The following is a 144,179-nucleotide window of genomic DNA, read 5'->3' as shown; positions in this document are numbered from 1 at the left end:
AGAGTTACTGCGACTCCTCAGGGCTTGCGGTCGTGTTGCACTAACGGTAAAGGTCGCTCCACCGGTTATAATTCTGACCCGGCGGGGCCAGTAGGAGCGAACTGAAACTTTACAAGAGCGCCTATGTACTCGTAGTCGCAGCCATAACGACCACTTTCAAATGGCCTCATATTTAACGGACTTCTAAGAGGACAAATACATTGTGCTACGACATTTTAGACTTGGAAGCTTACTTGATCTTCCCTCGACCACTGATGACAACTGGCCCCGCCGGGTCGGAATTATAACCGGTGGAGCGACCTTTACCGTTAGTGCGACACCTCCGCAAGCCCCAATTAGTAACTTGCTACCGTGCTCCTCGTGTTGTACCTCTCTGGCGAACATTTGTAATGTGGTCCTGTCTCCTATTGTTTAAAATTCTCACAGGCTTTGCTCACTGTGAATTTACTGTTGATATTTCTCCATGCTGCCATAACCTTTGGACTTCGATTGACTTTTTTATGACTGATATCAGTTCCACTCTGTGACTGACAGTGAACGTTACACAGTGTTTTTTTTTACACATCACACTGCTTTTAATCTTCCTCTTCTTCTCATAGTCGTTCTGCAGAACCAACAGCAATCCTGCGGAATACCGAGGAAAGATCTTCACCAAAGCGCAGGCTCACACTACATAAATGGGCTTGGCGGGCCCAGGGCACTCAAAAGTGAAGGAGGGTCGGATCCTGATGCTGGGGCTTGATGTGGTGGGAAAATCAACACTATTTTACAAATTGAAGTCTAATGAACCTTTCACAACAATTCCACAATAGGATTCAATGTTGAGATGATCCAAGCTGAGAAACACGTTGCATTGACTGTGTAGGATGTGGGAGGACAGCAGAATATGAGGAAGCTTTGATGCTTCTACTTTGAAGGCACTGATGGGCTGGTCTACGTCATCGACAGTGCCAACAAGTAACATTTGGAGGAACCAAAGAGAGAATTTTAACTGATCCTAAAAAATGAATTGGTCAAAAACACAGAACCTCCACTCTGATCCGGTTCTTCCACTCCACAATCGCATTTCTGCTGATTCTCTTCTTACGGGAGAAGCGGAGGCTCAGGGAAGCCATCTCGGACTGCAGCCTTTGTTTCTGCTGCTGGTGCACTGCCTCCAGGCTAGTGGAAGGGTGTGCTGAGCCCCGCAGCCCCTCACAGCACCGGTACTCGCCTCCCATGCCTCTGGTGCACGTGAAGTACCTCAGCAGTAAGAGGCAATGGCTAGCATGAGGCGGGTGGGGTGGTTCACTGCTGTTTTGATGGTGGGGAAGGGAGACGGCAGGGACAGCGGGGGTAGAGGGAGAAGGCATGGACATCGGGAGGGGGGAGGATGGAAATCACAGACAATTGGAGGGGGTTGGAACAAAGGGATCAGGGAAAACAAAACAGGAAACTAAAACCAGAGCAGCCCTTCACGCAGGCTTGACCCAAAAATAGTACACGTACCATGTAACAGCAAAAAAAAGGGGTCAGTAGCCATGGGAGGATACCAATGATGTCATGGCTCTACTAAGTAGCAAAACAGAACAAGCGGCTGGCCAGAATATTTCACTGAAAAATCGAGTAAACACAGCCAAAAAGTACTGTGTCACTAAAGCATATATTTAGCAAAGCATTTTATTTTTCATCCAAAATATTCTTTTTCTTTCATAAAATCATGACATCAAAAGGAAACCACTGTCAAAAATAGTCAAGTCAAAAGCAAAAACAGACGATAATGTGCAACATACATACAAAGTATACAGACATGTCCGAAGTCCGAAGGAAAACACAATTCCTTTGAAAGGAATTGTGTTTTCCTTCGGACGCGGCGTGGCTTGAATCCGTGCTGCTCATCGGCCCGATGCGGTTGATTCATTCCCGCTGACTCAGTTTCATTTCCGACACAGTTCCTACACAGCCGATGCCTCTGACAGACGGCGTGCAGCCCCAGAGAAGCACCTGCTTAACAGATTATCCTCACTACAGCAACCTGCTGTGCACGTGGTGCAGTTAAAGGTGTACCCAGTCCATGTCCTGAGGAGAACCTCTAATCAAGTTTGGTTCGAAACGCGTTGACCCCCAGCCCGCGGCAAGAAAGAAGGGTGCAGCTAGGGATTAATTCAGTCCACTTGTGTGGGCCCTGGCTTGCAACCGCAAAAAGCTACTCAGCCACGGGTCTTGTGAGACAGGCAGGCATTGGTTTACCATCCCTAATTCCGCCTGTCCACTGGTATTCCAGCTATAGGACTGGTTATATGTTTTTTATATTGTAAGATTTTTGATTTACAGATTTATTTGGATTGTACCTCTACGGATTCTAAGTTGTATTGTGGTGTCATATAATTGTTTGAATATTTGATATTCATGTCTGTAAAGTTTGTATACTTAGTATGTATGTTGCACATTATCGTCTGTTTTTGCTTTTGACTTGACTATTTTTGACAGTGGTTTCCTTTTGATGTCATGATTTTATGAAAGAAAAAGAATATTTTGGATGAAAAATAAAATGCTTTGCTAAATATATGCTTTAGTTACACAGTAATTTTTGGCTGTGTTTACTCGATTTTTCAGTGAAATATTCTGGCCAGCCGCTTGTTCTGTTTTGCTAATTGTTGAGGTTCAGGCTGGCCGGTTCATTGGACCCAAAACCTTTTTGGGCATACATGATGGCTGTACTAAGGCGGGACTAACAAGCCTATTATGGAATCACACGCAAGCATTTACGAAGGACAAAGACAGAAGCCAATGAAAAATATGGGCGGAGAGTGAGGGCAGCTTGTCTCCTCATCTACTGCGTGACTCATACAGCGAACAGCGCGTGCACTCTGCCGCTAAAGCTCGACCTAAAAATGAATGATCCCAACCTGTGGGTGCTTAGCAAGGTCATCTATAGAGAGCTAATGCCAAATTTAATGTATGGAGCGTTCACATTCAGAGAGGACGCCTGGAGTCATGGCTGGATCCAGCTAAAAATAAATGTTATCGCTCAGTAATCGCCCTTCCAAATGCCGCTCCAACAGCATGCTTGTAACTGGAATTTAATCTTCCCAGGCAAAACTTGATTCTAAAAGCATGTTTTTTGGCATACGGATTAAAAGAAAAAGAACACAAGTAACAGCTCCTTAAAACACACAATCTGCCAACTCCTTATTGATGAAAACCGAGGATGGCACACATATCCTCAATGAAATCGTTAAAGGCTGAAGATCTCTCCGAATCCCCCATTCCTCCTAAAGAATTAAGTAGATAATTTCTGAAGCAGGCGAAATTAATTTTAAGAGATCGTGACATTGAAGCTGTAAATAGTCTCGCCTTTATGAAACACGACTCCACTCCACAATGAAGGCTGACTTTCAAGTTTTCAGGACTATCCGCTAAACCGCCACAGTTAATTAGAACTACTACGGTTAAGGTGCGCTATAATGTGTCTTTAAGAGTACTGCTTTGGCCAGTTAACAGGATGATCTCAGCGAGTCTGTAGACTCTATTGCACTTAATTTTAATCTGTGACACATTATTGATGTAGAGACGCTTCTGGCTACATCCGGTCTTCTTGCAATTACAGATAAAATCGTGACAGGAAGCAATTTCTGCCTGAAATCACCGCAGCTGGAAGCGAAACTCGTTACATTTATGCTACATGCATTTAAGACACTGGAGTAAGTTTCAGATCAACATTTGACACATTTTGAGGCCTAGAGGTACAGCCTTGACCAACTTGATCACAATAATCAGATGGAAGTAAACCATCGACCACACCTGTTCATTTTGAAGGTCTTTTATTTCACCTATACCCTGGAACAAAGTCTAGTTGTATAGTGCATGCGTCTATTAGCCCTAACTAGGGACCCAGTCATCTCAGACATGACCAGATGTAGAGCTAAAGTGGGCAGCCCTCTAGATAATGTCTGCAACATCCTATCTGAAACTAAATATAATGACTGCTATTTTAATCCATAGTATCCAGCTTTTTGTAGAGCATGACATCTCGATGTAGATAGTTGAAACATGATGGGCCTCATTTATGAGAAATGACGTATCGCTGCATGAAAGCAGCGATGCGTCACTTCTCAGTGCGCCCTCCTTGCGACATACCTGATGCGTCATATTTACTGTATGACGCATCATGTCTCAAGGAGTTACAGATACGTCAGTATTTCTGACGTATCTGAATGGCACAAAAGTGACGCATTGCTGGAGTGTGTCACAAAAGTGATGCAACCCCAGCAATGTGTCCTTTCACATGGGGCAACGCCCATGTGAAAGGGCCTGCATCAGTCTTACACCTGCTGTGAGGCAGGCGTAAGATTTTGACGCATTGGAGTCCTAGAAGTGGCGCAGTGAAATCTGGTAGATTTCACTGCGTCACTTCTATCACCCTTTCTTGCGTGGGAACACCCCCCCTGCATACATTATACCTGGCGCAGGTATAATGTAGCGCAGGGGTTTACAAAGTGACGCATCTACCTAGATGCGTCACTTTATAAATGTGGCGCAACAAGGTGCATTTTTTACACTGCTGGTGGGTCCTAAAAAGTGACGCACCAGTGGTACAAAGGTGACGCAAGGGCTCATAAATGAGCCCCGATATGTTTATTGTGTAGCCCTGTGACGATTTATTATGCAGCTCTTTTTTGGATCAAATGAAGTAAGTTATTTCTTGGGATGTAATCCAGTTCTTTATACATTTCTTTTAGGCCAATGGGAAAATTGCAATTTTGTATATTGGAAGTTTTAATTAGCGTCTTCATTTTACTGATCAAATGGCTTCCAATTCCTTTTGTAATGGTTTTTAATAACTGTGTAATACATTTACTTATTAGCTACTTTATAAGGAATTCCCCTTTGCCACCATTAAAACTGAAGACACAAAGTAAATACACAGTGACTGGCAATGACTCCATCTCACTAGAACTACTCAGAGTTATAACAATGCCTTTGGGGTAAGGAAGCACATGCTCATATGGCGGCAATCTTTAAAGTAGTGCTACCATCTGTCCAACTGGTATGAGTGAACAAATTTGCACAACTGCAGAGATTAGCTTCTTACTTTTATATTTTAGACTGTTTTTGGAGGAAAAACATATCTATTCTTCCTGTCCATATTGACCCATGAAAGTGAACAGTGATGCGAACACACATTTCAGCAGAAATTGTAGTGAATCTTCAGTGATGTGCACACAGTCAAAACCACAGGGATATTGTACATTTTAAAAGCTGTGATGTGCACACATAAAGAGAGTTGACGGTGCAATGAAATCAGTATTGATAATACATGCTTAGCCTTCTGTGGTATATCCACAGGAAAACTAGAGAAAACAAAGACATTTCAAAGACTTCCAATTGGGCCATGCACACAAGCAAAAAACAGTATTGTGGTGCATGCCTTCCATTCTGTGATGTGCACATAGTGGAAAGCACAAGGTTAGTAACAAATCAGCATACTACAAGAATGTAAATTGATCCTGCACCAAACTTTCTACATAATAAAGGGGATCAACGCATTCTTCTCTCAGATCCAGGATCTTGTGGCTCCGAGTCTGGACGTACCCCTCCTCTGGTTTGGGGATTTCAATTGCATACTGCACCATGAGCTGGACCGTCATCCACCCAGATCGGGCACTAAGCCCCATATGACGGCGCGTTTACGGGAAGTGATGCACAATCTTGGGGCAATAGACGTGTGGCGTGCTTGCCACCCCGGCCAGAAGCTCTACACGTCTTACAATCCGACACACGGTACACATAGTAGACTAGACCGTGTTCTGGCGGCTAACCTCACCTCTTCTCTTACCTTGACAGTTACTCATCAGGCCCGATACCTGTCGGACCACGCCCCAGTGACATGCGTGGCGCAGTGGCCTGATCGCACTGCACGTCCACGCTCGTGGAGACTGCCTGCTGACCTGCTTCAGGATCAGGTGGGCAGAAAACATGTGGCGGCGTCACTGTCGAACTATTTGGAGCTCAACTGGGGGGTAGATGAGCTACCCTACTCCACTAAGTGAGAAGCATTAAAGGCAGTAGTGCGTGGCGTGTGTATGGGCCTCATGTACGGGGTCAGGAAACAATTGTTGTCTGAATTACAAGACGCGGAAGTTGCGCTTCAATGCGCCCAATCTCGATCAGATCCGGATGCATTACATCAACAGGCGGAGAAAGATGCCTTGGTGTCGATACATGACATACTCACCCGGCTTGACAAATTTATGCTGGGCCAGTACAGGCAACGTCTCCACCGTGAAGGGGATAAATCTGGCCGCTTATTGGCCTGGATACTTCATCGTGAGTTCGCACCTGAAAGGATAGTAGCCCTACGAAACTCCAATGGAATTATGGTCCACTCTGAGTTTGATGTCCTCGAGGTTCTTCGGAGCCATCTACAGTCTGTATATGAGGCTGACCCGTTGATCTCGGAGGATATCTATCATTCGTACCTTGAGGGCCTGCACCTCCAGACTCTGCCGGAGGCTGCGGTAAAGGAACTTGATACAAAGCTGACACTGGGTGAGATTAATGCGGCGATAGCCGCCCTCCCTCGTGCTAAGACCCCTGGTGGGGATGGATATCCGGCTGAGTTCTATCATTCCTTCGGGCATGTCCTGGCCCCCCTCCTCTTGCAAGTCTACAATGAGGCTTTGCACACTGGCACCCTTCCACCCACCATGAATCAGGGAGAGGTATGCATGATTTTGAAGCCAGGCGGTGACAGTACTGATCCCGCGGCATATCGTCCTATCACGTTGAATAATACGGATGCAAAAATCCATACTAAATTATTAGCCACTCGCCTTGCCCCACTCATGACTCAGATGGTCCACCCCGATCAGTGCGGGTTTATCCTGGGTCGTAACACGGCGATGAATTTGCGCCGCCTAAATCAAGTACTGCATGAGGTGCGGGACGGGAGGGTCCTCACGTGTTGGTCTCAGTTGATTTGGCTAAAGCCTTTGATACGGTACACTGGGGATATCTAATGCAGGTGCTTCAGAACAGCGAGTTGGAGGTGCGTGAAATATTTCGGAAAGTGGTGGATTAAGTCGTCTGAAGAACAGCTTTATGCAAAATTACGAGTTTGAAGGATCGCATTCGGACAGGAAGAGGCGAACGAGGTAATTGCAGCTGGCAATAACGAACTACCAGGAGGATTTCAGGCCCCAGAAGAAGAGCCACCTCAGGCTCGAAATGCATCGGGCATTCATGTGAAATGGATATAATGTTTCAATGTTTTGAATTCGTGTATTGTCAAAATTCAGCTTGCTGATTATCCACTGTTCATGATCAAAATGAAGATGTAAACAAATGTTTTTTTTGTGTATGTTTCTTCAAAAAACTGAACTAGGTATAGTGTTACCTAATGAATCTTTAATCAGAATACATTTTCAGTGTGTACAATTCAGTTATATAGTGTTTTTTAAATTATAATTGGAAAAGATTTTCCAGCAACAGTGCACAGAGGTCGAGTGTGTTCACATTCGAGGTAGGAAGGTAAAATTCTACCACACCATATTCCCCAGAAGTACTTCTAGACATTAATGAGTAAGACGAAGCATAAATGGCAATAGGAAAAATATTTTAGTCCAATACCAGCATTGCTTTTCTTAGATATCAATGTTATACTAGAGCTCAGAGAGAAGGGAAACATTTGATGTATTTTTGACCAATCTCGGGTCTTTATCCATGTCATGCAGTTTCAGCACAATGAGTGGGAACATGATCAGAGATATGATTATAGTAAATATCAGAAGTAGGAAAATTCATGAACAGTTACGGGTCTTAGTAAATTATTTCCTAGAAGAAGCTATTACCCCTGCTAAAGCTGTAGCGCAATGTGAACCCTGGAAGAGAATGGTTGATAAATAAAGGTGTGAAAAAAAGCTTGGAGATGTGTAGGGCCACTATTTCTAGCAACAGGGGAGGCAATAGACGAAAACAAAATTATGAATCAATGGTGTGCTGTAAGTGTGGCAGTAACAATTACTTGGCATCAATTAAAATGTGTCCTGTTGGTAGAAAAGATTGCAACGTTTATGGGAAAATAGAAACTTTGCTGGAGGTAGCAGGAAGATAAAAAGAGAGGCTAGAAATGTAACTATTGTTGATAGGAAGTGTTGAGCATCTCAGTTTGAAGAGAAATTAGTAGATAGATGCTACTAGAAACAGAGCATGATGTAGCTTTAGCAATGATTGATGTTAATGAACACATAAAGGTAGGAAAGAAGTGTCCTCCTAAGTATGCATGCTTTGATGTGATTTATGACCAATGGTTTGGGGCTCCATAGAACATTGCAGTGAAGAAAAGACGCCAGAAGAAGTTTGAGGATTTGGTCAGCCTTGAGAATTTGGAAAACAAAAACATTTAACCTGAAGCTTTTGAGGGACACATGTTGCTATCACTGGATTTTACAGAGTTACCTTACTATTCAAGGATGGGAATACTGATCTCAAACTATCTGTCACAGAAAGAGTGTGAATGTTTTACAACTGATGGGCCAATAGAAATTGTAGTTGATGTTGAATCCAATAGCTTAACAGTAAGTGCTAGCGATAAGAGTATCATGTTGCAATGGGTGAGTGGAGGAACAGTTTCCCAGAGTGTTCACCAGCAAGTCAGGGAAGCTGTGCAAATATTGACACCAGACTTAACTTAGGAAGGGTGGTGTGGATCCCAGGGCATTGGAAGGCAGCATAGTGATTGACTACCACACATTACCTAACATCAGTGAATCGTTCTCCACTCTGGAAGGGGAGATATATATTCTACAATAGAGCTTCCATCTACATACCACCACACAGTGCACTCCCATTGATCCATGTATCTAACTGCATTTATTACTCTATATTGTCTATTTGAATGCAAGAGGATAGCATTTGGGTTAGCATCAGCAACATTTGTTTTTCATAGAACCTTGTGACACATCTTTTAGGACCTACAACAATTCATATGGTGCTTTTAGGAAGATATTACCATTTTCTTAAAAGATGAAGATGATCTGAGTAAATACTTTGGGGAATTGTGATTGATATAACAGATTAGTGGGTTGACCTTAAAGAAGGAGAAGTGCACATTATTTTAGAAGTTAATTGACTGGTGGTGGCCAATTTGTTAACTAAGTGCTTACATCCAGAAGAGGTTCATAAGAATATTTTACAAAATTGCCCATGAAGGTCAGCAAAGTATGTACTCATTGAAGAAGATATTGATATTGTCTTTTTGATGGCTGGAAATAGATAGTGTGACAGGCCAGTGGGTAAACAAATGTTTGTATTGGTGTGATAGTGATAACGGATTGAATACTAATCCATCTTCTCTCACCCCAGTGGTTTGGCCTTAAAATCCTTGGCAGAAAATGATATTCAATACTCCTTGGCTATTTCACAATTTGCCAACAAAATCCAGATTTGCCTTGGTCATGGGGATAACCATTCCAAATGGCCAGAAATTGAATTCGTTAGTCAAGTCACCATTGATATCAGCAATGAGCTCTTTAAAATAATATGTGCTATTGAAGTATACCCTGATACAGTAGTTATGGACAATGGAGTCCAGTTGATTCATTTTATATGAAAGAGTTATTGAAATAAGATCGTATTACACACATTTCAATGGCATTACATGATCACTAGATCAAAAGGCAAATAAAAAGATTTAAAAGAGTTGTTAAGGGCAATTGTATTATGGTCATTACCAATGAGAGATATTGAAGAACAATTTTCATATGAATAACTGGTTTAGCCTTTTCACAACCCACGCATTATAGAAGAAAGCCTTTTCAGATTACTTAAGTGCAGGGACTCAAGGTGTATGGTGTATCCATGGTGGTTTTAGAGATAGGCTGGAAGGGAAACAGAAGAAGAGCTGCCAGTCAGACACAGGGTAGAAGACCGTGTGGAAGTGAAGCAGAAGGCACCTAATGCTGGATATGATCGAAATACGAAATTGAGTTTACTGGATTGTTTAGTATGTGAACGACAAATAATCTCTAACTTGTGCACACCAGTAAAAGGTGGTGTAAAGTCAGTAAACCGAAAAAGGTGGTATCAATTAATCCTCATAGATTGGTGACCCAAAATGGGAAAGTGTGGAATGTGAGATGAGTGGGGAAATGCCATCATTGTGTCAGAAGAAAACAAGCTTATGAGAATGAAGAATTGGTGAGAGACTCAAATTCAAAAACAAATACTTTTCCTAGAATCCAGTTAGTACACAAAAATGCTAAAGCAAGTAGAAACGTCCGTGTATAGTTACGAAGGTGAGTGTGTGCCGACCATAAGGAAGACACTGTTGTAGTTCAGGTCAAACTGTTAGCGAGGATAAGGACTCAATTTGTAAAAATGAAAGATTATACCTGTACCTGGTTCGGATACATAGAAATAGATCTTTTGATCCAGCAGAGGACATTTTTACCTCATATTATTATGTTTACCATGTTGTATTACCACCTTATATTACATTCTCGTTTATGTTCAATCATTGCCTTTTACGTAGCTTTTTGTTTTTCAGTCATTGCCTTCTGGATAGCTGTTTGTTTGTTTGTGTACATTTTGAAAGGGGTAGGGTGTGTTACATTCAGCAACCCTATTCTATACTTCGTTATGCACTGCACAAATGCATATTTCTCTTTTTTATAATTGAACCCTACTAACTAGTCACCTGCCTTAGTGCATGAGTTAAATTAGGATTCCACTCTGAAAGGGATGTAAGAATTCTGTTAAAACTGTTAAATGCCATTGCCCTGTGCCAGCTATAGGTAGTAATAAAATATTAGAAATCTCACCAGCTGAAGACATCTTAATACAATGCATTTGAACAGATGAATATAGACATTCATAAATTATATTTTAAGCCTCTTAGACGTTGGTGAAAAGGATTCTGGTGGCGCTTGCAACAGACACGAGATTTCTTTACAGGCCCTTTTCTTAGGTTCAGCAATTTTAGACTCATGCTTTGGGATTGCTGGTGCAATAGTCAGGTTTAGTTTATTATTTATTTATTATTTATTTATTTATAAGTTTTGTATAGCGCTAGCTGGACCCGAGGGTATCAGAGCACTTCACAGCAGGTACAATTATGCGCGTTACCGGGTAGGCAGAATCTACAGCTTGTAAACTTACAAGCATTGCATACAAAATTACCATACAGTTCTTGTGGTCAAACGGGAGGGTCGCGGCTGAGGGGTTTGAAACAGAGGAGTTTGTTTGCTGATAGCGAGAGGGGTGTCTATCAAGTAGGGAGAGGTGTGGATGAGGATCCCGGTGATTATAATTCTGAGACAACTGTTCTTTCTACCACAACAAGGTTGTGGTGTGTTGTCGAACTTTATCAGAGTGTCATGTATTCTTTCCGTTAAGTTCATGTGCGCTCTAGGAAGAGGTCTTTGAGTAGGGTCTTGAATTTCGGGAAATAGGTGGTCGTTCTAATGTGGGGGGGGGGTGGAGTTCCAGATTTGGGTGCATTTCCCGCAAAGGATTTACTTGTAGTTTTGCGTTTTCGAGATTTCAATGGAATGAGAAGCAGCGTGTTGGAGCTTCTGAGATTCCTGGACTGGCCGGCCCTTTTGAGTTTAGCGGCCAGGAATTCTGATTTGCCTGCGTGAAGGTCTTTGTGCGTAAGACATGCTGTTCGGAAGTTGGCTCGTTGTTTAATTGTGAGCCATTTCAGCTCCTTGGGTGCGGGAGAAATGTGATCGAATTTCTTGGTTCCTGTGACCATTCTAGCTGCAGCATTGAGGGTGGTTTTTAGGGGGCCTATGTGAGATTTGGCTGATCCGGTCAGGGCTGCGATTCCATAGTCAACTCTGGAGAGCACCAGTGCATGAGTGACCTATTGAAGGTCTTTCGGAGGAAAGAAGGGTTTTATTTTGTAAAGAAGTTTCAGATTGAGAAATGCGCTTTTGGTGGATATAGAGATGTGTTTTTTCATGTCTACTTTGGGATATAGGGTGATACCTAGGGACTTTACCGAGTCCGTTGGCGTGAGGGTGCCATTGAGGGCATCAACGACTTTAAGCCATTCTTTGATTTGGGGGTTTTCGTCTCTGTTGGAGATGAGTAGAACTTCAGTTTCCTCTTGATTAAGTTTAAGGTGGTTCAATGAGAGCCATTGTTGGACCTCTTTGAGCATGCCATTTAGTTTGCGCATGTCGTCCATGGAGGTGGTTTCCAGATAAAGCGGCGTGTCATCCGCGTAAAGGTGGAAGGGGATGTTGGATTTCCTGAGAAGTGTAGTGAGGGGTTCCATGTAGATCTTGAAGTATTGGGGAGAGAGTACTGACCCTTGTGGGACTCCTCTGACGACGGGTAGTGGGTCGGATTCAAAGTTTTTCATTTTTATTCTTTGCGAGCGGTTGTGTAGCAAGGAGGAGAACCAGGTTAAGACCGTCATTTCAATGCCTGCTCTTTCTTGAAGGACTTTGAGGAGCAGAGTATGATCAAGTGTATTGAACGCAGCCGATAAGTCTAGGAGAATGAGAAGGCAGCATTGGTCTGAGTCAAGTGATTTGTGTAGATCGTCTATGACGTTTAGGATTGCGGTTTCAGTGCTGCATCCCTTTCTGAATCCCGATTGGTGTAGGTCTAGGAGCTTGATGTTCTCCAAAAGTTGGGTTAACTGTGGCAGAACACATCTTTCCAGAATTTTGGATAGGAGAGGTAGGTTCGACACAGATCTAGAGTTGTTCATGTCCTCCGTGTCTAGTCCTGTTTTTTTTAGTAGCGGCGTGACTTGGCCGACCTTGAGGCAGTCAGGGATAGTTCCCGAGCTCAGCGAGCTGTTGATGATCTTGCACCAAATTGGGGCTAGGATGTGTTTCAGGTCTTTGGCCAGGTTTGTTGATAGCTGATCTAGGGAGTGGCATGACGGTTTGGCATTGGAGATCAGATTGACTATCTCTGCTTCCTGAATGGGAGTGAAGACGGACCAGTGAGTGGGTGGGTTCAATGGGGTGCTGACCATCATTGCTGGAGTCTTGGTCTCCCTATGGAAGGAGGGATTTGTGCTGAGATGGATCTTGGTGATTTTTTTGTTGAAAAAGCTGGCAAAGTTGTTGCATTGTCGCATTGTTCTTTGGATGTTTCGGTTTGGATGTTTGGCTTCTGATGATGTTAAAGAGTTCTTTGGGTCGGTTTTTTGCATTGTCTAGAGTGGAGCAGAAGAAAGATGTCTTTTTGTTCTTGATGTGCTTATTGTAGTTTCTGCGTGCTGCCTTGAGTTGATCGTGGTAGAGGGAGGAGGGATTGCTCCTCCAGATTCTTTCTAGGGATCTGAGATGTCTTCTTTCATCATTGATGTCAGAGGTGGACCAAGATAGCGAGGGGGTGTTTCTGTTTTTTTTTAGTTTCAAGGGCGCCAGGCAGTCTAAGGTGGACGTCATGTTGGAATGGTAGAGAGAGGTGAGATCTGTGGTTGAGAGGTGCTCCGTCGTGCTCGGGAGGAGTGTGCTTAGTTCTTCCTCAAGGTTGGTCCGTGGGATTTGAGCAGTGTTCCTGACCCATTTGGGAGGAGCTTGTTTTGTGGGTTGAGTCAGGGCTGGTTGGTTGATATGGAAAAGAATAATATGATGATCTGACCAGTCTACTGGAATGATGTAGTCAATAGTGATAGTGTTTCTGTCCACAATGATTGCGTCCAGTATCGCTCCTCTGTGGTGCGTTTCTTCTGAGCACTGTTGTATCAGATCGTTTTCTAGCAGAAGGCTATTGAGAGATTGGATGAGGGGGGTATTTGTTTCATTCCATCTTATGTTGAGATCGCCCAGGATTATGCTGTTGGCATTGTTGAGCGCGCAGTGGGTGATTAGGTAAGAGAGCTGCGCTCCGAGTTCCTTGGAATTGCCTGGAGGGTGGTACAAGAGATGGCAAAGTATCGACCTGTTCGCGCATGATTTGATGCTGATTGAGAGGCATTCGAAGGAGCTATACAGGCATGGTGAGCTTTCCGTGATAGAGAAGATACTTTTATGAATGATAGCTAAGCCTCCACCTCTCTGCTTATGTCGGTCTTTGTGGGTTATTGAAAATCCGGGCGGCACCAGCATGTACATGATGGGGTAAGACAAGGTGTTGAGCCAGGTTTATGTGATGAAAGCTACATCTAGGTCATGGGAGAGGATACCTTCTACTAATTCTGTTGCATGTTTGGAAGCAGATCTGCTGTTAATGAGCATGCATTTGATGAGGGGTTCTTCTTCGGACTTCGACTTGCTGGGTTGGGCTCTGGTTAGGGAGGTACAAAAGGGGGTGGTGATGGACGGAGCATCTGAATCAATCAAACACTCACACCCATTCAAAAGATCTGGGTTTAATCCATCACCATTCTTTAGCCCACTCTGCCACCCCAGTTCAGACATGGCGATATGCAAATCAGTCTGACGCTGTGCCTCATGGGAACAGTCCAGCCCGAACTTTCAATCCATGTCTTCCCTGGACCGGAAACAAGCTTCCAAGGGCCGGTTTCTGGCATTCGAGCCATCTTCAGCCCGGCTTGCTTGAATCCAGTGGCAAAGTGAGCAAGGGACTCACGTCTGAGCATACCCTGCCACACTTATGGCGGCCAAAAGCGGTACAAAAGGGGGTGGTGATGGACGGAGCATCTGAATCAATCAAACACTCACACCCAGTCAATAGATTTGGGTTTAATCCATCCCTGTTCTTTAGCCCACTCTGCCACCCCAGTTCAGACATGGCTATATGCAAATCAGTCTGACCCTGTGCCTCATGGGAACAGTCCAGCCCGAACTGCCAAGCCATGTCTTCCCTGGACTGGAAACAAGCTTCCGAGGACCGGTTTCTGGCATTCCAGCCGTCTTCAGCCCGGCTTGCTTGAATCCAGTGGCAAAGTGAGCAAGGGACTCACGTCTGAGCATACCCTGCCACACTTATGGTGGCCAAAAGCGGTACAAAAGGGGGTGGTGATGTACGGAGCATCTGAATCAATCAAACACTCACACCTAGTCAAAAGATCTGGGTTTAATCCATCACCGTTCTTTAGCCCACTCTGCCACCCCAGTTCAGACATGGCTATATGCAAATCAGTCTGACCCTGTGCCTCATGGGAACAGTCCAGCCCGAACTGCCAAGCCATGTCTTCCCTGGACTGGAAACAAGCTTCCGAGGACCGGTTTCTGGCATTCCAGCCGTCTTCAGCCCGGCTTGCTTGAATCCAGTGGCAAAGTGAGCAAGGGACTCACGTCTGAGCATACCCTGCCACACTTATGGTGGCCAAAAGCGGTACAAAAGGGGGTGGTGATGTACGGAGCATCTGAATCAATCAAACACTCACACCTAGTCAAAAGATCTGGGTTTAATCCATCACCGTTCTTTAGCCCACTCTGCCACCCCAGTTCAGACATGGCTATATGCAAATCAGTCTGACCCTGTGCCTCATGGGAACAGTCCAGCCCGAACTGCCAAGCCATGTCTTCCCTGGACCGGAAACAAGCTTCCGAGGATTGGGTTCTGGCATTCCAGCCGTCTTCAGCCCGGCTTGCTTTAATTATTATTATTATTATTTGAAACATCTGTATAGCGCAGCTGTCACCTTAAAGGCATCCTGGCGCTGAGATATCTCCAGGGGGAAGAAGCACGGGGGGAGAGCAGAGCAGTACGATGGCCAACAAGTTAACCCTTCGGAAACAGCCAAGTTTTGACACCTTTCCATAAAGGAAGAAGTTCTTTCGTTTGGCGGATATCTAGGGGCATACTGTTCCAGAGTTTAGCGGCCGCAACTCTGAAGGATCTGCCCCCGGCCCTAGCTTTTTAAAATCTCAACACTTTCACAAGACAGGCCGTTGCAGAACGAAGTGCTCTGGATGGTGTGTACCAGGCAAACATGGCTTGCAAAGAGCTGGGCCCAAGTCCGTGCAGGGCTTTGAAAACGAGACAGAGGGATTTAAAGGACACTCGCTGTTTTAACGGGAGCCAGTGGAGTTCAGCCATCGCCGCTGTGGCCGAGGCCCTCCTAGGCCAGCCAAGGGCCAGTTTAGCAGCAGCAGATTGTACTCTTTGAAGTCTGTCTAACAGCAGGCCTGGAGACTCGAGTAGCAGCGCGTTACAATAATCAAGGCGACTTAAAATAGTACACCTGACTAATAATGCCCGGGCCTGCAAGGGTAGCAGTGGCAAGATCTTACGTAGGGACGGAATGAGGGCAGAACAGGTGGACACTGTTTTCGCAACCTGGGCTTCCATGCTCAGTTTGTTGTCCATCATAACACCCAGATTGCGAACAGTGGCGACTGGCTGAGATTTTTCCGAGGATTCTGGAGGCTAAAAATCCGCCGGGAAGGGACGAGGGATCCAACTTCCAGCACAGAACAAAACCTCAGTTTTGGAGGCGTTAAACTGTAATGAGTTGTTATGTAGCCAGCCAGCCGTATCTCGCAGAAAATCATGAAAAGATTCCAGAGGAATCGATTCCTCACCCTCCCAAGAGAGGATAAGTTGAGTGTCGTCTGCATAATTGATGGCCTTTAGCCTGTGAGATTTTATCAACGTAATCAATGGTTTTAGATACACGTTAAATAAAATCGGGCTGATGGACGAGCCTTGAGGCGCCCCATGAGACATAGAACAACAGGGTGGAGAAGGGCCCAAGGGGAAAGAGAATATTTATAGACCTATGGGTATCTTGTCCCCCAACTATACAATTAAACACACGAAAGATACCACAGGTCTCTATATGATCCAATTACAATGCAGAGCCTAAACAGTGTTCTACACAGATGGCTGAAAAAATGAAAAGTCACTAAAGTTTAGGAGAGACACACAGGATAGTGAGTATTGAGATACAGTTCAGAGTAAGAACCCTTAAAAAGTACCCATCAGCCCACTCAATAGTGGAACTTCGTCATCTGGGATTTCATGTTTGAAGAGTGGTGTCCAAACAGCCCTTCCTCAAGGGGTACTTGAGGCTAGCTTAGGAACCACTGGTTGAACCCTCAATCAGATAAGATGACAGAGTTTGAGGCTGGTAGGGCTTAGTTGCAGTGCTAGAAAAAGTGTTAAAGAATGTATGAAACAGAAAGGAAAATGATCCAAGTGATTAAAAATACCTATCTTGATGTCAATAAGGAAACTTTATTAGGTCTCTCCTAAACTTTAGTGACTTTTCATTTTTTCAGCCATCTGTGTAGAACACTGTTTAGGCTCTGCATTGTAATTGGATCATATAGAGACCTGTGGTATCTTTCCTGTGTTTAATTGCACCCCATGAGACACCTGGGAGAAAGCAGATTGAAACGGGGGAAGGGACACAGCCTGCCTCCTATCCCGTAGGAAGGAAGGAAAGCAACGCAGGGCATTGCCACCTACCCCGGCCTCCCTCAGTCTCTCCAAGAGGATCGCATGATTTACCGTATCGAATGCGGCAGACAGGTCCAGCAGAATCAGAGCCACTGCCTGACCCCTGTCTGCACGCATTCGAAGGTCCTCCATAGCAGTAAGTAGGGCTGTTTCTGTACCTTGGGCTGGGCGGAAGCCGAATTGTATTTCGTCCAGAAATTGATGCTGCTCCAGATGTTTGGAGAGACTTGAGCTCACCCAACGCTCAGCAATTTTTGCAGGGAACGGTAGCAAGGAGATGGGTCTGTAGTTCTGTAGACACTCTGGATTTAAGGAGGGTTTTTTTAGCAGTGGAGAAACAAGAGCCTGTTTCCAAGAAGCAGGAACTGTGCCACTAAGCAGAGATTGATTACAGATCCTGCATAGAGTAGGAAAGAGTTCCTCTCCAAAAGCTTTCCAGATCTTATGGGGGATAGGGTCCAGAGGTGATCCAGATGAGATACCGCAAGCCAGTCTGTCGAGGTCCAACAGACAGTCCGCAGGCTGCCATCCTGGGTTCCCCGCTCCTATGTCTGTACTTCCTCCCCAAGAGCAAGGGGGAAAAAACAGGGTTGGGGTGGTACTCAAGTTGCGAATGATGGCTTCTATTTTATCGTTGAAAAACAGAGCCAAATTATCTAAAGGGCCTGTGTGGGAGGGGTCGATTTTTTGGAGCAATCAGGGTGAGTAAGACTGTTCAGAATCTGAAAAATGCTTTTAGAGCTATTTACAGCGGTACAAATTGTGGAGCAAAAATAATCAGATTTAAATTTCTGAATCAAGGCTTTATATTCTGAGAGTTTAGTTTTCCAGAGCAGTCCGCTGACATCGGTATATCCCTGCCTCCATTTCCTTTCCGCCTGTTTACAGGCAAGTTTAAGAGCCTTTAGAGAGTCATTAAACTACGGAGACGACACTCTGCCCTTCTGCTTGTGCGTTTTAAGCGGAGAAAGAGAGTCAACCCTCGTGGTTATCCTGAGACATAAAGCCTCGTAATTGTCATCGACTTGACGGTCTGAGGGGAAGCTGTCATCCACCTTGAACACAGCATCCGTAGTTCTCAGCCTCTCTAGAGCTCTCCAGTCTCTGTACGTAAATTCAGAGGTGGTGCCTTGTACCTGCGTTCTAACCCCCTTGCTGTTAACGTAGAATTTAAGAAGGGAATGATCAGTCCAGCCTATGGGCAAAATTTCATCCAGGTGTACTAGCTGTGGGACCGAGAAGATAAGGTCAAGTCGATGCCCTGCTCTATGAGTGGATTCAATAACTAATTGAAGGAGGCCCACACTTTCACAAGAGAGCAAGAGGTTTTGCAGCCCAGTATCTAAGGTGCCATTCGGCCATAGGTTAAAGTCGCCTAAAATAATCAGTTTATTGTGGGAGGTCGCCATGCTGGAAAAGGTATTAAGTAGCGATTGTTGTTGCTGGGTGCTGAAGGTCCCAGGTGGTCTATAACAAATGATCACCGTGAAAATAGCCTTTGTGTGACTGTTAATAGATCCAGTGGCAAAGTGAGCAAGGAACTCATGTCTGAGCATACCCTGCCACACTTATGCATCACCGTTCTTTAGCCCACTCTGCCACCCCAGTTCAGACATGGCTATATGCAAATCAGTCTGGTTAGGGAGGGTAGGTGTGCCGGGGGTCTAGGGATTCTAGGGGGGAGATGTTCCCGACCCACTCCTATAATTACTTGAATCGAGGACTTGGGTGAGGAGTTCAATGGGGGGTCCTGTGTTAAGGCAGGGGGAGTCCCTCTCTGTGAAGGCTGTACGGTGATGTGGTCGGGATTAGCGGGGGGTCATAAGATGCGGCGAATGTGATCGCTTCATGAAGGGAAATGGTGGGTTTCGGTCTTCTCGGTCTGTCCGCTCGCTTCTCTGTCTCTGGTTTAGTGATGGGTGGACGAGATCTGGGGGGAGCGGGGGTCAAGTTAGGGGGGCAATTTGTTTGTTCTGGGAAGGGCGGGGGTAGGGGGGGCAGCGGGCTGTTGGGTGGGAAACACATTTTAGCTAGGGAGGATCGGATTTCGTTCAGGCCTCGGACCAGGGTTTCGAGCTGAGCTTCCAGAAGGTTGAGGCAATGCACCAGGTTATTTGTGCGGGTGGGAGAGGGAAGGTGGGTGGTGCTCTGCATTGGGGATGAGTGTGCAGTCCTGTCTTGTTGGAAGATGGTGGGCAAGCAGCGTGTATCGTTATTTCTAGTAGGGTTCAGGGGAAGTGGGAGAGCTAACTCTAGCTGGGTGCTTGGCTGCGCTATGGATGGTTGTAGGGGTGGGCCGTGCAGCCGTTGTGAATGGGAATGGGGCTCCTCTCTGGTGTGTTGACTATGAATGGTGGTGGAGTAGGGTTGGGCGGTGGTTGGAACCTTCGATGCGGGTGACGGTTGGTGGTAGATGTCGTTGGGAGGCGGGGGAGGGGCTTGTGGAGAGGACTTGTGCGGGGTCCTATGTCTTGATGGGAGTTGGAGTTTACCCAGTTGGGAGGTCCACGAGTGTGGTGCGATACGGGATGTTGTCCTCTTCAGCGAGAGGAAAAGGGAGTCAAAGAACTCGAGGTTTTTGTTTTTTGCCTTTATCAGGATGGTGCCATTCTCAAAAATGGTTGTGGAGATGCAGCCGGTAAGGGTCTGGTGCTTCTGTAGGGAGTTAGTTAGTTTACAGCTGTAAGCTGTGATGGTGGTTTTGGAGACAAGGAGGTGTGAGTTAAGGATGTTGACCCAGTGGTCGGGTCTGTCGGTGTAAAAGATGAAGTCCATTTTCAGCTGCCCTCTAGATGAGCAGTGGTATGTATCAACAATTAGCGTTTCAGGGAATTGCCTGATAAACTGAGTTTAAAGAGTTTTTTTGCTTTAACAGAGAGTCTGGGGGGCAAGTTATAGCGAAAGCGTTCTGACCATGGGGAGTTAGGTAGTTAGGGGTAGGGCATGGGTAGTCGTCCGTTTGCATGGCCGGTGGCATCTTGGCTAGGCTGAAGGAGGAGGTGATCTTTTAGTTTGTAGGGGGTGAGAGCCGTGCCGAGGGGGGAGAACTGCTTGATGAGGTGCAAGGTGGTGTAGTTAAAGTGGAAGACTCTCTGGAGGATGTTATTCCTAGTGTGGTGTGCCCCCGGTCTCACCCCTTTTGGGTGCACCGCGTGATGAGGGTCCCACTAACCTGATGTTGCTGGGTCGAGGTGAACCTGCTCTCTGTGGGTATTCCCGGTCTTGGGCAGTGCTTCCAGACCAGGTGCTCATCTAGGCTGCTCCATCCTTGCGGCCCGCTCGGGGGGATTCATTCTAGAGTGAGGCCCGCTAGATAGGTCATACGGCGGTACAAACCTCCTACCAGGAGGATGTATTATCCTGAAGGAGAGAGGGGGCGGTAGGGCTATGTTCACCTCTGAGTGGCTAGGCTGCCTGGCACCAGCAAATCCATGTGCCTGGCACCAGCATATCTATGGAATCAATGTTTTCGTCATATGGGCGCCATTTTGGGGTCAGGCGGCCCCTGTGCACTAATGTTAGTTAGGGGCTCTACGTCCTCAGGGGTATTCATGTTTGGGACGCCCCTCCTTCCTTTTGGCCAGCTAGGGGGGTTTCCCTCTGGCGTAAGGCCTTGAGAATTGAGCAGCTAGAGGCACGTCTCTCCTGCCTGGGTGCTGAATTGCCTTGTTGGAGACTGCAGGCAGTGTGACTCTGATCATCTCCGGATGTGTGACAGATCTGGTGTGAGTGAGTCTTTTGTTTCTGAGACTGAGTCTGAATTGGTGGCTATTTTGGGGTCAGGCGGCCCCTTCTCAGTCGTGCGAGTTGGCTTACCCTCCGTTGAGGCTTTCCTGATACTGACGTCCCTTTAGCCCGCCGCGGGGTCAACTCCCTGTCAACAATGCTTTGGTGTTTTTTTTGCCGTCTCTGAACAGGGAGAGCACCGAGTTTGCTGGGACTATTGCAGGTGGGCGGCCATTTTGGGGACAGGCGTCTCCAGTGCGGTGGTGCGTGCCGGAGAACAGTCACTACCGTCTCCTCCTCTGCCGAATCTGTGTCGCCTTGCCGATTGTGTCTCCATCAGGGGTCGGACCCATCCCCGCGACGCTCTGACATTCCTCTGCCTGTCTCCAGATTTATTCATCAATCGATAAGTCAAATCAGGTTAGTGTTGATACTAAGCATAAATCAATAATGAGCACGTTCCTTAAAGGAAATAATTCCTATCCTAAGAATGAATTAAAAGAGTCAGCTAGAGCCCTTAAAGAACTCTGTATCAAGAGGGTGAGAGCAAGCTTAAAGCTTCAGCAAATTCAGTTCAAAGGAAAGAGCAAAACAGAACATACCATACAGAGAAGATCAATAAACTCAGTAGAGTCTCAATGCAATAAAGCACAGAGCCTGTGGCAATCGGAAATGGTCTCAATCAAAGCCAGCATGATTGTTTGGCTAGGGTGCTTAGGAGAAATGAGGCACTCTTGACTAATCTAGGATCACGTCACGTACTTATGTAAACAACACATTTTGTTAGTATCAGCAACTGTTGCATCTTCTGCTTTCTTACATCCAATCACAGTCCGAGGTTTTCCTGTGAACCATATTAGTGCACTCCATAGCTTCAAGAAACAATGAACTAACAATGTATTAACTACAGTTCAGTTGTTGTAACTAATATAAAACAAGTTTCAGCTCCGCGTTCAAGATTTTCTGCTGATTCTTCATATAAGATTTCCATTTTAAAACGATATTCTATTCAATTCTATCAATGAGCTTTTAACAAAACAGCAGTATTTCTACAAATATGTGAATCATGTTATGGAATGTTAATCTCTTAATGAAATGGCATCTTTTAGCGAAGGTCAAAAGTTCACATCTTTGTTATATCTTCATTGTGCATGAGCTCATTTTTCATAGAAGATTATTAGTTTCATTAACATTTCAAGTTGAACGACTTTTAACATTTCAATAAAACAGCTTGAGGCCTAGCATGGGTAAGTGAGACAGCTGCGTACATTTTCTTTTTAAGCATTTTCTTCTGTATATTCTCACGCTAATTTCTACAAAATTATTTCAATCTATATTATTGCATTTTATTCAAACACCCTATTAGTCCCCTGTGCCTGTAAGACCATTCTTTCATTTTCTGGTTATGGATTCTGTAAGACAGGACATGTATGGGTTCCAGTGATTAGATTTGCAGGAGCTGATGGAGAGTGCTTGTCATTGAACTGTCACCTCCTGCCAGTCTGCCTATTTATAACTGCTTCATCTGCTGACAATGAGGGCAGAGTATATTTCAGTGTGTTGGATGTGCAGACATGAGGCCGCTATGTTTCATCAAAGGAGGTTCTCTCATCTATGAGTTCTTTGGGTGCAACAAGAGAACAGTAACTAGAGAAACTGCCGCTTTTGTTTCAATAGTCTTGGTCTGTCTCTGTCTTGCCAACCGTTAATGCAGTAGACCTGTGTGCAGGTATAGACATCAGTTGATTCAGCATCTAGATTGAAAGTGTTGCTGCCTCCAGGTGAGATTCCATTGCACACTTTATTTATGCACTGTATTTCACTGTGTGTTCCTACCACGTGTTATAAGCCAGTTGTGTGCATCCACACTACCACACTTGGTGGAGTGAGAAAAGTGTCTGTGGCAATGTTGTAATGTGTGCACTAATCTGTCTCTTTTGTGCCTGGTTATGTCTAGAGACTGGCCTTCCCAACTGATCTGTAGATTGGTGTTCATACAGTGTTCATCTGCTGGCAACCTGGCCTGTTCTCCTAAGAGCAGGTGCTTGAATCTTCTACCCTTTGACAAGTACACCCACCATGCTGTAATGACTTGGACATAGGGGGCACTGGAAGGTGCTAATAATGGCAAGATTTAGAAGTCTTGGTGCTACAATGTTCATTCTGCAGTCTGCTGCAAGGAACTATTACTGTCAGATTTGATGGCCCTGTGGTGCTGACATGTTTCTACCTTTCATTGTGCATCTTGGTGGTTTTTACAACATACACTCCTGGCAATCATCGGTGTTTCAGTCAAGTGTTTTTACTGTGGTTTGTTCAGAGCAGTGTCTCGACGCCAATTGGGGAAAACCCACTAATATATTGTAAATCTCAAGTACAAGTATGATTTGTTTTGCCACTGTGTTACGTGTGTTGGGTAATATTTGTTATGTTGCCTTACAAAGGACCAACTATCATTATAAGCTACAGCGGCATCTGGCACCGATCGGGGGTAGAGGAGCAGGGGGGTTAAATTAAATAAAAACTTTAACTTACCTGCTTGCCGCATCCCTTTTGCCACTCCTCCTGGTTGTGTCTCTCCTTCTCCAGCCGGCAGGAACAGGAAGCAGCCTTGAAGCACCCAGGCTCTCCTGAGGCAATCACAGCGCTGCAATGCAGCATTGTGATTGGTCTGAGCGCTGTGGTTCGGTGCTCAGATGGGGCATGGGGGCCTGGGCATGTTCTCTACCCAGGCTGTAATGCAGCCTGGGTGGAAAAGAGGGAAAGTGCACATGACTGGTTTGGGCGGCCTGAGAGGGCCGGCCAAACATTCATTGCGCACTTGAGAGTGGGGGCAAACCACTCCTCAGCTCCTCTGGAAGCCCCGCCCACCTCACCTCGGAGCCATAAAGCTGCCTTGCAAAAAGCAAAAAAATAAAATGATAATAACTGAGTTATTATCATTTTTTTTCTTATATTGCTGGAAAAAAACAGTGGGGTGGTGCTCCCCGCCAAGCCGCCACTGATAACTATCATTTGGAAGTCTAATGCTTTGTATCGCTCCTACATTACTATTTTTACCTGAACCAGCGGATCCATCACAAAAATTTAAAAAGTGTCAGATAACTTTTAATACCAGCCAAGTTGCTATGGAGGGAATCTGGGCACCTACGAACGAGGAGAAAATCCTCTGTCATTGCACAGTTTTGGGGTACAAGGTAAAGAAGTAGTCAGCCATTTACAGATGTGTGCTGGAGGAGGTGGTGGTGCGTGACATGTGTACAAATTACTGAACTCGTCAAAATGTTGGGATATCATTTTGACACTCCCGTCTCATGGTTGTGGAAAGGAACACATTTCAAATCTCGCAATCTTTGCTCAAGAACAATCTCTGAGACATAAGTCATGACTTCGAGGCTTCGTGCTGTGACGTTAGACCTTGATGGGTCTACCAATACATTCATAGTTGATCAAATCGTGGTATACTCTTGCAATGCCGGTGAGCAGAAGAGGTGATTGGATTGTTCCACTGCTACTTTGGAACAAGGAACAGAGTGATCTGCATCAGTGAAGTACGGGACAATTATCAAAGGGCACAGGGTGGTGTTCACCAAGTGCACACTAATTATGCACCTCGTAGAAGCATCCAGTGATTCTGGGTGGTGCGCCTCATCAGAGGAATGGGTGCTACACCTAAGTGGAGCACGGGCTGATGTTCCTAACTGGAGCACCAGATCTCCTTGGGTGCTATGCAAGGGTAGCATTACTGGTTGTTGTGCATAAAGTGAGCACCGTGTGTTGTGTATCGCAGGAGCAGTGGTTGCTGTACATCTGATAGCACAGGGTTGTTTCCATTAGCAGAACACAGCTTGTTGTGTGTAGTATAAGGCGCAGGGAATGTACAATGAGAGCACACTGTTGTGCAAACTTGGGCTGGTTTGATAAGCAGCCGATCATGTGTCCTACTTTCAGCGAGTTATAGTTGTTACCAATATCATGATACATTCTGGGAATGTATGCCTATAACTATAATGTCAAAAGTAGAACGACAAGTAGCAGAATGCTAAGTTCTGTTGGCATACCTCTAGCATATTATAAGTTGAATGGCAGCTGCTCACAAAGATGAATGAAATATGAAATTGCATAATTCACGTCTTGCCTCTTCATGCTGTTTTTACAGTAATACATATTCGGAGAAAGTGGAACGAAATTAATGCATCTTTCATACGTTTATTTTGTTCTGCCTGATTTGTGGTTAGATATTCCCGCATCCAGTTTTAATGAGTATAGAAGAATCTAACCCTATTATTCCGGACAGAAAAATTGCGCAATACTTTGGCTGCAGGAGCACCCAAAGTCTCATCCTGCTTCTTTTTCGAACACAGGAATTCCCATTCCTTGGACTCAAACTCATAATTGGATGGTCCTGGAGTGAGTTTACTGCACAGTAGAGGTGATATATATATATACATATATATATATATATATATATATATATATATATATATATATATATATATATATATATATATATATATATATATATATATATATATATATATATATATATATATATATATATATATATATATATATATATATATATATATATATATATATATATATACACCAATCCAGCCCGTCCTGCACAGAAGGGCACGCAGACTACTCAATTAGCACTCCAAGGCGAAGTAAGTTATTCAACTGCTGGTATTTTATTTCACAACATGTGGGTAAAAAACTGCCATCATACGCGTTTCGGGCACGTCCGTGCCCTTGCTCACTGACGTATATATATATATATATATATATCACCAAGGTACATATGTGTGGAGTTAGGTATAAAAAAATATATACTTACCTTCGATATTTTGGATTCGATATTTTGTAATGGACATTTGAATGCCTTGATATTCTGGATTTGATATTCAGAGTGCACCCTGCTGTGTTTCTGGTAGGGTGCAGCATGCAGTCATTTCTCCCTGTTTCAGAGTCAGAGTAGGTAGGAGATACCAGGAGTGAGATTTTATGTGGTTAGACCACAATTTAATTTTTAAGAACAAAAATTGAACTTGTGACTCTATTTAACTCTATCTTGCCACAAGGACTCACGTGAGTGAGTCTGGGATCACAGAAAATGGCCCTGATTTCGAGTTTGACAGGACTGGTTAATTTTACTGCACAGTAAATATATTTTCAAGGTTTCAAGATGAAGAGTTTGGGCTAGTAAACCTATACTTCCCTATATGCACTTACCTTCTGATATTTTTCCTCTCGATATTCTGTCCGCAATATTCTTGTAAAACTCACATCAAGAGAGGGTCAACTTTGAGTCATCTAGGGTGGGCCCACTGAATATAGGGTAAAGACCTTTTTTCATAAAGCAACTCTCACTCACTGAATGTTATCCAGTGACAGGCTTCATCATCAAGTTCTTCCCAACCCTCAATGGGTCTGGGCATGCTGCGATCTCTTCCTTACAATGCGGTACCTTTTAAGGGAAAAGAGTACGGGATCTATATGATGTCATCTGTAAAATTGTCTAGACAGTGCCTAAATTAATCTTTATCCATTATTTTGCTGACTCATTGTTAACAAATCTCATTCGTTTTTATTTGCCAATTATATGCCAAAGGTTTTACTTAGCCAAACTCCCAAGATGTCATCTTCTCTATCAGAAAGTCCTGGTACTTTAGCTCTGTTAAGTGTAATGTTATGTTTTTGTGCATTTCTAACATCACAGTCAACAGTTGGCTTGGTGCGAAGAGCAGGCTGGGCATTGCTCAAAAGCTTGACTTTAAGTGCTCAAGAGCCACACCAAAGTTCCAGAACCCAAATCAGTTGACTGGGGGTGAGTGCTTGTATTGTCAACGCTACGTCCATCATTTCCTTTGGTTTTTCTTTGTTCGCCATAAGTTGGCAGGGTATGCTCAGACGTGAGTCCCTTGCTCACTTTGCCACTGGATTCAAGCAAGCCTTGCTAAAGACGGCTGAAATGCAAGAAACCGGTCCTCGGTAGCTTGTTTCCGGTCCAGGGAAGGCATGGCTTGGCAGTTCGGGCTGGACTGTTCCCATGAGGCACAGGGTCAGACTGATTTGCATATGGCCATGTCTGAATTGGGGTGGCAGAGTGGGCTAAAGAACGGTGATGGATGAAACCCAGATCAGTTGACTGGGGGTGAGTGCTTGTATTGTCAACGCTACGTCCATCATTACCTTTGGTTTTTGTTTGTTCGCCATAAGTTGGCAGGGTATTCTCAGACGTGAGTCCCTTGCTCACTTTGCCACTGGATTCAAGCAAGCCAGGCTGAAGACGGCTGAAATGCCATAAACCGGTCCTGGGTAGCTTGTTTCCGGTCCAGGGAAGCATGAATTGGCAGTTCGGGCTGGACTGTTCCCATGAGGCACAGGGTCAGACTGATTTGCATATGGCCATGTCTGAACTGGGGTGGCAGAGTGGGCTAAAGAACGGTGATGGATCAAATCCAGATCAGTTGACTGGGGGTGAGTGCTTGTATTGTCAACGCTACGTCCATCATTTCCTTTGGTTTTGCATTTTATTTACAGGCATTGGGCACATGTAGAACACATTACTAAAGACTTATATGTAAATTAAATATGCCAGTTGGGTATAGCCAACATTACCATGTTTTAAGCAGAGAGCGGAAGCACTTTAGCACTAGTTAGCAGTGATAAAATGTGCAGAATCCTAAGGCCAGCAAAAACGAAGTCAGCAAATCAGCAAAACCTGCAGGGCTGAAGACAAAAGTTAAGGGGAAACCTCGCCAAGGATGCCAGGTCTAACCCTAATCTTTTTAGGGAGCATTATAACACCATGGCTATTTGACTAAACGGGGTGCCGCTCGTTCAGAGGATTCCCTTGTGAGAACTTTGCCCGTTGCTACAGGAGTAGGTATTCTGTGTTCCTGCCATTCTTGACTCCGGCGTGAGGAGGTAACCACCAGCGAGGCCGCAGAGGAGGCGAGAGGCGCGGCCCCGGGACTGCGAGGACCAGCATTCAACACCATCAGCTGTGTCCTCTTCCCGCGTGAGCCGCGCCCCCTCCCAGTGCCACGCCCCCATCAAAGCGCTCTTCACCTCTCGCGGCCCCCGCTTCGCGGGAGCCGCTCGTTCAGAGGATTCCCTTGTGAGAACTTTGCCCGTTGCTACAGGAGTAGCTATTCTGTGTTCCTGCCATTCTTGACTCCGGCGTGAGGAGGTAACCACCAGCGAGGCCGCAGAGGAGGCGAGAGGTGCGGCCCCGGGACTGCGAGGACCAGCATTCAACACCATCAGCTGTGTCTTCTTCCCGCGTGAGCCGCGCCCCCTCCCAGTGCCACGCCCCCATCAAAGCGTTCTTCACCTCTCGCGGCCCCCGCTTCGCGGGTGCCGCTTGTTCAGAGGATTCCCTTGTGAGAACTTTGCCCGTTGCTACAGGAGTAGCCATTCTGTGTTCCTGCCATTCTTGACTCCGGCGTGAGGAGGTAACCACCAGCGAGGCCGCAGAGGAGGCGAGAGGCGCGGCCCCGGGACTGCGAGGACCAGTATTTAACACCGTCAGCTGTGTCCTCTTCCCGCGTGAGCCGCGCCCCCTCCCAGTGCCACGCCCCCATCAAAGCGCTCTTCACCACTCGCGGCCCCCGCTTCGTGGGTGCTGCTCGTTCAGTGGATTCCCTTGTGAGAACTTTGCCCGTTGCTACAGGAGTAGCCATTCTGTGTTCCTGCCATTCTTGACTCCGGCGTGAGGAGGTAACCACCAGCGAGGCCGCAGAGGAGGCGAGAGGCGCGGCCCCGGGACTGCAAAGACCAGCATTCAACACCATCAGCTGTGTCCTCTTCCCGCGTGAGCCGCGCCCCCTCCCAGTGCCACGCCCCCATCAAAGCATTCTTCACCTCTCGCGGCCCCCGCTTCGCGGGAGCCGCTCGTTCAGAGGATTCCCTTGTGAGAACTTTGCCCGTTGCTACAGGAGTAGCCATTCTGTGTTCCTGCCATTCTTGACTCCGGCGTGAGGAGGTAACCACCAGCGAGGCCGCAGAGGAGGCGAGAGGCGCGGCCCCGGGACTGCGAGGACCAGCATTCAACACCATCAGCTGTGTCCTCTTCCCGCGTGAGCCGCGCCCCCTCCCAGTGCCACGCCCCCTCTTACCCTACAGGAACTTAAGCAAGTCCACTAACGCGCATTGCGGGACGTGCGCGGGTCGCAGCCCGGGCAAAGGGCGGGCCCGTTTAAGCCCGTTCAAGCCTGTGCAAGACTGGTCTGGGCCTACCCTTTACATTTTGTTCTTTGATATCCCTTTCACACCCTGGTAGCTGTTCTTCTGTCAATCACTTCATCTCCGCCTGTTAACGTGCTACTATAGCGATATCATGTCCACAAGGGGTAGCAGGAGCAAGACGGCTCAGGGATTGGGCCAGGTCACCGGTCCTATTGACCAATTCATCACCAAAGCTAATGATGCAATCAATCAGGGGATTGTACTTCTAGAAAGACGCGTTTCGCAGGACCTTGCTGCGGCGCGAAGATCTTCAATGGGCCTTCTGGCTCTAGCTAAAACACCTATTCAGTCAGGTACAAATGCCCCATTATTATTGCATGAAGCTCGTGTAGATATATATACCATTCCTATGAGTGTTGACTTATCTGCCACATGTCTTTCTCTGGGCGAAGCCACCTTGGAAGACCTGGAGAAAACACCGATCATGGTGATAAGCCCCACTCAAATGGTCCCGCAAACCTTGGCAGATCCGCAAACCTTAGTAGATCCCCCGATTATAATAGATAAGGGGTCAAGGGAGGGAGCAATCCCTAAACAAAATGGCGCCAGGCCAACAGATAAAAATAAACAACACTGCCCTCCAATGCATAAAAGATCTAGAAAATCTCCCCGTACCTCTCCAAAAAATAATTCTACAAACTCCCTATCTGTAAATATGGACGAACTCTCTGCAGCAGCTGCATTTACGGACGCGGCCGAGAGGGGGTCCGCTGCTGGTTATAAAAACTACTTTGAACTAAACGCGCAAGTGTTAGCCACTATTAAGGATCTCATAAAGACCCAATTAATACCAATTGAACGATCCTTAATTAACATTGAGAAACAAATCGCTAGGCTTATTAACCTCTCAAGCCACCAAAAACCTATCGGCAGCACTTTAGCTCCTCCAGCCCCCACTAATGTAAACACCACCAAGGTAGCTATCGCACAGAAATCTGCACCTCCATCACTAATTTCTAAAAATCCCACGATCCCTACCAACTTGCAAGAGAATTCAAAAGAGACCAAGGGTACTACTCAGCAAGTACAGGGGAAGACGGGAATACCCGCCGACCTTCAAAAAACCAAATCTAAGCCTTTCCCCCCCAAAACCCTAGATCTCCAGCAGGGTGGAGATACTACCAAAAAACCAGCAAGACCAAAGAGGCCTATCCACCTCCCCCCAGAGGCAAGCCCCTATACTGTGATCCTCACGGGGGTCCCAGAATTAGAGGAAAACATGAGAGAATCTACCTGGTCTTTAACGAACAAAGTAATGCAATGGCTTAACATCAATAGACCCCTTCCTTCAAATTGTAACAGTATATTCTCCATGGTACGTAGGGTCCCTTGGATTAGGGGTACAAGAAAAAGAACACAGGGGGACTGCATTATCATTAACTTCGATGATCCAGATACAGTAAGATATATATGTTCCTGGACAACCTTGGAGAAAAAGGGAGGTATAGATGCTAATCGTTTGTCCTTTTTTTACCCTCCGAGGTTTCCCTATGAACAAGATCACCCTTTTAGTTGGAATCAATCCCCTGGGTGGAGCTGGTCCCAAGTAGATACACGCAGCAGAAGAAGGGAATGGGAACCTTACCCCTGGAATCCTAGAAGAGAGCAACCATATACAGAGGGGTGGAGAGGGGCACCGACTAGTAATCACTTTTCAGTTCTAGAAATGGTGGATTGACCATCACGTAACCAAACTTCTTCTAAGTACGAGACAAAAACTCCTCTCTGCCATCTGCAAGCCCAGGGTTATCTCTAAGTCAAGCCAGTGAACCTTCTGCGGAATTTTCCACTCTGGGCCTTCCTAACATGCTAATTTCTGGGTGCACGAATGTTCTATCTGATGGATCTCCAGCCCTCCCTCCGAACTCAGTCCCTGGTCAAACTCAGTCCAACTTTCCATCGAACAATCCTGATTCTAATCAAAACATGTCCCTTTTAACTTGGAACATCGCTGGTCTGTCAAAAAAAGCAAGCGACCCAATCTCCCTGAATTTTATAAATACCTTTGATATAATAGCGCTGCAGGAATGTTGGGATCTGACACCTACCAATCTAGATGGCTTTAGCACACACTTTACTCCAGCCATTCAGTCCAGTAAAGGCAGACCTTCGGGAGGACTTTGTCTATATGTCTCAAATAGGTTCAATGTCTCTCTAGAAAGTGTAGACCTCTCTTCATCTGATCCCAGCACCAACAAAATTGGTCTCTCCCTACAGGCTTTTCGACTGATTGGGAAAGAGGTTGTTAGTTCCCTCATTATCAATTTATATAACAATGTATCGAGGGATGATCAACTCCAATTTACAGAGCACTTGTTTAAACTTTTAAAGAAGGGAATGGGAGGGGCCGGATCGGATAGTCGTATAGTGATCCTAGGAGATTTTAACTGCCATCTATGCCCATACAGCGGTACAAGGGTCTGTGATTTAAGAGCCCCAAATGGTGATTATATCACCCAATTCGAGCACACAACTGTTGGGAATCAATTGAACAACCTACTACATGAGTGGGATCTGGGCTTCTTCAATGATCTAACTGTGCCCTCGACTGACTTTTTACCTACATTTCACGGAAGGGGGTCGTTCACAACAATAGACTTCATCCTGATGTCCAATAGTCATCATGGCGACGCCCTAGAAGCTAGGAGAGAAGACTTAGTTATGAGCAACCACTATCCGATTAGTGCCAAAATATATACTCCCTCCAGCGGGAATAAATCCGGGTGCATAACAGAAAACCTTTATTCACACTCCATATCCTTATCATCCAGAAACGGCTACACCATAAAATGGGCTAAAGTTGACACAATTAAGTTCCTGGAAAAACTGATAATGTCTGACCCTGATCTCTTTCAGACTTGTCTTGAACACCCTCCTAATCCACGAGAAATTATACTTGCCTTTGATCAAATAGCAATATAAATTAGGAAAAATCTAACCAGAAAACATAAAGAAAGTACTGTGACCAAGAGCCCAGGCTGGTTTGACCATGAATGTTCAAAACACATAACATCCTAAAGGTCATTCTTAAAAAATCTCCTAAAAACTTACTGGAAATAAGATCTGCACGTGCTGCTTAAAGACAGGCAATCAAAAACAGGAAAAGGGAACTGAAAGATGCCGCCTGGGAGGCATTGATAAAAGCAAGCACCCTAAGGGACAACACAGACTTTTGGAGGGAGGTCAACGCCCCCTTTTTTAAGGATAGGACGTCTGACCTCATAGAAATCGCCATCACTGAGGAAGCCTGGACAAACTATTTCACTGAACTGTATAAACTAGCTGAGCAGATTGAACCACCCAACCTTGAAATACTGTCAGTGGAGAGAAACGACTCGTACAGAAGTCAGACAGAGTCTTTTCCGCGTCTCACCCATTTTAACTATCCAGAGGTGGAATTGGCCATACTTGAAAGTTCCAATGCTAAAGCACCAGGTCCGGACGGAATTCCCATTGACTTATTCAAAGACAATATTCAACTCTGGGCACCAATTATCACAAACGTTCTTAATTTTTATGCTCTCGAAGGTTTCCCTGTAACATGGCAAGAAGCAATAATAATACCTATCTTTAAAAAAGGTGAAAGAACGGACCCAAAATGCTATAGACCGATTTCTTTACTGGACTCTATGATGAAGGTGGCTGGGAGAGTTTTGTTGAATCAACTACAAGCATGGGCCCAGGAAAATGACGTTTTGTCCAAATTTCAATACGGCTTTGTTTCTGGCCTTGGGACAGTGGAGCAATGCCTTAATTTAGCCCTGATTACTGACAAATATTTAATGGCGAAGAAGAGCAATATATATATGACCTTTGTAGACTTAAGCTCTGCTTTTGACTGTCTTAATCATAGCATACTTTGGTCTACCCTCACAGACCTGGGAGTCGATCCAAATATACTTGCCTTCATAATGGAACTGTATCGAGGAGCCGGGGCCAAGGTCCGCTATGGAAAGGATGGAACCTGCACACAAAAATTTCCCATCAGAAAGGGGGTCAGGCAGGGCTGCATCCTCGCCCCTTTTCTTTTTAATCTTTATATTAACAGTGTTGCTGATTGTCTGGCGAAATTGGACGTCGACTATCCTAAAATAAATGGCCATGCAGTCCCAATCCTTTTATACGCGGACGACGCTGTTATTATGTCCAGGACTCAACTAGGATTACAAAAAGCGTTGTCAGCCTTTTCCACATTCATGGGCTCGAGAGGCCTTAAGATCAACGTGAGCAAAACTTTCACTATGTGCTGCAGTAACAAAAAGAACATTTCCTGTAACTCCTTTATAAATGCAACAAAGATAAGCCTTACGAAAACTTTTAGCTATTTGGGTGTACATTTTAACAACAAAGGGACATGGAACGCAGCCATTCACACTCGCAATCTGGCTTTCATCAGACAAATTGGAGCCCTAAAGAAATTTGCAACAAAACTAGGTGGGAAACCGGTTGGGATTTTGCTGAACATTTATGCAGCCAAATGCGTTTCCACAGCAATATATGGTGCTGGAATCTGGGGCGTGGCGGACTGCCGAGAAATACAAACCAGCGAGAACGCATTCCTGAGATATCTGCTGGCTGTCCCTCGTTCCATCTCTACCACAGTCTGCCACAACGAGCTTGCCCGGACACACATTTCTGACATAATCAAGTCCACACCAATCCTGCTATGGCACAAAATATGGTCCTCGGAAAAGACAGTCCTCAATCGAGATGTGATCAAAGACTGTATGGCTTTAACAGACTCAAGGAAAATACCCTGGCTTGTCTATGTCAAGAAATTTTTAACTTCATTGGGTCTAGCTGATCTGTATGATAATCCCTCTTCGTGTCTAACAATCTCGAAAAAGGACCTCAAGGCCCGCTGTCTAGGCTTGCTCGAGGACAGGCGTTCCTACCTTGAAGGAAACAAATCAACGATTGTCCACCATAATCTTTTACTCCATGATGCAGGCATTCCCCTTTATCTCTCCCCGACTCTTTCGACCTACACGAGAATGCTGTTAACAAGGATGAGGACGGACTGCTTATACCGTTTGCTAACATTCCCCACCATAAACGATTGGTCTGCCGACTTGGTGGTTTGTCCCTGCGACAACGTTTCCAAGCAGTCCAACATACACGTTGTTTTGTTTTGCAAATTTTATGACTGGGGAAGAAAGAAACATCTACTCCCACTCCTGAAGTTATAGGGCTTAAGACAATGCAGGCCAGCCTTACTCAAACTATACATGCTTGAGGATGAACTCACGATTACTGCAGCTGCCAGTTTCTTGAAATTTGTAGTAAGGTGCAGAGCATCCATGAACTGATTTACTCCTGATAGTCATTCTCGATCAGTATAAACACTCTCGTAACTTATCCTTTTTATGTTTTATACCTGAGTTTTGAAGAAGGACGAGAGAACCGAGAGCGAGGGAGAGCCAGAGGCCAACGACCCTGTGCACCGCCGTGCCACACTCCCGAGGGAGGAGTGTGGCTTTCCCAGGTACGGAGACGTTTGGCCGCTTGGGTGGGGAAGAAGAACGCCCCTGTGTAAATGTGTAAATATCCTTGTACGTGCCTCTCCTGTGTGTGCCCCGATTCCCGTCTACCCTCCCTACCCGTTCGGTATCCTCACATCTTTACCCCTCCACTGTTCACGAGCCCAGATAGGTAGCGAGAGACACGGGTGTTCCTTCACTTCACTTGGGTCCCCTGAAGAGTACGAGATATCCTAAACTGTGAACTAACGGCTCCCTCTGTTGGTCTCCTTTTCCCTCGGTATATCGGCCACGGAGAACTGACGAAGAAGAAATGTACGCCTGTCAAGACAGCCCCGTCATTCAACCAGCCGAAGTCATCGCCACCACGAACAACCTGGAGTTCGCAAGGGAAAGACTGACATATAGGACAAAGCGTACCATAAAAATAAAACCAAGCTTGAAACGTTATTCCGGTGTGCAGCCTCTGCCTGAATCAGAACCCAGCACCCCACCCCCTCCCACGTCTACACCCTCCTAGTTTTTTCATCCCACTTAAAGCTCTGGAAACACCAGCATGTCACAGTCACCCGAGGTCAAGGCACTGTGCATCATGCATGACTCATGCCTTCCACTTTTTCAGATTGCCTATGTGCAGGGGCATAGTGAACCCTGCTTCGCCCCACCCCTTGCTTTAGGAACTACAGCGAGGGTGGAGTTCTTGATAGGTTTCATATTTAATGTGAAAAGGTGAGTGAGTAAGTAAGTGAAGGGATGGGTGGATGGATGGCTGGATAGATGAGTGAAATGATGGATGGATGGATGAGTGAAAGGGTAGATGACGGGCGAGTGACTAGGTGGATGTATGAGGGAAATGATTGATGGATTGATGAATTGATAAGTGAAAGGGTGGATTGATGAATTGATAGGAGAAAGGGTGAATGGATGGACGGATGAGTGAAAGGGTGGATGTAAGGCTGGATGAGTGAGTGAAAGGGTGGGTAGATGGACAAAAGGAGGGATGGATGAGTGAAGGAGTGAAAGGGTGGATGGATGAGTGAAAGGATGGATGAATGATAGGTTCAATGGATGGATTCATGAGTGGATGAGTAGATGGGTGGGTGGATGGAAGGATGGATGGCTAAGTGAAAGGGGAATTGAAAGAGGAAGGGGGATGGATAAATGGATGACTGAACGGGTGAATGGCTGGATGGATGATTTAATGGATGGATGGATGGAAGAGTGGATGGATGGGAAAGGGTGGATGGATGAATGAAGGGTGGAATGAGGGATAGATAAGTGAAATGATGGATGGAAGGAAACCTGATGGATATGTTTGTAAATGGATGAATATGGACATTGTTGGGCACACAGATGGAAGGACAGAATGAATGGTGAAAGACTGAATGATGGATGAAAGTATGATTACACATTGTAAGCCCCATTATCTTAAGCAAAAACAACAGTTGATGGACAGAATGCAGGACAATGCCATACATTCACCCCAGTACAGAGATCCGGGCCTAAATCCATCGTTTTTCTGCACTCCACACCACCCCAGTTCAGACATGGCCATATGCAAATCAGTCTTGACCCTGTGCCTCATGGGAACAGTCCAGCCCGAACTGCTAAGCCATGTCCTTCCTGGACCGGAATCAAGCATTCTGGCACCGGTTTCTGGCTATCAGCCGTCATCAGCCAGGATAGCTTGACTCCAGTGGTGTGGAGAGCGCAGGACTCACGTCTGAGCATGCCCGTCCCAATAGGGGTGACAAATGCAAAAACAACAGTTGATGGACAGAATGCAGAACAATGTCATACATTCACCCCAGTACAGAGATCTGGGCCTAAATCCATCGTTTTTTTGCACTCCACATCACCCCAGTTCAGACATGGCCATATGCAAATCAGTCTTGACCCTGTGCCTCATGGGAACAGTCCAGCCGGAACTGCTAAGCCATGTCTTTCCTGGACCGGAATCAAGCATCCTAGGACCGGTTTCTGGCTATCAGCCGTCATCAGCCAGGATAGCTTGACGCCGGTGGTGTGGAGAGCACCGGACTCACGTCTGAGCATACCCGTTTCACTCGGAGTGACAAATGCAAAAACAACAGTTGATGGACAGAATGCAGAAACAATGTCAGAAATTCACCCCAGTACAGAGATCTGGCCTAAATCCATCGTTTTTTTGCACTCCACACCATACCAATTCAGACATGGCCATATGCAAATCAGTCTTGACCCTGTGCCTCATGGGAACAGTCCAGCCGGAACTGCTAAGCCATGTCTTTCCTGGACCGGAATCAAGCATCCTAGGACCGGTTTCTGGCTATCAGCCGTCATCAGCCAGGATAGCTTGACGCCGGTGGTGTGGAGCGCACCGGACTCACGTCTGAGCATACCCGTTTCACTCGGAGTGACAAATGCAAAAACAACAGTTGATGGACAGAATGCAGAAACAATGTCAGAAATTCACCCCAGTACAGAGATCTGGCCTAAATCCATCGTTTTTTTGCACTCCACACCATACCAATTCAGACATGGCCATATGCAAATCAGTCTTGACCCTGTGCCTCATGGGAACAGTCCTTTAAGTAAACAAGGGGGACCCACTTAATGGCTTTGGACCATGGGTAATAGCTATTTACAAGAACAAAGGTCCTAAGCTCAAAACAATTTTTGGAAAAAAGAATAACCAATGGACCACAATCGGAAACCATGTATAGTTCATCTACTACCCAGCCGGGCATAGAATTTATTTTAGGAATATTTGACACAGGGTCAATTTGAATCTTTCAATCACATAACAAACATAATATTATTTGAAGTAAGGCACAAGCCTGTACCGAACTCATCAGAATATAGAGAAAGTTTGTGAAAAAGGGTGCAAAGAAAAGAGTTTTTTACATCAGGCAAAAGAAGAGTTGAGCAAAAGAGTGGTACTGCTTTAGAATTAAAATTGGCAGTATTCCCTGTAGTAGAACATACACTAATAATCCACAAAAAATAACAATGTATGTCTACATAGCAGTGTCGACGGCGTTTTTATCCTATGCTCTATAATAAAAGGATCATCATCAGGACTTAATATATGCCTGGAATTAAACAATCAAGCCTCGTTTGTTGTCGGTGCATCTGTTCCGCGCTGGCGTTGCAGCTTCCGTGGAACAGTCCAGCCCGAACTGCTAAGCCATGTCTTTCCTGGACCGGAATCAAGCATCCTAGGACCAGTTTCTGGCTATCAGATGCTTGTTTCCGGTCCAGGGAAGACATGGTTTTGGCAGTTCGGGCTGGACTGTTCCCAGGAGGCACAAGGTCAGACTGATTTGCATATGGCCATGTCTGAACTGGGGTGGCGGAGTGAGCTAAAGAATGGTGATGGATTAAACCCAGATCAGTTGACTGGGGGTGAGTGTTTGATTTGCTCAAACGCTCCGTCCATCATCCCCTTTTGTATCCCATTATCTTAAGCAACATTTCCTATACATTGACTTTCCCATTTATATGAGTGATTGTCTCTTTATAATATATGTGTGTTGTAACGCACTCCCAAACTCTGCCCCATATACTTGGGATGATTAGCACTATAGAAGAAATTAAATACACATGAGAGAGGGTCTATGTAAAGATGAGGGGCGCCATTGGAGGGTGATATCAAGGCCAGACTGGCCGGACTGGGCATCAGGTATTTTCTATGGGAGCTGGAAAGGTGGGGGCGGTTTTGTTACCACAAAAATACATTTGCTTAAAGCTGCACGTATACTGACAAACCATGAAGTGCACCATTGTCTCAACCTAATATAAAATTATTTTCACTTGTACTTTAGTGGTTGTCTATTTACTTATATACTTTTGTGCAACCTTCTCTGATGTGTCTGTAAACCTTACTTTTGTCCTGAATTTTGACCTGCTTCCCTGAATTTTTGTCCCGAATTTTGACCCTTTGGCCTGAATTTTTACACTCACTGTCCTGAATTTGCACCCATGCCAGTTGGTCACCCTGGACATCACGTCAACCCCTCCAGGTGCCGGAGGTTGGGGGGGGGGAGGAGGTGATCCTCGGCATTCAGATGGAAGCAGGGGGCTACCAATGACAGAGGCGACAAGTGCAGGCACCCTGCAACCCACTCATCACCACCACATGAAGGAAGAAAAGAACCTGATCAACTCGTCAACCTAACTTCCAGAAAAAAACTTTCAGACGCCATGGAAAGGCAGCAAAAAACCACAACCAGTTGCCAATGCTCCTGAAATTTCCTAAATTGAATTTACCCCGATGTAAGAACTAACCATCAATACATCTGTAAGCTCATTAGTTGCTTTTATTTTTTGAATTCTTCTTTCATTTTTTCATTTTTAAATCCATATGTACAAAAAATTTTAAATACCCCACAAATACTGTACAAAAAATTCACAAATTACACGACACAATCACATCAGACTCACCATTTCAAGCATACGACATTCATACTCATACACAAAAACGAAACATTAATTCATCACAAAAATATCCCTTTTCAATAAACCAAGTTAGGTACACTTTATACATTTAATGCACTCAATGATTCTGAAATTGGCTGAGCAGAGTAGTGACGTGGCTTAACCTGATTGGCTTGTTGGTGAGTTTCGCGCACGGATTGGCTGGTGTTGCGGAACAAAAAGAAAATATTTACGATCTTTTTGTAGTAAGTGGAATTGTTTAAAACATGGATTATTATTACATGAAAGAGGAAAAGAAGCCTTCATGGTTTCAGAAATTGAAAAATATTTTCAAAAGTGACAAGAAAATTGAAACGCGAGGTGGAAGATTACTTTATAAGTACAAAACACCTGCAGCCTATATGGAAGGTGAATATGGTTATCATACACGCCTTTGGATGGAGAATTGGATGGAATATATCGCAAATGATGGTGTACTGGCATGGCCGGAAGATGGGTCATTTAACATTAAGGTGTTGAAAAACTTGAGATAAAAAATGATGACTCTTGTACCAAAACCTAGACCTACACAATTTGAGGCTTTAGCTGAATGGTAGGATGAGATGTTTGAATTAGAACGTGAAAACAGAGGTGTAACAAGAGGCACTAGATTAGATATTAATAGAGAAACTCATGAAGATAGAATGCGTCGTTGGAGACGAGCAGAAATGTGCAATGGTTTGTACCCAGCAAGATTTAGTGAGGAAACAGCACTGAAAAGAAAAATAATTTTGGTGAAGATAGTGAATTAGAAGATTCAGTTTTAAAAGAAATGTATTTAACAAAACGGAAACCGCCACCTTATCAACCAGTCTGTTCATGGTCTACCCCGAGAATTCCTCCAGGAACTTCTCCAAGTGCTCCTCCTATGGAAAATGATGATGAGACTCCACTTAGATTAAATCAGAATAATGCAAAATTTCCTGAGAGAGTAGAAACTAATTCTATTACATCTGGAGAAAATAGAAATGATGCTGAAACTCCAGTTCAGAGAAATGAAATCCCAAGAAATGTAATGAGAACAGAAAGACCTGGGGACGTACCAGATGTTTCAGAATATTTAGGATCAAAAGAAGAATTAATACAGCAGTTAACTAAAGGCATCGAAGCAGTAACGGTACCAGTAACAATTGGACCTGTTCTTCCAGTTTTTGATCAAAAAGAGATTAGACATTTAGCTCTGACTGTCCCATTAAATGCAGAAATCCAGAAAGTAGCTGAAAATGTTTATTCAGATTTAACAGAGATTCACCGAGAGAAAAAGATGCCAGACTTAACTTTTAATCAAAGTTTTTCAAATGATCAAACTCCATCTGTTGCAGGATCTGATTCCGTAACTCCAGAAAAGAGCATAAATAAAATAGATTTAACACAGACTCCACAGCCCCCAGAATTTAAATTTCTTGATGTTGCAAAATTGAAAGCGGACTTAGAGGAATTAATTATTGGCACAATTGGACCTGACAGTTTAAAGCTATATCAGGATGATGAATTATTGTTCATTTGTAAAAGTATACAATGGAAAACGAAAACCAAATATGATCAGTTAGAAGAAATGGCTGCTGAATTAGAAATGGATTTGAGTAGACAGAAAAATTTGCAGAAACATTACAGGGTGGATTTCTCTGAAAAAGATATTGAAAACATGAACACTACAGGAAGGATAATTCACATAAAAGAATTAATAGTGTTTCTAAAAAGATTAGGTGAATTAAGAAAATGGAGAGTGAATGGACAAAGAAAAGAGAGGAAGACAAAAGAGAAAGAGGGGAAATAGCAACTGAGTTTCCTATGAGAGAAATAGCTGGCGGAGGGTATATTCATGCTCCATGGACAAGACAGGACATTTTGCTGTTTACAAATGATTTTCCCCGACTGAGAGAAAAGCCTGTGGAATGGTATCGACAGGTAGAGAGATTTGTTAAGGTTTCAAAAGTTCTGTGGATTGATCTTGATGGATTCTTTGACATTGTTGTTCCTTCAGATCTTTGGACAGAATGTAAAATTTCTATAGATTGGCCCAAAGAAGAACCAGCTCGAGATAAAGTAACAGGTGCACCTTCACCTGATGTTATAAATCTGTATGATAAAGTGATAGTGTGGTTGAAAAACAAGATTCCCCCAAAAGAAGTAGATTGGGTTAAAATTGACAGAACAAATCAGGAACCAAAAGAATCAGTACATTCATTCTATGAAAGACTACTGCTGGTATTTAAACAATACAGTGGTTACGAGAAATTGAGTGAGAAGGATATGAGCCATTTTATATACAGATTTGTTTATGGCTTGAGACCTGAAATTGGTGAGATGATCAGATCAGGGATAGTTGGTTGGCAATCACTCACAGTTGATGACATTTTGAGAAAAGCAAAATACTGCAGTGATGAGATAGATGTAAACAAAAGAAGCTGAAAGAAAAAGCAATGTGGGCACAGGTGAAAGTGGCTGAACAACAAATTGCAACTTTAGAAAACAAAAATGTTCTCCAGAATCAAAGGGAATTTAAGGGTAATTTTAATAAGCCAAAATTAATGGGTAATATTGAAGAATTAAAGCAGAAACTTCCATGTTTTAATTGCGGCGAAAATGGAAATTGGAATCGTGAATGTAAGAATCCCCCCAGAAATTTTAAAAATACATCATTAAATCCACAGATGCAGAATGAGATAAATCAGCAGGAACAGCTACAGCGACAGTTAAATTAAATAAATGAGCAGCAACAGCTACAGCGACAGGTAGTGAATCAGCAGAGTCAGATTCCACAACCGCCACTTCCAAATTGTGTTAATGTACAGAGATACAATACAGAAACAGGATTCTGCAGAGGTGAACAGGTAATCAGATCGCCAAGAGTGAATGTGTCAAATGTTCCTCAACAATATTGGTTGAAAGAAAATGATGGAAGCGAATCTGAGGATTACTTATGACGGTGCTTGAGAGAGGAGGAAGAGTGTGTGCTTGGAGCCACTCTTGAGGTAGATCAGTCTGGTCCATTTGTTAATGGTAAAGTGAATGATGTAGAAATCACTTTTCTAGTGGACACAGCTGCTACCCGTTCTACTGTTAGACCAGTGGAAATAGAAAACCTACATCTCTCTGGGGACACCATCCAAGTAGTTGGCGTAGCTAATCAACAGATTAAAACAGATTTGACAGAACCAGTTAAAGTTGAAATTGGTAAATTTAAAGACAAACATAGATTTGTAGTCTGTGATAGCAGTCCTGTAAACTTGTTAGGAAGGGACATCCTTTGTAAAATGAATTGCAAAATATATTGCTCACCTGATGGTATTGAGCTTCAAACTCCAGAAGAAGAGGATGGCCTTTATAAATTAACAATGTTAATGGTTGAAGCAGAAGAAAGTAAATTATTTCCTGCTTTTGACAAAAATGATTTACCTGAAGAATTAAAAGAGACAGTCAATACTAAAATTTGGGATTTATCTGGAGACGAAATGGGTTTGATGAAACATGTAGACCCAGTAAAAATAACAGTAAGACAAGGAGCACATTATCCAAACATTCCTCAGTATAAAATGAAAGCAGAAGTTATTGAAGGTGTCATACCTGTAATTGAAGAATTCATAAAACAAGGTGTTTTAAAAGAAATTGAGAGCAGTCCATGTAATTCACCGATTATGGGAATTAAAAAGCCAAACAGAACTTTCAGAATTGTTCAGGACCTCGGAAAGGTTAATCAAATAGTTGTCCCATGTTGCCCAGTCGTACCAAACCCAGCGGTACTTCTTTATCAGATTCCGCATGATGCAGAATGGTATACAGTTATAGACCTTTGCAATGCATTCTTTACTGTTCCATTGCATCCAGAAAGCCAACAAATTTTTGAGTTCAGATTCCAAGAGCGTATTCTAGCATGGTGTTTTATCCCTCAAGGGAATACAGAAAGTCCATCTATTTTTAACCAGTTGCTAAAGAAATCCTTGGAAAATTTAGATTTGCCTGGAAAATCAACCTTAGTGCAATACATTGATGATCTCCTTGTTGCTGCAAAAACACGAGACAACTGTGTGTCAGATACCATTACTCTTTTGAATCATTTGGCAGATGAGGGTCATAAAGTGTCTCCTGCAAAATTACAGTTTTGTAAACAGGAAGTAAAATATCTTGGTCACAGGATTGCAAAAGGAATTAGACAAGTGACAATTGAAAGAATAAAAATGATCCAAGCAATGCAACCTCCACAAACACGGAGACAGGTCAGAATGTTTCTAGGAATGGTAGGTTATTGTCGTCAATGGATTAGTGGATTTTCAGTAATTGCAAAGCCATTACAGAGACTGACAAAAGCAGACATAAAAGACCCGATTACCCTAACAGAAGCTGAGTTAGAGTCTTTTGAGCAGTTAGAAAGAGGTTTGTGTGAAGCTCCAGCATTGGGAATGCCGGACTACGAAAAGGAATTTGAGCTGCATTGCAGTGAAAGGGAAGGATGTGTATTATCAGTTATGGTTCAAAGACATGGAAAACTGAGAAAGCCAATTGCCTACTTCTCAGCTGTTCTTGATCCTGTTGCAAAAGCATTACCGGGTTGCTTAAAAGCAGTGGCTGCAACATGTGTGAGTCCGGAACAAAATGAAGGGATAATAATGGGGTTTCCTGTAAAAGTATATGTTCCCCATTCAGTTGAGATTCTCCTTAGCAGAAGCAAAACTCAACATTTGACGAGTAACAGATTGACAAAATATGAAAAAGTTATTCTGCGATCAGAAAACGTATCTATTGCAAGATGTGTGAATTTAAATCCTTCCACATTGTTGCCTGATGGTACTGTGACAGAAATCAGAAATGAAAATGACATTGATCATGAATGCCTGGATGTTTTAGAATATTGCACCAAACCTAGGCAGGACATTAAAGATGTTCCGCTGACTGAATCAGATTTTGTTTATTTTGTTGATGGGTCATGCTTGAGAACAGATGAAGGTATTCTGAGTGCAGCATACTCTGTCTGTACAGTTGCAGATGTGGTTGAAACTTCTTGTCTCAAAGGAATTCGTTCAGCTCAAATAGCAGAATTGATTGCTTTGATTCGTGCATGTGAAAGAGCAACTGGGTTAAAAATTACCATAGTGACTGATAGTCAGTATGGGTATGGTGTAGTCCATGACTATGGCCAGCTCTGGTCTCAAAGAGGTTATTTAACTTCTGCGGGAACTCCCATCAGAAATGCAAAATTGGTCAAAAAGTTTATCGATGGCATTCAGCTGACAGAGAAAATTGCTGTAGTAAAATGTACAGCACATAAGAAGGGGGATGACTATATGACAAAGGGAAATGCATATGCTGATGAAATCGCCAAATTTTGCGCGAAAAACAATATGTCCATTAATCGGGAAAAAGACAATGAACATGTTTTGAACTAACTTATGCTAACATCTGTTGTTGAGACATGGCAAGGAGTGAAAGATTTACAAGATGAGGCAGATGATGAGGAAAAAGACACATGGTTAAAAGCAGGTTGTAGACAACGAGAAGAAGATGAAATTTGGGTTTACAAAGATGACAGACCAGTAATGCCAAACTGCATGATTGCTGACATGGCCCGAATGTATCATTGTCCAGGACATTTAGGAAGAGATTCAATGATTAGGTTGTTTAGACAGACATGGTATAATCCAAAATTCAGGATAATTGCCAAAGATGCTTGATCTGCCAGCAGATCAATCCAAACAGAAAATCAGTTGTAAGCTTGGGAACCATAGGACGGGAGGGTGGTCCTTTTACCATGTTACAGATGGATTTCATTGATATGCCTCCACATAACAGATTAAGATATGTTTTAGTGATAATCTGTCTGTTTTCAAGATGGGTGGAAGCGTTCCCAACTCGCCATAATGATTCAGTTACTGTGGCAAAATTGCTTTTGAGAGAAATCATCCCTAGGTATGGATTTCCGGTGACGGTCGAAACTGATCGCAGCACGCATTTTGAAAACAGAATGTTACAGATGATTTGTGAAGCACTCGGTATAAAACAAAAGCTACACTGTGCTTACAGACCAGAGGCATCAGGTGTTGTTGAGCAAGTCAATGGTACAATCAAGAATAGGCTTGCAAAAATGTGCTTGGCTACAGGGATGAAGTGGACTGATGCATTTCCACTTGTCTTGATGTCTTTGAGAAGTACTCCAGATAGAAAAACAGGTCTAAGCCCACATGAGATACTCATGGGCAGAGTAATGAGACAAGCAGTTGTTCCAGTTGATAAAGTACTAAGTATAAATGATAGTGCAATTATGGACTACTGTAAGAACCTTTCCGACATGGTGACTTCTGTGTTCCATCAGGTAGGAACTGAAGTACTTACAAAGGAAAAAGAACAGGCTCATGATCTTTTGCCAGGAGATTGGGTGAGGACAAAAGTTCATCGAAAGAGAAATTGTCTGGTACCCAGGTGGCAGAAAGCAAGACAGGTGATTCTTGTCACAACAAATGCAGTAAAGTGTAGAGGTCTGAAAAGGTGGATACATGCAAGTCATACCATTCGAGTACCACCACCTGAGAATCCTGACGAAGAAGGTGATACAACTACTGATTCAGATTCTGAAGAAGAACCTGAAAGAAATCGAGATCCTGAAGATCGACAAGAAAGTCTACATCTGGAAGACTTAAATGCGAATGAGGCATTGAATGAAAAAGATCTAGAAATTGTGATACTAGACTCCGAAAATTATGAAGATCTGCTAGAACGAAAATTCTGAAACTGGTGGATTGGAAGTAATTCAAGAAGAAGAAGAAGACAAATTACCAAGTACCAGCTATAAGGATGATGTTCCTAACAGAGTGAAGCTGCAGAGTAAAGAAGTGCCTGAATCTAAAGCTGATATCACAGAGAGTGAAACAGATGAAAGTGATTATGAATCCAATGTGAGATGATCAAGAAAAAGAGCCTGGAGAGTTGAGTGCAAGCAAACTGAGCCAAGGAAGAAACTCTCAAGAAAAGGAGATAATTGGCCAAATGAAAATGAAGGCCTGAAATTCAAATTAGTAAATAAATCAAAAGAACAGATTAATGAAATTTCAAGTCAGAAAAGTGATTTAGATAAGAAAAATCAAACAGGAAAGAAAATAGAAGGGATTAGCAGTAGAGCAAAGAGAGTGTTAAAGCCTAATCAAAAGTATAAGTCACCTGAGTGGACTTATATAATGATTCCACCAGTAGTGGAAGTGAGCCAAGAAGATATTGATGACACAAGTGACATTGAATAAATTTGTTTTCATATAAGGTTAAAGGTTGTAGGTGACATAAGGTCGAAGAAAATGTGTTAGGTGACACAAGGTCGAAGAAATTGTGTTAGCTGGAAAAACACATTGATGTAAGACGTAAGGTCGAAGAAAAGCTGTTGGAGGATTCTTTAATTTTAAAAAAAAGTAAATAATGGCGGTATATTTAGTAATTTTGTTAATTTTTGTTTTTGTTTTTTCTGAAAGGCTCTTGTCTCAAGTAAAAGATGCCTAATTCTAACAATAATTCGAGATGCTCTATTTTAAGAAGATGTTGCAAAATGTCTTCTATTTGTGTGATTTTAATAATTTTGGTTTGGCTAATTTTAACTGTCATTTTTCCTTTTGGAATTGACAAAGAAATGTACAAAGCTAATACGACTAGTAAAGTTGAGGCTAAACAAGTTATTCATGATGTAGTAGGTAAGACTAATAGAGTCATTGAGCACAAACCGGAGATCCACCAAGATAGATCTGTTGGTGATTTTTCTAGTAATACCTTTTCTAGACTTTTATCTGAATATGTTAAGGTGATGAATGTGAAAGATTGCTACATCTGTGTGAAACTACCTGCTTCTGTTTCGACAGGGGTAACCTATAATATGCTTCCTCTCACTTATGGCATTACTTGTAGTGTAATAGCTAGTTTGTTTTATAAAACTGGACGTCTGGAGTATTATTACTCTGATTATGATGAGATTTTTGCAAATTTAAAGATTGATAATAGCTTAAATAAACTGAAACATGCTAAACAGATGAGGGAATTTTTTATAGTGACCAATGAACTCACATATGAGTACGATTTTAGGAACAATTTAACATGCAAATTGAGAACGGAAGAAAAGTCTCTCTTAAACATGGTTGAAGAGAGAAGAGCGATATATAAAAGAAACGAGATGATGAAACAAACCAAATCTAAGTTTTGGCAGAGTGAGGATGAAAAGCTTAATGGTAGAAATGAAAATGTTGCTATACACATAGATAAACCTGTTAGTGGAAAATTGTGCATAAGGAGAGATAACACTCAATTTGATAACTATTTCGTAGGTGCCAGTCAATGGGAAGATACCTATTGTATCTTAGGAGGGTGGGGATTTAAAGGAGGTAAAGATGCAATTTTTCCTGGAATTTATTTTGTTTGTGGGAACAAAGCTTACTTCAGTCTCCCTGACCAATGGTATGGGGCATGTTATATTGGTTTAGTTTTTCCAAAGATTTTTCATATAGATAGAAATTCAGAAGGCTCATTTGAAATTGGCAAACACCTGAATAGATTCAGGAGGGAAAGTTTTTCAGAAATACTACGAGATATATTTGTTGCAATTATACCTATGGTGAGAATAACCCTGAATGCAAATAAAATCAGAAAAGTGTCTAGCTGATACTGAGCTCATTGCCATGAGGTCAATGGTTATGCAGAACCGTCTTCTTGCTCTTGACATTCTGCTTGCTAAAGAAGGAGGAGTTTGTGGAATTTTACATGCCCAGCATTGCTGTACATATATTCCAGATAAGAGCCAGAACATAGAGATGTTTATCAGAAATATTACTGAATTACATACTGAGATAGAACCCTTAGAAGATGATAGTTTTTCAGAACGTTTGAGTGAAAGAATTGCAGCAATCAGAAACTGGTTATATGAGATTGGTAGTTCAATCATTGGTAAAATACTTTATCCTGTAATAGTTATAGTGACACTTTTGCTAAAAATTAGTTGCATGATACACAAAAGAAAGAAATGTGTGAGTGTTAGACATGACACCCTTGGCGTGGTTTTCCCCCATCTTTTTGCCTCTGCCTCCTGTATTTTTGATGCTGTGCTGGATTTTGTTTTTGCTGGTTTAGATGCTTTGGACACTCTGCCACTGCTGATCACTGCCAGAGTGTAAGTGCTCCCTATGTAAATTGTCATATTGATTGGGTATACCTGATTGGCATATCTGTATCACCATGAAGTCCCTAGTAAAGTGCACTGTGTGTTCCAGGGCTGGTGATGACTGATGCTACTAGTGGACCTGCAGCGCTGATTGCTCCACCCACATAAGTAGCCCTAAAACGGTGTCTCAGGCATGCCACAGCAGTGCCTGTGTGCAGTCAGTGGACTGCCATGTCCGCCTGGCCAGTGTCCCCACTGGCTGGGCCTAAAACTTCCCTGTCTGTGCACATCAGTCACCCCTAAGGCTCAAGGTACCCCCTGGGCAGGGTGCAGTGTATGGGTAAGGTAAATCATGTACTAGTGCAGGTAACATGCTCTGGTAGTGAGCAGCAGCCATTTTGTGTGCTCACTGCTGCAAGGTTATCTTGCTCCATAGACTAACATGGAGGAGGCTGGTCCCAATGGATACCAGCCTATCTTCCCATAGGAACAAGATGGGACATAAGTGATTGATATCCCTGAACTCAGAATTTAATAACACATCTTTTAGGCAAGGTTGTTTTTAAATTCTGTGTTTGAGAATAGTACTTTTAGAAAGTGGCTGTTCTCTTGTCTAACCTTTCTGTGTGCCTGGGCCTGCTTGTGGATTGACTGTCTGGTTTAAGGGTGACAGGGGCTGCAGAGCCCCCAGGAGGTTGTCTGAGTCAGCCCGTGGTTGTAAGGCTGCATCTGCTGCCAGGGAAGTGGGAGGAGATAGCACCTGGGAGTGAATAGGGCTGTGCCTGCCTGACCACAATGCTGGCTCCACCTCCCGCTGGGCGACTGTCACCTCTGTCCCTCACACTGAAAGAAAGAAGGAAGCCAGGAAGCCCAAGGGCTCCAGCAACACCCAGAACTGGTTTAGACCGGGCGCAGGGCCCACTTGCACAAAGACTTCAAAGACTTTTAGGGGCATAAGAGAAGGACCCCTGACAACAGAAGATTAGATTCTACAATCAAGAGGAACCTCTGCTGGAAGAAGGACCGCTGGAGAACTGAAGGAAGATTGCCTTGCTGTGTGCTCTAAGGGCTGACCTGTTCTGCTGTCCAACTGAAGCTGAGGAGAAGGGGGACTTTGCTGTGTGCTGTGACCCTGCCTGCTTGACCTAAACAGACTTTTCTGTGTGCTGTGTCTTCTAACTGAATCTCCAAGGGCCTGAGAAGAGCTGACCTCCTGTCTTGGAACCCAGGGTCAAAAGGTTCCTCTGTAACTGAACTACGACAGGAAGATTGTGCTTTAACTTCTGCTGAGAGCGTGACTTGCAACTGTGGCCGTGGAGGAAGATCGTCGTGCTCATCGTCACGTTTTGGCAGAGGATCGGAGGTTGGTTGTGCTTCCCTCCGTGATCTACTCCCCAGCAGGAGTGGTGGCTCCACGAGCACTCTGCTCGCCTCTGGCTACGTAAAAAGCCCTTGCCGCCTGTTCACCGCCGCTGCCCGGGCTTGGAATCTTCGCAATCAACACCTGCAGCGACACGGAGCTGCGGCCGAGGAATCGAAGGGGCCGTGCTCCGATTGGTTGCCAGTAAGAAGCTTTCCCGAAGTGCGCGCTGCCATTGGCGGGCTGCAGGAGGCTTGTCTGGCAGAGCCGCAACGTGATTGGGCCATTGAAGAGAAGCTGCGACGTCATGAGGGGGCTCATCTGCAAGGCCGTGACGTGATTAGGCCGCTGGAGAGGAGCCGCGACGTCACGAAGGGGCCTCGTCTGGCAGAGCCGGGCACTGATTGGGCACCACAAGCATCACCGCCCGAAGCCGCCGGGAGCCGTGTGCTGACCGCCGAAGCCGGGGAAGAGTGACCCCACCTCGCCGAGGGAGCAACCAGAGTGATTCCTGCCCCTGGCCTGTTTGTCCCCGCTCGGAGCGCCGAGCTAGCTCCCCGCCGCTCCCTGAAGTGCTGAGAGCGGGCGGAGGGCTGCTTGGACCGGCCGGGGCTTGGAGCGAGTCTGTTCTGTTCGGCACGGTGGTGCCTGTATGAATATCGGTGAGGCGCGCTCGCATTGCTTGGGCTTATCAGTCCAAAGGGCTGATTTTTGAGGTGATAAACACGCTGGCATTACTTTGCATAAGCATTTAAAGAACTGATTTGAAATAGACCAGTGTTTTTATTTTTAACACTGATTCAAAGAGACTTGAGACTATTCTTTTTACACTAAGAACTTCCTAATACAAGTGCAACCATCAAGATTAAGTGCAACCTTTTACCAAAGAAGCAACCATTGTGTAGTGTTGATTTTTACTGCTGCAACTAGATAAAGTTATATTTTTATATATATATACTTACCTGTGTGGTCTCAGTTTGTGGTGGATTGGGGGTCATTGTTTGTGTTAAGTGCATTTATTATACACATTGCCTTGGGGATAAGCCTGTCTGCTCGAGCCAAGCTACCTGGAGGGTGAGCAGGGGTTATCTACTGTGTGTATTCCTTCACCCTGACTAGAAGCAAGGGTCCCTACTTGGTCTAAGGTACTTACCTCTGCCAATTAGAGACCCCCAGATCTAACAGTGAGGGAAAATAAAATAATTTATAAGCTCAGAAAAGAACGAGAGAAGGAAATAGAACTGGAAGAGTTTCGTAGAGCCCAACATGAGAGTTGCAGACAAACTGCTGAATCAAAGGTTTAGAAATACTAATACAGTGAATGTTCAAAACATGTTCATAAAGATAAAATTTTGCTGAAATTTTTGGGTGTAGTTTGGTGATTATGAAATCACCAGATGAGGGAGTTGATGGAGTGAGTTATTGAATGAATTTTTGTTCATACTCGCAAAGTTAAATTTCCATAACAAAAGTAATCGTATTAAAAGTGTGTGTTGAATTTATTAATCAACATTAGTTTTAAAAATGCATTTACACAGAAAAACATGCGGGACTAATTTTTATGCTCTTTGTTGCAATTGCAAGTGTGTGGAAAAATAATAAACTAACCTTGTCTATTGTCTTTGTTAGTATTAAATGCGGCTGTTTAACTAATGGCATGTGCTTATTATTTGTGCTTATGTTATGTCTTTTGTGACAAAAGCCTTTAGAGTTCGTGCAGAAGAAGAAAGTAATTATAAAAAGCTGCATTCGTGTTGCTTTGGCTAGGTAACATAATTAACCCGGTTAATAATTAGAAGGGGGGCGGGTAACAGAATGGGTCTCAATTCTTTAATTAATTGATGTCTTGTGTTTGTTTAATAATAGATTCTAAAGTGAGGCCTAAAAAGTGGCTTGAGAAAAATATGGCTGACAGAGAAGCAGACGTGAAAGAAATCTTGTCCAGAGTGGAGCCTTGCAATGTGTAATGGAAATATTTGCATAATAAAAGACTTTGCTTGAATAAGATGTGCTCTCGGAGTAAAGGCCCAAGGACAGGATCTGCGAATGTTTGCCAAGGTTAGGAAGTGAAAAGACAGTACTCGAATGAGAAAGTATCATTTCTGAGGAAGCCAAATGCAATCGAAGAAAGAGACAGTAGGGCTAATGTGAAGCCCGGACTTGGATAAAATGTAAGAATGACCTAATGGACTGACACGGCTCAGCCAATAGCAAGTTTGGTTTTATGGAAAAGAATGCAGAATTTAGTTACTTTAGCTAGTTAGAAAGGTATCAAACCTGGCCCACGGGGAGGTGGGAATCTCTCTCCTCGCTTTCCGATTCCTGAAGGGCGTGAAGTGCTGTTGGACTCTTTGGCGCATGTAAGGACAGCAGTCTTTAATGAATATTCTTTTAGGTGAAGGGAGTTTTAGACAGGGAGATAGAATTTAGGGATGGAAACTTTTATTTTGCTTTAACTCATGCTGATTGATTTACCTTTAAAATGTCAGTCTAATAAGCCTTTCCTTGAATGATGCTTTCACTTTGCTAATAAAAGAATGATTATTTGAATAAAAATGCTATTCTTTTGAATAAGATAAAGCTAATAAAATTAGATTTTTGAAACGACAAGCTGGTCTTGTTTATTCATGGTCTAGTTATCATTAATAGATCCATTTGCCTTAGTGACTTAATTAAATGTCATATGATTAAAAACCATGGTAAGAAATGATAAACTGCAGTTGTATATAAATTTGTAAATGGTTTGTGAATAGATTAGTTTAATTAGGTCACATGATTCAGTCGCTCAAAAATTGTCTCTTTAGTTTATGGGCTTTAGAAGAGATTCATGATTAATGGTGAGTATTGTGGAAATGAGTAGCGTTTGTGAGACAGTTTTTCATTAGGAGCGCTGGATCACTACCAAATGAAGAAAGTACGTAAATCATGAAAAGTAAACTAAATAAAAAAAAAAATATTTGTGAAGAACTTTACACCTCTTGAATAACCTTTTTTAAAGAGAATTTTGAGTGTGAATTGGGGATGCTCCCCACAATTTGGGGACAGCACATCAAGTGAATTTTCTCATCCTCATAATTAGGAGGATTCACCGATCAGCACCAGTAAAAAAACTTAACTTAATTTACCCAGCCTACTAGTGAGTGCGTGATTTGGATTGAACACATGCTGCCAAGCAGAGTCAGAGTGTCCTCTTGGGGCCCTCTGGCTGCACCACAGGTAGTAATATTCCTGTTCAGACTGCTGCCTCTCGGGGCCATGCCTCTTTCTCCTCTTTTCCTCTCCTGGGGTCTTAGCTGCTCGCCAGTTGGACCTCTCGTCTTGAAAACTCTGACTGCAGCCACTTGCGCAGAGCTGTTCCCATCAATGCTATAGGCTTTGTGTTGGTGCAGAGCCTGCCTCCAAGATGGTTGCTTGCCTGGTTGTGTCCTGCGTCTCAGTCCTGGCTGTCTCCATGCCTCCTTCTTTGTCAGTCGTTGGGCTCACTTGCAGCCCTCTGGCTGAGAAGTCATACAGTGCCCCTCCTTCTGGGGCATCAGACCGTACCTGAAGGTTCTTATGGCTGGCCGCTGCCATCTGTCTTGGCCGGGTGTGTTGCAGGCTTTGCCACTTTGATTCGCCCGCGTGGCCTGGCTGATTGCCATTAACGTGTTACAGTCCTCCTTGCAATGTATTTAGTTTGCTTCAGGGCATGCTTTCCTCATTCTGGTCTCCCCTACTGCTTTGAGGTCTCCCCTACTGCTTTTCTTGGCCAACCGTGTCTCTGGAGGGGGGCTAGTTACTGGAGCAGACTTTGTGCATTTGGTCAGTAGGATATATCAGATTCCTTCATGAGATGGCCTAGGAGCTGCTCGTTTGGACCTCCTTTTTTATAGCTGTCAATGAAAGGCTGGTGCAGTACCTTTTCTCTCCAGTGGGGGTAGCTTTACGCTGGACGGCGATGGGCCAGCTAAGGTCCTCTTTCAGTAGGAGGGTGGCCACTGTAGTAAAATGCCAATGAGTGTCCAGAGCCTGCTTCTCTATTTTGGCCTCCTGCAGCTGACTCCCTTATATGCCATGCATGCACACCTGCTAGCAGCTGCTGACATGCACCACACCGGTGTTTAAAATGTGCATGCAGGCTCTCCCTGGAGGCTTTCTTTTCCTAGGGCATATGGAAGCAGGGAACTCTTCCACCCGCAGTGGTGTTACTGCCCTGCCTCACGCTCTTGGAAGTGATCCAATAGGGCTCTTCACACTGTCATCGCTGCGGGGTTTCAGCCATTCAGGGTCTTCACATTGGCTGCATCATCAGTGGAGCAGTGTCGCCCTTCTTGGTTGGTGGTCATGGGGAGCTCTAGTGGCTCTTTGCACACCAGGTGGCTCCTGCAGCTGCAGCGGCGCACCTCTTCACCTTGCGGGGCCAGGATATACCCCTCGCTTGCGCTTCACGGATGGAGCAGCTCCTTCCTCTCCACTCCATGACAACCTTCAGTTGCTCCATATGGCGAGGGCAACAGGTGGAGTGAGGGCTGGCCATGCATACATGCCACTACACCAGACTCGGATGGGAGACTCCTGTGTTACAGCAAAAAAGGGCTTTATATTTGTCTGTCTTCCGCCTGAAAACCCCTCTAATTCAATAGAAATCTATGAAGGAAATACATTCTCACAATTCTTTTGTTTATTCTCCCACTTTCCCCTTCTGGAATGTTGGCATGTATGGGCCTTGGCCTGGGTGACAGGTGGGATTAGACCACCATATCACCAATGTGATGTCATAGGCCCTAGGCCCAGTTACGAAGTAAAGAACAACATGGACACCATGATGGAGTTCATTTAACCGGCCTCAGATCATGCATCTGGGCACAACACCCCCCTAATTAGGGCAAAGGAGTGTCACCCCCCTGCAGCCAGTGCAGCAAAAGTGAAAAATAAAATGGTAATAAAATAAATAACCATTTTATTTTTCACTGTTTCTAGCCCAAGCAGGGCTTTAGGACGGGGCTGCTGCTCACTGGCAGGGGAGTGGTGCACACTCCCATCAATTCCATTGCAAAGTCTGCTCGATACCAACTACGCCTTCTTTGGGGGATTCGTCGCTTCTTCCCGGAGCATACCCTTAAAACCCTGGTCCAATCGCTGGTTCTCTCTAGATTGGACCACTGCATTTCCCTTCTTGCTGGCCTCCCCAAATCCCACCTGTCTCCCCTTAGATCTGTTCTCCACTCAGCAGCTCGTTTCATATATGGGGCCAAAAGAAGCGACCACATCATACCCATTTTATCCACCTTCTGTTGGCTTCCCATTGAGGCAAGATCAATCTACAAGACTCAATCATCGCATTTATATAGCGCACTACTCACCCAGAGGGTCTCAAGGCGCTGGGGGAGGGGGGTCCGCTACTGCTCGAACAGCCAGGTCTTGAGTTGCTTCCTGAAGGCGAGGTGGTCCTGGGTCAGGCGGAGGTGGGTGGGGAGGGAGTTCCATGTCTTGGCGGCGAGGTAGGAGAAGGACCGTCCCCCTGTGGTGGCTCTTTGGATGCGGGGGACGGCGGCGAGGGCGTGGCAGGTCGATCGAAGCTGGCGTTTGGGAGCGTAGAAGTTGAGGCGGCTGTTGAGGTATCCTGGGCCTTGGTTGTGTAGGGCTTTGTGTGCGTGGGTGAGGAGACGGAAGGTGATTCTCTTGTTGACCGGGAGCCAGTGCAGGTCTCTCAGGTGTCCGGAGATGTGGCTGCGACGGGAGATGTCCAGGATGAGTCGTGCTGAGGCGTTCTGGATCCGCTGGAGTCTCTTCTGGAGTTTGGCGGTGGTTCCGGCGTAGAGGGAGTTGCCGTAGTCCAGACGGCTGGTGACGAGGGCCTGGGTGACCGTCTTCCTGGTCTCGGTGGGGATCCACCGGAAGATCTTACGTAGCATGCGCAGGATGTTGAAGCACGACGAGGAGACGGCGTTGACTTGTCTGGTCATGGAGAGGGAGGAGTCCAGGATGAAGCCCAGGTTGCGTGCATGGTCTGTTGGTTTGGGTGCGCTGCCTAGGGCGGGGGGCCACCAGGAGTTGTCCCAAGCGGCGGGTGAGGATCCCAGGATGAGGACTTCCGTCTTGTCCGAGTTCAGTTTCAGGCGGCTGTTCTTCATCCATTCGGCTACCTCTTTAATCCCTTCGTGAAGGTTGGCTCTGGCGGTGGCGGGGTCGTTGGTGAGGGAGAGGATCAGCTGGGTATCGTCGGCGTAGGAGATGATGTTGAGGTTGTGCTGGCGTGCGATGTCTGCGAGGGGGCTCATGTAGACATTGAAGAGGGTTGGACTGAGCGAGGAACCTTGAGGAACGCCGCAGATGACTTCGGTGGCTTCAGATCTGAACGGAGGGAGGCGGACTCTCTGTGTCCTTCCGGCAAGGAAGGAGATGATCCACTCCAGTGCCTTCTCCTGGACTCCGACGTTGCTGAGGCGTTGTACTAGGGTACGGTGGCAGACAGTGTCGAAGGCCGCGGAGAGGTCGAGGAGGATGAGGGCCGCTGTTTCTCCGTTGTCGAGCAGCGCTCGGATATCATCAGTGGCTGCGATCAGGGCGGTCTCGGTGCTGTGGTTGGCCCGGAAGCCAGACTGCGAGGGGTCGAGGGATCTGTTCGTTTCGAGGAAGGCGGCCAGCTGCTTGTTGACGGTCTTCTCGATGACTTTTGCAGGAAACGGGAGCAGCGAGATGGGGCGGTAGTTCTTGAGGTCGGTGGGGTCGGCCGATGGCTTCTTGAGTAGGGCGCTGAGTTCGGCGTGCTTCCAGCTCTCCGGGAAGGTAGCGGTGTTGAAGGAGGTATTGATGATGTCCCGCAGGTGGGGTGCGATGACAGCGTCGGCCTTGTTGAAGACGTGGTGAGGGCAGGGGTCGGTCAGGGATCCAGAGTGGATGAAGTTCATCGTGCGGACGGTGTCTTCGGTGCTGATCGGAGTCCAGGCGCGGAGGGTGGTGGTGGGGGGCGGTGGTTCGTTCGTGGCGTTCGTCGGTTGAGTGCTGAAGCTGTTGTGTATGTCCGCGATCTTGTTGTGGAAGTAGGAGGCGAGGGAGTTGCAGAGGTCTTGCGAAGGGGTGATGTCGTTGTTTCCGGCGTTGGGGTTGGAGAGCTCTTTGACGATGTTGAAGAGTTCCTTGCTGTTGTGTGCGTTGTTGTCCAGTCGTTCCTTGAATGCAGTTTTCTTGGTGGCGTGGATGAGTTGGTGGTGTTTTGGGTGGCAAGCTTGAGGGCAGTCATGCGCGGACGGGCGCAGACGGGCTTACCTTTGGCGCACCTTCGGCGCTCCCGCTGCGCTCCCGCTGCGCACGTCCGCTGCGCTGTCGCTCTGGGGGCGTCATAAATCTGGAGCCGGGAGGGCGGGTCAGCTGGGAGGCGGGAGGCGGGAGCGGGGCGGCCAATGGGCTGGTGGTGGGTGGGGCCGCAGGGAGGCAGCGGCGGGAATCGGCGCAGACGGGCGGCTCAGCGGCGGCTGGGTCGCTCGGTACAGTGGCAGCAGGCAGGAAGGCGTCGACAGCAGGAGGGGTGACCCGGCCTAGTAAAAGGCACAGTGGTCACTCCTGAAGCGCTAGCAGCACTTCCCTTAAATCTGGAGCCGGGAGGGCGGGTCAGCTGGGAGGCGGGAGCGGGGCTGCCAATGGGCTGGTGGTGGGCGGGGCCGCAGGGAGGCAGCGGCGGGAATCGGCGCAGACGGGCGGCTCAGCGGCGGCTGGGTCGCTCGGTACAGTGGCAGCAGACAGGAAGGCGTCGGCAGCAGGAGGGGTGACCCGGCCTAGTAAAAGGCAAGACTGCCTGTATCACCCACAAAGCTTTGCACTCCTCCTCTCCTTGCTACCTGGCGAATAAACTGAAACTCTCTGAAGGCTCTAGACCATCACGCAATGTGGAAAATCTATTACTTTAACCTCCCACTTTCAAAGAGGAAAGATCGAAGGCCCAGTCCTTTTCAGGCAATGCGGTGAGAATCTGGAACTCGCTTCCGCCTCAGCTCCGGACCACCACCTCTTCCCAGGCCTTCAAAACTGAGTTAAAAGTTCTCCTCCTTCAAAGACACTTCCAAACCTAATTCACACCCTCTCTATTCCCTGAAGAAAGTTCTTCCCCTATAGGAATTTCTGTACTCCATGCCTATAGAAGTGCCTTCCTAGTGTGTTATTGTGTTTTGAGTGTCTGCCATTTATTGCAGTTTTATACCTCTACTTGTATTTTGTACGCTTATGTAATTTGCACACATGTCACTTTTTCCTCTTGTAACGTATCTTTTGCTACCCCTTGTATTTTGTTTGCTTTTGATACATGCACAATTGTCACCATTGCCTCATGTAATTAAATGTTTGCTTTTCTAATATGCCCACTTGTAATTTTCTCCTTATGTAACGCTACTGTTCCTATTGTCAAGCACTCTGACACCTTCGGGTAAAGTCTGCGCTATATAAAAACGCATAAAATAAATAAATAAATAAAAACGCCACCAGTTTACACAGCGCAGGTCTCTTTTGCTGTCTGTCTTGACATGTCTTAGATAGCTGGGTGGAGAGCAGGCATAGCCCCCCCCTGTGCCTGGTGCCTGCTTGAGCGTCAAGGAAGCCTGCTCCAACCAATCCTGACGCAGCTCTCCTGCTGCTTATCTGCAGCATGAAAGCAGCGTCGGGATTTGGAGAGGGGAGCTGGTTGAGGTTTGAGGAGCATTCACGCTGACTGCAATCAAGACGAAAAAGGTAAATTCATTTTTTGTTTTATTTTTTATCTTTTTCTGTGAGATAGTCACATTGCCCTCAGCCTTAATTCCAGAGCTCTCAGTCACAGCCTGATATAAAATCTGTTAACCAGCCAGGATTAATAGATTTGAAATGTGAGTCGATAGGCATTGTGTTTTATCACCGTGCCTGCCACTGGGTTTGGCACTGGCGCGACTACGCTCCACTTTTGAGGGTCACCAGCCGCCACTGGACCTTTTTATTGATAGGGTCACGCAATGCGGAGAATCTACTGCTTGAACCTCCCACTTTCAAGAAGGAAAGAACGATGGCCCAATCCTTTTCAGGCAACGCAGTGAGAATCTGGAACTCATTCCCGCCTCAGCTCCGGACCACCGCCTCCTCCCAGGCCTTTAAAAGGGACCTCAAAGTTCTCCTCCTCCAGAGACACCTCCAAAAGTAATTCACGTCCTCTCTTTTATATGAAGGAAGACCTCCCACTACTGAAAATTTGTACTTTTCATGTCCATGGTAGTGCCTTCCCAGTGTGTTCTTGTGGTTAGAGTGTTTGCCTTTTATTGCAGTATTATCTATGTACTCATGTTTGGTACCCTCTTGCAACTTGCACTCACCACTTTGCCCCTGTAACACACGGTTTGCTTCCTATCACATGTTTTTTACCTTTGATACTTGCACAAGTGCCACCTTCACCTACGTAACGTTTGTTCTTGTGCTTGAGTGTCTAACATATATTGCAGTATTATACCTCAAATTATACTCTATTTTCTCTTGTAGCCTGCACACTTGTCACTTTTTCCTCCAGTGCACTTTTTACTACCTCATGTATTTTTGGTAGCTCACATTTTTACTACCTCATGTATTTTGTTTGCTCAGAAGTGTCACTATTACCTTGTCTACCTCATGTATTTTTGGTTGCTCACAATTTTTACTACCTCATGTATTTTTGTTTGCTCACAATGATCACTTTACCGTATGTAACGTAACGTATGCTTTTGCAATCTGCTGTTCGTGTAATGTTCTCAGTTTGTATCATTTCTGTTCCTATTGTAAAACGCTCTGACGCCTTCGGGTAAAGTCCGCGCTATATAAAACTGCATAAATAAATAAATAAATAAATAAATAAATAAATAAACTTGTGATGGATGGGTGTGTGGTGGGCGCTAATTCTGCGCCAGAGGAGGGGCTGCCTGGTTACATTCCCAGCAGCACACCTCACTCCCTCTACGAGTCATTGCTAAGATTTTGGGCATAGTTATTCTGGATAGTGATTTTCAATGTTTAGAATTATAAACTGCACGTGAACAATGTGCAAATCGTCTGGGTTTTCATAGAATATCTAATTCCTTTAGCATAATTGTATGAAGAGAATGAAATCAACATATATGTATAAAAGCAGCAGAGACAGAAGTTTAAACAGACTGAACAATGCTAGATTTATGGTACGGAAGGGGTAGCAACGGGGTACCTATGAACACTGTGGCGTGGCTTCCCGTGGTACACAGCAGTTGTTCAACGCAGCGCTTTACTCTGATGTGCTGGCTCCGTTTTTAAACTCCTCTCCATCCCTGCGCATCTACAGGCAGAGTAAGAAGCGAGGGGAAGAGAACGGAAAGTTGTTCTTGGGGAGAGCGGCACTATGCAGTAATCTCGACCGAATAAAATAACACGAGTGTTTCAATGAATGTACTTGTAATGAAATGACGCCATCTTGTGGCTGTTAATTCCATAGATGAAAGCAAACCTGCTATGGTTCATTCACTGTGCGTGTAATTTATCAGATTAATTTATTATTATTCATAATATGCCATTCTCTATTTCCTATTTCAGATTGTACTCAAGAAATGTCTTTTTTTGTTTTACATCTGGCCTATATCTTTTAGGAGTAGCACAATGAGATTTGTTCTGGTGTCTAGTCTTTCACCAACCAGTGATGCGGGTGGTGAGCTTTGAAAGGGATGGAGGATAAGCAATTTCCTTCAAAAGGATTGAGCAATCTAGGTAGTTTGACTCCCCTCTTTGGGAGGTTCTCCGCACATCAAAATGTTGAAAAACAGGGCCAGATGATTCATTCCACAGCACAATTTTCTCATTAATTGTTTTCAAAAAAACATAATTTTTTTATAAAACAAATTTTACTGCTTTTATTGCGAAAGGAAACATTCACAGCGCTCATGTTCAAGTACAGCTTTTTAAGAATGTTCATACACAGCCTTGCCTTGATATACAACTCTGTTGATCCCTTAGTAACCTCATAATTCGGCCCAAATTGTTTTTGTTTGTGGGGGCATCCCTTCTCCGCATAGCAGGGTTCCTCCATTTTAGCTCCAAGCCCATCGCCTTGCGCCAGTCCATTTTTAGGTCTCGCCTACGGAACGCACATGCCCTGCAAAGGCAAAAATACCTTTTGCTAACACTTTGCCTTTTCAGCCAAGCACGTACAGGTGTTCCATTGCCTTCAATGGCAACGCGTGCATGTTTGGAGATTCACTTGCGGGAGCAAGCGCCACCATATGGTAGCAATTATCGCTCCCGCAAGTGAATCGCGCAGGCCACACACCCTTCCCCCTGCTGCCGAGCGAGTGCTCGTTTAGGATCCCTGCCTCTGTTTTTTACCCTGTGCTATTCAATTTGCTGTCTCCTCCTCCTGTGTGTAGTCATATTTCTGGCCCTCCTTCGATCCCTGCTCTTTCAGTTAGCTGCTCTCGTCCCTCTTGCCCTTCTTCATTTCCTTTTTATTAGGACGGTGCGGTTGCAACTCTGCAGGCTGTGCATGTGCGACGGACCGTGTCTGTTCCCCGGCTGGAGGCGCGCGCCATTTCATCAACCTGCTAACGAGCCCAGTGCGCGCGCGATCTCTGCATATAGGGCAGCTTGGGCATGCAGCGATTTGTTTATTCTTGTATTAAGAGCTCGTTGGGTCAGGAGCGCGTGCGAGCTGAGGTATGTTTTCAAGCAAATATATGTGAATCCAGGCCACGCAGAGAGGCATCATCTCCCACACTAAGGAAAGTGGAAAGCACACAAAACCAGCATACAAGATTACTTCACACACAACGCGAACACGGCATCATCGGTACTGGTAGAGTGGGACGCGTTTAAAGTGGTAGCAAGGGGAGAATGCATCAAACAGGTAGTAGGGGTCCGCCGCACCTTGGAGCGGACGCTCCTAACCTCAGAGCAAGCTCTGGCCGCACTCACTAAACGGCCTGACGACTCCGAGGAGCACGCCGTGCTCACGGCCGAGGCTAAGACGGAGTATCAGACTGCCTGCGCTGACCTCCGAAAATACAATTTTAGGGCTTACGCCTCTAGGGTACATAAGGACAGAGACAAAACTGGGGCGCTACTGGCCTGGATGGCGAGGCAGGACACCGAAATCAAGCCAATCACGGATATTATCAACCCGGAAGGTGTACTAGTGCGCTCACAGGCCGAGATCCTCCTGGCATTCCAGCGCCACTATGCACAAGTGTGCGGGACCCCGGCCCAGTACTCCCTGTTTTCTGTGGATCACTTTTTAGACCCGCTGACGTTGCCCACAATATCGAATGATGACAAGCGCACACTTGACGCCAGGATAGTTCCCTCTGACATCACCCAGGCGATACGTGCCGTGTCTCGGAATAAAGCGCCGGGACTGGACGGCTTCCCACTAGAATACTACACGACATTATCTCCCCTAGTGGTCCCCCATCTGTCACGGATGTTCGGGGCATCTCTTCATCTAGGGAGGTTACCCCAGTCACTGCGGGAGTCCGTGATTGTCACCTTTCCCAAACCCCACAGAGATCCACCCCACATGGGGTCATATCGGCCCATCACGCTCCTGTCGGCTGACTGTAAGATCCTAGGGAAGATTCTGGCTGATCGATATGCACAGGTCATACGCCCACTAGTCCACCCCGACCAATGCGGCTTCGTTCCGGGGAGGAACACCTCCCAGAACCTCCGCCGAGTCTTCCATGTTCAAGATCAGGTACGTGACAGATTTCCCCGCGCCGCCTGCCTCATTATGGACCTGGAGAAGGCGTTTGACACCCTCACCTGGCCCTATCTATTCTCAGTCCTGCGGCGCCTCAATATCGGCCCGACGCTCATGGCGTACACACGCCTCCTGTACACCGATCTAACCACCCGAGTTCGTATCGGGAAACGCATCTCACCGGCGTTTGGAGTTCGGCGAGGCACAAGACAAGGGTGCCCCCTGTCGCCTCTCTTATTCGCGCTGGCAGTCGAGCCGCTGGCGGTTCGGCTGCGCCTGGAGGGTGTGGACTGGGGCATCCCACTTGCGGACGGCACCCATTGCGTATCCATGTACGCGGACGATCTTCTCATATACGTCCGAGACATTGAAACGGACCTAGCCCCCATAGGGGCAACGCTGGCGGAATTTGCAGACGCCTCGGGACTACAGGTGAACTGGGACAAGTCCACAGTCTACCCCTTACACCCGGGCCTGCCCCCCCGGGAAGTCGAGCTCGGACCGCATAAACTCTCATGGTCCGCAGAGGCTCCCCGGTACCTCGGTGTCCGCTTGTACCATTCTCCAGCAGACATTTTTGAAGGTAATCACTGCAAGGCACTTGCTAGTCTGCGCCCGACTGTCGCCTTCTGGAATAAACTCCTGTTGGCCCCAATAGGGCGGATAGCCCTGGCTAAAATGGTGATGCTTCCCCGACTCCTTTACCACTTCACAAATCTACCGGTGATACCACCCAGGTCCTTCTTACGCGACGTCGACTCCCTCTTAGGGACCCTTATTTGGGGCGCGGGCCGACACAGGGTCGCCTTGAAGACCCTCCAACTCCCCACGACGCAGGGGGGGCTCGGGGCTCCGTCCTTCGAGTCATATTTCCTCGCGGCACAGCTCCAATGGCTGTCCTACTGGACGGCGGACCGTTACCCTCAGGAGACTGTTACCTCGACCGTCAGAATCGCGACCCCGGAACTCACCCGTCTTCTCCCCCCGGGCACCAAGCCACGGCGCACATACCCCCTTCAAGTGGCGATAGCGCGCCGGTGCATGATGCGGATCCACCGGTTGTCCCCCAGTAGACCCCCGTACTCCCCGCTGCTACCATTGATAGGCAGCCCCAGGCAGGACTCCTACTTCACGGCTCCACTGTTCACCGAATGGTCCCACTGTGGCATCACGGATCTGGAATCGCTCTTCGAGGAAGGCCAGTCGAAATCACTCGACCGCCTGGTCGCTGAATACGGGCTCCCCCAGGGCCAATTCCTCAGATATAGACAGCTGCTCGATGGATACCAGCCCCATTTTAATCTCCGAACTGGCGAACCAGACACGCATCCAGTAATACATGCTATCCTGCGTATGGGGGTGGGACGCCACCTAGTCACCTGGCTATATAAATCCATCCGGGAACTCTCACACGCTCCCCTGACGACCTTGCGTGCTACATGGGAGGAGGACATAGGTCGCGCTCTACACGACTCAGAGTGGACTAAAGCACTTGAGGCCCCAAAACGCGTCTCTAGGAACGCCCGCTTCAAAAACATCCAATACTATATACTACACAGGGCATACCTCACCCCAGCGCGATTGCAGAAGTTCTATCCCTCCACACCATTCCTATGCCCCAGATGCTGCTCCCCTGCTGCAGATTTTCGTCACATGTTTTGGAGTTGTCCCAACCTTCATCCTTTTTGGCGGGCAGTACACGACACACTGTCGGAACTCACAGGTCTCACTACACTGGCCACCTGGGAGTCCAGCGCACTAGGCATCTTTTATGTCTCTAAGCAAGAACCGGTGCATAGACGCTTCGTGTCCTTAGCGCTCCTGTTGGCAAACAGATGCATAGCCATGCGCTGGCGATCCCCGGAGGGCCCCCCTATAGCACAATGGACGGGGGCGGTTGGTAAGTGGGCGGCGGCGGAGGAGGATGTTCTTAGAGAGGAAGAAGCCAGAGGCGCGCGTAAAATTCCCATATCCATGGAATGGGCCATGCTCCTCCACAGCTTCCGGCAGTCCACGCATGCAGGAGACCCACCTACTCCTCCCCCCCCCCGCCCGAGAGGGCCAGTAGCCTCTACCTGGTGTAAGCCATCCCAGGATCGACTCCCGGTACCCCCTGCATCCTGATCAAATTCTCATATGTCATACCGCCCATCTCGTTACTCGCCTGCGCAGGGTGTATCCACCCCCTGCCAATCCTCTCTTCCCCCCCCCCCCTTTTGGAGCACAGACTGTATGGCTCCGTGGCCCCCCCCGACACCCGTCACCAGTATCCCCCTGCTTTGACCCTGCTAGCGCCCACATGCTTCCTTCCCACACTTTTGCCCCCCCCGTTCTCTGGTAGCACCAATATATGGACAGTACAGACCCCGATCCTACGCTCTTGCGGCGGGAACTTACATGCCTGTCATTATTCATCGTCCTCTTGGCGACGCAGGTCCACTGTCTCCCAGCCTGCAGACATATTTGCGCGATGTGTACTGATTAATTGAGGAAATGTATATTTGTACCAGTTATATAAAACAAGAAAACGTTGCACGCCTAGCTGTTCGTGGCTGAATGTTGAGGCCACGTCAGCGGATTATTTACACTGTACCGATATACTTTGATGCAACAATAAAAACAAATTTAAATAAAAAAAATAAATAAAGGAAAGTGGAAATAAAAAGTTTTAGCAGCAGGAATGAACGAGTTCAAAGCTAGAAGCACCGCTCCAATGTTTTGGAGACTTTTGCGAAGAGCGGGGGCATTTTGCTAAGGGGGTTGTGAAACGGATGACAGTGATAAAGGAAGTATGCATCCGTGTGAGCTAAATATGGGCAATTGCTGTAGGTTAATCGTGTAACTACGATGTGGCTCGTCTGGCTCCCCACTTTGCTGATCTGCATTGAGTGTTTTATCTTAGGGACGCCGGTTGTCATCAGGCCTCAAGGCACATTTGTCTAGTGTATTTGACAGGTAAACAAACAACACCAAACAAAAAAGGTTTAGCTCTTTTTCTTTTTTTGCTTAAATAATTTTGTAAGTTGTTCAGTGCACGTTGTTTAGCGATCCCGGGTAGTAGGTTCTGTGCAATATTTGCAGGATGTGGGGCAGTGACGGATATGTGTTTCAGCGGGCTGTAATCTATACCCTGCCCCCACCCACTCAACCTTACAATACCCTGTTTATTCACCACACAGGCTGGTTTGCTGTAGAGAGATGGGGATTGGGGGGAGGGGGAATCAGTGAGTCTTATCATTGACTTTCTTATCGTTATGTCTTTTTTTGGACTGTCAATCTACGTGGTCAACATGTCTCACTGTACGGGGTCCGTGGTATTTGGTGGGGTGTAAGTCTGTAATTTCCAGTCAATCGCTGCAGTGCCGCCCACTTACATGTATGGGGCAATAGATGGGTCAGCGTTGTTAGAGAATGCTTGGTATTGGGCGGCATGGGGCTAAGGGGAGAGTAGAAGGTTGGGAGTTTTAGGGGTGCCAATGAGGAGGACAACTTTGCGAACGCTGAACAATATTCTTGCTATCATTAATAGATAGAGCCATCCAACACAACACAATTCGGTTAGACTGTAGTATTGGTAGCGTAGCCAGTCACAACCCAAGAGTTAATAACCCTCACCCAACTTATGGACCTGAGCTGTGGCCAAGTCTGCTTAAGATCGGTATGACACAATATGTAAATCAGTTGACTGCCACCTAGGTGGGTAATACTATTAACACACCAATGCGCCGCAAATCCATATGTACTCTCCCTGTACTCTGTTTGTTGTGAGAATTGCGCGGAGGGGTAGGGGTGAGGGGGGGGATCCTGTACTGGCAGTAACAGAATGCTTTCCAAGGAATCTGATTGTTTGCATACTCAATGAAGTAGCTCGTATGTAATATTCATTTCTCAACTACTGTATAATGGCACTAAGCAGGGCACAAGCCCTAAACAAGCATTGGCATAGCCAATAGGTCTCGCTTTTGGGACCTTATAAGTATTTAGTTATGCAGCACAATATCCTTGGTGCACCAACATTAACTGTTGCATTGTTAAACACTTATAAGGTCCCAAAGGCGAGACCTATTGGCTATGCCAATGCTTATTGTTAGTGTGGCGGCCAAATACCACAATCGAGCAATGTCTCCATTCGCAACCAAAGTTCCCATCTCCAACAGTATCCGCTCCCATCTGCTTCCTCCCAGGTTCTCCATTAATCTCAGGAGAGCAATAGGGGATGATGAATCAACAGGACGCTCTAGGACCTATGACAATGTGCAGAAAACAGACCTCAGGTATCAGGTTATTACAGAACAGGACCAAACCACATGAGAGAAGTCTGCTTCTCCTACCCCCCCAAACATGAACAGGAAGAAGATGGATGCTCGTGAGCCCCCAAAACTTTAGCCAGAGTCAGATAGTGGTGTGCACATAATTCAGTTAGATCAAACGAAGCTTGGAGGAAATCGCCAGTTCTCTCGCTGTGGTGGGGCCGGGTTCCCTTCGGTCAATGTAGGGGGAGAAATAACTCATTATGTCAGGCTCACCAGCACAAAAGAACATGACTCTGAAGAATCACATATTCCAGGTTCTAGGTTAGTTGGTTTATTACGAAGCCAAAAATAGCTGGACATACAGGCACCTCAAGACGAGGTTGTAAAAATCCATCAGAACTAATACAAAGCCAATCCCGCGTGCAAAATTCAGTGTTTGGAGCATGAAAACAATGACAAATTCCAAAATCAGGACGCAGGCAATAAGAGCCCCAGGTCAAGCTCAGTCTTCATTGGAGGTTCGTGGGTATAAAGCATTAGTCTGTCCCTACACTACAACTAACGTGACAGCCCTAATTAGCATTTCCCAGGCAAGTTCAGGAAAATGCTGGGAGGAAACGAGGGAGCAGCACTCGATACAGCAAGCTCATAATATTATCACTCCCTAGATAGTTACCTATGTTCAGAAAGGCTGGGTCTATCCAGCCTCCCTGGAGCCAGTTGTTCAGCATGAATAGCTGTAAGGGCCAATAATATAGACATAAGTCCGCAGCCACCATACCTTTGTCAAAGGTAAATTGGGTGCATTATCAGAATGCGATGCGTGGGACCGGTATGGCCCATTGGTAGGATCGTATTTTGGCTAGGACAATCTCAGGAGAGTTGCATACAGGAATTTTTGAGGGGCATAGAAGAAGCGCTGCAATATTAGCATTTTAAAAGGTTCATTTCTCATTCTCGGAACCTACTTCTACCATTTTTATCTTCATCTTATCCTTCCCGCCTTTCCATACACGAACAACCGATTTTTATACAATTCACTTCTTAAAATCCGTAACCATTCCATCTTCTGGAAAACTTGGCATTCTCGAGGACTTTGTTGGATTTCTCAATTGCTTTCTCAGGGTACTTCTCTCTCCTTTCAGGAACTTCAATCCCTTTTTTCATTGCCCACTTCTACCCGAGCACAGCACGCTGCCCTTCTTCCAGTCTTGATCTCTTATCTTGGTTCCCTTTCACCCTCCGGCGATGTTCCTTTAGAATGTAGACCCACTTCCCTCTTGTTGGAAGCTTCTCCTTCTGCGTCTGCTCTGTATAACTCTTTCCGCTTTATTAATGATAGACTGAAATCTCGTGTTGAGATTGCCTGGGAATCCGATTTTTCTCAGACTTGGCCTGTACCTCTTTGGGACAGGATATGGACTAAACTTCATAAAACCTCTAGAGCTGCTAATGCCACCCAAACTCTATATCTATACTACTATAATAAAGGAAGAACTTCCAGCCTTTGAGGCGGGTAAACTCGGGAACCACAGCGCCAATCCACACACCGATACACCGTTGGAATCGTCAGGGTGTGTAGATGGTTATAGGCTATATACATTTTTAAAAAAAAACGTTATTTAAAAAATTTACAGTAAAAAAAAAGTAGTTCCTCCGAAGCAGCACCTGCCGCAACATGCATGCTCACGTCAGGAGCGCGGGGAGGAGCGGCGTCCAGGAGCGTGACGAGGAGCGGCGGATATGGCGCGGGGAGGAGCGGTGACGTGAGTAGCAGCGGACAGGCCAGCGGCAGTGCGAGCAGCGGAAAGGCTGGAGGAGCGGCAGCTGAGGTAAGGGGACCCATGTCGGGGAAGGCAGTGGTCGGGGCAGGTGGGGGTCGGGGCAGGCGGGGGCCCGGGCTGCTGGACAATGTCGAAGCGGGCGGGGGTCGGGGAAGCCGATTGCTCACGGACAAGGTCGGGATGGGCTGCTAGTTTCATTTATAACAGAACTTTATTCTCTCCATTGGCTCTCTCCCGTTTTTCATCAGATACTCCCTCTACTTGTTGGTCTTGTCCTCATTCACCTGCAGATCTCAAACATATGCTTTTTGACTGTCCTCCTATTGCCCAGTTCTGGCAATTAGTTTGGAAGCAAATACAAAAAAAAATTCACTTCCAGGTTCCCTTTTCCTCTACACTAGTTTTTCTAGGTTCCCCCTCTTCTGAACTTCCTCTCTCTCCCAGTCATTATCTTTTACTTGACCTCCTTATAGCTGTAGCTTTCCATACCATCACTTCCAACTGGAAACAAGCTGCAAATATTTCCTACCAATCTTGATGGAATGCGGTCTGTTTTCATCACCGTCTGGATACCAACTATGTTCCCCCTATTTCCCTGGCTATTAAACGGGACCTGATTTGGCTTCCCTTGGTAACATACCTTTCTTCCACTGCTCCTGCATATCCTTCTCCTGATCTCACCACAGTTGAAGTTTGTAAACCCCCATGATTTTCTTATTACCTGATTGCTGTACCTATTAATTTTCAATATATTGTTTTTACCTTTCATTTATATCCACATACCATTGTTCATAATTCCTCATGCTTGTTATGCTTACTTTACATGAGAATTGTTGTTGTATTGCTTATTTTATATATCTACTTACTGTAACTCTTACTCCCCATTTCCCCCTCCTCTCCTTCCTCTTTATTTTCTTCAATAAATCAAACTTAAAAAGCATTTTAAAAGGTGTCACTCTGCCGAGGATATTGAGAGGTCCGCCTGCATTTTGGCCATCAATGGGATGAGGATTAGGGCAGTGCTTTAAATGGAAAAAAATAAGTGCAGGTACTCATTAAAATGAGCTAGAGGTGTGGCAAGTGGGCGGCGCTAGGGGCGGGGCTACAGGAAGATATGATCATACATAATGACTTCTGTACGAGTTACAGCACATATCAAAACTAATGAAAAATGTGTTTGTCAACAAAACAGATTACCTCATTACACAAAATGAAAGCCAAACAGTGATATGTTAACATTTCCTTGTTTTGTAGTATTTTCTGCTTCTTAATACCATCCTGTTATTGGTTGTTGTTTGGCACAATACTACAAATTCTCAAGCGTGCATACACACACAGAAAGCAACAAGTACACATGGACACCAAAGCATTCCACACAGTCCCCTTAAAAAATCTCCTGAGTGTGACCTGATTCTCTCCCTCTTTCTCTCACAGAAGAACAGGCACACACAAACAGGCAGACACAATCAGGCAAACACACAGCAATATGCAAACACTCACACAAACTCACAGGTGGAATTAAAGCCATTTTAAACTCCACAAGTCTCTTACATTTTGTCACTGTTTTTTTCACTACTTGCCTCCAGTTCTCCCCTCTATCTTCGCACCATGAACGCATTACCCAGGGCAGCCACTGTTATCATCTAAATGCAGCAATTAGTGTTGGAGGGCACACAAAAGGAAGCATCTACAGTGCTGAACAAAAACATGAAAAGAAAAAACCCAGACTTTGTCGAAGATGGAGGATGTCATGCTGCCACTCACTTTACTAGGTAGGGCCAGTGCCATACCGTAAATGGGACTGGATTAGTGACTGGAGGCCCCAACTCTACGCACCTGACGGAGGGTGGGGGTAGGGGCGCTAAAGCACTTTAATCGCTGGACACCATATTGACAGTGCAGGGTCTGTCTAAAGACCCTGGCCTGTTAATCACAGTGTGACAAGAGCCCACTCAAACCCCTGCAGTTTGGAAACAATGAAATGGGTGCTGCTAATCTTCAGCATCAACTCTGCAAAGAGCGGCTACTTCACACCTCATTTACTTGCAAGCTGGTCGGAAGCCCTTACTGAGGTGGAGGAGATGCATAACCTGAGCCTGCCGTCGATCAGGGTACCGGTACTCTCCTGGTCTTCAGAGAGTTGCCGGCACTGACGGCCCAAAAATTCGGACGTGCCGGAACTTAGTACTTGTGAGTACTGGCCCATTTAAAGCACTGGATTAGGGACTATGCTAGGTCAGCTAGTGAAATGTGCACACCTAAGAACCTAACATTCAGTCTTCCTACTGGCATCTGAGTTTGCCAGTTTGTTGGTCCTGCCGCATCACTAAGGGCACCAGGAGGGATTTGTTCCAGTTTGTTTGCAGGTCCGAGGCCTACTAATAGAGGTCCAGCATTTGGAGTATATATGGGCACGTGGATTTCCGATGGGATATGAATAGTAATATGCGGTTTTGCACAAGAGATTGATTATTTATATATTGCACACTTGCACTTTATTGCAGTCCCCACTGTACACTGTTGACACTTTAAATTTGTTTTTAACGTTTGGCATATATTCAATTAGTCCATGTAATGTTTACATTTATTGAGTATCTGCCTAGATTATAAAGCAATGTATTTTTTATTGATATAATGAGACGGGTCCCTCCTAAATTTAAATTGTCAGACAACCATCATGTAGATTGATTGTGTATTTTAAAAAAATGTTCCAGATTGTTTTAATTGTTTATTATGAGGATTGTTGTGATGATTTTGTACTTTTATGGATGTTTTTATATATCCGAATAAAGATCCTTTGACTTGACTTGACTTGAATAGTAATATATCTGCAAAGTAACCCCTCCACCTGAACATCTCATCAAACCCATGTTTCCAAAGGCTCCATTGTTAGAGCAAATATTATGGGAGTCAGGGGGGAACTCAGCCTGGTACCTGTTCCTATATGGAATGCATATGATAGAGTGCCATTGGCCCCACTTGTTCCCTGGGATTAGTGTATAATATCTTCACATAGGATATGAATTTAGGCCAAAAGCTCATGCAGCTCAGCAGGCCCCACGGGAAATCTCCAACTAGGGTGCTGAACTCCTTTTCAATATCTGATGAACAAAGCAATAAGAGGTGCACTACTTGTATAACATCAATTCTAATTCCAAATATGTCCTCAAATTTCCAGAAGTAATTAGAAATCTTATCTTTATTGTTGCATCATCAATGTGTGCCAAAAACCAGCCAACACGTTCTTCCACATGCGTGTGGACTTCTTCAGGGCACAGGGAAAATTTGAGAAATTACGATCGTCAACCAAAAGTAAGGGAACTAGGTCCGTTCATATATGTCATCGGAAATATAGTGTAAAATCCTGAGAATGTCCATCCTTTGGGCCAAACATGAAAAAATAATCATGAGTTGTCTGATGTCTCCTCCATAGTGGGAATCAACAGGCATGTGTGTGTCCTCAGGCCATATAGATATTTGGGAGAAATCCGCCCCTCGTCTAGGACTACAATTGGTTTGGACCTCTTGGACATGTGGCACTCTTCGCGGTTCAAAAGCGACAACAATCTCGATGGACCTTTTCAATATCCATGAGCAGTAACACATTCTCATCCACTAAGTGTTCTCTGTAGGCTAGCACCATTTGTACCCTGCTGATTCAGTGTCTGGTGCCACGTTGAGCATACAGCCACACTGATCTGAATGCACCAGAGTGAGGTTTACCCAGAATGGCTGTAGGCCAACATTTTGATGTAAATTTTGAGTTCACTATTAACCCCTTCCATGCTCATGACGAGCTCAGCTCGTCATGAGGCACAGTGGAGCTGTGCTTATGACGAGCTGAGCTCGTCATGAACAATGGTAAATCTTGGTTTGCAGCACAGGAGGGGAAAAGTCAAAGCAGCCAAGGTGTTAATGAGGGGAAATTGTCATTATGAGGGGCATTCATCTGGTTTTCTCCCCATTTTATGAAGCACCACTATGGACGCTAGGTCTAGGCCTTCAAGTAGGTGGCCCTTCGTAATGGCCTCATTGTACAAGTCCAGTAGGGGTAGCAGGATGGACTTTCAAAATCTATGGTAGTACTCAATAGGAATCCCATCCAATCCCAGTGTCCTGCCAGCATGCATATCTGTGAGTGCATGTTAGAAAAGGGGGTCTCAGGTTGGCAGGTTTGCACTCTATCCAAGTAGGGACCCTTCCTTCTAGTCAGGGTAAGGGGGATTACACTTCTAAAATAACCCCTGCTCTCCCCCTTGGTAGCTTGGCATGAGCAGTCAGGCTCATCTCAGAGGCAATGTGTAAAGCATTTGCACATAACACACAGTAATACAGTGAAAGCACTACAAAAGGACACCACACCAGTTTTAGAAAAATAGCCAATATTTATCTGTGTAAAACAAGACCAAAACGATAAAAAATCCAACATTCAGTGATCAACATACAAATATTGCAAAAATATACTTAAAATACAGTTCCTTAAAGTCGATAGCTTCATCTGGGGCTATCACGGAGTTGTAAACAAACAAATCCAACTGTTCAAGCTGACCTCGGCATTGCAGGCCAGCTATGGTGTCGGGAAGATCTGCAAACAGTACCTTGGAAATGCAGGGCATTGTCGACCTTGCGATGAGATCCGTAGATGTGGCATCATCGGTTCCAGAGGTCTGTGCAGGAGTCATTGGGCCCTTTGAGTTGCACATGTTGCAAATCCAACTCTGTGATGTTGAATTCCAGAGTGTCGGCAGACATGAAGGCAGCGGTTCGATGATGGCATACAGCGGCGTTGGTGAGACCAGGGCTGCAGTGTGAAGCAGGAAAGTGCTTGTTGCGGTGCTGAGAGATCACTGTGCAAGCAGCTACGTTGTCATGCTGTCATCGGTAGATGATCTGGGGTCGATGGCACCAGCGTCAGTGGGCCAAGGCTGCAGTGTGTGACGGGGTTGTGCATCGAGTAACTTACGAGTGGTGCCACCAAGCCACAGTGCAGGCAGTGGCATATATGTTGACGTATCGACGTGGAGCGTTGTCGGTGAGAACACAGTTGTGGTGTGAAGCGTGGCGTGGTCTCTGTAGTGCCGAGAGGTCAATGAGCCAGCAGTGGCCTCGTTGATGGTATTAGGTTGCATTTTATTCTGTTGCAGCATAAAACACACAGTACCCATTGCAGGTAGCAGATGATCTTGAAGTCTTTTCTGTTCCTGAGACTCCTTGACCAGGAGGTAAGCTCTATCTCAAGCTCTTGGAGAAACTCAGAACAATAAGTTGCAAGACGGAAGCCTTCGCTGCAGACCAACACAGTAAAGCACACAGCAAAGTGGTAGCTCCTTCTAACACCGTATCCAGCTCTTCTTCTTGGCAGGTTCCTTAGTCCAAACGAGTTATGAAGTTCTCGGGTCAGGGCCCTAATAATTATACTATTTTTCTCTTTGAAGTTTTAGGCAGAAAGCCTCTTTGGCGGAGTAAAAACCAGTTCTGTCCTCCCTAGTTTAGCTTCACTACAGGATGGGGAGGCAGCATTGTGCAGAGCAGACACAGCCTATTCAGGTGCTAGTGAAAACTCCTCCAGCCACTCTAAATGGACAAAGGTCTATTCAACCTGGCTATGAGTCACCCAGGAAAGGCAGGGCACATCTTAACTTCCCTTGCGACTGTCTTGTGTGAATGCACATGCCCAGCTCCTGTCACTCCAAACCAGACAGTGAGTACGCAAACAGGCAGAGGTGCACAGGATGTGGGAAAACGTCCACTTTCTAAATGTGACATTTTCAAACACACAATTTAAAAACCACCTTTACTAAAAAATGTGTTATTAAATTCAGAGCTCAGGAACCTAAACTCCATATCTCTATCTTATCCCAATTGGAAGTTACACTTGCAAACAAATGACCATGCAGCTATGGGAAAGACAGAATCTCAATAGTGAAAAATTATATGTTGTGTTTCGATATAGGTACATGTATAACACACCTGCACATGTCCTAACTTTCCCATACACTGCACCCTGCCCATAGGGGTACCTTAGGGCTGCCTTACAAGTAGTAAGAGGGAAGGTTAAGCCTGGCAAGTAAGTGCACTTGCCAGGTCGATATGGCAGAAAAAACTGTGTGCAGACACTGCAGTGGCAGGTCTGAGACACCTTTGAAATGCTACTTTTGTATTTGATTTACAGGCCCTGGGCACACACAGTGCACTGTACTAGGAAGTTACTTGTAAATAAGTATGGGCGGAAAATCCGTTCCGCTCGCGGATTTTGCGGATTTTCGGTAAATTCGCAATCCGCGAGGTTCGCGAATTTCCCGCGAAATCCGCAAATCCGCGAGCAGCGGATTTTATGGCTTGCTCGCACTGTTCGCGTGAGTTCGCGGCTTCCCAGTTCAACTTCGCGCCCCGCGAATAAGCTCTAAATTGCAGAAATACGATCTTAGCAAAACTGAAACTACTTACCAGGTTCAAAAGTTCAAGCTCATCATTAGTAGCCATTTCCTGTAGTGCTTCCTGAGGGGCCCCTCCAGAGTTCAGTTGCCTACTTGCAACTATTATGTGACCCTGCTCTGACCCTCAGAATAGTTACACATATGCCACAAAGGTCCTGAATTACAGCTAAGGGAGACAAGCAGGAGCCAGGCTGGAAGTTCAAATCCAACAGTGACATATTAATCAGCCCCTAATTCATTATTGTCAGTTGGGGCAGGGCAGGTGTTGTAACTAATTTTGCAACAATGAAAGCACTTAGCAAGTGCAAAAGATCACTAATCAGGAAGCACTAAGGAAGCAGGTGCCAGCTAAAAAAATATTCTGTGACACATTAATCAGCCCCAAATTAATTCAGGTCACTTGAGGCAGGGAAGGTGTGCTTTGCTTTGCCACAATAATGTACACTGGACAACCAGAGGGTGCTGTGATGAAACAGAGGGTGGCATGGGTGGGCCAGAGGGTGGCATGAGTAGTCAGAGAGTGGCAGTGGTGACAGAGGGTGGCAGTGATGAAGAAGAGTGTCCCAAACAGGCTGGACACGTAGAAACAACAAGTTCGCAAAACTTGCGACCCGACAGGTAAGTTCGCGTTTGCGAAATTGTACAAAACTCTCGCGAACTGGCAGAAACCCGCGCGAACACAAAAAAAAAAATCCGCAAATTCGCGAGAATTCGCGGATTTTTGCGGATTGCGAGTTCGCAAATCCGCAAAATTCGCGAACGCGAGATTCGCAAAATTCTCCCATGCTTACTTGTAAATCAAATATGCCAATCATGGAAAATCAATCATAATACGATTTGCAGCAGGAGCACTCGCACTTTAGCACTGAATAGCAGTGAAAAAGTGCACAGAGACACTTAACCAGCAAAAATGAAGTCCACCATACCATCAAAACAGGAGGTCAGAAAGCAAAAGGACAGGGAAAAGATGCCAGGTCTAACAGTGCATTACCCAGTTCCTCCAATAATGAAGGGTTGATCAAGGATCTACCTACCTGCTCTCAGCAAAGTCAGCAGAGGCAGGCCAACAATCAGTGGAGTCAAAGACTACCTTTGTGTCACTCTCATCTCGCATCGAGGGACTGATAGTATTCCACAAAGGTAATTTTAATATCCTGGGCACACACGACCCTCCCCTGAGGCTCAGGATCAATCTCTCCACTTTTCTGTGGGTGGCCAACCAGTAAAGAAGTTTGCTGGACTTGTCTCCCCATTCATATACCAGCTGTGTGTGGTAATCCAGCATTGGCGCAGCTCTTTGAGTCACAGCTGTCGCAATGACGCCCTGTTGATTGTGAGTTGGTGTCCTCCAGTTTCTTCCCTACTGCCCGTCTGCTCTAAGTGAACTATCAAGCGGGAATACATGTGTATCTCTGGGCTTATGGCTGGGTAGAGCCATTCTCACGTAGAGTATGTCCAGGTTAAAATGTTGTGCTTATGACGGTTCTTATCACCAATGCAGGTTTATTGCATCTTACCAAGGTGAAGAGACATAAGTTAGGTACTTCATCACTTACAACGTAGCACATTAGGGCGGCGGTGTATAAGTTAAAGTTGCAAATGGGAGATTTCCATCATTAGAACGAACAAGAAGGAACCAATCTGACTCCATTTCAAGCTGCACAGCCATTTCCAACCAATGAATCCAATAAATAAAATTCGTATTCAACTTTTCATTTCATCCACTTTAAATCTGTTAGTTTAATCTTTTTTATCCTTTGTTCTCCTTCGATTTATTTTACTCATTCTTTTATACACTCACGTTTTTCACACAAACACAGGAGAGTCAAGGTGTTTCCACAAGTCACGATTTATTTAAAACACCCAATGCATTTCGGGACAACCCTTCGTCCATCATTAACATCAGCAGCTGCTCACATAGATACCAGAAAGCAGGCTTGGAAATCTGGGGGGCAAACACCACAGATAATCTGAACAGGCAAAATTCCCGTAAGAAAGGAGGGATTCACTGCAAGTAAACAAGGACTATGTTAGACCTGGGATTCCTGGTTGGCTGAGGTAGGTACCTTAGGCCAAATAGGGACCCGCGTTTCCACGTCAGGGAAAGGAAGGACACCTTCTGAGATAGCCCCGCTCACCCCCTCGGTAACTTGGCACGAGCAGCCAGGCTTATCTTCAAGGCAAATGTGTAAAGTATTTGCAACCACGCTCACAGCAACCCAATGATGACACCACAAATAGACTTCACACGAGGTTTATAAAAACATGTATACATGTTATATAAAAAGATATACGATAAGACCACACAATATAAATCCAACATATGAGTATGTGTAAAATTTCTCCTGGCTGTTTGTTAGGCCAGCCAGCCCTTGTAAGTTCTGGCAATATTAATGAGCACTTATAAACATTTCACTATGGTCCTAATACAATGTTATGCAGTTTGTAATGCTAGAATCAGGCACTTTGCAATAGAAAAGTAATGCAACAATCAAGCACTGTGAAATGTAGAAATAATGCAATACGTAATGCAACAACCAGGTATGTCGCTATGCAGAAATAAGGCAATGCTTAATACGCTAATCAGATAGCTCATTACAGAGAAACAATGCAATGCGTCATACGACAATCAGGTAGTACATTATGCAGAAGTAATGCCATGCATCATACACTAATCAGTAGTTCGTTATGGAGGAATAACGCAATGCGTAATACACTAATCATGTAGTTCGTTATGCAGAAATGATGCAATGTGTAATACGACAATCAGGTTAAACAGTGCCAGGCACAAATTTCACGGAACAGAGGGGTTTCTGGATTTATCAGACTCGGCTCCTGCATGCTAAGACCGCAGGATGTTTTGATGTGTACGGGGGTCCATTTGTCTAGAATGGGCATGTACCTGTTTATGTTGGACCTGGGTGATGCACTAGAATCAGCAGGGTGTAAGTAAGAATGCCTGCCTTGGTGGGGACCCTGGGCATGACGGGTGCCACAGCCAGAGCTGTGGTGGAGTTACAGGGCGAAACAGAGGCTGAATGGTACATAGGGGACCTTCTTCAGGAGCAGAAGAAGTGCGCAAATGCCAAACAACCCCAGGAAGTCATTATGGTAGGACCCTGGAGGAACGATGGCACCCCGTTAGTTCTTTAGGCGGTTGTAACCTGATCAACCGGGGGCTTCCCTGGATATGCTCCGCCCCCTCAAGATGCATGAGTAAATCGGTGGATTGGTGGTCCACAGGATGTAAGGGGTAATCCCCCAAAATGGTTAGCGTGGATTGGTTATGCCACAGTGCAATTTGGCTCTACAGGTGGGCAGGACAACATAGGGGCTGCATGCCCTTGGATCGCCCGTAAGTTGACCCACCATGTTGGCATATTTCTTATGCAAAATAAACCTGCAGCAATGTCTTCTCCAAAAACCAATGTGTCTTGTGTTTTCTTTATTATGGTATTACTGTGTTTGCGGGTTGGGTGTGTTGCTGATATTTAAACTATGACTATTTACTGCTCAGCTGCCAATAGGCACTGGGCCGCTCTTCTACTCTCAGCTGTGTCCCAGCAACTGCAGTCACTCCGTCTCCACCGGCTGACCTCCACTGTAATGCCCCAGATGATTCTGCTAATGGGGCACACTTCCCAAGGCCCAATGTTATGTCAGCAACAAGATTATGGGGGAGATTTAATCCGGGAAGAAGGGAGCTCAAGGAGAGACATCCATCTTCTTGGTCCTTCCACCTCACCCCTAAAAAATTAGATTCTTACACGAACTGTTTGAAAACGTTTGTGATGTATCACGCTATACTCCTGTCCAGCAGTATTAGGGCTCATGCTCCTCAGAAAACCATAAATAAATGGTGACATAGTAGGGGACTATTCTTCTCAATTTTCCTTTTTTAAAATAGGTAAAGAGCAATGTGTAATCAGTTAAAAAAGTATCTGTGCAATGCCATAGGTCCCATAGTTTTTCAAGTGTACATAGCATCTTTCTTCGTTTTAGTTTTCCATTTTGGCTTTGAAGTGTTGAGTCCTTGTTATATATTTTGAGTTTCTACTGGGAAAGGACAGGGTGGAAACATTGGTTGTAATACAAATATCTCAATGACAGGCCAAAGAAATAGAAACAAGATACATTTACAATCACATGCAGCTAGGCTACTGCTAAGTTTCACAGAACGTAGGATCAGACGGGTTACACGTTGTACTGTCTGGGAACTCACTAGTCAATGTCAGACAAAAAGCAGTAAATTATAGGATGAACTAAGACACCAATAGCTGCTTCATGTTCTGTATCCCTTCCAGATCTTAGAGGCACAGGCAATAGAAATGGGAGGCCAGGCCCCAGAAGCTGGGCTCAGTTCAAGTCAGTGTGCTTCATTACTCACCTTGAGCCCTTGTAAAACCTCTGCTTTGCCAGAACCTGCATGCCTTCACTGCAACCTCTCAAAAACACTGTTTAAGCACGACTAGGTCAAAAATAGAGGCATCCACACTCGCATGCCCAGTGTGTGTGAATGTGTGTGTGTGTGTGTGTGCGTGTGTGTGTGTGTGTGTGTGTGTGTGTGTGTGTGTGTGCGGGCATGCCTCCGTGCCTGTGTGTGTGTAGGTACATGGGTCTGCTGCACACCTACTGCCCGTTCTGCCTCTCGGAATTGCATCAGGAAATCTGCCTATCTTTTCCGTGGCAATAGAGACAGGCACTATAATAAATGCTCTTATTGGACAGTTATGTCTGGCCATGATTTGCATCACCGAAATTAATTCAGATCATCTCGATCTTTGTTATTAATTCAAATTCTTATAGGCAGGGTACTCCCAGATTGACATTTGTATTTCTCGGTGACTCTGACTAAGCAGCACTGACTGCTACTGTGAAACCACAAAAATGTCAAAGAAAGAAAACCTACAACCAAGCCTTCTCTTGTATTGCCCCGAGAATCTGGAATGCCTTGCTTTAAAAAACCAGACTGAATCCCTCAACATCCTCTTTCAAAAAAGAAGTGAAAGCACTACTTATGTATACTTTCTGAACTTGTAATGTACCTACTCCTCCCTGAGAATATGTTTTTATGCTCCCTCATCGTATGCTCATGCATAGTGTTTATGTGTTGTTCACATTTTTTGGTACTCTTGTTAACTTTTTTATCCTGCACTTTCAGTCTGTTGTCTTTGATCTGCTGTGAAACGCTCTGATACCCGCTTGGGTCATGTTTGCGCTATACAAAACTTTATAAATAAATTAAATAAATAAAATACAAGGGAAATGCCTGAAACGTATACAGTAACTTTGCTAGAATTGCCATTTTAATGATGGTGATTCACTTTCTATTGGTAGATGCATGTACTCAAAACTAGAGACTTAGGGGTGCCCAGGGTCATGCACTTTATATGGACTTTTTTTTTTACCAAAAATGAACTGCAAACATTAAACATGAGTGAAATCAAATAACTACCTCACAATTCTATGAGAGAAAGTGCCAGAATCTGCAGGGAATTACAAAATTCTTACCAGCCAAGGCTCTCGCATTTCTTTCAATAAAGACAACACCCCACATGTGTGGATGGGCCTATCACACGCTTAGGTATTTTTACTCAGAATTCTCTGCAAATATCAGCCTTTAGGTAAAATCACTGAACCTCCTCATATTATATTGTACAGGGCTATCAGTATACATTAGAGCTTCAGGGCTGCACACATGGGAGCTAACTGCTATACAAACGCTGCTCACATACAAATAATGTCATTTTGTTCTATGGGTTTACATCCTTAGATTGCATGCTATCTCACAAAGCCAACTCTCACTATATTCCAAAAACCCTACATGAAATATTTCCCATGATTTCAAACTATTGATCGATTCCCTTTCCTTTCTTTCTGTTGAATGACTCTCTTCTTGCCTTGCATCCTCTCAAACCTTCTCTCTACTTGTACATCCTATTCAACATTGCATGACTGTCTGTCTCCTTCTCTATTAATGTACTTGCCCACATCTCGTTTCACAGTTTACAACTTCTCCTTCTATGATACTATATCCCTGCAATCTAACAATAGCAAGGCCTTTTTTGTGGCATGCAGGATGCTCCCAAAAACGTTACAGATATCCTGTCTTCTGTATTACAAGTGTCATAGGCTACAATGCACTTGTAATACGGTGGAAAGACAGCCGCCATGTTTGTGATAGAGTATCCCATATGCCAAACTCTAAATAAGGTCCTTAATCTCCTCTAGCCTATCTACTAACTCAACCAACCAGCTGCATGAATTATATTATCCCCTCACACCTCCCTCCCACTAATAATCAATCTTATTCTTTCGATTTGCCACATAAAACAAACTGGAGTACATCCTTGGAATGGTTTTGTTGATAGCACAAGACCAATAAGGAAGAATAATCAATAAAAACGTAATTAACCACTAACTGTGGGTTCCTGAAGTAGTGTGCTATTGGCCACAAATCACTACCATGCCTCATCAGGGGAAGTAAGTGCTATATAAATGCAATTTATACTACATAATATTATTGAGAGAGAAAAGACAAAGATATGGATTTGCAGTGAATGACAAAAGTCCTACCACACAGTGTTCCCACATTTCTTTCAATAAAAGCAGTACACAATGTGTGGGTGGGCAGTTTGCCAGAACAGAAAATACCCAGAAATGTATAGAATTTTGCTTTAAACATACATGATCTTTGGGATGTGGTAGCTATAGTATTGGGAACTTCGACTGGCCAGCACCCAGGGAATCCTGCCAACCCCCGAGATTTTTCTGAAAGCTAGAGGACTAGGCAATCAATGGGGTGAGGCTTATGTTGATCCCAGAATGCCTTGCATAACTATACCTAAAATACCTTGTTCCTCTCTTGGTCCTTGGAGGATTGCTTCAGTAGTCAGGCCTAAGGTCTGCCAGCACAAATGCAACCCTACTAACAACTTTTTTTGTCAGAAAACTAGAAATCCAGGATGTGGTGGCTTGTGCTGGTCCCAATATGTTTCATTACCCAGAATTCCCTGCAAATCTCATACCTATGCCTTTAAAAGAAAAACAAATCCCTGAGTATGGCTTCAGTACTTTTGACATAGGCTCTGTCAGTACCCAGGGAAACCTACCTGACTTACAAATTTCTGAAAAGTAGCTACTTGTGGGGATCAAGGGTTGCGCACCTTCAGTGGATCCCACCACTTTTTCTGACTCAGAATGCCCTGTAGAATTAAAGGTGAAATACTCAGGTTTGTCAATCTTCTAACTATAGTGATCTCCCACTAGGAATTCACTATTTAGACTCTCCCATCTGAATCGGTGCTTGGTTTGTTGGGCTGTGCTCCCAAGCACTGATCAAACTGCAAGCTGCTGGAGTGTTCATGCTCCTCTGCTTTCAGTTTCACATTTGATGACATAAGCTCATGTAACTTGATGATCTTCACAAAAAAATCAAAAAGTCAGACTGTAGGGTAAGAATTTCCCAAGGTGTGGAACTTGGGTGTGAGGACATGACTTCTATGTTCTTCACACTGTAAAGGTAGAGCAAATGACCTATAGGTCACATCCTGTGCACTAAATAGGTTAAAGAAACCAACTTTTGGACTCATACTTTAGCCGAGCCGCCTCACTAGGAGATTCATGCACTGAACAAGTGATGTTGAGTAAACGATACATGTGGTTTTAAAATATTTCCACAGTTTCCCTCCTGAAACATCATAGTCCATATGTTGTGGTAGGCAATGCCACACAAACCCTCATTCGGCCAAAGAAATCATTGGTCTATGTTTTGCTCAAAGTACAATGATGAAAATCATAATTTTGCCACATTATACATTTGTTTTCTGATCCTGGCTTATTTGATGTCATTATAACCAAAGACTTTCTATTCCTGGATTACATTAAAGCAGTTTTTAAGTTGCTGGATGTCATGAGATGAGGAGATATATAAGTAGAGTTGAGTGTGTGCCACTGGCGTATTAAGGTATCTAATTGCCGGTCAGTAAGCAGTAGTCCTAGAGGTTCCAGATAGATGTTGAAGATGAAGGCTCCCTAAGTGCTCAATAAAATAAAGTGAGTTTATGTAATGTGGTGTTGTTACCTGTATGTATTTGGTGGTGGTTCGTGAAGCAGGAGGCAAAGCATTCTAGCACTGTGTTATTGATTGAAAGCTGTGGATCAATGTATGGAGCTCAGCAGTATCAAAGGATGCAAGAAAGACAAGTAGGATCTGAAGGGACAGGTCAGTTTTGTGCTTAAGGAGGATGATTTTGTCAGTTATGTGTGTGTCTTGTGTCAACCGCAGCCTCGCCCAAGCAAAATTGATGGTCCTGTAGGTTGCAAGAGTCGATCTGGCCCTGTAACTGCATTTTTTGTTGATTTCCAGGTAGAATATTTTGCAGAACATCAGTTCTGTATGCTTACTTCTAGTCTACCAGACTATTGATTTAGCCTTCTGTTCGCAGGAATTCCTCCGGATCCCAGTAGTGTTTCTGTGGTGCTGGACATGTGCTGGAACTGCCCTGCCTCTACTTTCTCCCTCCATTTTCTCCCCTCTTCCCCCTATTCACTGGTACTGCTTTGACCTTGTTGGGCGGACTGGTGGTAGAGGGAAATTGAGGAGAATAAGATCACGTTAGCAGATTTAGCACACATGTTGGGTAGCTTGTAGAAGGAAATACAAACTCTTTCTATAAGAGTAGATACACTATAGAGAAGCATGGCCCAAGAGGCCCCAAAAGGGGCTGAAGGAGGCGGTCCCTCTTCATTTACTCCCACAACAATAGTCAGTAGTCCTGTTATACAGGTCACTACTCCTCCTACTATACCGCTGGCCCCTCCTGAGAGATTCATGGGAGATCCCTCTCGCTTTGCAGCCTTTATCAATCAATGCCAGGTGCATTTTATGTGCAAAGCCGCCTGTTTTCCAACCAAACAAGCCAAAGTGGCCTTTATATTATCGTAATTGGGCAAAGTTGCAGCCACATGGTCGATTTCATTAGTGGAACATAATGATCCTCTTCTGTATAGTTACAGTTTGTTTAAAGAGGAATTATAGAAGGTTGTTTGATAGACATTCCTTCGTACAATCAGTAGACTCAGAACTACTGTATTTGAAACAAGGATCGAATGATTTAATCACTTACATCGCTGATTTTAATTGCCTGGTGGTGGAAGCCTGTTGGCCTGAAGAAAAGGGAAGTGCCCTGTTTTACAGGGGGCTTAAAGATGAACTAAAGGATGTAGTGGCCCAGGTAGTAGGCCCACCTGAGGATTGTAAGATCCTCATGGATATGACTGTAAAACCCGACCATAGGTTACATGAGCGGAAGAAGGAGAGGGGGTGGTCAGAGACAAGGCTTCTAGCATACAGGAAAAAGCATACTGAGACAGAGAGGCCTGTGGCAAAAGCTGAACCAATGCAAATAGGGAGCATAAAAGGTCCTATTGGTAGCGAAGAAAGACAACGGCGTCGGGACCAGAAGTTATGCCTATATTGCGGTAAACAGGGGAATTTCTTGAAGGAGTGTCCTATCAAACCGAAAATACAAAAGGAGCAGGGAAACTAGACAGCCTGGGATCTAGGGGGAAAAGAATTTCAGGCGGTTCAGGTTTCATAGTCTCCCAACCTGTAGTCACAGAACACTCATGTACACTGTTTTTGCATTTTCACGTAGACACATGGTTAGATTGTGCGTTCTAGTTGTTTCTTACTAGGCTTCTAAACTTCCGGGTCACTCCTGCCATTTCTGGGTCTTGGGTTCCAGGGTTGGTGTGTCGCTACCCGCAGACATCACCACCTCATCAGATTAGCCAAGAGATCCTCCTACAAAGACCGTCTGGATAACAACGCACACGACAGCAAAGAGCTTTCCAACATCGTAAAGGAACTCTCCAACCCCAGCGCCAACGCCAACAACATACCGCCCTCACAAGATCTGTGTAACTCACTGGCCATCTTCTTCCACCGCAAGATCGCTGACATCCATGACAGCTTCAACACTACGCCAGACCCCACCTCACCTGTTAACACCTCCAGCGCCAACCGCCTGACCTCCTGGTCCAACATCAACGACGACGAGACACGCAAGGTCATGAACTCCATCCACTCAGGATCTCCCTCAGACCCGTGCACACACCACGTATTCAACAAAGCAGACGCTGCCATCGCACCCCAACTACGGAAGGTCATCAACATCTCCTTCGAAACAGCGACATTCCCGGAAAGCTGAAAACATGCCGAAATCAACGCCCTCCTCAAGAAGCCCAAGTCAGACCCCAAGGACCTCAAGAACTTCCAGCCCATCTCCCTGCTCCCGTTCCCGGCAAAGGTCATCGAGAAAATCGTCAACATGCAACTGGCCCACCACCTGGAAGACAACAACATCTTGGACCCGTCCCAGTCCGGGTTTAGACAAAACCACAGCACCGAGACAGACCTCATCGCCACCACAGATGACATCAGGCGCCAACTAGACAACGGCAAAACATCAGACCTCCTCCTCCTGGACCTCTCAGCCGCCTTCGACCCAGTCTGCCATCGCACTCTAAAGACACGCCTCCTAGAAGCTGAAATACAAGAGAAGGCCCTTGACTGGACCACGTCCTTCCTTTCCTGCAGAACCCAGAGTGTCAGTCTCCCTCCCTTCCGATCCGAGGCCACCAGCATCATCTGTGGCGTCCCCCAGGGCTCATCCCTCAGCCCGACGCTGTTCAATGTCTACATGGCCCCACTCGCACAAGTGGCCCACCAACACGACCTCAATATCCTCTCCTACGCTGAAGACACCCAGCTCATCCTCTCCCTCTCCAAGGACCCGCACACCGCCAAACCAACCTCCACTAGGGAATGAAGGCTGTCGTCAACTGGATGAGGAACAGCCGTCTGAAGCTGAACTCGGACAAGACGGAGGTACTCATCCTCAGACCCACCCCCGATTCATTTTGGCCGACCACACTGGGAACAGCACCGACACCCACCGACCATGCACGCAACCTAGGATTCATCCTCTACTCCTCCCTCTCCATGTCTAAACAGGTCAACGCCGTCTCCTCCTCCTGCTACAACACCCTCTGCATGCTCTGCAGGATCTACAAGTGGATCCCGACCGAAACAAGAAGAAAGGTGACACAGGCCCTCGTCAGCAGCAGACTGGACTATGGCAACGCACTCTGCGCAGGAATCCCAGCCAAACACCTACAAAGACTACAATGCATCCAAAACACCTGTGCCTGACTGATCGTCAACGTCCCCCGTCGCAGCCACATCACCCCGCACCTGAGAGACCCACACTGGCTCCCCATCAACAGGAGGTTCACCTTCAAGCTCCTCAACCACACACACAAAGCCCTCCACAACGCCGGACCAGCCTACCTGAACAGCAGACTCAGCTTCTACACCCCCACCTGCCAGCTCCGCCAGCCTTGACTCAACGCTGTTCCCCGCATCCAACGAACAACCTTGCCGGCAGATCCTTCGCCTACCTTGCCGCCAAGACCTGGAACACCCTCCCTACCCACCTACGGCAGACCCAAGACCTACTCGCCTTCAGAAGACTCCTCAAGACCTGGCTCTTCGAGCAGTAGCGGCACCCCCTCCCCTCAGCGCCTTGAGACCCTCACGGGTAAGTAGAGCATTTTACAAGTACTTTGATTGATTGATTGATTGATTGATTGATTGATTGATTGATTGTCTGCAGGACCTGCCTCATCTCTGGGAGTTGCTGTGTACTGTCGCCTGCTTATAGACTTCAATTTCCTGATAGCAGCATGGGAATCTTTCTTGGCCCATCTCTGCTGCTCTCGGCCCCCAAGACAGAACCCTCATGTGGTTTGGCGGTAACGCGCTAGCGCTAGCTTACGTGGCCCTTCCCCTGGGTTGTTCCTCCGCTTTCTATGTAGAGCTTATTCTGGGTGTGCGCATTCAAGGCATCTGCATTTTTCGTATGTGTTTGACCCTATACGGAGTGCTCTCACACATTGTAGGCATTGTTTGAATGGCATTAACTTACTTATGAACAGTTTTTGAAGCTTGCAAGGAAAGTCAGTTGCTTCTACGCCCCATTGTATGGCACTATCTATATTGACTTGCAGACTCTACGGATTAAGTGGCTGCCTACTTGGTTTTGATTTTGTCCTTTTGAGGGTTGTGCTGCTAACAACCTACAAACACATATTTTCTTTAATGGTCACCTTGCAGTCCATTTCCTCACATGTTTGGGGTAAGCTTCTCAACTAAACTACCACATAAGTCCACGACTGTGAACCAGTGTTAAAAAGTATTAACCCTATTTTTATCTGTGTTTAGGGAATATTGCATCTGTTGTGCTTTTTCTTTATCTGTGGACACAAGCGGAAGAGGGGAGATTTCCAGGTAGAATATTTTGCAGAACATCAGTTATGCATGCTTACTTGTAGTCTAGCAGACTATTGATTTAGCCTTCTGTTCGCAGGAATTCCTCCGGATCCCAGTGGTGCTTCTGTGGTGCTGGACGTGTGCTGGACTTGCCCTGCCTCTAGTTTCTCCCTCTCGTGTCCCCCATCTTCCCCTATTCACCGGTACTGCTTTGACCTTGTTGGGCGGATTAGTGGTAAAGGGAAGTTGGGATATTATCATCTGACTCCTGCCTCCTGTCCCTGCTGAGACCTCAGGTGAGCCTGACACATAGTGCGGCGGCGTTTTCTTTGCACTTCGCAGAGTTCCGCATAGCAGAACTCCACAAACTCTGCCCAGGCTTAAAATGGGCCACAGGTCCTCTCAGTTCCTTACCAGGTCCTTCTTTTTCCTCCGGAGTTCTGTATGGGCAATTGTGGACCGACCAAAGGAGTTGTAACATGGCAGATGAGGGAGACAGGAGATGGATTTGGGTTCCAGACAGGATGGGTAGATTCAACAGTTGAGTGTTGTGTAGCCGGGATGAGGGCTTGTTTGTCCATAGAATATAACACATGAGACATTAAGTTGTTTTTTCTTAGTTGAAAAGTTTCAAATATGAAGTGGAACCACTGTCGACCATTGAGGAGACCTGGACCGGGTGGTTTAAATTCTGATTCTATAAGAAAAGCTAACTATTAGTGTGCATGAAGTAAGGGCTGTAAATAAGACTATGATAATATAAGTGCAAGAGCACTACTAGCAGTCATGCTAAAGTAACTTAAAGCATAGACTAGCTGTAGGTGGCTAAGTATATTGATTTGATATGCTTAATGCTGTTTCGTATTCAGGAAATTGACTATATAATTAAAATGCAAACAATCAGTAACTGGACATAAAATAATGCTCCTCACTCGTAACTCACCTATTTGAAATTAATAAATAGTGTGAGATAGCAAAAGCGTCCAGTATGCTGCTTGATATGTAGCCCTGGCTTGGGTCATGTGGTATTCAGACACTTTCAATGATTTTTCCTGGAAGTATGCTCATGTATTAGTGCTGAATTCAATAGAGCATTCACCTGGGGTGGCGGCCAAATTGAAAGAGCACACATTGGAAAAAATATTTGCAAATGTTTCACTTAATTAGCCAAACTTCAATTGTATAATTGTCTCACCTGATCATTAGGTCGATCCTAGAGTCAGCGTGCATGCGCTGCTCTGGGAGACTTGTTGTAGTGTAGTATGAAATAGAAGCCCCGCTCACTCCTCGCCCACATTTGTTATTGGCTTGTGTCATTGTCCTTCCTAGATCCCTCCATAGTACCACCTTGTCTTCACTTGTTACCTCCCATGGTGACTGGCCCCTTTACTTCAGTTGTTACACGGTACACCTTCTTTAGTCTGTGAGCACTACTTTCATTAATTAGTTTCTCCTGCTGCAGACAGCACATGGGCACCCGCTTTCACTTTAACCTGGGTGCCCGGCATTATCGACTCAACACCCCATCCATGCCGTCGCTGCTTAATTTTGCTCCATACAAAAAAACAATAGTGCACAACACGTTAATCCTGGCTATTAAAAAATAGGCATCACGCAGTTCAAGGATGGTTGTCAGGTAAAATAATAGAGCATAGCTGCACTGTTGAATCAGCTGCACTTCACATGAGAGTTAAAGCAATAGCTATGAATTTAAGCATGTAAATAAAAAATACATTAGAGGACAAAAATGGTCAGATTCAGCAGTAGCAAATATACCAAGCCCAGGAGTCCACCTACCAAGGCCAGGTCCTTGGTCATCATCCTCAACCAACCCAGCCCCATGGACCTAATCAACCAGCGCTTCTACACAGTGTACTCGCTCAGCAGCGTCTAGGCTACACCAGTCACATCAATCTCAGATTGCTTGCTTTAAGCAATCGCAAACCAAAAGGCCACGATATAAGCAGGCTGAAACTGGCGCTTTTCAGCAATTTCAGCCCAAGGGATGTTCCTTTCAGCAAAGTCTGCCCCATGGCACTTCCCATCAGCAGTTTCAAGTGGTATCCAAGGATCAGCGATACTCTTTTCACCAATAACAAACGCACGGTTCTCCCTTTCAGCAGTACCCCGACCCATCAGCACCGACAGACATGGTAATCTACCTTTCCGCAAGCGCAGCCCCAGTGCCCTTCAATCAATCAATCAGTGACACTTATAAAGCACGCTACATACCCGTAGGGTCTCAAGGCGCTGGGGGGGGGGGGAGGGGGGGGTGCCGCTACTGCTCGAACAGCCAGGTCTTCAGCTTCTTCCTGAAGGAGAGGTGGTCTTGGGTCAGGCGCAGGTCGGTTGGGAGGGAGTTCCAGGTCTTGGCGGCCAAGTAGGAGAAGGACCTTCCTCCTGTAGTCGCTCTTCGGATGCGGGGGACGGCGGCGAGGGCGTGGTTGGCCGATCGGAGGTGGCGTTTGGGAGCGTAGAAGTTGACTCGGCTGTTGAGGTAGCTCGGGCCTTGGTCGTGTAGGGCTTTGTGTGCGTGGGTGAGGAGGCGGAAGGTGATTCTTTTGTTGACGGGGAGCCAGTGAAGGTCTCTCAGATGTCCGGAGATGTGGCTGGTTCGTGGGATGTCGAGGATGAGTCTGGCTGAGGCGTTCTGGATCCGCTGGAGTCTCTTCTGGAGCTTGGCGGTGGTACCGGCGTAGAGGGCGTTGCCGTAGTCCAGTCGGCTGGTGACGAGGGCCTGGGTGACGGTCTTCCTGGTCTCGGTGGGGATCCACCAGAAGATCTTCCGTAGCATGCGTAGGATGTTGAAGCACGCCGAGGAGACGTTGTTGACTTGCCTGGTCATGGAGAGGGAGGAGTCCAGGATGAAGCCCAGGTTGCGTGCATGGTCTGTCGGTTTGGGTGCGGTGCCCAGGGCGGGAGGCCACCAGGAGTCGTCCCAGGCGGAGGGTGAGGAGCCCAGGATGAGGACCTCCGTCTTGTCCGAGTTCAGTTTCAGGCGGCTGGTCGTCATCCACTCGGCTACCTCTTTCATCCCTTCGTGCAGGTTGGCTCTGGCGGCGGCGGGGTCGTTGGTCAGGGAGAGGATCAGCTGGGTGTCGTCGGCGTAGGAGATTATGCTGAGGTTGTGTTTGCGTACGATGGCCGCGAGGGGGCTCATGTAGACGTTGAAGAGGGTGGGGCTCAGAGATGATCCTTGGGGGACGCCGCAGATGACTTCGGAGGCCTCTGACTTGTACGGTGGTAGGCGGACTCTCTGTGTTCTTCCGTCGAGGAAGGAGATGATCCATTCCAGCGCCTTGTCCTGGATTCCGATGTTGCTGAGGCGCCGTACTAGGGTGCGGTGGCAGACCGTGTCGAATGCCGCGGAGAGGTCTAGGAGGATGAGGGCCGCTGTTTCTCCCTTGTCCATCAGGGCTCGGATGTCATCGGTGGCGGCGATGAGGGCGGTCTCGGTGCTGTGGTTGGCTCGGAATCCGGACTGTGAGGGGTCGAGGGATCCGTTCGTCTCGAGGAAGGCGGCCATCTGCTTGTTGACGGTCTTCTCGATGACCTTGGCTGGAAACGGGAGGAGCGAGATGGGGCGGTAATTCTTGAGGTCGGTGGGGTCCGCTGTTGGTTTCTTGAGCAGAGCGCTGAGTTCGGCGTGTTTCCAGCTCTCAGGGAAGATGGTGGTGTCGAAGGATGTGTCGATGATGTCTCGCAGGTGGGGTGCGATGACAGCGTCGGCCTTGTTGAAGACGTGGTGAGGGCAGGGGTCGGTCGGTGATCCGGAGTGGATGGAGCTCACCGTGCGGATGGTGTCTTCGGTGCTGATCGGGGTCCAGGCGTGGAGGGTGGTGGTGGGGGGTGGTTGTTCGGTCATGGTGTGCGTTGGTTGGTTGTCGAAGCTGCTGTGTATGTCCGTGATCTTGTTGTGGAAGTATGAAGCGAGGGAGTTGCAGAGGTCTTGCGATGGGGTGATGTCGTTGTTTCCTGCGCTGGGGTTGGAGAGCTCTTTCACGATGTTGAAGAGTTCCTTGCAGTTGTGTGCGTTGTTGTCCAACCGGTCCTTGAATGCTGTTTTCTTGGCGGCGCGGATCAGCTGGTGGTGTTTCCGGGTGGCAAGTTTGAAGGTGGTCCTGTTGTCCGGTGTCGGTTCCCTTCTCCAGACTTTCTCGAGGGCTCGGCAGTTCTTCTTGGAGCTCTTGAGTTCGTCGGTGAACCATGGGGCCCTCTTGCTGCCGGGTCTGCTAGGCGGGGTCCTCAGTGGGGCGAGTTCGTCCGCGCAGTTGCTGATCCACTTTGTGAAGTTGTCGGCGGCCTGGCTGGGGTTCGCTGAGCTGGCAGGAGGGCGCCGGCTCAGGGAGGTGGCGAGCTGGTCTGCTGTGATCTTCCCTTGCTCAGCCTCAGATGCCTACTTATTATGGCCAGTTTCTGAGGCCCCATTATCAGCAGGCTCCGGGGTCCTCTTATTCTGATCAGCAGCTGCAAGACCCGAGCTTTCAGCATAGATGTAAAGAGATTCCCTTTCCCAGGCAGCAATCTTTGTCATCCTCTTTTCAATCGTAGTCCCCTGGGCCCACCACCCATTTTCAGAGTTGGGCTTTTATAAAAGAACATCTGAGTGACACGACATTTTAGGGGTGGTCGGTCAGCTGTGTCAAAAACAGGAGTTCCTGAGATCCACCGATCTCAAGCAGCCCGAGCAACCAACTTTTCAGCAGTTCTGGCGCCTTGGAGGTCCATATGAGCAGATAAAACGCTCCAAATGACACCCACCGTTGCACACCAAAGACTCATCTGGTTTGGCTCCCTATGTTCACCAAACGTTCGATACCAACGAGTCTCTGGATAACAGGGTGCCTACATCCCCTTCTAGTGGGTCTTTGGGAAATCCACCTGAAGAACTACATCATAGTAGGTCAGCGCTCCAGAACACAAGGATGGATTCAGATCCAAAAGGAGCAGTTTCCCATACAATGATTCAGGGTTCAAACTTTTCAGAGAGGCCTCAGTATAGCGCTGCACTCCCATCGACCTCCCCAGGGGCTCAGCGTCGTGTTAGCTCAGATCCAGTCCATCAACAAGGTTCTGAAAGAACCAGTGGTACCGGCCCAGGTGTGGCGCTGGAGGGTGAACCCCTGGTCTCTCAACAAGTAAGTACACCGCGGATTAGTTATCCACCATCACTGCAGTCAGCTAGGGGGCAAATGCCTTACTGTTCTCAGTCCTGGCTGACACCTGTCATTCAGAGTCAGGGTAACTATCCAGTACCCAATCCAGAACAGGTGCATGTGCCAGGTCACACTTCATACACCCATTCAAACAGTGTGCCAAGAAAGGACCCATCTTCATTTACGTTTCGAGGTAGGGTGCCATTCCAAGGCCATCCCGCACGCCTTAATCAGCCAGACAAGCTGTTTACAGAAGGCAGTAGCTTACCACTACAGACTAGTAATTCTTTCAAATATTCAAACGAGTCACAAATGCAGGCAATAACTCAATTTCCTAAGCCAAATAGTGCACAAACTGACGGTAACATTCACTTGCCTCAGTCAGACAAGCTGCAAATGCAGAACCTTCCCCAGTTAATGGCTCATGAGGCTGCACAACTGCAGTCTTTCACCTCGTCTGGGCCTAGGAGAATACCCTTCCATAATAAAGGTTCATTGGCACAAAGTGTTGATCCCACAGCTAACGCAGAGAAGGCATCAAGACAGAGCTACAGCTCAAGACCTCACCAGGAGAAGTCAGTGGTGCAGACAAACCAACAGTTGGCTCATTTAGACAGACCTCTTTAAAACAGTAAGCAGTTTCCATATTCGTCAGCATTCCCACAAAATGTGGTCTCCCATCTCTCACTCCCGAGATGCAGTCTGTCAAGGAAAATATTAACTTCCATATGCTAACAAATTCCCAGCACAAGATGACCAGACATTTTCCCATCCGGGGATGGCACCATTGCAATTTATCAATCTCTTGCCGGAGCCAGACAGGCCAGAAGTGCAAGCTGAACATCAGTTTTCACCATGCATGGTCCCAAGGCAGTGGCATCCAAATGCTGAGCATTTTAGGAACCTTAGTTCTCCCCTTGTTTGATCCAAAGTGGTTAACAATGGGTTTGCAATTCAGCAGGCTGAGGTATGGATCTCAAGTTTTTTGACAAATAGAAGGCAGAATCTACTACACCTGACAAAATCTGCAACGTTGCCGTCTATAGTTGAGGCCTGTGAACGTGTACTTGGCTCCCAAAAGTTAGGGATATATTTTCAAGAACGTGTGATAATTATCGCAAAATTAGCTTAACGCAACTCTTCACATCGTAGTTCATCACGGGAAAATAACGCTGTGTTAACGTTGTATTCTCAACACGGCGGTACCATGCAATTGTCTCACGAAAACGCGTCAAATGATCGCATTAAAATAAATGCAACGCTGCAAAACACATACACGAAAAAAGCGTCTATGTCCCACACCGCGATACAAAAATCTGCGATAACCAGCGACAAGCCTGCAATTCCCAGGCGTCATGCGGGAAAATGCACCAGAAAAGCAGTGAAAAAAACGGTGAGATAACAATGTATGAGTACAACCCCACATCCGTGATGTAGAACAAATGTCCATTGTCCCGCATCAAATAGGCAACTCCTCACAGTCACAATGTACATTGACATGCAGTCTGCATGTCAACTGCGTCAATGCAGAAACATACATGGAACACACTGTGAAACCGCATCTCCTCTTTACATTGCTGAGGGACAATCAACACCTCCTGCACTAAGACGTGTCATGTCCATGATCAATCAAGTGTGAAAGCATGGACCAATGCAGGGGCAGTGACTCACCCTTATGCACATGTTGCACATGTTGTTGGACTTGAGTCACAGGGTGCATCCCTGCATCATGGTGGTACATATTTGACCCCAAAACAAGCCCTGTTGTAACTTGTTGGTCACAAATGACAGCCTATAAGTAATGATTTGGGACACGTGATTCCGTACTATCTGTGACACACAGAACTGGCATTTCGAATACGTTACACCTTAAGCAGCCTCTCTGTACAGAGGTGACACACCCATCATCCATCATAAATTTTTGAAGTTGTTAGCACTACATGTCGCACTTACACTTGTCTGAGTGATATGCTTGTACAGACGAGTGACATGCACTCAGGGAATGTGTCTTAGAATGCATTTATCTGCACATGCTGTGCCTATGGTCATTTTGTACTGTCCCATGATTGCTAAGGACTGTCACAATGTGACGTGCTCATGTGATGAAATTGTCAATGATGGTGTTCCTACAGGCTATTCCTGCTGCGGCTGCAGTCGGGTGTGGTCCACCTGCCTCATCTTCCTCATCATCGACCGGTGCACCTGGCACTTGTATCCATGGAATCTGAACTGTTGTGTTCTGAGCACTCCTGAGTTTCTAAGTTTTATAAACCTTAACCTGATTTTTTGATCTGTGTGCTGCAACTAATAGAGTATACCCAAATACTCTACAAATAACGTGAAAATGTGGCTGGTTAACAATCTGTTAACACAGGCTTAGCTGCTATTTTTTCTCCTTTGTTATTTATGCACTGATCTGAGACAGTCGTCGAAGGTTTATTCTAGCGAATATTGAGTTCACTAGACTACATTGAGATATCGCTGTGCATAAACTTTGTCATTTGTTCTTAGGACGTGCTTATTAAAGTTTTTAGGCTTGTTGAAACACGTGGTGTTATTGACACTAGCTGACAGTCGAGATGCTTGTTTATTTATTTAAGACAGTCGTCGAGCGTTTTCATTCCAGTGAACGCGGTGTTTACCAGATAATTACATTGATATATTGCTGAGCATAAACTCCATGATTTGGTCTTTTATCTTGCCTGTTAAATGTTTTTATGTGTATTGAAACACGTTATCGATCGACACTGGTTGGTACTCGATAGTGGAGTAAACACAGATAGGCGGTTTCCGTAGTGACTAGTGATGTAGACGGTAACGGTAGTTACATTGATTTTGATTGGAAGGCACGCGTGCTGACTTCTCCAATAGGGAGAGCCGTTAAAGTAGTTAAACCAGGAAATGTTGTCGTTTGTACAAACGCGGGTTATTTCGAATGGAGGTGGAATACCTGGTGGATTGATTACGAGCTACGTCCTTTAGGAAACGGTAAGAGCTGACAATGGAGTGATACGAATATCTTTTAGACCTAGGGCGGCTACGCACATGGGCAAGGTTACAAATTGGATTGTTCTTTTTTGTGAATAGGTACTTGAAATTGAAGCGCGTTCAAGCGGGAGAGTGTCTACGTGTTGCATACACCTGGAGTAACAACAGGTATGCATTTGAGCTGTATTGAGACACCGTTAGAGCTTACTGTTGCTAGCGTCTTTTTGCAAATATTTTTGGTGTCAGCTTGATTTTCCATGCATCATTTTTTAGGAGTTTTCTTGAACCTAGAGGTGCTCAGAAGAGAGAAAAGAATCATTTGCTCGTGTGTAAATGTGAGTGGAACTTAGATGGTTATTTGTGGTTTTAGTTGTCTCTCTGTCCATGCACTTAGGGTGTTATTTTTCAGGTGGAGGTTGTTTAATGAAACTCATTGAACCATGTGATCTTGTAATTTTTATATAACCAGACTTATGCGCTTGTATATGTTATTTTGTAGCATTGCCCCTGACGAAGGGACCTTACTTTTGTCCCGAAATGCATTGGGCGAACTACGACACACACAAGAGGATTTAATGTTTTCTTTATTGTATAAAATGCTTTATATTGCTTTGCAAATGGAAGAACTATGTGTATATAAATCAACATAGAATGTTTTGTTGAAAAAGTTTGACTGAATGTCAAGATAAATATGAATAAATAATATGTGCAGAAAGTAAAAAACAAAGTTTGATCGATAGATTTCATTTGTGTTGTGCGCAGCTAAGCCTGTGTTAACAGATTGTTAACCAGCCACATTTTCACTTGTATCCATGGGGCATTGGTGTGTAGGCATGTGTTGTGCAACACACAACATGCAACGATCATCTTGCATACAATGTCTGGGCTGTACAGGAGCCTTCCACCTGTGATGTCCAGGCACCTGAAACGTGACTTCAACACGCCAAATGTTCATTCCACGATGCCCCTGGTGTGTTTGTGGGCTGCACTGTACTGCCTCTGGGCCTGTGTATTCAGGGCTCGGAGGGGTGTCATCATCCAAGCGCAGAGTGCATTTCCTTGATCACCTGTGACAGTGCAGAGAGACATGAGTCAATAGTTCGTTCTGCATGATATGTTGGCAGGGTCACTGGTACATTGGTGCGAGATATTTGTGACTTTGTGATCCCTGTTTGACATGTACTGCTTGTAGGTAATGTGTTGCATCAATGTGTATTACATAGCCTCATTGCTGCTCCTCCTTCCTCCCGGGCCTATTTACAATTGTGCGTAGCTCAGTTGCATCACTCGCACTCCTACAGCACACCATTGTCATGCCTGTGTGCGCATGTCCACAAGCCTGACAACGACACTGTGATGTTGTGCGGTGAAGGTGGGTGGCCATGTGTGTGTAGGCCAATGGTAAGGATAGGGCGGACACAGATGTAGAGTTCATGGCTGGCTGAACTCGCCATACGGTTGAGGGTAGACCTTTGGCTTATGCTGCGGTAATAGCGACATACATAACAGTTGGCATGTATGATCCCTGACCCCGAGCCGGCTTGCACTCCCTCATTTACCCCTTCAGCTGAGCCCACACTCCAGGGTCATGCAACATTACTGATTTGATTCTTTGGTTCACAGTGTGGTTGCTCTTGAGGGAGTAAAGTGTGTCAAGAAGGTTATTGAGTGTGGTTGTGTGATTAAAGAGCTATTACGGTTCCCAAGGGTATTTTCTTGACGTTGGCATGCTACATTACAACATTGTCCATTGCAGGGCGGGTGGCACAGACACTACAACAGAGATACACACATTAGTTACTTCCTTGGCAAGGCTTGAACCTAACCATGCCCTGAGCCCCGGGTTGATTAACCACACCCCTACGCTGGACTGTCATGCGCAAGTCCACGCCGCATACACTCACAGGGGGGTACGGCTACATGGCCCAGGTCTATCCCACTGCCTGAGGTGACATGTTTATGTCCACTGTACACAGCACACTGTAATGTGGCAGGGCCCTCATGCATACATACTGATCACACAGACACACTTAGATAGTTTGTGGGACTAGCTACGGGCAAGTTCGCCCGGCCCCTTTTATTGCCAGGGTCACATGTCGAGTGACGCCTGTGCTGGATGGGTGTGGGTGAGTGTAAGCCACTCCTCAGGGGCTGGTTGGTGCTGGCAACAACTACTACAGTGAACAGACAATCAGAAGCTCAAAGTTCAAACAGCAAGGGTCCATTACTTGAGCAGCACAGAGTTAGTTGCCCTGGATGCACTGCGGCCGGCACAGGCACACCGCCATGGGACGGTGACTTGCGGTGCACTGAGGTAGGGCCATGTGAGCTGAGCGGTTCCTCGTCAGTGTCGATGGTGAATGTCATGGAGGGTTGCGGGGGACAGTGGAAGGTATCCTCCTGGGCATAATGCAGAGGGCAGAAGCCACCAGAAACAGGCAAATGGAGGAGTGGAATGCTACAGCCTTGTTTTTTCCACCAAGTCAGTATCACCTACATGATGATGAAGACAACCCCCAGGCCATAGACTCAGACACCACCAAAGTTCAACCAGAGATTGTCAATGAATGTCGGGGCACAGAGTGAGTGGCACCAGAGCTGAAAGGGGATGCAGTCTGCGATGATGCCTGTACAATGATGTAAACTTTGCCATGAAAAAAGCAAGACTCAGTTCCAAATGTGTGACACACTCAACCGCAGTGTAGTCCGGAGGCAGCGGACAGCAGGGCACACAGCCATGTGTTGTTGGCTCGTGATGCACAGAGTTACTGACACCAGAGCAGTTGTTGGTAGTCTTCGATCACCTCCGTAACGATGATCCTTTTTTCCTCTGGACTGAAATGCGTCTTCCTCTTACACCTCTCCTTGTGTGCAATGATATGTACTCGGCCATTGAGAAATCAAGACTCAGTTCCAAATGTGTGACCTATTGGACCGTAGTGTGTGCCGAAGGCAGTAGTCAGCAAGGGACCACAGACCGGTGTCGTTGGAATGCTATGAACAGAGTTGGTGTCACCACTTCGAAGGGAGCATAGTGATATAAATGCGGCCATTGACATATGAACTCGGCCATCATGATATCAAGACTAAGCTCTAAATATGTGACCTACTAGACCACAGTATACGCCGGAGGCAGCGGTGGAGTATGCCAATGGGATAGGAGTACTGCAGGCCTGTGTTGCGGAGGCCGTGATGGTCTTAGGAGGCTGCCAAGGTCACGGGCCTCAGGCTTGGAGCTTGTGTCGGCACATGGTGGGCACTCTTTGACACATGCTAGTGTCGGCAGGTGAGCAGTGAGGCCTGGGTGCGCAGGGGCGGGCAAGACGGGTTCGGGTACCAGCAGCCCGGGGTGCAGCAGGCGCACAGGATCGCAGGCAACACCGCTTATGGTGTCGGCCTCATAGGGTGTTGAAAGGCGCAGTGTACATTCTCATTCATGGGTCAATTGCCTCCTTCGCACATGCCCGGTTCCCACCTCTGCCCACATTCTGCTATTGTGTGGCTGAGGTGCCATGCTGTTGATGGCTCATGTACATGGCTAGCCCAGGTTACCACAGTAAGTTGTGCTGTCGTTTCTGGTGTGTGGGCATGTTATTTGGCATGTTGTATGTGATGTTGTAACCTGTGTATTACCAGAGTTGTGAGTTGCATGGTTGTGGAGTTGGGGTGTGTGGTGTGTTCATTTGGTACTTACCAACGAGCAGAGCATTTCTGTAGGTGCCATCCTGGAAGGGCCAGTTGATGATGGACTGTTGGTAGATGTAGGAATCATGCACACTGCCTGGGTAGTTGGGGACAACATTGGTGAAGAGTCCCTGGTGGTCCACTATTAACTGCACATTGATGGAATGTGTGTGCTTTCTGTTGCGATAATTGTGTGCAGTGTTGGCAGGGGGCACAAGTAGGACATGTGTGCAGTTGATTGCCCCCAACATGTGTGGGTAGCCAGCTATGGGGTAGAAGCCTTATTTGGTCTCCAGCTGTTTCTGAACAGTGTGGGGGAAGTGAAGGTACCTGGGTACTAAGCTGATGATGGCATCCAAGACAGTTGTGAGGAACTTTGATAGGGCTGGTTGTGAGAGTCCTCCGACTCTTGCAGTTGTTGGTTGGAAGACACCAGAGTCCAACCGGTGCAGCACAGCCAGCAGCTTTGTCTGCGGAGGGATGTTTGTTGACCGCTGTGTGGGTACTGTCAGCCTGTGGGCAATGATGTTCAGGATGCGAAGGATGGTTGTCCTTTTGAGCCTGTAGTGGGCAATGACATCCTTGGGTGTTAGGAATGTGAGACCGGTACGTTTTATGAAGCTCCACTGTCTGTGTCTGCGCCTCCTCTGTGGTAGTCTGGGTGGGTTGGCGGGCCTGGGGGTGGTGGCGGTGGGTGTTGTGGCCATCTTGGGGCTCCGAGCTGCATGATCAGTAGCTCCATGGCATCTGTTGTGGCTCTGGGCTGGGCTCCCTTTTATGGTGCAGGTTATCGTCCGACTTTACACCAGGTAGGAGCAGATGTTATATCCCTGCTTCTAACGCACCTTATTGCATGTTTTGGGATCTTATCGGCGATTTGGCTGGTTGTTGAGAATGTTGCGGAGTGGTGTTTTTGAGGTTTGTTACACAGGAATGCCTACTCTGCATATCATTAGTGTTAGTTGCTGGGGTCATCTGTGGCAATGTTTTTTGCGGCTGCTTTTGCAGGTAAACTGGTGGTATGGGCTGTTAGCACCAGCTTGTGAATGGGAAAAAACATGTATTGCCACTTTGGCAGCAAAAAAGTGTTGATAACTCGCCGATAATTCCTTGAGAATATGCCCCTTGGTGTGGGAACTCAGGACAGTTTGCCAGTTGTTACAAGAACGAACAAGTCTGGTCTAAGGTTTACCTACACATACTTAACATCCACAAGGAACTTCAGGACAAAATGAAAGCTCTTAATTGCCTTAGATATATTGAAAGTGTGAAAAAGATATTGGAGAAGATTCAGAGGAAAAGACTTTCTATACAAAGAGAGAACAAAGAGATGCCAGTTAAAAAAGAGGAAGCAACAAGGGTAGCTGAAATGGAGGCTAAGATTGATAAGTGGAGAATGAAGTGTATTCAGGAGGTGCACAAGAAGAAAAGTGTATGTACTCCTGTCTTTGCTGCATGTAAAATATAATTAGGAGTGACGTTTCTCTGTTCACTCCAATCTGTGCTGGGCAGATGTGCAGACACAACAAAGCTTTCAGCGATAGTTGTGAGAGTTGTGGTTTGCGTACCACTCTGGAATGTTTAAAGACCTCACAGTGAACAGATCACTCGTGTAATTTTCCTCATAAGCATGTTGTTGGTAATAATTTATTAGTCATATATGTTAGCGGTAACCTGGTGACATGGGCAATAGACCTTTACCAATTTATAAGGCACTGTGTAGTACTGAAGATTCTGGACCCGTGTTATAAACATCGTCGTATCATGACGAATTTGGTATTGGCAGACCGGTAATGATTGAGATACAATGTACAAGCATTTCCGTCATATTCGAGTGACGAAGTCACCTCGAAATCGAAGTCTCCGTCCTGAACCCTTGGGTTCCATTTTGTGAACGGCAGCCATTTTGTGATTGCCCTCACCTAGGCACAATGACTAAAGCCGAGATCGAGTCAGAAGGACACGTAAACCTTCGCTGACTCCTTTGTGACCTGGGCGAGCTGAGTCCACTGCCTGAAGCCAGACCTGTTCGGCCAGTTCCTTTCCCAGTGGCCGAATGAGATTAGCATCAAGGAGCACATGTTATAAACCCTTTTCATCGCACACCAGCTATGTCTAATCTCACACACACCTGTCTCTGTTTCTTTCTTTATGACTTGCTTTACGACGAGGAGGTGCCCGTTTTTATTAGGGGTCCATCGATATCTGATGGAAATACTGGGCCTTGCCGGATAGTTGATTATGGGTTGGACAAACTGAAATATGGGCTTGTCATCATGACTCTGTTTTTTCTTTGTAGTAGAAATATGTGAATGGTCAACTGTAAAATAAGGAATGTTTGCCTAAAGCATAATATTTTGTATAAAGAGAGAAGGCTGGCTTTGTAAGATTGAGCAGTCTCCGGAGAATATACACGTTGTTGTACTTCTAGGATACCTGTTACTGGCTGCAGCCAATAAATACGATCTTTGAATTCACCTAGAAGATTCTGTGTTTCTGTAGTCCGAAACAGGAGAACTCGAAGTCTTCGGGTGTTGTACCCTGGCACCGCTGGGTTCTTAAAACCCGGTACTTCAACTGCAACAAACTGGGGTGCACTATTGTTAGGTTATAGATCAAATTCAAATTCAAAAATACTTTATTTAGACAATGAAAGTCTGTCAAAATGCATTAATTTCAAATAAATCAAAATGATTGCTATTTACACGGTATTTCGTAAGTCTCAATAATTTGACAAGTAATCCATAGTTCAGCCTCAGGTTTCCTCAATAGTAAAAATTGTTAAAATACAATTACATAAAAAGCTAATGACTTAATAAGTTAATCTTTGGTTAACCCCTTCGATGCTGATGACGAGCTCAGCTCGTCATCACCCACGGGTGGCGTGTGCTGATGACGAGCTGAGCTCGTCATGTATCGCGGTAATTTAAAAAAATGCCGCACAGCGCAAAAATCGCCGCAGCAGCGATGCGGTTAAAGGGAAAAGCAGTCTGTCTATTTGAGGCAAGTTTTTTAAGACTACTAAGGTTCAAAGTGCCTCCCCTTCATTTTGGGGATCTGAATTTATTCTTAGTTGCTTCTCCATGCACCCTAAATTTGTTACCAGTTTCGTGATTGCTTGCGGCTACTCATTATTCAATAGGAAGCTGACGACAGATGGTAATGTCCGTGTCCCCTCATTAGCTCATAGGAACCTAAGCAATCTTCTGTGGTCTTCCAGGAATATAGGGCATATACAGAGCAAGTGAGTTATTGATTCCTGGAATAGACCGCGTAGTCAGCATATTTTCGACTCTAGTTTAACCGCCCATGGTGGCGACAGGTCTAAGGACATAAAAGAGCCCATCCGAAGCTGTATAATAGGCAGAAAATGTTTTGTTGATTTATTTTCGTGGGCCTTTTCTGTCATAGCTGCTAAGGACCAAGTAAGCATGTTCTCTTATAGCAAATGCTCTTTGGACAGATTTAAGAGATATCATTTCTATCTTTCTGTTCAGGGCTGTTTTGAACTGAAGATGAGGTAATTTTAAGTTCCACAGCTCCCTTGAGCGAGTTTCCACCAATTCTTAGGCTAGGGCGTGTGACCAGGCATTTGAATGAGTTATACTGGCAAAACACGCAACTTCCTACCAAATGCGATGTTTTAACGATCCTTGCTCAGCAGATCTTGTGGAGTGTAAGTATTTTACTATGCAAGCCATCTGTGCAAGCAGTTGATCCTGTGATGCAAATTCCATCCTAATTTGAGCTGACGCAGTGTTGCCTGGCAATTGAAATAAAGACCTGAACTCTACGCTCTGTGCCCTGTTTAGGAAAGCCCCCAGTTTTCCCGGGTAGGCCTCTCACTCGTATGACAGTGTTGGCACTAATTTGGCAGATACTATTTTCAGCAGTGCCTTGAAGGAGAACTTCTGTGTGCTCTTAAATATTGTTCGGAAAGCACCTTGCAGCGAAGCTAGTTTTGGTGAGTTTGAGTGCAATAAGTGACCTTCTTTGTTGTCTAATCAGCAGCCCAGATACTTATATTGGTTCATGATAGTCAGGCTATGATTGTCAAGATGCCATTGATATTGGTTTTTCTTTTTCTGACTACAGATAACTATACTGTTTTTTTCATACTTGATCTTCATCTCATTTGCCAGGCAATGAGTGTCTAAGGCATCTCATGGCTTTGAAGCCCTACTGGTGTTTGCTGAGCAGGGCAAAGTCATCCGCGTACAACAGAGAAGAGATGTGTTGATTAGCCAGTTTAGGAGCGTGACTATTAACTTGATTTAATGCAGGAACCAAATCGCTCATGTACAGATTAAAAAGGGTAGGTGCTAATACCCACCCCTGTTTAACCCCTTGTTCCATGTTGATTTATCCGAAACCGTGGTTCGTCGTCCTAATTTTACTCTAGCCCAAGTGTTGGAATAGAGCAGTATGATACCTTGTAATAATGGTTCTGGGATTTTTCAAGCTGTACATTTAGACCACAGTAAGTGACGGTTGACTTGGTCAAACGCTTTCCTGTAGTTGATAAAGCAGCAAAACAGCTATTCCTTTTTCTGTGTTTGTCTAGTGGCAAGCATCCTTATGCACCAGATTGTCTGTGGTGCCGCCCTGCATTTTAAACCCAGTTTGGTTAACGGAGATCAAGTTGTTTGACATAGCCCAGACTTATAAATGCTCAAGTAGTAATGAGGCAAAATATTTTGCATCAACATCCAGGTGTGCAATATGTTTGTAACTGTCTGGGAGGCAGATGGGCCCTTTTTTTGTATATGGGATGGAGAATCGAGCTTTGCCAAGGCAAGGGCACAGTGTGCTGCACTATGCATATCTTGAATAGATTTTGTAATATACCAGACCCAAATTCGATGTCCAGTTTGTAAATTGATGCTGCAATGCCATTCGTGCCTGGAGAACTGTCTCCTCTACTATTTCGAATTATGTTGCAATTCTGCCAGCATTAATGGATTTTGCATATTGGTGGCTTATGGCCACAGTTGATGTTGACGGGGACTGTGTAAGATGTTGTTGTCTTAAGGCTGGCACGTTGATGGACTCTATGGGAGAAGCTTTATATAGCATGGTAATCTGTTTTTCTGATGTAACATTGTTTCCATTAGTAGCAGTGAAGGACGAGTCACTGTTCAGCCTATTTATGATCATCCAAAACTGTCTTGCACTTTTCTGCCTGCAAGCCAAGAACAGTCAGTTCGAGCAGTTCCTCATGGTCTCGTTTGGCTTGCCAAATCTGTTTTTTATACTCGGTGCACAAGGATTTAACCTCAATGATTAATTTCGAATTTACTTGTGTTTTAAGTGCACTGCACTTCTTATTCAGTGTTCTTTTTAACATCCTCAGCTTCTTTGTATACCAGGGTTTGGAGTCCTTGACTTTTAAGGGGTCAGGGCCTTGTTTGTTACTGGTCAAGGAGGCGAACAATGTTTGTGCTAGCTTTTCCATCTCACTAACCGTATCTAATGATGGCATCCCCAGGTCAGCTAATGCTTTTTTCCAACCATCATACTTTATAGAGGCTTCCCAACTCCATTTAATCCATCTTCAGGTGTAATGCAGATCATCTGTCCCTATTGCTGACATTGATGGGTTGGTGTTGGTTGCAGTGCAAAGTCCCCAAACCTGAGGCATATGGTCACTTTCACAGCGCAGCTGGATGGAATAGGTTTGAATGCTGTTGAAGAGGGTAACAGAAATGAAAGTGTAATCCAGCACTGCTGACCTCTTTGAGCAATAATGCGTAGTACGTATGGGATGATCCTCTGCGAAGGGCCCATTCAGTGCTCACATTGACAATGCCTCTAAGGCTGCAAGTAGGGAGCACCCCAAAGAATCTAATCTCTGTGGTCGTGAAACTTGTGTGGGGATCCTCCGCTGGATATCCTCCATATTTTCTGCCTTGTTCAGACATTTGTCTAGGTTTGCCAGGGATTATTTTTTCATTGTTAGTTGTTACAGTTATGCTTGGAATACTCTTTTTTTCCTGGGCCAATTCATGAGGTGATATTTATATTGAGCTCCGCCTCTGGATTTTTGTTCCTCAAGTGATTTTTGCCGATCTCGATGTTGATGCTAAGATCTTGGGTCACCAGAGAAGAATTTTCATTTTCTTGTATCCTTGTGTGTGGTTTCTGTTGATTAAAGCCAAAGTAAGTTTCTAATGTCATTGCCTGACTTGTTTCTTTCTGTAATTTGAGTTGTTTTTTGTTCTATTTCTTTTAATTAAGTTTTATTGTAAGTTGAATCAAACATATACCTCAAAAAGAAAGAGAAAGAAAAAAGGAACCCAAAACGGTACAGACTGATATGCACATTTGATTCAACCTGCGAGTGGTAAACATGTCACAGTTGTTTAGTACAATTTAATATATCTTATTGACATATCTATTAACAGAACGCACAGCAGAGTACATAATGAATTGTAGTTAATCAATTGGATAAGCTTGTAGGTACAGTGTTAACGGGATCCAATAGTCTCTGGGTTTAGAACGAGATGGAAGTTCTTCTTCATAGGTTTGCAGTGTGTCCTTGCAATACACCATACCTTGCAGCCATTTTTTACTCGTATGGTATTTCTTACCAAACTAATACATAGACAAACATCTCTTAGCCAACAACAATGCAACGGCACAAAATGTACATTTGGTTGATCTCAGAGTTGACACAAGACCCAACAGACATATATGGATGGTACAGTCAATTTGTGCCCCCAAGACATCGGTAAGTATGTCTGTTACAGTTTCACTAATATATAATATGGGCAGTACCATGCTAAATGTATAAAATCTGCATCCTCAATACCACATCATTTGCAAAACGCATCCGAGCAGAGGCCGCATTTTTTACAATTTAGTTGTTGTATGATATGCTTAATGTAGATATGTAAAATGTATGAGAAGTAACTTCCCATTTGGAGTAAGTAGATCAGTTAGAGCACAGCAAGTGGCCCATTCCTCCTCACTAAGGGGTGTATCTAGAACAGTTGACCACCTGTCATGTGCTTTGTGTGTAGTGTCTGCTATGTCATTTTGTAATAGGACACATAGTTTAGTCACTAGATTAATATTGTGTGAGTTGGTGGTGATCATTTGTGGTGCTTGTAGTGTTGGTGGTTCTGCAGGAAAATCCGGATATAGATATTTAATTGCGCCTCTCAGTCTGTGATAAGTTAATTCAAAGAGGAGTGTTTGATTGCTAATGTATTGAAGGTCATATGGTTCTATGAAGACTCCATCTTTATACAAATCACGCATTGCATCTATTTCAACCTGTTGCAGCAGTGTCAAAACCCACCTTCTCCTGAGAGACTGAAATATCTGGGTGGTGTAGTAGCGGCATTGCTGGTGCATATAGAGGGAGTTTGTGCAACAATTTCCCCATCTTCTGCTATGCTAGGTTGGTAACGTGTATGGTGTTTATTTCGTGTCTCGGGACATGTGCACGGGGTGTGGCAGAATGTATTGGAGTGGAATTGGATGGGCATCTCCATCCTCAACCGCCAAATGTGGGAGGCAAAGAATCGGATGATACCAATAGTGTGCGTATTGTGCCTGGGCACAGAGATAATAGAGCAGAAAGTCAGGGACCTTGAAACCCCCTTTTGAGTATGTAAGTGTAAGCACTCTTAGTTCAATGCACGCTTATTTACCTGCCCAAATGAATCGTGCTACATTCGTTGTCAATCTTTGAAATACTGATTTTGGCGGAGTTATGGGAATAAAATTAAAAAGATATAGAAATTGGGGAAGTATGACCAACTATAGCCATTCTATCTGCCAGAGAGAGAGGTAAGTGTATCCATTGTTCTATTTAATCCTCCAGTTTACTTATTGCGGTGCATTTGTATGTATAACTACCACAGGGTCTCTGTGATACCAGATGCCGAGGTATCGTACAGGGTCTGATTGCCACTGCAGTGGAAAGTCCGCTGGGTGAGGTTTTGTAATTACAGTCAGCGGAATGATGAGCGATTTACTCCAAATTATTTGAAGGCCTGATTGTCTGCTAAATGTAATGTAATCCCGGACAAGGGGAGATAAGTTGTCTTGAGGTTCACAAACATACAGCACCATGTCATCAGCATACATGGAAATATTTATAGGGTGCTGTAAAAATTGAAGAGCTGTAGTCTTGTGATGTTGCCGAATTTTGTATGCTAATGGTTCGAGGGCAATGGCGACGAGCAGGGGTGAGAGGGGAGATACCTGTCTAGTTCTACGTGTTATTTTTATCGTGTCCGAAACGTACGGATTTATTTTTATACGGGCTACAGGTTTTGTATATAAAATTTGAATCCTTTGTATCAGGATTGAGGGGAGACCCATTTTTTGAAGTACTGTGAAAAGAGGGGCCATTTGACCAAATTGAATGCCTTGGCATCATCCAACAGTAACGCAATCGCCTTGAGTTCAGGATTGAGTTGATGGGATAGTGCAAATTAGGTGCGTATATTATGTGCCATGGAGCAATGGGGTATAAATAGGGCCGGACTGGCTACCAGGCGTTTGGTGTGCTGCCAATCTGGGGTCAGAGTAGCCATTACAGAAACACATTATGGAGCAGGAGACATAAGACAAACATTTGTGGTTCTTGTTGTGTTCTCCAAAATGTTGCTCTAAACAACATGCAAGTGATAATACTTGGGGTAATACAAGTACAGTTAGCATATTGTATTATGCTAGTACACATTTGTTTTGTATATTATCGACTAACTACTTCAGAAGTGATTGAATGTCTATATATGGGTCCAGAGCAATGGTATGTGTAATGTCCCCCATTTGTATAGTTTACGTCTTAGTTACTAGTGGACATTACAGAGTAACAGCGCCCCGAAGCATAAGCTGAGTTGTGGGCGCTAAGATTGAGGACACAGCACACAACAATAACTACCATGAGTTCTTACTTCGTCAGTCTGAGTCTGGTGCAGCCGTGGATCGGTCCTGCATTTTGCGTTTGGTGGCACTCTGCTTTATGAAGCCTTGTGCCGCCTTGGGTGTGGTCAGAATTGTAGCGCATCCTCCCTGAGACACCCGCAGTTTCGCTGGATAAAGCATGGCATATTCCACATCCATATCACAGAGTTTCTTTTTCATTAGCACAAATTCTTTCTGTGCTGCCTGAACGGTCATCGTAAAATCGGGATAGAAAGATACGTTGTTGCCTTCAAATTTGATCTGCTTCTTTTCTCTTTCCAAATGTAGCATTGCATTCCTATCGCTTTAGTTAAGGATTCGGGCAATGATGGTCATGGTGGGGCTTCTGGAATAGGTTTGGATGCCAGCTTTCTGTGTGCACGTTCAACAATGAGCACTGGAGAGAAGGCCTCCTCACGCACCATGTCTTCCAGAAAGGTTTCCATACGACCAGTGATCATGCTCTCCAGAATGCCTGGGATGCGAACGGTGTTGCGCTGCGAGCGTGCTTATTAGTATTATTATTGCATTTATTGAGCGCACAGCTACCCAGAGGTTTCCCGGCGCTTGCCTTGGGAACCCGTCCTGGCTTTTCCCTGTGAGATAGCCCCTACAGGGCATCCCCAAGGTGAAAGCCAGGCATCCCGCCGCAGGGGGGCCGTTGTGGAGATTAAGCAAGCTTAATGCCCAGAGTTGCAGAGTGAGAACCCATGATTAGAGCAGGCACCGAAGCGAGAATTATCGAGTCCGTGGACATTTGAGTTCAAGACCCTGCCGCGTCGGGAATTGAACCCTGGTCCCGGGTCTGACCTCAGCTTCCGGGTCTGCCTGCTCTACACCGTGAGCCACACTTCTCCACTTCTCCACGCTTCCAAATCTTCATTCTTATTCTTTATCACTTCTAGTATTTTTTCCATGTCTAAGCATTTATGAGTTGTGGTGTTTGATTCGTCCTCTACTGCTGAGATTCGTAATTCAGCATCATCCAAGCGTTGGCCTTGTTTATCTATTTTAGCTGCCATGTTATCCACTCTTAGCGTTAGAGTTTCAATCTTGTTAGCTATAGTTTGTAGACTTTGCTAAATAGCTTGTAGGGTATTTTCCATTTTGGACTTTTTTGCCTGATCTGCATCGAGTTCCGTGTCAGAGTGGGTCGATGTTTCCCTGGGTGTACGGCGAGTGTCAAAAGACAACTTTGGTTGTTGCTTATCTGGTTTGCCCATGGTTAATAGAAAATGCAGCAGACGTTGGAACAGCGAGTACTAGTAAGTCGGTTATCTTGCAGTGTCCCATAAGAAAACCCTGAAACGTCTGGTACTCAACTGGTTGCTGGGGTAGTTGCTATCGCCGAGACCGCACACCTCCCTGCTCCCAGAATGCATAGGAATGTGCCGTTCTGATGTGGGGTTCACTGGGTTCTAATTACCCACTTGCAAGTGCACAGCAACATGCCGACGTTTGAGAACCGGTTTTGTATGGATCCGCAGCCAAGAGTTGTCCGCTGTGGGTGCACACAACATCACACAATTTCCACACAACAGCCGATTGAGATCGGCAGGGATGTACTACATGTGCGTGTCTCCAGCCAGCTATTATCCGCTCACACACAGTGCCGGAGCGCTCACAGCTGTCTGTATGGGGCAGTGTTGGGTTGCAAAATGGTGCCGTAATTTTCCCCTTCGATTGATAAAATGGCCGCTTGTAGTACAACAATCCAGTAGAGACCAGGCATCTATGAGGCTCCCACGGAACAGCTATGCCCTGTTGTACCCGCACCCCATTCGCTTTCATCCCACCACTCCCGGCAGTCTCTATATTCCACGGGACGCCGCAGGGGAGGCCACAGGTTTTGCCTCGGAGTTGACTACGCCACACCCGACCTATCCAGATCAAATCAGGGGGCTTTCACACTGCTATGAGGTTTTCCCAATGTTCGACAGCTAGTAAGTTGAATGCCGCATTTGTAAAGGTGGGCGAGTCACAGGTGTTCAGGGCGCCGAGTGCAGCGTGGCGGCGTTGTAGGGGCACTTCCTGCATCGCATGGGCCTCTGTTTTTTATCACCTCCCACTGTGACACACGCAAATTGTTCGGGGGTGTTTGTGAACTGACGGGAGGGACCAGCGGCAGTCCACCCAGTGCATTGGTTAGTGGGGTGTAAGTTAGCTGCGTTGCAGGGAAGATGGATAAATGTCTACTCATAGACTTCTTCCATTTACAGGGTATTCCTGGCGGGTTGAGCTCCAACACAGTACGCCACAATCTTGAGTCGTCCCGAAGCTCCCTCCGTTCTCCTCTTCCTTCGCAGATTTCTGCCGTAAATTTGAGTTTACATGCCTCCATATAAGCACCGCTGTATAGCGTTGATGTTCCGCTTTAATATTTTCCAATTTTCGCATGATATGAAGCGTCAAGTCTGCGATTCCTTCAAGGATATTGCGCCCGAACAGCAGAGCGGCACTAATGTGCAGCCATTCGGGTGTGCGCCCTGTAGCGCCCCTCCCCCCACTGTTCTGTTTCTTTAACAGCTTCTTGTTTCTTTTGGACAGTTGAACTGGCGAGTGTGGGTGCTTAATCTCCTGGGTAACAGGGAGTTTAAGTGCTGTTTTCAGGTCCAGAATGATCTCTTTTTCTTGCCTCATAAGGGCATTATTAAACATGTTTATGGCTTCCACGTTCCTGGGCACTAAATGAATCTCTGCATTTACTACCACAGTATTCTTTTATGTGGTTAAAATACTGCCAGTAGTGTGATTTTTCGATTGATACAAGCATCCAACACTGACTGTGTTAGCACCCGTGGTATATGAAGCCCTAAATTGTGTTTTGTTAGAGGAGATGTTATTCTGAGCTTCCTCCTTCCTGGTCCTTTAGACTTCCTGTAATAGATTGCCTACTTTTGAAGGTAGTGCAGTCAATTTTGCCATAAGAATAGCACACATACAATCTTTGTTATTTTCTGTTGAAGAAAGGGTGGGGCAGTCTGAGTGAGTTTAAGGCTTATGTGCTCCCAGAAGTAAGCTTCTTATGGTTGGAATAAGCCTTTCGAAGCCTGTGTCTATGGTTGTAATATACTGGGCTAATGTCTGAAGTAGCGATTTTTTAATATCAAACTTATTAGATTGTTATTGCAGTGCTTTAGCAGTGGAGTCTAATGCGCAGAACAGTTGCTCCCATGTCCCCGTATTTAGGTGAGGGCTGACGATCAAGGCTTGAGGGACCTGCAGGTGAGTGAGTTCTGCAGTAAAGACAGAATCGTTGTTATCTGAGGTCTTAGTTATTGGTATATGTGGGAGGCTGGATGTTACGCCCTGCGCTGGGGCGTGATCTACCGAATGACCTTTTCCAATGTCTATAGGAGTTCCCAACTTTGGGGGACAGTGGCCTTTCTCTGGTAGCTTGTGTAGTTGTGTTATTACTTAGCTGCCTCGTGGTATGTCAGTGATAGAATTATACTCACTGGGGTTTGTTAAAAAGCTGGACCAGTCTGTCATCTATGAAGGGGAATCAGTCGGTTTTGAGATTGAGTCTTGTACCTGTAGCTGGCTCTCTGTTTGCTGGTCGATTGACAAGATTGCCGAGGGGATTATAGGATTGAGGCAGAACGGCTGCGCAAGTGGAGAGCTTTGAGTTCTAGAACCTATTTCGTCCTGGTCTGTAAAATGCATCATATGTCGTGCTGGGCTAGGTGTTAGGGGGTAGCAGTGCAGGGAGAATCTCTTTGACCTCCTCTTTTGTAGGGTACAGGGTGGCGACTTTATCTTTCATGAAGGTGAATATTGATGGAAATTTCGGAATCCTGGGCCATGTTGCGAATAAGTTATTCTGAAACGGAGTTATCCTGGGAATTAAAGTGTCCTCAGTAGGGGCTGGGACATCAATCTGAGCCCCTTCGCTTGTGCTCACGAATTAATTGATGTTTGAGGTTCACCTTTACTTTCAGCTTTGACGCTGGCTGTCCTGTGACCCTTTCTTTTCCGCTGCACCAGTGGTAATTCACCCCTGCTATGGCCTGAGCTTGTTCTGTAGCCCTGAATGCATTGTTTTCCTTGCCATACCTTGTTAGGTTATAGGTTTAGCAGGGATAACTGTTTTAGTTTTGTCTGAATAGAAGAGATTTTGGAAACGTGAGGCACCATAGCTATTTTTTGTTCAAAAATAAAGTCAGCGAGTTAGTGAAAAGGCAGGTCATGATGAGTGAAATATCTAGATGTGAGACTTTTGCAAGTCATTTTTTAGGGCTGGAGGTCGAGATTTTTTCAAATGGAAAAGAAGAAATTATATTTTGCTGGATTCAGGTTCAGGGAGTATGCGCTCATCCAATTTGGGATTTCGAGAATGTTGAGTTTGCTGGATTGCAATATTTCATAGAATTAACTACCCTATGCACATTGATTGGCTACCATACATTTCTTTTTGTGGACATTAGACTATACTGTTAGATGTTACAAAGAGAGGGAACTGGATGTATTCGTGTGGTAATCAACATTTTTGAAGCGGTATGCCTGATCTGAATGAATCTGTTCTTAAATTGTGATTTTGAAAACAACTTTGATAACCATTTAAGGACACACTCTGCTGTCCTCATTCCAGTAGAAAGGATTATAATTTGTCTCATAGGCAATTATGTGGAGTTCTACATATGAGCAATATTAAGGCATTTGTCACCCTCGTCTCCTGTATGTAGAACATCAGCTCCTAAGGTTATTGTTTCTGTGCTTCATTTAGGGTGAAATCTAGATTGGAAAGTCTGTAGAGGATTATTCTTGGATTTAAGTGCTAGAGGTTACATTTTGGCTGCCTTTACTGTGAATTTCATAGTAAAGGAAAGTTTGGAGACATAGTCTTGGGTTCAGGAATCCTCTATTATCTAGGGTTAGGTTTTTTCCATTTGAAGGTGTGATCTGTCCAAATTTTGTGAAAATGGAGGAGGACCTGGTGACTTTGAGGATTAAGGATGCTGTGTCCTGGGCACAAGATTTTATGAGGCTTGCTGAGATAGGATTGTCTGAATATGATGGAGGGTTGGCAGGGCCAGTAATTACTACATTCATATTGTTGAATAGAAGACCATGTAAGTGTTGTTTTGTGGTATATTTGGGTGAAGTGCTGATTGGCTGCTTGTTTAAGCTCCTGTATATTTCTAGTATGTTATCAGATAAGTAGATGGTACTATTTGTTGGAATAAGAGTCAAGCTTGGGATGTTCAGTTTCTAAATTGAGTCTCAATGTTTACTGTTGGGAAGAGTGATTTGGAAGGTTCACTGCTTCATTGATCTGCTTTTTAAGGCAGTTGTCTTTTGTAAGGAAAATTAGATCTCTATTGATGTTTCTCTGCTCTTTAAGTGGAACTTAAAGTTGTTCCAGTTTGTTTGCTAGTGCTTAGATTGGTGGGTTCTCTTTGAATTGTTTGCTAGTAGAACAGGTTTGTTGACAGTGTTTTGCATGGTCACAATATAGATGTTAGATATACTTTCAATGGATTGAGGCATTTTCATTTCTCTTGTGATCGCACGAAGATTTTCAAATAGTCAAGGAACTGAGATGTCTTTTAGGAGTCTTCTTATTATTATCTTTTTTTATTAGCTTGTATATGAAGCTCAGCATAAAATGTGTAGAATAGTATTGTGTTCAGTTTGTCCTGCCATGTTTGGCCACTTTTTTTAAGGCTAATAAAATGTTGGCTGTAGATTTACATTGTATTTCTTTCCTTTGTTGTGGGCCAGTTCAGAGAGAAGTTGAGCAAGATAATTCAGTGAAAAAATGTATTTTAGTCTTGATGAAAGTGGGGTTTTGCAGATGCTTAATGAGATATTGAAATCTCCTATGAAGACGCGGAGAGTTCTATGATGTGGTCTAGCAGTACATTATAATGTTTTGGTGTGGAGCAGTGAAGTCTATTAATATAAGGACTGTTAAGGTAAAATGCATGTGATCATTGCGGGTTGCACTGTAAATTTCAGACTGTTTGTATGACTGCACAAATAAATAGCATTTGCAATGCAATGGTCTGGCATTTGCAAGAGTTTTTAAGCTATTGGCATTACATATGACAATGCTTTTTATTTATGTTTTAAAAACCAACACATAAAAAAAGGACTTGTCATTTACATTGTCAATAGCTCAAACTCTCGTAAATGTGTGACCTATTGTATTGAAAATGTTTGTTTTTTAATTGTAGTGCATTTGCAGTTGCAATTTTGCTGGTGCTGCCACTGCTTTTCTTTATCAGCTTCTCTCTCCCTCTCTTTTCCCATATTTTCCTTCACTCTCGATTTCTCTACCCTAGCTTTAGTGCAGGTTCCACTATTGACGCGCATACATAGAGAGCGGATCTTTTTCTATTGTTGCAACCAAACTCTGGAATTCCCTTTTAGTTCACTCACATTTTCAAAAGAGCCACTTGAACTACTTGCCCTTCCCTAGGAAGATGATCACTTGGCTGTTCACTGCACCTACACATTTCGCAATTTGGGTTGTAGGCAGTCATTAGATTACGTTTGTCTTTCTCACTGCCTGGAAAGTTCCAAGATACTAGTCGGAAATTGGTGCATTTTATAAATGTTATCATCAACACTTTCATCAAAATACCACTCTACTAGTTGAGTGTGACGATATTGACATCAATAATTATCCACGTTTCCCAATATCTATCTACAATATGAACTGCCTCTGCATCATCAAGGTAAACATATAGAAGGAAGTATAGATTTAGGATCTTATTTAGAGTCTGACGGATGTGGTTCTCCGTCAAAATCCCAACTGCCGTAGTACAAGTGCCATAGGATATAATGCACTTGTATTAATGTAAATGGAACATCCAACACGTCTGGGACAGAGTCGCCCGTCCGCCAGACACTAAGTAAGGCCCTTACTACTCTTAACTTCATGTGTGTCTGCCTTCAAAATATAGTGATGGTCCACACTGTGGATGCAATATTGTTACAGGTTGATATTTTGCATGCTAAAATGTGACTTCTCACCACCACTTTGCTTATGGCAACTAAAATTCACGATCCAGCTCTGCGTAGGGCACACTCCTCCCTTAATCAATGAGTATTATATTCCTCCCTGAATGGCACAAATGCCTTGTTTCAGTTTTCTCTTTTTCACCCTTCATTTTTTATATCTGACAAATATCAATGTACACAAATTAGTTTCGAATATATTTGTAACACTTTCTTGCTGGGTTCAACAACCATCAAGTTTGATGGTTTGATCTTATCGTTTCCTCAACAGCCTGCAAGAAAAATGTATTTCCCTTATTTCCTTCTGTTGGAGTTGCTGGTGGGAAAAACCTCTAATGAAGCGTGAAAATCTTTGAAACTAAGTAGAGAGTAAAGCTGAAAACTTTTTATGAAAGTGCAACGTATGCTATTGAGAGGGAAACAGGAAGTTCCTAATGTCGAAGGGCAAACATTAGCATCACGGGAATAGAGGCTACGTCTCACAAGTTTTTAACCAACATCATCATCATAGTAAGAAACACCCTGGCACCCTCAACTCTCAGTAGTAATGAGAAAATCTATGAATAATACAAATTTTAAAATGAAAAAATGCCACCTTACTGTTTCGGGTCACACTTCATGAAGGCAAAAAGGAGCTGATTCAATGGAAGTTTCCTAAGAGGTGTCTTTGTGCAGTTTCGTGGCTCCTAGCATATATAAATTGGCATTCAATGCTGAATTGCCATCAGAAGCACCCAGTAGAAAACAAATAGTTGTGTGTTTTCGCATTTGCTGATTACTGCCACAGAAGGATCATGGGCTGGGTGTCTCAGTTGGCATGTATGGTCTTCATACTGGTAGTGTGCACCACTGAAGCAGGAAGGAAGAAGAGGAGGAGGATTCCAGTCGGTCCCATGTTGGAAGAGGTCGTGAGAAGTTTGGAGCAAATCACAGCGACAACGGTGTGTATGCTCGTGCCATTGAATGTCTATTTATGCATGTTGTTTTGCCATCCTCCAATGAAAAGCGCATATATATGTAAGTTATAAACAGGTCTAGAGGTGGATTTAAATTAACAAATTGAAATGGATGGATCAATGGTTTGTTTTTTTACTCCAGATACATTTTCCTTCATGTCAGTGGTTTAAAAATGTCCTGTGCCAACTATCTCTGCAATGGGTATCCAAAACAATTGACGAAGGTCGAATCCATGCAAGATTGTCTTGTGATATCTATAAAGTGTCTTAGCGGAACTAATTTAATTAGTGTTTAACTAGACCTTTGGAAAGTATGTTGGATGACCCTTGTCTACACTTATGGAGCCAGACATGGATCTCAGATAGTTTTTACTGTGGTGTCAGAGAAAGCAATAGGATGTCAATCAACTCATGACCAGAGTCTCCCCTTCAGCTTAGCGTTGATTCTGAATATTTTGTTGGTCTGAGTCCATTTTCCGAATGATGTCATCCCGTGCTTGAATCTATAGACAGTGAGGCAAGAATGTTTCTATTTGTTTTGTGCATGAGGGGTGTGGTGTGGTCGACCGGTTCTGGTCAGATTGTTCAGTTGGTGACATACATATCTTATGAAATGATAAAATCATTGGCATGATGCCTTCTTGTCTGTAGTTCAGCAGCAGTAGCTCAAGCACCGCTATCACTTTTTGCCATACATGAACCCCTACTGCATTGTAAGGCGCCCCTTTATTGGCTGTCATAATTTACCCAGGTACTAACTTTGTGTAGCAGGAGGGCAGCCCCATTCCTCCACTTTGCCTTCCACTTAGACAAAGGTTAGAGATCCATAAAGGGGCTTCATCAGGACTGGGCAGACTTCAGTCACCAATGTTGTTTCTGGCAATGAACTAGTGAAGGCTTTCAAGGCATGCAATACACTCATTTTAAATAAAACATTTACTCACCACTGAAGACAAAAAAGGAACTACACTGTTTTATATAGAATGCAAAGGCAAGTGAGGCGTTTCCAAAAAAGAGGTGTCATTTGGCCGGAGTGAGATAGATCATCACACTCCTGCGAGCGGCCTCTGGCCATCACTCAATCTCTCTAGCAAACATTTTGTGCTCTTCAAATAGTATCAAAACAGGATTGCCTCCTGATTTGCAACATTCCGGGTGCAACCTGCAGGAGCAAACTCATAGATGAAAGGCTTAAATGTATAGTACAGTTCTCTGTGTGGGGGGGGGGGGGGGGGGGGTTATATGGCTCGATAACAGTATTCATTCTGATATTTCCTTGTTTCTTCCTGCAGAAGATGTCATGTGCTCAGGAAAAGGTTCCAAACATTTTTCATCATACAGAGGTAAGCAAAACAGCCACCATTTTGTTACTAACTGATTTATGTTGAACCGGAAAAGTTCGGAGTAACAATCCATGTTGTCTATAAATATTTCTAGAATGCACTGTGGGAATGTGTCCCAATCTACCCCTCAAGGCGATCGTTGCTTATACTTTTGCTGCACTTAAACGAAACCTTTGCTCCCTTTATGCTTCATTGTGCCGGATATGAACACATGAGTGCACCTTCAGTTTCAAGGACTAAACATAGAACTAGAATTAGTGCTTATCTCAACACCTGTAATGCGTACTAAATAAATATTTCCAGTGAACGCCTGGGCTTCCTTTGACCGGTCCTCGGCTCAGTGTGAATAATTCATGCATCAGGAGATTATTGATATTTTACAGGGATTGCAGCATGTTAGTTCAATTATTGGCGATCTTTGTAATTAGAACCATTAACAGCCCATGCGTGCCGCTCACGCACCGAGACACTCCTGTAGTAAAGCGGCGCGGTGTCTTTAAAGCTGACCTGCTTGTCTAGAGGTCTCGGTTCTGAGACAAAAACATTGCTGAACACACCACCAACACATACTAACGAATAACGAATATTTGAGGCAGTTGCCCCCTAGTAATAACAGTTAATGCCGACTACATTGCGAAAACTTCGCTCAAACTTAGAAAATTAATGGTGCGCTACTATCGACGCCTTTTGACCAAACTGCCGGGGTTAGCGGAAGTTGCATTAGGGAACTCATTTTTTTCCTTTCATTTTCAGCACTTGTGATTTTCTGCTGTCTCTACCAAGAGCTTCTGCCTCCTTCAAGTTTCCCCCAAGCTTGTGCATTGCTCCCCAGCCACTTGTCATTTTTTTTTAAAGATTGCATTTCCACGTCCCCCCCCCCTCCCCCCACCCGCACTTCATGCTATCAATGCTCTGCGGCATTTACTTCCATCCACCCTCATTACCTTTCCTCCCAGTAATGTCTGTTACGGCTTTTCCTTTCTCAAAAGACGCGTTTGTGCATATTCATTTTTTCGTAATTTACTGCTTCATGATAAGCACCCACCATCTTGGAATGGTAAATAAAAAATAAAATAATGGTGGTTAGCCTATATGCGTACGTGCACACGTGCGCATGTATCATGATGCATGGTGACCGTTTTGGAACGATGCATCTTATTCCAAGCATGGCAGACAAGCATATGCATACCTGAGTAAACAAGAATTGACAGAACAAATAACTTGTTAATTTAAAGCTCTGACCATTTGGCTTTTCAAATACTTGTTGTGATAGAACTTTTTTGTCTCGAGTCTGATGGTATTTGGCTGTAGTTGACAGCTGTCAGTAATAGCTTCAACGGTGCAAAATAAAGTTGTCTGAATTTAGGAAAGGGACAGTGGTCCCATTGACAGCCATTGTTGCAGGGATTCTGCTAAGAAACAGAACTATGTCTGGGACCACAGAACATCAGAATGTAGAGATTAAGTCGCCATACCATATCAGTACATATAGACCCCATTCCAAACTAGCGCATAGTGCTTTACCAGCCCTCCTAACCTTCCCAGAGAAACAAGTCAGTTATCAACAGAACACATTACAAGAAAACCATGAACAATAAGACGTCCAACCATGGTGAATTACTTATGTGCCCCAGCGCACCCCCACTGTGTAAACACAGTGTTATATTATAGCTCTCTGGGTTTAGTGGCAAACACCGTACCTGATATGCATATGTAGTTGTCCTACATCTCAGGCAGGGATCTCTCGCTCACTTGTTGGGACCTTTGCTGTGATAGAATGTCTTCTTTCTGTTTTCAACATTACCAGTCCCCGTGTATATGTCAGAAGGGGTCTTCTTGAAAGCAGCAGATGTGAATGTACGTGGTGCTTAAGTGCCAAGGCTATGTTTGCTAACAGACTCGGCACAATGTTATTTGACCTTGTCCAAGATGTTCAGGCGAAGCAATAACAAAAACATGTGCAGTGCTTTTCTAAAATAATGTTGCGGCACAAAAATAAACGTCTCAAGCATAACATGGGCAAGGGAAAACAGCCTAAATGCGCAAGCTAACTGAAATACGAGGCAACTAAGTTGGCTCCAAGGGAAACACACAACGCCCCCTTTCAGTAGGGCTAGTAACGGAGCTACTATGTAGACACTTATCCCCCACATGCATCAAAGGATTTTGGACTCGCAAACGGTGCGAATCGGAAAAATCGGCCATTTGCGATTCCAAAATCACTTTTTGCTAGGCATGAAACTTTTAGGAATTTTTTGCACTTCTAAAAAATGCGTTTGCATTTAAGGAATCGCATGTGTGCGATTCCTTAAATGCAATGCATGATTTTTAAAAAAAAGGCAAATTCTAAAATAGGAGGTGCAAATTAACACGAGGTTGACCCTCGTGTTAATTTGCGAAAATTTAAAACAAAGCAAAAAAATGCATTTTTTAAACATGCATGTTACAGACACACATGTCCTTAGGACATGCGTGTGTGAAACATGCACTTGAAAATACATTTCAGGGGTGCAGGGGGGGGGTCCTTTGGACCCCCCTCTGCACCCTTGAAATGCATCAACAAATTGCGAGTGCAAAACAAAAGAAATGCAAAACGGCATTGATTCCTATGGGCCTCTAGGCCCATAGGAATCAATGTAATGCCATTCCTTAATTGCAATTCGCAATTAAGGAATCGCAATTTCCGAAAATTAAGAAATCCTAAAAACTTTTAGGATTTCTTGATGCATAGGATTTTGCATTTCCTAAATAGCGATTCCTTAATTTTCGCTATTTAAGAAATGCAAAATCCTAGATTGATGCATGTGGGGGTAAAAAGCACAAGCTAAGCGACTTCAAAGCTCTGCTAATAAGCAAGCTATTAAAAAAATATTTTAATAATAGTAATAAAAAAAGTTACATATCAATTTTGAATGCTAAGGAAAAGAAACATACTGGCCAACATGGCAGTAAACACTGTGCACTGTCCAATGTGGTCCAACCGGACCTTAATGGCCTGATCGAAGAGTAATCCAATAGTAATGCAAAATCAAGCATTTATTTCATTCATGAAAAACATTAAGTTCTATTTATACATGCAAAATTATACTGCATTGTATTACCAAAGCAGAAACAATGTTCAGTATATGAGTGATGTAGCATAAAGAAAAGAAAATCATACAATCAGTGCATCATAATCACCATCAACAGATATATTATAATACAGTGCAAAAATCAATAGGTTTTGGAAACAGCCCAATGCATTTTGGGACAATGGCGTCCCTTCGTCAGGGGAAAGCTGGCTGAATACGTCTCACCAACTCTGTATTGCAGAAGATAATGACCCCAGCATAGAAAACCCAGTATTTCAGGAATGCCAATCGAGTGTAAAACCGTGGTGAAATACCACTGTCCACCAACTACTGTAGTAAGCGCTGTACCCCAGGTATGAGTCCAATACCCCCGCAGTGCCTAAGCACCACGTGGATGTGTAACAAATGTATCCTCTCGAACTCCAACCAGATGAATTAAATACTGCACGCTCATTTATCAGATTCCAAATCCCACAGTCTCAAACCATGTACGAAGCATAACCGTTTTGAATTCTAGCCAGATTAAGATGTGTTGGAGGTATGCTTAATGTCTCGCATGAATTTAATAGGAGTCCACGATGGTCTCAATCTCTGCAAACGATGACTCCGCTATAGCCCAGCTCAAATCATCCAGAGAACAGACATGCTCCTCACTATGAACCAATGCTGAGGAAGTATCAGGGCAACCGGCATCCATGCCATTACAGCCAAAGTTCAATGAGACTTGTACCAAAGCACTCATCACATCAGAAGGAAGAGGCTCACACTACACGTATGGAGTAGCCACAAGCCCAGAGGACAACTCTGAAAATGGGTTGTTAGAGGACCCATCTACAGGTTCATGTCCACTGGAATTGACGTTGGCAGAGCCAGGCAAATATCCAGTGCCCATTCAAAGGGGCACCATAGGCAATGAAACACGGGATGGACACAGGCAAACCAGACAAGTCAGAATGTCAATGGCCAGACAAGATCTATGTTTTTGGAGCAGGAAGATTCCGAAGAACCTTCCCACGTGTTCATTACATTGCTGGACCAGTGGTATTTCAAGAAGGCTTCGAGATGGAACATCCATTGCGGCAGAACAAAATTAGAAGCAAAATGCTGTAAATTAAGAATATCACCAATGGAATGCTCCCAAACACACTGGAAAAAAAGGAATGAATAAAAGTAGTTATTACTCCAAAGATTTTTGGGAAGGAACTGACTATGCAAGAACTGAGAACTTTAAAAAAGTGAACATTGACGCTAGTATTAGATGCATTAAAGATGTGAACTAATTTGCCAAAATGTATTGGGAGGTCAGTGTTTAACAAGGACTGTATTTCACTGGATGTCCTTGCCCCCTACAATTTGAATTTTTTTTAGCATATGTGAGGGCTACTCTTTATGAAACAATACTGGTTTGAGTCTGCTTAGCTTGATAACATTTGTCTTCAGCTTTGGAAGGGAATGCCACAACAAGCTATCGTATCCTTCATGCGGAGGGAGAAAAAGCATGTTATTACAGCAGGAGACTATCTAGAAACCGATAAAATGTATGGGATCCTGGACTTCATTCCACATCATTTGTACTCATTTAATATTAAATAGCTTCAGTTTGAAAGAACTTGAATAAAGGGGATAATTGGAGGGACTGGTTTCAGAAAACAGGCCAAATTCGGCATAGACGCATTACAGGTGTCACGAATTGTAACGTGTTGACAAATGAGTGAATGTCGACAGAAGATTTGCATTGTTTTCCAGTAAGGAAGACCTTCTCATTTGTAAATTCACAACGATAAGAAAATGGGAGGGACCATAATTCATGAAAGAAGCTGCCTCTGAGGGGCTCAGACCTATTGATAGGGAAATGTTCCATGCAAGCTGAAAATTGAACTGTCAAGGCTACTCCCTCTCTGTGTACCTGACCCTGATGGAGGTTTGACTACAGGTGTTCCTCCTTAATCCCCCCGATGGACTCATGGGGCCCAATGATGGTCGAATTCTAAGTATTTTTGATATTTAAATGCAGGCCAGATTTCAGTTCTTGTACTTTGAATGCCAAGGACTGCCACCAGTGCTCGGTATGATGGGCCAAACTCCTTCTTTACTGCAACCTTCTCTCACATGAGATCCCCAACTTGTGGAATCCAGCTGGAAAGTTCTGGTTTCTCCTTGAATCTTTCAGAGTCAGACGTCTTCAACATTCATTGGATTAGGTCTCACAGAACTTTTGTAGGCCCTGCAAGACAGCATAACGATTATCTACGTCAAAGGGCTTGCCTGCTGCCACAATGTCTGGGCCGTCAAGATCTGGAACAAACATTGTGATGCCAAAGAGCCCATATGGGGTTTGCCCATCCAGAGATCTTTTAGGAAGGTTGCTAAGAGACTCCTGAACTCTGTATAGGTGATGGATCCAGCGTTGTCCTGTGCCTAATAATCTAGCTGTTAAGGACTGTTTTAAGTCTTGGTTCATCCTCTCCACAACATAATTGCCCTTGGGCTTATATCGAGAAGAATAATGCACCTGTACATCCATGGATGCCATAATAACCTGTTATGCTTTAAAAGTGAAACCTAGGCCCCAGTCCGAGAGGAATGTACTGCATGCATGAGTCCGAATAAAGACGTCTTTAATAACAGTGCGAGTGCAAGTGTCAGCCAAATGCTGTGGCCAAACCCTAGGAACATGGAGCAAGAATCAACTAAAACTAGGATACATTTAAATACTGTATCCGAAAAAAGAGGACCACAGTGGTCCAACTAAATGCAGCCGAAGGGTTTGTTAGAAATTAAAGAAGTGTCTGTGGTGGACGAGCCCTAGTGGAAGCTTTAATTTGTTGACAAATGTCACAGAAAAAGTCATATTTGTTTGCTTGATGATATAAGCCATACCACCAATAACATTGCTGTAGCAGCGAAACTGTGTCTGCCATACCTGCATGTGCAAAAGAAACATATTCATGCATAGGTATCACTAAAGTTAGTCTGCCATCCCGGTTGGGAATCAATCGATCACCAACTCATAGAATAGTTACAGAAGGAATGTTTACTCAAAGGGTAGCTATACTAAGATGGAAATACCTTAGGTAACTGTGTGCCATATTTATTAGCATTAACCCCAGCTAACATATCAGAGTATATTCTTGTTTTAGAATGAGTAATTGAAGCAACAGTAGCAGTCAGATCTAAAGATACTACTTGCGAATGCCATTTGTGAATTCCCAAAGTCGTAAACTTCTACGTTTAGACCAAACGTCTATGTTTACCTTTGTGAATCAGGCCCTACAAGTTTAATTTTACTACTAGTAATTTCCCGAGTAGTAAATTTACACCCGTAGTTTGTGAATGCAAAAAAGTCATAAAGTTACTGCAACGTGTGTAAACTTACACAAAAGTATAACTTTAGCTTTGTGAATCATGTCATTCGGTCGTAAAGATACTTCTGGTAAAATACCTTCATGAATTCGAAGCAATCGTAAACTTACACAAAGGTGTAAGTTTACTTTGAGAATCAGGCCCTATATCTCTGAATCCCAGATATGGAAGTGTTACACAATAGACATTATAGGAGTGAAATGCCAGAGGGTGTTCTTAAGCTTTTAAAGGAACCCATTGCTTATCATTACCAGAATTTTGCAGTCAACTATTTTTTAAACTCTCCCACCTGCATGTTTCTATCTTCTCACCTTATCCCTTCTGCCAGACACCCAACCTCCATTGTGTCTATCTGCCGCTAATTCCCTTTCCTATACAGTATCTGTTTTTCGGTGAATTCCAGAATTCCGTGAAGTGTTTCACGTTTTTACTTTCAGATAAAGGTCAAAGCCAGCAAGCTTTTCACAAGCTAAATTAATTCAAACTTATTACAAACCAAAAACCTGGAATAAACTGAGAATATAGGACTAAAATATCCAGCAGTATTTACAAATAACAATTACAACTAAATATCCAGATTAATGCAAATTAGGAAGCAAGAAAAGACATCTTTGCAGTTTATTATGTAATTCAAAGCAAATAACATGTGCATGTTATGGAATTAGTATTTACCTATTTTGACATTTTAACAAACATTATTGGACATACTGTGGACAATAAATTGTTTCATAAAACAGTCAGATAAGTACATTTTACCAGATATAATTCACATTGTTTATTATGGACAATTAGTGAATTTGTTTTCATGGAAGCCTAGAAACACTATTTTAGTACTTTTGCTGATCTGACTCCTAGAACAAAATACATTTCTGTTAAACATATACAATGTTGCATTTAGCAGAAAAGATTTCACATTTCTTGTAGTAAGAGGCGCCTCTTTCATGCTGAATTTACCGGTTATGTTCCAAAGCTTGTCTTCAGTTTTGGGTTCATCTTGTGTTCACAGTATGGCAGTCCTGGACGAGCCTCTTTTTAGTAAAAGATTGTGCATCAGGGTCTATATATGACTTTACATTTGAAGACCTCAAATGATACAAAGAAATGTAACATGTTTGTGATTCTGCTAAACTCCTAAATGGCCATTTGGAACTAACTGTGGCTTTGAGAGCACTGTCTATGATGAAAACATGAGTTTGCATTGAGAGTGACACACAATGCATTCAGGCAAAGAAGGATTCATACCTTTCACCCTATTTGATTTACTTTTTAGGATGTAATGTTTCTGTTTTTTTCTACAAAGGACCCTTCAACAAAATTAAACAACATGCGCAGGGGCTTTAATCATTGTTGATATGCCAAAAACACATTTGTGTTGAAATCTGCGAATTATGCAATAAGCGGTGGATAGATGCCTAGTTAAAAAAATATATATTTCAACTGAAATTACAGATTCCACTATGCTGAGACGTGGGGTTTCGGCACAAAAGACACAAGCTACCTCTAGGCATAAATCTATGCTAAACTAATCAATTGTCAATAAATAAATAAACCCAGTAATCCTGGATAAAATGTATATAGTGAGAGGAAGAATTCCTTTAACAAGCAATGTATTGCTAACTTCAGCAGAATTGTAAATGAAAAGCCATAGAGTGATCTTCACCTCCCGAAAGTCGCATACCAAAAACGTAGTTTCAAAAAGACGTAAAAGATCTTAGGAAGGAGGCCACAAGCACCAAAGAACAAAGTGACAGTGAGAGAAAGCTCTACTACCTATAAGTTGACTAGGGTAGACACCTTGGCATGAACATACCTCTGGCTTTAATGAGATTTAGATAAGAGGAGTCCTGCTTTACAATAGTCAAAGGTACTTTAAAATAAATATTGTGCCAAAAAAGCGAGATGTCACGCTGCCTTAAAATTAGCTAACATCAATTGATCATATCTTTTTGTTTAACCAATGGTTGATGGTGCAAAGATAAGAAAAGTGTAATGCAGCTAATGTCGCATTGTAAAATGTACGCTTTGCGAGCAGCGATGGAATTGTTAGTTTTAAAATATTATCGAGTACATCTGCTATAAAGTCGTACAACGTATGATGGGGATGGACAGACACAGAAGGATGAAGAGAGTAAAGAAAGGCTATAGCAGCAACACAAAAAGTGGCGCATTTTCAACCGTGGTCTAAATATATCGTATTTTCAGCTGTAATACTGTCACACTTTTGTCAGATTGAGTGGTTATTCTGCATTCTTTTATACAAAACCAGATAAGTATAGTTTAAGAATAATGGATATCTCAGTGAGCATCAGCCTCTGTTTTTTTCACATATAACGTAAAAATGACAGTGCTGTTGTTCCCGCTTACTTCAACCACTAGGTGATTTTACATTCCATTATAGCATCTTTTTATTGAGTAGCAGTGTACTGTAACAAAATGTGTGACTGTGAAGCATGTAACACAAAATGTTATTTTTTAGGGAGAGCTGGACACTTGCGAAATGTGGTGTCAAGCAGCCATCATTGTTAAACAGACTGTTTGCCAGCCTCACCAGAGACAACTGGACGGTGTTTACATGAACCTGGTGCGACTGCACGGCAATGTAAGTGGCATGTTTCTGTTACCTGTTGTAATCAGTGCCAGCCAGTGGTGGGTGGTAATCTGTAGATGTGGCGGGGCGCCGGAGCGGAGTGGGTGTTTTAATTCACTAACAGGCTGTGTGATAGATGCCTTTAGTCTCAGTGCCAAAGCACCCAATCATGGCTGCTTAAGGGCGTTTTATTTCACACCAGCCATGAGTGAGAGCTCTGAACTTGAGGTTGAAGGAAGTGGCTGTTTTTCACAATGCCTGGCAGTGGGCCAAAAAAGAAAATAATAATAAAATATTTGCTTACCCACATGTCCTCTGTGTTCTCCTTGTCTGAAGTCCCAGCGTGAGTCTTGGAGCCTCAGCCAACTCCCCTCTACCATTCCAGACGCTGCTCTCATGCTACTGATCAAGTTCAGCTGCATGAGAGTGGCGCCAATATTGGCTGGAGCGGGCTGGCTCAACGCTCCTTTAGGCACAGGAGACCTGTGCCTTCTTTCCACCCAGCTGTCTACAACAGCTTGAGTGCAGGGGTTTAAAGTGTGCATGTCAGACTGGCCATTGTAAAGCAGCCGGCCAAAGTGACATGCACACTTTAAAAAGGAGTAGGCACCTCCTTCCCTGCTGCAATACCCAGCCCCTTCCTGACTCTTGGCTCGGGCTGTGAGCAGCTGTGAAAAATGGTAATAAACTCACTATATTATCATTTTATTTTTCACCTCTGCTGCTTTTGCCGTGGGGGCGAATCTCCTCTGCGCACATGGAGGATCTGCCGCTGGCACCTGCATCTGGCCCCACATACATGTGTGTTCGCTGTGCCGTTCATAAGCCCCCACAAAAAGTGACAAGAAAGGAAATAACAAAGAATTGGTGGTCTCGTAATATGAGAACACGTCAGAGTATTGCTATCACACTCCATTACATGTGATTGTTGCTCAACCATTGCAGAAGAATGCTCAAATATTCAAGCCAGTGTTTCTCAAACTGTGGGGCAAACTGTTGGCTCGTGATCCACCAGTGGGTGGATCGTGATGCTAATTTGCTTATTTTTGTTGATTTTAAGATAAAATCTGGTGACAGCACCTCTTAAAAAAATCGTCTTCTAGACTCTGGCACTAGCTTGGATTAACTCCACTATTTGACTCCTCCATGCATTCTGCAGGTCATTCCAATTACCAAATTTGTGCAAAATGCCAGTTTTTAACTTTAACAGATATTGTGGCTGGTAGCTGGTCGGACCTTCTTTCTCGCCAAAAACTCCTCGGATAAAATCGATCCTGCTTGGATGTGGTTTACCATGTGCTTGATCAAACTGCTCTTTTTTTTAAAATTCTAATCTGTTCGTGAATTACCTCTACGAATCATACCACAAAAGAAGGGTTTAGAAACTGAAAGAACTTTCAAACCCACCTCTCTGCTTTCCTTCTGATACGCCTTCACCAGGACTATGTGAGTCAATATCGCTGTCATTTTATTCTATGACGATAACATCAATTTCTCACTGTTTTGCTACAGAAATCATTGAGTCACACAGTGTCACCAGACGTCATCAGACGTTGACCATTGCAATAACTAATACAATGAATGGATTTTTCTCCAGTCTCCATCCCTGACATATCCACGATGGCCTTCACAATTAAGCTTGCTTCTTCTTGGTACCATGCCCTGATGAAGTATTTCACTCAGCCAGTGACGCTATTGAAGATATTTATACATCAATTATTAACACCTCATTCCTGACTCCTTCTGCTTCTTCTCAATGAAAAAGGGCTATAGTGACACTTCCACTAAACAAACGTTTCTGCTGATCCTTTGATCTCTAGCAATTACTGCCCTATTTCTTTGGTTCCCTTCAATCTCCAAGTAGCTCAGAAGGATCTAAACAAACAATCAAATTCCTTCCTTAATAACAATGCTATCCTTGACCAGGCACAAACTGGCCACCAAGGTTAATTAAACACTGAACTTGCTGTCCCAGCAATGACGCAGGGCGAGAGAGGAGTTGCTCATCTCATCCAGAAATGATGCTCAGTTTTTGGTATGGTCGTCCACTCTACCCTCCGAGCCAATTTTCAAGACATTGGTGTGAGGGGTAGATATCTTGCTTGGATTGAATAATTCCAATAGTAACCACTGCTTTGCAGTGCTCCTGAACTTTTATTGTCAACATTTCATGACTCTACATAATTTGGTCCTCTACATCAGGGCAATCCAGTTATCTAACAGTCAGCTTTTGACCCGAAGAGCGTACGGCAAAAAAAATAAAAATCTATGACAAACATCAAATAATCATATTATAAAATTACATTATACATATATGTACCACACTTTTCTCTGAAAACACACCATATGTTGTTCAGTACCCCTACATTTGAGACCAACATATTCACTTTCAGAGTCACCATTTTCTACTCGCAAGATACCTCATCAATCTTCAAAATCCTCATTAAATAAGCATAACGTTACCCTATTATTTAAAAAAAAAAGGTCAAGAAAAAACTAATCATAAGGACCCCCTAATACTTCCCACTTATTTATCATTCAATGTTACAACCGTTCCTCTGACATTGTTGATTGATTACTTAGCAGTTTAATAAAACAAATGTACAAAGTTAATGACTGAAATAAGGTTGCTCTCAGATAGAGTTTGTACAGGAGCATTTCAATGTTTCTAATGAACATTTGTGAAACAAGATAATTATGGAATGTGCTTTCCCCTTAGACATTTACAGCCAGTCTGTGTCCACATTTGATCAGACAGAGTCAAACTTATTTTGTTTATGCAGAACATAATGCTTGTGTGCAATGTGGACATATTAAACATTTCTGCGGAAAATTGGGAAATTGTGTGACACTTGAATCTCTGGATACAGCATGGAAAGCAAATGAGCAAGTCTTCTTCTCACAAAACAGCTAGAGTATGAGCTGTGGTTGGTCAAAGGTCAAAGCGCTGCTTAGCAGCCCCATGTCAATGTATGTGGAGTGGTGTGGCTCACTGGTTAGAGGCGACAGACCCGGAAGCAGAGAATGGCCCGGGACCAGGGTTCAATTCCCGACGTGGCAGGGTCGTGGACCAGGGTCAGCAGACTCGATAATTCTCGCCTCGGTGCCTACTCTAACCAGGGATCGCACTCGGCAACTCTGGGCATTATCTTGCCTCATCTTTACAACGGCCCCCCACATTTGCCGGGGATGCCTGGTTTCACCTTGGAGATACCCAGTAGGGACCATCTCACAGGGATAGCCAGGACGGGTTCAAACAACTAAAATAACAATTTATATTAAAGCAACCCTGAGAAGAGTGGAGGAGGGCCATTTTTGTTTTTTGCAATGCTCTAGTGACAACACACAATGAAGTCGCGGTTGAGGGATGCCCTCAGGTCCCTGTACAATGATTGAAGAGCGGTGACCAAGGGCCTGTCACCACATCTCCCTGCTACTGGCAAAGCTGCACCTCAACCATAAGGGCAGGGTGACAGGACATAGCTGAAGGGCCGAGCAATTGCAAAATCCACATGGCTGCATGAAATAAGTTGACCATTTAAAAAATGTGTAGCTTGATTATCAACGGCAGAAGGATGACAAAAGAGCCCATGTGCGCAGGGGATATGTGTAATCCTTTATGGTTTTTCTAATGGTACATCGTAAATTAATTCTTCGAAAAACACTGACGCATGGACTCCTTCATAAATGGTGCAAGAATAAGACTACAAAAAACCTACCGGTATACAAATTTATCCTGGAAATAGTTTCAACAACCATCAACCATGCTAAATTGGTCTACATCCAAACCTCAACACTTCAACCACACCTAAACTGCACAATTATTAACCTTCTCCTTCTTGGACAACTAGCTCTCTCTTCTTTCTCTGTCTGTTACAGATTTCCAATCTATTTCTCTTGGAGAACAGAAAATGAGACAACCGCTTGCTACACTATAAACCTCACTATACTGGTGACTAAGGGGCATATTAACAAGGGATTTATCTCCACTTTTTTGGCTTTAAAAGCCAAAGAAACGGAGATAGAAATATCGCTCTATCAACAACAGGGTGCTAACATGCAAAATCGCATGTTAGCACCCTTTTTCACTACGCTTCTCTTTGCATCTCTAAAGAGATGCAAAGTGGGTGTTCCAGAGCAAAATAATAGGAGAAATGTCGCTAAGCGACATTTCTCCTCTTATCAAGCTTCACGCTAACCCTTTTAGAGACAAAAAAGAACGCTAACCTCGGTTAACGCTGCTTTTTTACGTCTGCTAATTTTCAGATTTAGCCATTTAATCCAATGGGAGGTGAATTACGAGGCTAAATCCACAATGGGCTATCAACAAGGATATCCCTATCCTTGTAGTTTTATCACTGCATTACCAGCGATAACTATCCAGCGATAGCGGGCGTTAACAAAATTAACGCTAAGCGCCCTTAGCATTAATTTTCCCTGTTCCTTCTTAATATGCCCCTAAGTTTGCTGACTTTGACACTATATCACACATAGAGGTTATTCCAATATCCAGTTCTGTTAACCCTTACTGTGCCTCATTTGACCCTTTCAATCACAGATCCAAAATACCTGTTGATCCAGCCTGCAAACTCACATTCTGCCTACCCTCAATATTTAATTGTTCAACTTATCTGGTACCTACACCTTCATTCTTTAAAATGTGGTATAGTTACCCTTGTTAAAATAAACAAACGTGTAGTGTTCTTAACTGCTCAGTATCTCTGCTTTATTCATTCTCCAAATTAGTAGAACATCTCATCTTCAACTGCATGAAACTCTATCTCACTTCTAATAATCTGCTCAACTCCTTCCAATCACTCCATTCTCTACTTTTAAATTGCACTCACTCATCCATTCATTCATCTACCCGTTGACTCATTTTTTAATTTACCTACTAAAAACTGGCATAACCACACACTCAAAATCGTAATAAATGAAGAGGCACAATAAAAAGTTTTTAAAGAAAAACTTCTGCCTTTGACAACGCTTCTTTTACTTTTCCCCACTTCTCATTTTTATAACATATGAATGAGAATCTACTTCAAAGGGGCAGTACGAAAAAACATGAAAGAGTGTTAAATATAGAAGTGCAAAAAGATGACATAAAATGATGATAGGTCTTATGACAATGCATTTTCTGAGCCTCATGCCTCATCTAGATGATTTTAGAAATGTTTTCAGGAAATTGTGCTTGAACCAATATGACCCTTGAGGAGGCCTGACTTGCTCGGCACACCACGAAAGTATTTTAATATTTCATTAGTGCCTCACCAGAACCTACGACTTTTCAACTAATTTGAAAAAATGCAACAAAATGCGCCGTTTACACCACATTCTTTCAAAAAATATTAAGGGAAGACCCAATTGAAACATCACTAGACGATGACAGCTTTGATAACTTTGCTCGCTCACTCGGAGCATTTTGGGCAGTTATTAATACACCCAACCCATACTTTCAGATATCACAAGCCAACACTGCAAAAAAAAATTGACACCTTTATGCCTTACCGTAAATGTTTCTGCTGTTTCTTTGAATCCGATTAATTTCTGATAGACACGTACTGTATGAGTCAGACCCAGCTGAGATACAATCAATTTAAAGCTGTGTTTGCATTTTTTCCACTCACTGATGAGCTGAACTAACCTGCATGCTGTTGTCTCCTCTTAGGTGAAATGCTCAGTGACGGCGACGAAAGGGAAAAAAGAAGCAACTTTTCAAGATTTCCTAAATGAACTTAAAGATTTCTCTCAAATGGTGTTCAGCACAAACAAACATTGTACTAGATGATTATAATATTTATTTATATGTGTCACTAATTCTATATTTACTATTTAAGGTATGGGTTAAAAATAAATGTTTTATTTAAACCTGTCTATTAGTATGTATGTGGTGTTAAGAGAATATGTCTTTCACTTGTTCTAGACGTCTGTTGGTTTGGGTATGCTTTAGGAACTTCTTTAAAATTGGCTGAATAATTCGAATACTGGCTGTACGGTTTCACTGTGCCAAACTTGGTGCACTCCACACCTTCTTACACCAAATAGCACCTTTCATTACTCTTAGACTAACATGAATCCTAACCTAACCCCTTAACCTATCATAACCTAATCTTAACCACACTCTTTACAAAAACAACCCTAACCCGTACCCCAGTCATCCCACACTTAGCCTTACTTTCTCCCATTACAACATCTTTTACTTTAACCCTGACTCCAACCCCTAAAATTGACCTAAGCTCATCTCTGTTGTGCCATACTCTTGGCAAATAATGTATTGTAATACCTGATGTACTTACAGATGGTATGAATCCCTTAATATAACCCAGGAATGCCAATCTCTCTTGTGCACTGATTCTTCTGTTTCCCACAATGACCTCCTGGAGATAGTCAAGGACCTACATATACTGGCTGTGTGGGCACCAGTATCATATGTGTGACTCTTCACTTCAATACTCCAAGTCAGGGCACTCAACAAAAAAAAGGCAAATCCCGAATTTAGGCTTTCTTAAAAATACAGATTTGCAAGCTAACAGTGGGAAGAAGGATAGGATCTCACAAGTTGGACATTCAGCTACACATAATATGGGCCTGAACGTAACTCTGAGTGCCATTGTGGACATTCGCAAGGGCTGGAGGCCCTCAGTGGGAGTGAAGGTAGTGCTAAGGTGACCGAAGCCTCTAAAAGTGAACCCTAGGGGGGTGGACCAGGCGATTCAGGATGAGAGATTTTGATACTAGAAAATGCTTCAAGAAGTGATTAATCTCCGCTAATGACCCAGGGCCCTCCAAACCCGAAATCCAAGATGGCACTGCTCATAGGTCATCCTTTGGGCGCCATCAGAACCATTCACGAGAGACTTGGACCCCGGGGAGACATTTTTGGACTGGGACAGGCCTGGATAGACCCTAGATTCCTGTCCCATTTTTGTTTGGGCCAGTGAGACATTGAGCCTAGCAATTGTTTCACTGGGCGCTGCCAGTGGTTGACCCCAGTTGTGTGGGACCACTGGAGCGTGGGAATGCCTTCCTCACAAGGAAGATGAACTGAGTGCACTAGCAGTGAATCCTGTGCAGATCAGACCAGAGGATGTGATGAAGTCTACAAACAGAGACATTGTGAGGGTTGCACTCAGAGGTTGATTTCTCAAAACGTCTGGAGGAATGTTTCTTTCTTACTTTGCATGCAATTTGAGAAAGAGAAACCAAACTCACAGGGTTTACTCGACATTCCAGTGGCAGCAAAATCTTCCAGCAAAAGTTCTGATTCGCATTTACTTCTTCAGACTGAAGGACGATATTGTCATGAAGGTGAGACGTTTAAACATTCAATTTGAAGGAGAAACTACCACGATATTCCAGGATTCCTCCCCTGATGCTCTGAATAGACGTAGGGATTCAATATATTATGGTGCACCTCCGTTCTGTAAGTATCCCCTACTGGTGGGGTTTCCCCGTCGCCTCTTGTTCATGGATTAACACAGGGTTAACACGGGTTCACATACCGCGGTTGCTGTCCATCCCCTTCCCTATTTGCTATATCTAGGGAGGCTTTAATACAACAAATCAACAATAACCTCCACATCAAGGAGTGTAATCAGGACCCTCTCCTTATAAACTAGCCCTCTTCATGGACACTGTACTCTGTTCTCTCACAGAAACTAGGCAATCCCTCCCTCACTTGGCCACTGAACAGCAACATTTGGGAAGTGATTCTGGACTTTTCATTGTGTACACCACATATATTGGCCTATGTATTCCTGGGCTTTCAAATACTATACTCGAGGCAGCCTGGACTCTGGTCAAACTTTTTTTAGATCCATACGTGAAGGAGTCTAACATTTTCTGCATCTAGCACCCTAGGTTGGAGGGACGCAATTTTAGATGTTCTCCAAAGCACCGCGAAGAAATTATTGGTTCAAGTAGAAAGTTTTTGCTCAAACTTATCCCCACATAAATAACCTGTGGTCATTTCCCAAGGCAATGAACAGGGAACGGCTACTGTAACTTTCTAAGATAACACTTCAACACTGGATCACCTCCACGAGACAAATAATTGTGACATCAGTCCCTTTACATTCATTTTTACTACATTTTCAACTTGGATTATATGACAGGGGTTTTAAAACCAGCTTTACTGCCCCCGATGCAAAACTAGCTGCACTATAGGAAGCAGGGCAGCTGGGATCCCTGGAAGAACTCCAGCAGACCTTCCATCTACCCAGATCCGGTCCCTTCACATTTGTTTTTTTTTATGTACAGTTTTGATTCCATAGTGCGAACTCGACCCGAAGGTAATGGAGCGTTTTACACGAGCACCTGTTACATTACACTAAGACAAATTCATTTTTTGGAAAGCACAGGGAGATTAAGTGATTCGCCCAGAATCACAGGATGCTGAGCGGGCGCCGAGACTAGAACCAGATCCACAGTACTAAAGTCGGCAGTTCTGGTTGTTAAGCCGCTTCCCATATTCAACTCTCACAGAGGGCATGGCAAACCAAAGAGAAAGAAACAGGATCAAGGGATTCAGCTACGATTGAGACATCCTTCAGAAGGACAGTCTTGAGTTGAGGCATTGTGGTTCTATATAGATTATTGATATTCCGCCAGTAGCTGCCAAGTTTATGCTTTGTCAACAGAAGGGCATGGAAATATCTGACAATTTCTGGAAACATGGGCCCGCGAGAGAGGCGCAATGGCGCACGCGTGGTGGTATTGCGACCAAGACCCCATTTGGAAATGCTCTGGTGTTGCTGATGGGAGACACGGCGAAGGAATTAGAATATCCATTGCCCACACACTCAGGCAAACTTCTCACACATTTCTTCCTTGCTCCATGCTTGGCAATAACTCACGCATGTGAGCAATCGAACCCTCTCCCGTGGCTATGTGGTGGTCTAGACTAAATCATGGTACATGTATGCCATGGGAAAACTGTCAGCCTCAGTATCAGGCAAGGTGGTCAGATTTGAGAGAGCTTGGTCCACATTCGGAACATTTATCAAAAACAAAGAACTTCCCCGAGTCGGCCCAGGCCACCATGTCTATGGTATAACAAAGTTCTGGCATATGTGGCCCAACCCTTCGCCTCCTTCAAGTAAAGACGAAGGTGGCACAAATGGACATGTCTAAATACATTAAGGGCACACACCTAGCTATGTGACCATAGGGGCAATATGGCTAACAATCCTGGAGGACAAAGCCCTACCAGAGTTTTGACGAGGAAACGTTTGAGGACAAATGTTTGTTTATAACCCTCTTATGTATCTGTATATGAGCACTCTGACTGAATGACTTATGATCATTTTTCACTGCTATGGGTGACATGAGGACTATGATTTATTCATATGTAAAATATTACAGCCGCATCGTGTTGTCATATATCAAACAAGACTGACATTACACACCAATAAACATATAGTTGATTTTGAGAAAAGAACCCATTGCAAACCACCATTGTTGCGTTAGAGAATATACCATTCTCTGGCCGTATTTATGTCAAGTCAAGTCAAGTCAGAGAATTTATATAGCGCACTACATACCCAGAGGGTCTCAAGGCGCTAAGGAGGGGGGGGAGGATTACTTGTCAAATATCCATGTTTTAAGTTGCTTTCTGAAAGCTAGGTGGTTCTGGGTAAGGCGAAGGTGAGTGGGGAGTGAGTTCCATGTTTTAGCAGCCAGGTAAGAGAAGGATCTGCCTCCCATGGTGGTCTTGTTGATGCGAGGTACAGTGGCGAGGGCTTGGCTGGAGGAACGTAGTTGGCGGGAGGGGGTGTAGAAGGACAGTCTTGAGTTGAGGCATTCTGGTCCGATGTCGTAGAGTGATTTGTGTGCGTGGGTTAGCAGTCGGAAAGTGATTCTCTTATTGACGGGTAGCCAGTGGAGGTCTTTCAGGTGACCAGAGATGTGTTCGTTGCATGGGATGTCTAATATGATTCTGGCTGAGGCGTTTTGGATTCGTTGGAGTTTCTTTTGGAGTTTAGCGGTAGTGCCTGCGTAGAGGGTGTTTCCGTAGTCCAGTCGGCTCGTGACCAGAGCATGGGTGACTGTTTTCCTGGTTTCGGTGGGGATCCATCGAAATGTTTTTTTGAACATGCGAAGAATGTTGAAGCAGTACAGAACAGCATTGTGATTATCACATGGACATAACTAATACATGACATTTCCTAGCTCATACTCCAAAGAAGTTATGGCTGACGACCCCTCAGGCCCTTGTGGCATTGACTGATTCAATTGACTTGGACCTAGGACAAAACCCTGCAGGTCCCACCATAAGTTGTCCTCCACAAGGCGAGCTTACCATCCCCCTCAAGACAGAGGGATCTTGGTCCAGCATAACAGCTGGTCCCCCAAACAACACCTGCCCCCTCAAGACAGAAGGAGCTTGGGCCAGCATAACAGCTGGTCCCCCAAACTACTGTGCCAGAGCAAACCCATTACAGGGATCCCCCCTGGCACCCACTGGGAGATGGACCTTGGCAACCGGGCCATACCTTGGTCCCTAGCACAGCCACCATCCCGAGGATCCCTAGGGCCGCATAATGGAGTACCCTGGCCAGCTATGGACAATCGCTGTAGCGGGCGTCCTACGTCTTCCAGTAGAGACCATAGAACCCCTGCCCTGGCTTGAGATAAAGGCTTCAAATTCAATTCCATCTTGAATTCACCTGCAGTTACATTCTTGATACCAAGTTTGTCTACCTGTTTTGTGGCCAACCATGACTCCTTCCCTGCCCCTATCTACCTCCAATGATGATCGAAGGCACCCCTTTTAGTGGAATTAATACAGGGATGGGAGGGTGGAGAAAAGAACCCTGGAGCTGTAAGGCCAAGGGTCAGGTCAGCAGTTGTCAGGGGCAACCAGACAGCGATGTATGTCCGGTGGCTTAGACCATTATTTTACCTGCATTGCTGCCCTGACAACTACCCAGGCAACCCTGCCGATCTAGTGGCAACCAATGGTTGCTTCCTGTGCGATACCGCGAAATTAGAAACGTGGCCACCGCTGGCCACTGCCCTTGACTGGTCCGATCCGGGCTGCAACTGTCTCCGGTGCCTACGATCCTGTGCCTGGCTCCTTATCCAGAATCCGGTGTAGTTATATGGGTGACCCAAGTGGTGGTGTGTCTGCATTCCTCGCACACGATGGACGCGCTTTCTCCTATACCACACCATATTAGAGCATACCTTACCCTTTGCCCTAACGTGACTGCCAAACCACATTTCATAACAATACATTAGAAACCGATAAGGCACCACAAAGGGATCTTTACTAAGCTATGACGGGAGGGAAGAGTGTGCATGAAATAAGAGTTCTGTACCAGTACACAGTATAGTTGAGACATTTCACTCATAATAGAGGATGAGTAGAGTTGGTTGGTCGCTAGGAATGTTAAACATATTGCTGTCACAAACAGCTGAATTTGGCAACAAATTGAGCATTGAACTATGATGAAGCTACTAGTTATTGTGGCCCGCAAGGATCAGATCTTTATGGGGTGGCGAGGGTTACTGATATTTTATCCCCTTCGCAACTAGGCCTTCTGCCCCCTCCCCCTCCCTGCTAAGCCTTTTTTTGTCTATTTGACATAGTTTGCGCGTAGGCCCCTTAACATTTTGTCCACATCAGGTATCCACAGCAAATGTGTGTCCTTTTCTTCCAATATCTTTAGGATACTAAAGGTATCTAGCGTTTATTGATTCCCCTGGATGGGACCAAGAAATTGGCCAAAACACAACTATTTTTTTTTCTAGGAAAAATGGGAAGAAAGTGCTGCAGCAGAAAGCATGTTTTTCTTCTTGCAAAATGTATCAAAAATCAAAATTAAAAAACTTTATTCGGCTTATTGACATAAAACCATAAAAGTATACTTTGTACATCACAATCACAAAAATGGTTTATATACAGCTCATTTGATACACACTTAAAAGAAAATTCCCTTTCATAACATCATAAATTTTGGTTTATATTAGCAGAAAAGAGTACATTATAAGGTTTAAAAACCAATGCCACTCGCATGTGTCCAGTCCTTCCCGGTTTCCAAGCAAGAGGTCATTGAAGTCATAATACTGACTCAATATCTAATAAATATCTTGTTATTCTGGTTACTCATAATTCAGGGCCTCAAGATATGCCAATTTTCTTCTTCTTCCTATGGCCATTGTGATATAAGTTAGAACTGATAGGCAGATATCACTTTTTACAGAGAGCATAACCAATTAAAAGAATTCTGGTAAAAACATATTTACCTCTTTTAAAAAGGGGGCTACAAACCATTTCCTAAGGTCTTTATAAAAACTGCAAAATAAGATACAGTGCATTGTGCTCTGTTGTGATTTGCCATCACATGGACAGTTTGGTAGGTTTTTGGACCATGCCCCACTTTTTGGGAAGGCAAGCTGTACATGGAGTATGTCTAAGCTCAATCTAGTGCGATAGAATTTTGTTGGCTGTTTTAACCCCTTGCGTGCGGCGGGAATTCCCCGCCCATGCTGACTCCGCCTTGCGCGGGCGGAGTCATGACGGAACGGTTCCGTCATCAGCACAGCTCACCCGTAGCTGATGACGGAACCGCTCCGTCATCAGCATGCAAGGGGTTAAACGATCTTCAGGTAGTTAGGCTGACCCTCAGACACATGGTGTTGCAGGTAGCTAGCTACCGTAGATTTTTTACTCTCTTTTGATTCTCTCTCCTTCTCTCTTTGTTCCATAAGTATAGCCCTGACTTCTTTTTTGGAATAAGTAACGATTTTGGCTGTATCTATTACACCTCTATCAGGGGCCAGTTTTCTCAAGGTAGTATCTAGATGGGAAAGTCATTATAATTTTTACCAAGCCCCTAGAGCAGTACACTCTTGGATTATATCCTTCGTGAATTGTGTCCCTGTTTTGCTCCATATGCTGTGCCATAAAATGATAGGCCTAATATATAGATATATCTTCTAGAAAGGGTACAGCCAGCTCCTTATGTGGGATGTTAGTAGAACTTGATTTAGGTATTGCCAGTAAGCGAGCCAAAAACACATTTTCTAGTGTCTGCAGTGTTGCACAGTTTGTATAACCTCATAAGGGGGCACCATAACCCGCACTTCGTAGACATTTCGCTTTGTATAGCGTCACCATTTCTCTAATCAGTTTTTGGCCTATTTTACTAGAAAATCAAAAAATAATTTCTATTACCCTTAAAAATTTCATTTTTGATATATCTAATTGACTCTCCCACGAGCCCGCTGCAGTAAATTGGATACCCAAGTATGTCAAAATTTGTGTCTTCCTCAACTTCTCCCCCTTTATTTAATGTGACCTCTTTTTTGCCTACCTTTACCAGCTACCATGGTAACAGTTTTCTTTAAATTCACTTTCATGTCTTTATCGTCCATAAAATCTACAAATGTATCTATTAGCAGCTGCAGCCCATTAGCTGTTCTTGAGAGCGGGACTGCATCATCTGCCTAAAGTAAAATAGGGACGGGTCTGTGCCAACCATGGGGACATCAACTTTAGTTTCATGTAGGCATGCAACCACCCCGTTTATATAAAGTGAGAAGAGCAGGGGAGCGAGGGCACACCCCTGTCTAATACCTCGGGTAACCTTAAAGTTGTCTGTGCACTCCCCGCTTGGGCCATATCGTACCTTTGCTGTAAGATGGGAATACCATTGAAATAAAAAATTAATGATGCCCCGTGGTGCTTGTAGGTCACAACTGTTTTCCAAAGTTTATTATGATTCACCGAATCAAACGTACTGCTCAGATCGGCAAAGCATAAATGCACTTGTCCTGGCCTAGCTACAGTGTATTTAGTTATTAACACATGTGAATTGACACATTGTTCTATTGTTCCGATGTCGGATCTAAATACGTAATGGGTATCAGAAAGTATAGGTTTTCCCTCCGCCCATTGTTCTAACCTGCCTAAAAGGATTCTGCCCATTATTTTTGCACTGGAATCTAGGAGAGATATTGGCCGATAGCATTTCGGGTCACCTCGATTACCTTTTTTAAAAATAGTGACTATTATACTTTCTGTCCACGAGTTGAAAGCAAACCCTTTAGTGTCGAATTACATACTTGGGCCAGCATTGGCGCCCATAAACTGAGGTGTGCTTCAAAAGTCTCTATGGGGACCCCATCTGGCCAGAGGCTTTACTACTAGTTTCTTTGTTTAGAGCTTTGGTGACCTCTTCTAGGGATATGTCAACGGTATTTGTTGGTTCAATTTGATAAAAGTGCATTAACAAGAGTTTAAAAATGCTGCCCACTGGATTAAATGCAAAATGTACCTACAAAGGGTTTGCAGTGCTAAAATCAACATCTTTCCAGCTTTCAGGAACATGCAGACTTTTGTCAGAAAACCAACATTTTCTACACAGTTTTGGCATTTTACTGGGGCAGAGCCTATTTTTCCTATTTTTGGTGCCTTCAACCTCCTTCCAGTTAGTGGTAGAAATGGGTGTGAAAGAAATAATGGATTGTGCAAAGCTATACATTTCTATAAATTAGACAGAATCCTAAATTCAGTAAGGGGTCATTTGTGTAGATCCTTCAAGGTTTTTTTAAATAGAAACTAACAAATGAAATAAAAAAATATTGAAATTGAGTTGAGAAAAACAGCCATTTGTGCCAACATTTTCACCTGTAACTTCTTCTAAGTATTGCATATTATTAAAAGCAATATACCGTTATGTCTGCTGGACCCGTCTGGTTGCAAGGATATATCGGACTTGTAGGTTCACTAAGAACCCGAGGTAACCAGAATTAATAACTGAGCGGTGTCTTGCAATGGTTTTTCATTGTGTACCGGGTATATAGCAATTCATTTGGTAACATTTAAAGAGTGAAAAATAGGTATCAAGGAAACCTATATATTTCTGAAATGGGAACAAAATATAGATTTTAGAAACAGTGGTTATTTGCACATCTCCAAAATTTCAGGTACCCTATCAAGCATGTGAATTAGAGGACATTTTCCAAAATTACTTTTTTTACACATTGTCTTACATTTGGCAGGAAGAAATGCAAGAAAAGTCAATTGGTAATAACACTAGTTGTAATATTCTGTGTTCCCCTAAGTCTGCCAATAACAATTATACTTCACTTGTGTGGTTAGGCTTAGTGCCTGTGACAGAAAACGGCCAACCACGCAACGTGGACACATCACATTTTTCCAGTGAAATGTGACCCTTTTTTTGCAATGTGCCTAGCTGAGGGTTTTGGACCCTATATCAGCTGGCACCAAGGAAAACATAGCCAAACTATACCCTTTTTAAAACTAGACACCCAGGGGAATCCAGGATGTGGTGTATTATGTGGCTCTCACTAGGTTCTGTTACCCAGAATCCCTTGCAAACCTCAAACTTTGTCAAAAAACACATTTTCCACATATTTCTGTGATGGAAAGTTCTGGAATCTGTGGGGGGCTACGAACTTCCACCCATCTAGCATTCCCAAAGTGTCTAGATAGGAATAGTACCTGACTTGTGTGGGTAGGCCTAGTAACTGTGACAGGAAACGTCTCAAAACGCAACGTGGACACATCACATTTTTCCAATGAAAATTGACCCTTTTTTCGCAATGTGCCTAGCTGTGGATTTTGGACCCAATCTCTGTGGCACCTAAGGAACCCTAGCACACCTATAAATTTTTAGAATCAATCATGTTTATTAAGTGGCATCCAATAGATATATACACAGCTAAGCTGCATACATCGGGGTGCCGGCAGAGCATCACGCAAGCAGAACACACAGCGTTCAGGTCTACAAACCGGAAGTCGACCTTGCAACAGTTCTAATCAAAAGATCCAGCCCAAGTCACCCATCTGAGACAACCACATTTTAGAAGGAGAACGAACAAAACAATGAAATGCCCATCCTCATCCTCACCCACCCAACCCACACACTCCGCATAAGTTCCAATGTTTGTATATCACACCCCACCTGCGGGACATCATCAACACCTCCTTCGACACCACTACCTTCCCGGAGAGCTGGAAGCACGCCAAACTCAGCGCTCTACTCAAGAAGCCATCGGCTGACCCCACCGACCTCAAAAACTACCGCCCCAATTCGCTGCTCCCGTTTCCTGCTAAAGTCATCGAGAAGACCGTCAACAAGCAGCTGGCCGCCTTCCTCGAGACGAACGGATCCCTCGACCCCTCGCAGTCTGGCTTCCAGGCCAACCACAGCACCGAGACCGCCCTGATCGCAGTCACCAATGACATCCGAGCGCTGCTCGACAACGGAGAAACAGCGGCCCTCATCCTCCTCCACCTCTCCGCGGCCTTCGACACTGTCTGCCATCGTACCCTAGTACAACGCCTCCGCAACGTCGGAGTCCAGGAGAAGGCACTGGAGTGGATCATCTCCTTCCTCGCCGGAAGGACACAGAGAGTCCGCCTCCCTCCGTTCAGATCTGAAGCCACCGAAGTCATCTGCGGCGTCCCTCAAGGCTCCTCGCTCAGTTCAACCCTCTTCAACATCTACATGAGCACCCTCGCAGACATCGCACGCCAGCACCACCTCAACATCATCTCCTACGCCGACGACACCCAGCTGATCCTCTCCCTTACCAACGACCCCGCCACCGCCAGAGCCAACCTTCACGAAGGGATGAAAGAGGTAGCCGAATGGATGAAGAACAGCCGCCTGAAACTGAACTCAGATAAGACGGAAGTCCTCATCCTGGGATCCTCACCCGCCGCTTGGGACGACTCCTGGTGGCCCCCCGCCCTAGGCAGCGCACCCAAACCAACAGACCACGCACGCAACCTGGGCTTCATCCTGGACTCCTCCCTTTCCATGACCAGACAAGTCAACGCCGTCTCCTCGTCGTGCTTCAACATCCTGCGCATGCTACGTAAGATCTTCCGGTGGATCCCCACCGAGACCAGGAAGACGGTCACCCAGGCCCTCGTCACCAGCCGTCTGGACTACGGCAACACCCTCTACGCCGGAACCACCGCCAAACTCCAGAAGAGACTCCAGCGGATCCAGAACGCCTCAGCACAACTCATCCTGGACATCCCCCGTCGCAGCCACATCTCCGGACACCTGAGAGATCTGCATTGGCTCCCGGTCAACAAGAGAATCACCTTCCGTCTCCTCACCCACGCACACAAAGCCCTACACAGCCAAGGCCCAGGATAGCTCAACAGCCGCCTCAACTTCTACGCTCCCAAACACCAGCTTCGATCGACCAGCCATGCCCTCGCCGCCGTCCCCCGCATCCGAAGAGCCACCACAGGGGGACGGTCCTTCTCCTACCTCGCCGCCAAGACATGGAACTCCCTCCCCACCCACCTCCGCCTGACCCAGGACCACCTCGCCTTCAGGAAGCAACTCAAGACCTGGTTGTTCGAGCAGTAGCAGATCCCCCCCCCCCCAGCGCCTTGAGACCCTCTGGGTAAGTAGTGCGCTATATAAATGCAATGATTGATTGATTGATATACAGGGCCCGTCACCTACCTATAGGGATATCGAGGCATTACCTCACTTTGCTATCCTTGGCTGGATTGGGAGGTTCCAGAGGTATGAGCTGGAGAATTTGCAGATAGTTAGGACAAGTCACCTCCCTCAAATCTTTAGTGAGAATCTGTATATAAGGGGCCCATAAGTTCTTAAACTCCTTGCCCTTCCCTTCTGCACTGAGCGAAAGTCGTTCCATGGCTAAAAGCTGCCAAAGGCACTGTATCCAGTCAAGCGACTCAGGTAAGGACAGCGACCCCCAGTGCGTTAGGATAACCTGTTGCGCCACGAGCAGTGCCATCGCAATCTTCCTGCCTCTCAGCGACTTCAAGGGGAATGACTGAGGTTGGGAGAGACCCAGCAGCGTGTATTCTGGGGAGCGCAGCAATGTAATCTGAAAGGCACCATCAATGTCATCAAGGACCTCTTTCCAGTAGCGCACCAATTTCGGGCAGTGCCAAA

At 44.8% G+C, this 144,179-nt stretch overlaps 1 pseudogene; it reads left to right on the top strand.

Moving 5' to 3' along the window:
- Positions 1-77,864: 77,864 nt before the first annotated feature.
- On the top strand, positions 77,865-132,043 carry LOC147703002 (uncharacterized; annotated as a pseudogene).
- The last annotated feature ends 12,136 nt before the right edge of the window (positions 132,044-144,179 follow it).

This window comes from Lissotriton vulgaris, chromosome 7 (assembly GCF_964263255.1).
Source record: "Lissotriton vulgaris chromosome 7, aLisVul1.2, whole genome shotgun sequence".
Lineage (NCBI taxonomy): Eukaryota > Metazoa > Chordata > Amphibia > Caudata > Salamandridae > Lissotriton > Lissotriton vulgaris.
The sequence above is the reverse complement of the archived record's forward strand: the minus strand, read 5'-3'. Positions and strand labels throughout refer to the sequence as shown.